This window comes from Heloderma suspectum, chromosome W, assembly GCF_057233095.1.
Source record: "Heloderma suspectum isolate Gila_16-S chromosome W, 16-S_ref, whole genome shotgun sequence".
NCBI lineage: Eukaryota > Metazoa > Chordata > Lepidosauria > Squamata > Helodermatidae > Heloderma > Heloderma suspectum.
In genome coordinates, this window is record NC_139475.1 from 58,657,570 (window position 1) to 58,801,065 (window position 143,496).

The 143,496-nt window shown below is 47.5% G+C and overlaps 1 protein-coding gene across 10 annotated transcripts; it reads left to right on the plus strand.

Moving 5' to 3' along the window:
* Window positions 1–2,650: 2,650 nt before the first annotated feature.
* On the plus strand, window positions 2,651–112,124 carry LOC146334059 (transcription factor E2-alpha-like). Of its 10 annotated transcripts, none has more exons than XM_084825098.1 (20): window positions 2,651–3,228; window positions 10,255–10,351; window positions 19,476–19,548; window positions 42,979–43,052; window positions 48,745–48,841; window positions 57,681–57,745; window positions 61,157–61,286; window positions 68,337–68,386; window positions 75,143–75,245; window positions 76,580–76,719; window positions 79,810–79,936; window positions 83,716–83,774; window positions 84,858–84,936; window positions 86,698–86,771; window positions 87,163–87,354; window positions 90,277–90,406; window positions 91,854–92,001; window positions 104,783–105,009; window positions 106,160–106,305; window positions 108,799–112,124. In XM_084825098.1, the coding sequence occupies exons 2-19, from the start codon at window positions 10,280–10,282 to the stop codon at window positions 106,300–106,302; spliced, it is 1,983 nt and encodes a 660-aa protein (XP_084681224.1). In that variant the 5' UTR covers window positions 2,651–3,228; window positions 10,255–10,279; the 3' UTR covers window positions 106,303–106,305; window positions 108,799–112,124. The 10 variants fall into 10 exon arrangements, 9 of the variants coding, with proteins under 9 accessions (XP_084681224.1, XP_084681226.1, XP_084681222.1 ...); XM_084825100.1 differs by having other exon boundaries at window positions 104,786–105,009; XM_084825096.1 differs by having other exon boundaries at window positions 2,652–3,228; window positions 42,976–43,052.
* The last annotated feature ends 31,372 nt before the right edge of the window (window positions 112,125–143,496 follow it).

Sequence of the window (143,496 nt, forward strand, 5' to 3'; positions counted from 1 at the left end):
CTTCTGTTTCAATGCCATGATAACTAAACAGAACCTCCATGGTCAGGTACAGTGTACCTCTACATAACCAAATGCTGGGACACGTTCCTGGAAGCCTCTGGCTGGCCAGTGAAAGAAAGAGGATGAAGCCTAGATGTATCCTTGGTCAGATTCCTCTGACTTGGCACCACAGCACTTTTTGTTGTGGTTTTTTAGTCCACCTCTAATCAATCAAGGGAATTCTTAAGAAGGAAAGTCTATTGTTGTCTATATTGTTGCCGGTTCTCTGAAACTGGGGTGGGGGGGCAGATGAAGGCATCTGGGGAAAGCATCCTGTAAGAAGATAGTGGCTTTGTCCAACCCTGGAACAGTTCGAAGGAGGGGTTTCAAAGCTGGGGGCCACACCTTCTCAGGAACATTGGGGTATGTTTTGCATGGGATTTTAATTGAGCAGGGACAGCTTTATCAAGAGGGCGCTTTCTTATGGGGTGGATGAGGTAGTTTTTTCTGCCCAGGTAGGCCTGCTATTGGCATGTGGGATTGCTGTGGGGCATCTAATATAGGAGGGGATCCGTGTGTGGAACCCAATCAGGGCTATGTGTATACATAGTTGTGTTGAGAATGTGGCTTATCTCTTCTATGGGGTGTAGGATTTTTTCATAGAATCATAGAGCAGTAGGGCTGGAAGGGGCCTACAAGGCCATTGAGTCCAACCCCCTGCTCAATGCAGGAGTCCAAGTCAGAGCATCCCTGACAGGTGGCTGCCCAGCCTCGTCTTGATCCCTCCAGTGTGGGAGAGCCCACCGCCTCCCCAGGTCATGGGTTCCATTGTCGTATTGCTCTGACAGTCAGGACGTTTTTCCTGAGGTTCAGCCGGAATCTGGCTTCCTGTCACTGGAGCCCAGTATTCCGTGTCCGGCGCTCTGGGATGATCAAGAAGAGATCCTGGCCTTCCTCTCTGGGACAGCCTTTCAAGGACTTGAAGAGCGCTATCGTATCTCCCCTCAGTCTTCTCTTCTCAAGGCTAAACATGCCCAGTTCTTTCAGCCTCTCTTCACAGGGCTTTGTTTCCAGTCCCCTGATCATCTTTGCTGCCCTCCTCTGAACTTGTCTGCATCCTTCTTCAAGTGTGGTGCCCAGAACTGGACACAGTACTCCAGATGAGGCCTGACCAGTGCTGAGTAGAGGGGAACTAGTACTTCCTGGGATTTGGAAGCTATGCTTCTATGAATGCAGCCCAAAAGAGCATTCGCCTTTTTTGCAGCCACATCACATTGTTGGCTCATGTTCAGCTTGTGATTGACAACAATTCCAAGATCCTTCTTGCTTGTAGTGTGGTTGAGCCATGTATTGCCCATCTTGTAACTGTGGATTTGGTTTCTTTTTCCTAGGTGCAGAACTTGGCATTGATCCCTATTCAATGTCATGCTGTTGTTTTCTGCCCAGCGCTCCAGTCTATCCAGATCACTTAGAATTTTGTTTCCGTCTTCCAGGGTATTAGCTATCCTGCCCAGTTTTGTGTCATCTGCAAATCTGATAAGCATTTTCTGAGAGGGTATGTGGGGTTTGTGAGGTGTTAATGTGGAGTGTGTGTGATTGCGGTTTTTCAAGATGTGGGTCTCAGGAATGGCAGAAGAGGCATGTGATGTGGGGAGCTGCTCTGTGGGGCCCCAAACACCCACTAAATGCATGAGTCTATTCTGTGGTGCCCTGCTGACTATATGAGGCTTCAGAAAGTAGTGGCATCTGAACTTATGGGGCATCCATTACCTGGAATAGAGGGGATGTTTTGTCCAGGAGACTATTATGGGGTTCCATTTTATGAAAGGGGGGTTTCTATAGGTCTATAAGTGGGGGGCTGCCCTTGCAGAGATACAGTGGGGTACCTGCGTATGGTTTAGGGCTCAATCCTATGCATGTTTAGACAGAAGAAAGCCCTACAACTCCCGGCATTCCCCAGCCAGCTCTGCTTTCTTCTGTCTAAATAGCTGGCTGGGGAATGCCGAGAGCTGTAGGCCTTTCTTCTGTCTAAACATGCATAGGATTGCGCCCTAGGGTCTGTATGTGTAGTTGGGGCTCTTTGCAGAGAGAGGGGTGGGGGCTGTGGTGCGCGTGCATCGCTTGATCTGCTTCTGAGAGTTGCGGCGGGGGGGGAGGTCATCATGAGAGGCTTGATCCCCGAATGCTAGAGTTAAAATCCAGAAAAACACAACTCCCCATCTTTGCTAAAACCATTCTCTCCTTTTAGAGGGTGGGGGGAAAGACATGTTTATTGGAGAGAGGGCTTAATATTGCCGGCTCCCCTTTAAAACGGTGAGCCCAGTCATCCAGAAGCTTCCGCATTTGGGAAGGCGGGTTGTAAGGTAGGCGAACGGTCCTTGTTTCTTGATCCCTTGTAAAACTGTAAGGGCAGCCATTTAGCCATCGCTACCTTTTCTCTTCCAACATCCCCAAATATTGGGGGGGGGGAGAGACAGCGCTGCCTGTTTCAGATCACCAGCTTTTGGAAATTCCTTTTTGGAGGAGGAAAATCCAGACTTCTCTTTCCCACCTCTCCCATCCCAAATATTGGGGGGGGGGGGGGGGAGAGAGAGCGAAGGAACCTCGTGGGCAGAACCACCCGTCCTCTCCTCCTTCTTTCCTCCCCCCATCCTTTTGGGCTTGTGCAGCTGGTAGCGATGGTGGCTGCTGCGGCGGAAGGATACGCGGAGGAGGAGGGCAGGCCTTGATGCGTATGTGTGTATGTGTGAAATCGAGAAGAAGAAGAAGGGGGCGCCCGTCCGCCTGCCCCAGCGAGCCGGGGTGGGGGGAGGAAAGAAAACCCAGAGAGAGAGGGAGACGCTCAGCTACCATGAGCCAGCGAAGCAAGCGCTAAGCGGGGCCCGGAGCCGCGGGAACAGGAGCACTTTTACTTCCCAAGAGCGGATGGAACGTTGAGGACGCCACATCAAAGGGCAAAACATCCGATCGAACGCCGGGAGAGGCGCGCGCGGGTCGAACGTTCGGGGGAGTGCCCCCTTCCCCGCGTTCGCTACACTGTAAACCATTTCCGTTCGCCTTAACATTGTCAAAAGCCTCCGTTGCCGCCTTCGCTATAGCAGCCGCCGCCGCCGCCGCCGCCAAGAGAACAATAGGAAGGCAGGAGGGGGGACCGGGGCGCCCACCCCGGCTACGCCCCGGGAATCTCCAACCCTACTTGTGGATGTGACACACACACACACACACACACACACACACACAGCTGGGCAGGTAAGCTTGGGGCGGGGCTCCTGCTTTTAATGGGAGGGGGGTCATTTTTTGACTCCTCCTCCACGGAATTATTTTCTTCTTGGAGGGGGCAGATCCGACTTAGGTCTGACTCCTCCCCTGTGGAACTAACTTGGACTTCTCTTTGGTACTTTTCTTAGCTCCCTACCTAACTCAGGATTTACGGTTCATATTTTATATTATTTTAGCTAGATGTGTTTCTTATTCCTCCCCCCTCCTTTGTCGTCCTTTCTTTCTCTCCCTGCCCGGATGTGGTATTAAACTTCATGGGGCGGGAAGTTAGTGGAAACCAGAACGGGGGAGGTTCGACAGCGGGTCTCCTGGTCACCTTTCCACCTCCTCCTTATTTTGGGGTGGGAGGAGAGACAAGGAGCTTTCTCTACAATTGTTGGGAAGCTCAGCTTAGGGGGCGGGGTCTAGGCAGAGAAGACAGTCTCAGCTCTCACCCCCATTTTCCTGCCATGTGCAGTTTATTGTAGTAAGAGGAGACTCCGTCTACAGGGTGGGGGTGGGGTGATGTGTTAATTTCCCTGCAGGCAGTGCAGGATGAGGCTTTGAATTCCAGTAGGTATTTTTAAAGGGGGGGGGGGAATCCACATTACACACACACTTTACTTTGGAACTTTTTTTTGTGGGTTCTCTGGCTACAAACTATTTTGTTTTAGTTTCCATGTCTGAAGGGACAGATGACTGATTGGGGCAGGGGACGACCCAGGAGTTGCTTTTGTGAGTGATTTTGATCTGGACTGATCTGTTTCAAAAGAGTTTGAACACTATTTCTTCAGACACACACCACACACACAGATGGGGTGAGAGGAAAGCTCCTATGAGTTTGATGTTACATGGTTACATCATAATCTCCCTTTTAAATCCCAGATTTGTATCGTCCCCACTATGCCCCATGATTTCTGGCTACTCCTATTTCCCCACACCTCTGAAAAATCCAGCAAATAAAGTTAGAAATATCTAAAATGGGAACAGACCATTTTGGATAGGCCTCTACCACATGGACAGATATTCTTTTCCATTTAAGACCCCCCATCCAGCCTTTCCTAGACAGATTGGGGGTACACAAGCCTCAAACCAGCCTCTCCCCTCCACATTTTATATTCCTATTTCCACCACATATTTGACCCCCCCCCCAAAAAAACCTATCTCTTCAGAACCTAATTGTTACACTTCATGCATGGGGGGGGGGGAGATTTACAGTTGGGATGATGGGCAAAATTATGGGATGCATATATTTAAATGTCACCTCTTCTAGTCCTATAGTTTCCTTTGCACCATAACCATATTCAGGAGGTACCACTGGTCATCACTTTTGAACAAATTGTTTGGGAAGTTGATGTGATAGTTTCCTGGGCCTATGTTTAAAATACATTTGGGCTTAAGTGTAATAATGTAGATCTTCAGGACTCCCTTGTGTGAACTCTTCAGTCGTTGGTTACTCCACTGCATGGGTTCTCCGTGATGGTTTAGTGTATACACATGAGTGCAAAATTGACTGCTAAGAGGGGTAGGGGTAAACCTGGCTCAGATTGGTTTGGTGTGCTTATGCTGTTGTGTTCAAACTGAATTGCACCAACACTCTTACTCTGTTTTGGAAGGAGATGATGGATAGCCATAGGTTCTATGTGCAAATTTGTAATCACTCTTTTTTTTCTGTGTATAACAGTGTCCTGGGTCTTGAAAGCCACAACAACAAAACTTATTGTGTTACGTGTTATGTGTATATATCTCATACATACACATCCAGATGGGGTATTGTACAGTTAACTGTTTCTTTAGGTATATATTAAGTGTGGGGAAATGTATTTCTGTGTAGGTGTGTGCACACCAGTCATGTGTACATAGTATTAATTTTTCAGATTTGGTGGTGCTGTGTATGTGGATTCTGTTGTGTCAGTTGCAATTTGTGTAGACACTCCAGCTTCCATCACTGCAGATATGAACCCCAAGGTTCCCTCTTTGCAAATTTAAGTCTCTATCTTCTTGCAATGGGGTGGGGGTGCATGGAGGGAATGAGGCCCCAGGCAGCAGCTGCTCACATATAAAAGATGCCTTGTCTGTTTGAATTAAACCAATCTTTTTTGGTGGTGGGGATGTAATGTGGATTTCTCCTAGTAGTAAAAAGCTGTGTGGGGTGGTGGGGAGGAGGAAATAATAATTAATAATAGGGGAAGACTTGTTTAAAAGGGTTAGCCCCAGACTTCCAGTATCTGGAGGCAGAGTTTCTTTCTCCTTCATTAAACCAGAAAAACACTAGACTTAACGTGATATAGATGAGACAGAGAGAGAGAGAGAGAGAGAGAGAGCGTGAGCTGCTGCTGCTGGAAATCTTGTATGTATTACAAACTTTTATTCTTGGTACACCAGGCAGAACCTCCCCCCATACACACTTCTTTGTGTTGGATTTCTTCCTCTCTCTCTCTTCCTACCACCCCACCTTTTGGGGGGTGTGTGTGTGTGTGTGTGTGTGTGTGAGAAAATTGCATTGGTTGAATACTTAGAAAGCAGAAGACCTCTAAGATGTATTGGTGGCCCTGTCTGGATTTTTTTTACGGGGGGGGGGGGAGAGGAGGAGAGCCATGGTGGGGAAGTGGGGAGGGTTCACACAAGCTGGCTGGAAGTCTTTGTCCTGCAGTAATAAACTCTTTCAGCTTTGCCATAAGGAGCCCCAAATGAGTCAGGGTGAAGTGCATAGGGGGTGTGGTGGGAATGGTTGGAGTTGGGGTGTGGGCAGGTGAAAGAAGGCAGAATGTCCATTAACAACCGCTTTGCATTGTGTTTGAGAAAAATATTTTAATCTTATTTTTGGCTGGATGGCAGGGGGCAGAATAAGGCCTTACATGCATTTCACCCATCTTAAATTTGTGTGTGAGTGAGAGTGTGAGAGAGAGGCAGACAGGAGCACGCCCATCCAACAGAGGATTTAATGCCTGCCTGCCTCCTAGCTTTGTGGAGGTGGGGGGTAGGGGAGTCCCTCACGTTACTGGCTCTGGGAAATGGATCTTTTGCCACTTGACAGAAAAGTGTTTATGTGTATGTGTGGGGGAGTTAATTCCACTTCAATAGATGCTTCTTCCCCCTTCTCCCCCCCCCCTGCAGCATCCTGGAAGGCCTTATATTAATTTTTTAAAAATTCTTAAATCACCTGGTAATCCCAAAATATCTTTGATCTCTCTCCCACCCCCATCCTTTTTCTCCTTTTGAGCCCTCTGTAATTCATGCAAGTGGTGATAGCAATGTGTGTGCTCATGGCGAACTTCCCCCCCAGCAAAAATATTGATACCTTATCAAGTTTTGTCTGTGCATTGGGAAGATACTGTTTTAGTACAACCCTCATGCCTGTGTCCTGACCCATTGAGTTGGGGACAGGATATATATATTTCTCTCCCCCCACCCCCGCTAACAAATCATATGCAAATAAGATGGGAGGTAAATTGGGTACATGACAGGAAGCCTAGGGGTGCAGGCTCCCCATCTCCCAAATATTCCATCCCCAAATTTGGTTCTCTCTCTTTTTAAAAAAAATGCTTGCACCTTTTCAGAGGGACTTCTGGGACAAGGCCACTGTAAAATTGTAAAAAAAAAAGAAAGAAAAAAAAGGGGGGGAAGCCAGATGTTCCACTGACATTAACTAGCACACATGCACCACCACAGCCTCCACCCTCTCTAACTTTTTATGTAGAAGACAATGAGTATGTTAAAAAAAAATGTAATTGCAGACTGGGCTGAGCTGCCATTACTGCAAAGTCCTGTGTATGTTTACTCAGAAGTAAGCCCAGCAGTGTTCAATGGTGCTTATGCCTATACAAGTCTGCATCTTAATTAGAGGTTTCGGACCGCTATCCTAAATGTGCTTACTAGGGAGGTAAGTCCCATTTGACGCAATTGAACTTCTTGCCACGGAAACATGCATAGGATTCCATTGTTACAGTCTCCTTCCATGCCACCCTAATAGCTAGTTAATGTGGACTAGCAACTTGTAAACCGGTAACAGAGGAAGACTATGAGAAAATGTCTTCAGAGCCATTTAGTTACTCATTTAGGGAGGAGTGCAATAAAAATTGCCAGCTATCAAATGCCTGGCGTTCTTTGGTGTATCGTAGGATGGGTGTGGTGGGGGTGGGTGCCATTTCTTTAAGATTTCTGGGGATCAGCCCCACTGCCCTAATCCTCTGGGTTTTGAGCCAGGTTTCCTGTGATCATCAAACAAGGTATGGTACGTAGCATGTACAGAGTGCCTTTCACTAGCAGCAATTAACTAGCCCCCGGGAATGAGGGATAATAGCTCATTGGCCATCCTCTAGTCTGTCTCATTCTGGAACAATGAGACCCAAAGGCATCTGCAAAGGTTTGGATGGATTAAATGAGTACCTGCCACCTCTGGTACTTCGAGAGTCCGTGCAGCTACTGAGAAACATCTCCTTGACCTTTTCTAATCCTCTCTTTTCTCTCTCTCTCTCTCTCTCTCTTTTTTTTAAATGGTTGTCTAAGTCAGCCTCCCCATGGCCCTGCTGGCTGGGTGGTGGTGGTGAGTTGTAGCCAGCACATCTGGAAGTACACCAGGCTGCAATACACCAATGTTTGGGGAGCGTGCTTGTGTTTTTGGCAAAGCGACCTGGAGTATAAACCGAAGCACCTTTAATAAGACTGAAGTCTGGTTGAGCTCAATAGGGTTTACTCCCTTGTAAGTAGGATTGCAACCTGTTTACTCAGAATCCTAGTCATGCCTACTCAGAAGTAAGTTCCACTGAGTTCAACAAGACTTACTCCCAGGTAAGGGTGTATAGGATTGAGATGATATGTTTGATATGAAGTAAGTATATGCATTGGAAATACTTACTTCCATAGTCTTATACCGCCCCCCCCACCCTGCCCCCCCAAATTCTGGGCATGATCTGGGCAAAAATTGAGAGTTCAAGCAATAGGACTTTAAAACTGTTTAACTTTTGGCCGCGTTGTCCACATTATTAGTAACATATAATTTGGTTTTAGTTATTATGTTTTTTCTTGCCCTTTCTCCAAAGATCACCGAGGAAGCGCATGTGGTCATCTCTCCCCTGCTGTTCCAATTATTATTTATTTATTAGGCTGCTTTTAGACTAAGGCCTTCAGAACGGCGTACAAGCAATAAAATCCAAACAATAATAAAACATCACCTGTCAAACCACACTAAAAATGTTAATACATTTTTATCCTATCTCTTCTTTAAGGTTGGGTTATCTTCCCAACAACCCTGTGATGTAGGTTAGGCTGAGAGAGAGCAATGAGATTCCGCAGTGAGCGGTGTGTTGTAGTGATTTGTGTATTGGACTATACTGGGGAAACCTGGGTTCATAGCCCTGCTTGGCCATGAAACTCACTGGGTGACCCTGGGCAAGTCATTATCTCTCAGCCTAACCTACCTCGCAGGGTTGTTGTGGTCTGTCTCCCCCATTTGTTCCTCTCTTGTGCTGATCTGAGCTGTTGGGAAGAAGGGTGGGACATGAAATGTAATAATTTGAACTCAGCTCTCCCTGGTCTAAGTCAGCCACTCCACCTGCTTCGTTACATTGGCTGTTAGTGGTGTACCTTGTGGTTTAAATTTTTGTGAACTGCCCAGAGAGCTTCGCCTATTGGGCGGTATAGAAATGAAATAAATAAATAAAATAAATAGTGTACATGTGCCTTCCCCAGCCCTCCAGAAGTGTGTGGGACTCACCACCAGCCAGCATGCTGTGGATGATGGGAGCTGTAGTTCATCCCTTCTGGAGGATAACTGGTGTGCGATATGATGGATGTTGGTGTGGCAAGTTGCAGGTGGAACATAAGGAAGTCAAGATGGGTTCCCTACCCTAGAAAGGTTGCAATCCCTGTTTTTGATGAGGCCTGGCAAAGGCTGGATGTGAGCAAATGAAGCCTTTGGTGTGGTTGGTCACAGTGAACTTCAGGGAAGTTTTTCGTTGTGACCCATCTTAATATTTTCCTTTTTGGCTCTGTTCTAGAGTGAGTTTGTTGCACTAAAGTCCCTTTGTGTGGATACTGGTGGATTGAATTTTTTTAGTTCATTGCAAACTTTCACTTCAGCTGGATTTACATTCCAGTCCTATGCATGTCTACTCAGAAGTAGGTCCCATTGAGCTCAATGTGGCTTACTCTTGGGTAAGCCTTACAGTAAGCATATAAGGTTGCAGCCTTAGGCAAACTGACTGTTTTTGGAGTAGGGATCTTACTGGTTTTGGGGGGCAGAAATAGGATTTTATTTAGATATTTACACCTACTTGTTTTTGTGGGGGGGGGGGGTTGTAGGGGGCAGGGAAGAAATGCTACTCTCCTTTCTGGTTTTGCAGAAGAATTGTCCTGTTGGTGTGTAGTGTCACAGGCTCCCTTGTTTCTCCCACCCTAAGAAGTACTGTGACTCCATATGGACTAGTAGATTGATAGTTAATCTGTACTGGGTGTCAAATTACTTTTGGTGAGCTTAAAGTCCACAGCAAAGGGTAGGAGATTGAATGGTGGTGTGTGCGTTTTTAATGCACTCACTTAGGTTGGGCAGGCTCACCATTTTCAAATTTTATTTAAGAGCAGCATGTGGAGCAACAGGTAGTCCAGGAACAGAAGTGGCCTCTACCTTTTTATTTCAGGTTCTCTCCCCCCCCCCCCCCCGCTTGCCACTGCCACCTCCAGCGAATTTTCTGTTAGTCACAGCAGGCCGACTCTAAAATCAAGAAATTGTCAACAGGAGGGAAAAAAACATGTGTGCGTGCATGCGTGTGCACACACACATACACGTATGTCTGTGTGTTCAATAATTCACTTGTTGCTGGCTGGCAAATTTCTTCTTGAGAGGGGGTTATAATTCTGGGAAGGGTTTGCAAATTGTACATATTTATTTATTGGTGGCTTTGTAACTCCATTTAAATACCTCTCTTTCTCTTCCTGCCCCTCCCCCCTCTGCCTCCTCTCCTGCCATCTGCTTCCCTGCTCCCCCCCCCCCCCCCCCCGCTTCCCCATTCCTAAAAGGACGGACATTTGAATCGGTGGGAATATGAACCAGCAACAGAGAATGGCTGCGGCAGGAACAGACAAAGAGCTGAGTGACCTGCTGGATTTCAGTATGGTAAGTGAGATGCCTTTTTCTTTTTCTGTGGGGGCCTGTGGTAGCGCATGTGCGCGCACACAGATTGGGGGTGCGGGGGAGATCTTTACATGAACTGCAGCTCCATCTTGTTCCCAGCGTTCCCTGGGTTGGAGGGGGTTCAGGAAGCCCATGCGTGAGGTTAAACAGGCAGGAAGCCATGGCATGCTCCAGCTTGTTTGTTCTCTGTTGCTGGGAGTATCAAGGGGAACCAGTAATTGGTAAGGTCTCCTTGTTGTGAAGACTTAAGAGATGGCTGGTGGCGGGGGCGGAGGGAAGAGAGAGAAACGGGTGATGGCTCTGATGCTCTCCACCACTGTTCTTTAAAAAGAGGCCTTTGCCGTAAGACAGATAACAGTGTGGGGTTTACCCTCCAAAATGCAAAACCTAGAACGATAATAGTTCATTCTGTTTTTTCTCCCCCTGCGATGCACTGCCCTTAGCCATTTTCTAGCCACCCCTTAACATGTTAATTTGGGTTTACTTGGGAGTAAGACCCACTTAATTCCTTGAGGCTTACTGCTATTTTAGAGCATGAGGATTGTCCCCCCCCACTCTGGAACCTTCTCTCCTTTGAACCTCCATTGAGCCAGGCAGTTTTATTATGGATGTGCTGGTGCTGATGCACGGGGAATTTGCGCACACACGTGCACAGGCATTATTTCATACTTCTTCCTGCTCATGTGCAGATCCATGGCCTTTGTTGCAGGTGTATGGGGTTTGTGTGCATGTGAACAAGAATTCAAAGTTTCATGTCAGAGTGTGCATGAGGTTCTGAACTGTCTGCATCTTTTGGGCCCTCATTCCCTTCTCCTGAATTGCGGGATAAACTTACAGTTGTCTGGGGTGCATCACCTCTTCCTTTATTACAAGACATTCTGGTAGCATTTTCAGTGCCATATAGATGAAATGCCGCTGCAGAGAAAAATAATTGAACGCCCTGCCCCTCCTCTTTCCTAGATTGTCAAGATCATAGAATATTTTATTGGACATTTTATCACCCCACGTTTGAGGCATGGGGTGAGATTTTTAAAACGTTTGTGCACAGCATCGTCTGCTGGTTTTATTTTACGAAAAAAAGCAAACTTGTACTTTGTGGAGGAAATTGGCCAAAGGAAAGTTGTGTCATCCGGGCTGAACTTTGAGGGGGGCACGGTCTCAGCTTTTTAAGATAAGGAGGCTCGCTGGAAGGAGGCAGAGAATGAGTCACCACATCGTGAATAGAGATAACCGCAGTGTGATCCTCTCTCTTTCTTGTTCACCTCTATCCCGAGCAGGCAGGAGTCACCTAAGCTCAGCAGGATGCCCCCCTCCCCCCCCCCCCGGATGGCATAATATCTCTGAATTCTATACGTCATGCACAATTCCCCACCACCACCAATTTTGGTGGTGCTGGGAGGGGGATCAGCTGTGTGCCTTCTGCTCCTTTCAGGCCTGTTCCTGTCATGCTACTGTGCTATCTGTTTTTCAGTGTCCTGTACAGGCCATGGATATCTTTGCCCAGGATGCACTGCATCATGGGCATTGTAGTCCGCAGGTACTCTGTGCATTGCTAGGGCAGTTCTTCCACATGGCCTGGAAAATGTTTTAACCTAAGCCAGTGGGTCAGCTGTCTTTTATTCTTATGACAGTTTTTTGTTCATGTGTTCACAAATCCATTTGGTTCTTCTGATAATTTTAAGCTAGTGTTGTATGTTTTCAGGGGCTTTCTAATGACTAATTTTTCCATCCCCTGGCATACTGAAAGATTTTTTGTTTGTTTGTTAAAGGGTAACCTGCTTACATTGCCTAGAATTACTGCAGGGGAAATGACCCAGAGGCTGTTATCTTCAGAATGTTTACACAGTGGTCGAAAGTGAAAGGTGGGACCATCACCTGCCTGGCAGGTGTATGAGACAGGTGCCTGCTCCAGTGGTGTGGCACGGGGGTCTGGCACCCTCCGATTTGGATAGCATCAGCTTGACCTAACTTGGTGGCCTCTGGTTGTTTTGGACTACCCATCAGCCCCAGCTGGATCAGACCAAAGGGTTATGTAGCCCAGCATCCTTTTTCCCCACAGTAGCCAACCAGATACCTCTGGGAAACCCGCATGAAGGCAAGCACCCTCTGCTGTCATCGTTACCCAGCAGCTGGTTCTCAGAGGTAGACCTCCTCTGAACATGGAGGTTCCATAGAGCCATCATAACTAATAGCCATTCATGCACTTCTCCTTCTCCATGACTTTATCTAATTTCTCCTTTTAAAAGCCATCAAATCTAGTGGTGACCACCACATCTGGCGGCAGTGAGTTACATAGGGTAATGTGCTTCTTCACACAGCACATGGTTAAAGCACGTCTTTGGGGTTGTCCTTGATCTTTCACCATTCAGCTTCATTGGATGACCCCACTGAGTTCTAGTATTAGGAAAGAGGGAGGGAGAAAAACTTTTCCCTCTCCATTTTCCCCACCCCATGCATAATTTTATGCACCGCTATCGTGTGTATAACTCACCTTTTTTTCCTAAAGTAAAAGCCCCAAACGTTGTAATCTCTCCTTATAGGAGAATTTCACAAGCCCCTGATCATTTTGATTACCCTTTTCTGCACCTTTTCCAGCTCTACAGTATCCTTTTTGAGATGCCGCAACGAGAACTCTACACACGCTATTCCAAGTGTGGCTGCACTATACGCTTGTATAAGGACATTATGAGACAGGCAGTTTTGGGATGATTAGAAGAGGAATCAAAAACAAGAGTAGCTTAGAATGTCTTTTGGGCTGTCATGCAGTTAATTCTGAACTTGCTACCATACTTGGATTACAGCCTATAAGTTGGCAAAAATGCCTAGTCCATACACATTGTTTCCAAGTCTACTACCTATATTGGGTATCTGTGGCACGTTTCAATGGCTGGAAAGGGAACTGTCTCTTTGGTTTGAATGAAAGCATCCCAGGTCTGGTCATCTATGGACCATTTGTATGATCAAGAGGTACAAAGGTGCAGGTTTTGACCTTTAAAGCCTTAAACGGTTTGGGACCAAGTTACTTGAAGGACTGCCTTCTCCCATACCAGTCCACCCGCACTTTAAGATCAGAAAGAGAGGCCCTTTTCATTTGCCCACTTGTGAGAGTGGTCAGGTGGGTGACCACACATGACAGGGCCTTGTCTGCAGTGGCCCCGCGCCTATGGAACAAGCTGCCATCAGAGGTCTGCCATGTTCCGTCACTGCAGGCTTTTAAGAAGGCCTTGAAAACATATTGCTTTATCTTGGCCTTCTCTTGATATGACTGCTGTTGTTGCTGTTTTTGTCAGTTTTATTGTCGGCTTTTATTGTTGCATTTATTGCTATTTTATTGTGTTTGTGTTTTTTACCGCTTTTAATGTTTTAACTGTTTTGATGTATTTTATTGCTGTGAGCTGCCTCGGGAGGGCTTCTGCCCTGAAAGGTGGCCAAGGCAGTGTGCATGATAAAAACCATACGAGACCACACAAAACAAATCCAATAAAAAAGCAATAAAAAATTTTGCAATAAAAAAATCTATAAAAACGGCTATCGCCAATAAACCCTGCAGCCTGCAGGCTACCCAAAGGCCTGTGAAAACAAGTGGATCTTCAGAGTCTTCCTGAAGACCTACTTGATAAACCCCTGATGGAAGCTGATTCTGGAGCCACCACTGCAAAGGTCCTCTGCCTTGTATTCACTAGCTTAGGTGCTGTTTGCGATGGGCGGGCGAGAAGAGCCTCTGCCGATGCCCTCAGTGTCAGGGTTGCCTCTGAGCACATAGAGTGGCAGAGCAGTTCAGATTCTGAGGAAGAGCTGCTAAATGTGGAGGAGGAACTTTCCCGGGCTTCAGAGGCACAGCCGGGCGGAGAGGGGGCCCCTTCTCACATCCCTGTGATAGATAACGAACAGGGGGAAGTGGGGGCAGGAGAACCTGAACTCGTAGACGCCAGGTGCAGACACAGACACAAGCGGGAGATGGCAAGGGCAGAGCTTAGACGGTCTGCCCGACTGGCTCGGTGTCAACAGCTGCGTCTAGAGGTGTCACAGGAGAGGGGGAGATCTTCCCCTCCCACCCCTTAAGTTAGGATAGTTTGCCGCCTTTTCCCAAACGGTGGTCAACTTTTGTAGCTTCCCTTTTAACTTCTTGAGGGCTTTTCCTTCGTAGTCTGGGAGTCACTAGCAATTTGCATCTGTATACCTCATTAGAGTAAATTGATTAAAGCCGTGGAAATAAAAGCCTCTTGTCTGTGTTTTGATTTGGCTTTTGGAGTTCTCAGCAGGGCAAAAAGGGAATCCTGACACTCAGAATCTTAGAGGTCATCTAGAGCAACCCCCGTGTTCCATGCAGTCTCTGCAGGGCAGGATGCGGCTGTGGCTGCAGCATCCCTGCCAGGTGGCCATCCAGCCTCTTGGCAGTCCCAGTTCCACAAAATCTCAGCTCCTCCATATAAAGGGTGAGGGGCATCCCTGTGCACAGAGATGCTTCCCCCCCCACACACACACACACACACAAGCACAAATGGCTTGTTCCTCCCTGCTAGAAGTGGTGGGGGAAGAACAATCTTCATGAGGATCTCTGCGGGAGGGAGCAGAGAGTACAGGCAGCGGGGAAATGGAGGGGAGGGAGGATTGGCGGTGGTGGTGCAGGGGAGGCTGGTGGCTCTGATGTCAATGGGGCAGTGAATCCAGTCCAGGTTTCAGTCAAAACCAGTCAGAATGCTAAAGGAGCTATCCAATGTGTGGAGCATCTTGGATAGCTCCTTTTAGAGCTCTGACGGAAACCTGGAGAGGATTCATCGCCCACCGACATCGGAGCCACCAGTCTCCCCTGTGGTGGGGTGAGGGCCTCTTGGGTACAGTAAAGGCCTTGGAGGGCTGCATGCAGCTCACTCCAGACACTGGGTTGTGCTCCCCTATTGGTGTGGACAGTACTGGGCTGTATGGGCCGATGGCCTGACTTTGCTTTAGGTGGCTTCCTAGAGCTTATTTTGCAACTGGAGGCATATTCAGTTCAGTGAGGTGTCTCTAAACTGGTGAAGCACCCCAGGCAGAAACTGCTAGCCTCTATTCCAGCAGGGTACTAGTATGGTCGTCCTACAGTTTGCCCTCTAAACCGAAGGTGCATTTTACAATTATGACCCATCATTCTTCGCAGCGGGAGGGCGGTTTTCTGAGAGATGCTGTGGGGTTCTTCAGCAGGGAGTTTCAGCACGGAAAGAGTGCCCCAAAGGATAAGTGGCTTGAAAACCAGACCATTCTAACGGTTATGAAGGCCCAGATGATGGCTGTAAGCAGATTGGAGAGAGTGAGAGCTGCACTTGGCAGCTCACAGGATAGCAAAATGGGAGGAGTTGGGAATTTGCATCTTACAGGTCGCTGGCATAAAAAGGCCTTTAAGGGTGCAATCCTATGCATGTTTAGACAGGAAAAAGGTCCTACAACTCCCAGCCTGCCCTAGCCAGCAATGCTGGGAGTTGTAGGACTTTTTTTCTGTCTAAATATGCATAGGATTGCACCCTAAGACTCCTATTACTGCTTAGTTTGAAATGGATATCGATATCTGTATTTTTGTAACCCTACTTTTTAAATACACACACCATGTTTAATTTGTGACACAGTGGTGTATGTGTTTATGTGTGTATTTCTGTCTTGAAATCTTCCTGATGTTGGACAGAAAGGGAGGCGAAAATACAGGCATGTGTGTGCGCACGGGCATATATGTACAGTCAGGGCCAGAAATATTGGAACAAGGATAACTGTTTTGGCGGTTGGCATCTGTACGCCACCACATTGAAGTTGAAAGCAAACACACCCAGATGGGAGCAAGGTCAGGACTTCCAGCTGTAATTCAAGGGGTTTGGCAAAAGTGGGGCACTGACCATTCAGGAAGGACAGCCAGTGGCACGCACACGCCCCCATCGCTGGTGCTCATAAGTAATGGAGCGAATGGCTGGCAAGCAGCTGCATGGCCAGGTGTGGCCTGTTTCCTGGGTGCCCCATGGCCAATCGAGCAGAGGAAAGGCCTGGAGGGGGTTCTGAGCGTTACATTTGCATTCGGTGGCTGTTCACTGGAACCCCCAACATGAGGCCCAAAGAGGTGTCCATGCGAGTGAAGGAGGCCATCATGAGGCCGAGGAAACAACATAAACCCATCAGAGAGAGAGCAGAAACAGTGGGAGCGGCCAACACAACAGTGTGGAACATCCTGAAAAAGAAGGAATTAACTGGCAAGCTCAGCAACAGGCCTGGCAGACCACGGAAGACAACAAAAGCGGATGAGCACAGAACGCTGCTCATGGTGAAGAGGAACCTTTCACAACATTTGGCAGGTCAAGAATGCTGTCGCGGAGGCAGGCATGTCACTGTCAACATCTGCAGTCAAGAGACGGCTTTATGAATGTGGATACAGAGGCTTCACAACAAGGCGCAAACCACGGGTAACACTCAAGAACAGACAGGCCAGATTAGCCTTTGCCAGCAAACACCTAAGAAAGCCTGCCCAGTTCTGGAATAAGATCCTTTGGACTGATGAGACCAAGATTACCTTGTACCAGAATGATGGGAAGAGAAAAGTATGGAGAAGGAAAGGAACAGCTCATGATCCAAAGCATACCACATCATCTGTCAACCATGGTGGAGGCAGTGTTATGGCCTGGGCACGTATGGCTGCCAATGGAACCGGGTCACTGGTGTTTGTTGATGACCTGACTGCTGATCAAAGCCGCAGGACGAATTCTGAAGTGTATAGGGCTATACTTTCTGCTCAGATTCATCCGAATGCTGCCACACTGATAGGACGCCGCTTCATATTGCAGATGGATAATGACCCAAAACATACAGCAGAAGCTACCCCAGAGTTTCTCCAGGCAAAGAAGTGGGATGTTCTTCCATGGCCAAGTCAGTCACCTGATCTCCACCCAATAGAGCATGCTTCTCACTTACTGAAGACAAGACTGAGGGCCGAAAGACCCACAAACATGCAGCAGCTGAAGGCAGCTGCAGTGAAGGCCTGGCAAAGCATCTCGAGGGAGGAAACGCAGCATTTGGTCACGTCCATGGGTTCCAGACTTCAGGCAGCCATTGACTGCAAAGGATTTTCATCCAGGTATTAAAGGCGACCCTTAAGTTTGAAATGATGTTGGTTTGCTCCATTACTTATGAGCCACCAACAATGGGGGTGTGTGCGTGCCACTGGCTGTCCTTCCCGAATGGTTAGTGCCCCACTTTTGCCAAACCCCTTGAATTACAGCTGGAAGTCCTGACTTCGCTCCCATCTGGGCGTGTTTCCTTTCAACTTCAATGTGGTGGTGTGCAGAGGCCAACTGCCAAAACAGTTATCCTTGTTCCAGTATTTCTGGCCTGGACTGTATTTTTCCCCACCATTCTTCCTGCTAAGTACAAACCAAAAAGTTGTAAGTGTATTCTGGAGGACGCTTCCCTGTTGGAGCATTTCAGTTAGCGCGCATTGAGCAGCAGGTGAAACGAGTTTTCAGTGTCATAACTATGGTGGATGTTTCAACCTTTCTGATTTTGTGTCACATAAATATTTTTGAACTGGCTTGAAGTTTTATCTCTCTTCCTTCGTTCTCATCCCCCAAAGTTTCACTTTGATTGAAAGTCACTCTCTTGAGTTTGAGCTGTGGGATTATTTTCATGATATTATGTAGGCTAGGAACAAGGGTTGTGCATTTGACACTGTGTGGGAGTTTGTTTGTTTTTTAAATTGGTTACTTATTAGTTCCTCATATTGATGTGAAAGCCTGGAAAAACACCAGGGAAAAATGCAGGGGGGGGGGGGGTAAAAAAAAAAAAGTTTTTCCCAGGGAGTCTTGGAAAACTAGGTGATTTTTTAATATTTAATTCCTCCAAACCTTCATGTCAGGAGCGCCCTAGCTGCCTCTTACAGTCTACTCCAGTAGCCAACTCAAGACACAGACAAAAGGATTCTTTTCAAGGCTTTAATCCTTTTGCAACTTAATGACTCTTTCAGATGCTAATCACCAGCAACTAAGCAAGGAACAGCACTGGGGAAAGATAGCAGAGTAGCCTATGCTCCAGGTTAGGCAGTTGGTCCCCGTTTGAAGGAGAACCGCGGGAAGATCCTGAACTTATGGGCTAGGGAGAGATCCTCCCTCTTTCCCTTGGGTCCTCGGGACGCGACCTTTGCTTGCGCGCCAAATGGGCGCTACGCCTCCTTTCTGCACCCTCCATCGCTCGTCGCTCCCTGCGTCAAGCGTCCAGCAAGCCCCCCTCCCGCACTCTCTTGCTGCCAGGGTCACTATCTATCCCAGGAATGCTGGCAGAAGGCATCTCTGCCAGCTGCTGTGCCTGTGAGAGATGAGCGCGCTCCTCTCCCACGGATTGCTGTTCCTCCTCAGAATCAGAACTGCTCTGGGGTTCTATCGGCTCAGTTTCCATCCTGACACTTCACATCTCTAGTTCCCATCATCCTGGAGTGTGCCAAGAAATGGAACCTAGATGAGGTTGTGAAGGGGTGTGGCAATGCAGATGCCCCCAGGCTTGGTGCTCTTCAGCTCCGTTAAGTTCCAGGGTGTGTGCGTGTGTGTGCGTGCGCGAGAGAGAGAGGAGGATGACGATGATGACGTGTGTAGCAGGAGGCGGCATCTTAAAAGAAGCATTCCCTCTTCTTTCTCTGGAAGAAGGGGAATGATGCCTCATTTTGGAACAGGCATTCCCTCCTGGGAAGCAGAAAAGAGTGCTTTGGGTCAGAAGAGGCATTCCGTTCTGGGTATGGGAGAGATGTGGAGGGATGCCTCTTCAGCGATGGCACCTGCCAACCTGCCAGTTTCAATACATACTTGGAGTAGCAATAATTATTTGAAAAAGTATGCCACCCAGTTAACCAGGGAGTATAATAAGTGAAACGTTTCTAATTTATTTTTTATCTCTCTCTGTCTCTCTCTCTGTCTCTCTCTCTCTAGATCTCTCGCTATCTCTATCTCTCATGTTAAGTCTAGTGTTTTTCTGGTTTAATCAAGGAGAAAGAAACTCTGCCTCCAGATATTGAAAGTTAGGGCCTAACCCCGCTAAACCAAGTCTTCCCCATCATTTCTTCCTGTTCTTCTCTGTGTAATCTCTTTACTGTTTCTCTTTTTTTCCCTAGATGTTTCCCTTGCCAGTGGCTAATGGAAAAAACAGACCCACAACGCTCGCTAGCACACAGTTTGGAGGATCAGGTACTTCTCTAACACACACACACACACACACACACACACACACCCCTCTGCTTGTTTTTCCCCCTTTGGATGGTGGTTGTTATAAACAGAGGCTCTTCTCTTCTCCTTTCCTGAAACTCTTCAAACTTGTATGTAAAGTGATGGTGATGATTTTAAAAATCTAATTTGAAATGGCAGCTATCTTTTGCAGTCCCCATCCTGAGTTGTGCAGTGGAAGGCTACAGTCTGAAGCCCAGTTCTGCACAAAGCACATTGTTATCTTCCTTGCAAGTAATAGCCTAGTTCTGGCAGAGGTGGTCAGCTGCCCTGAGGAGACCTGGGTTCAAATCCCTCCTCAGGCATGAAGCTCACTGGGTGATCTTGGGGCCAGTCATTTTCTCTCCACCTAGCCTCCCTCACAGGGTTGTTGTAAAGAGCAAGTGGGGGCAAGGACTGTGTATCCTGCCCCTGTGTTCTTCAGGAAAAGAGCTTGATTTGGAAAAAAAATGTCTTAGGGCTGTGCCTGGTCTGTACCATTTCAGACTGCATGTGGGGGGCTGATGTCTTGGGATTTGTTTCCATTTCCCTCCTCCCCATCCTTGCACATAGCAAACTAACATGGCAGGTTAGGAGCCTTGTCTTTGACATGCTAGGTGGGTGAATGCCTGGAAGAAACCCAGAAAAATGGGGGGGGGGGGATTGTTTTTCCATTTTTCTTGCCCCAACCCCATTTTCCCCAGGTTTTTTCCAGTTATTGTCATCTCTGGGTGGGTGGAATAGGAGACCATCATCTGAGCCCCCCCATCTACAGCTTGACGTAGCAGAGTTCCTTTCAGTGGGAGCTAGGCTGACGGTGGATTGTTTTTTGGTGATGAGGTTTACATTAACTCTACTTCCCTTGAATCCAGAGTGTGAAGCTGGTTTTGGGAGTCATGGCTTTAAAGGGAACCATGATTAATAAGACTGGAAAAAAGGTGCATGTGCTCTTTCTTCATGGCAGCCCTGGGTTGCATTAACCTCTGTGCAGGTGTTAGGCTACCCTGTGGTTAATGCTAAAAAGAGAAGGGAATCTGCCTGGCAAAAAGAGGGGTTGGCAAATTTGTGTGTGATTTTTTTAAAATGTTGCCTTTCAAAAAAATTGTATGTTCAATGAATAGAAAAATGGCATTTATAAAATGTAAACAAATCAGTGGACTTCTGTCAAGTGAGCTGCAATTGTTCATGGTGTGTTTTTTTTTGCTTTGCTCCTCAAATGAGCTCTGTGTTTGAGCGACAAAAACATGTCTGCTGAAACCACTTTCCTCTCGTGGCTCATGCAAAATGGGTCCTTTGTGCTAGAGGGTTACATGAAAAATAATGGTAACAAAAGTTCAAACTTCGGGAGAGAAATCCCCATCTTCTTTATTTTTAGGCGGTGGTAACAATATGGGGATTTCCCTCCCCCCACCCTGCCACCTTTTCCAGGTTTGTCCTGAACGTCTTCCCTTAACATGAAAGGGATATGAACTTTATTGTCGGAGGGGATTGCTTTGATTTGGGGTGTGTATTATAGATCCTTTTTTACTTCCAGGCAGCGGTACAGGTTTGTGCACATACCAAATTTTGAAGCTACAGGTGGTTAGAACAAAGTGAAATCACACTCACACACACACACATACACACACACACACACACACACACACACCTCCACTCCCTGTGCCTGGAGATTGTCGTGTTAGCTGAGTTTTCCCCCTTTGATATTCTTTTTTTTTTTAAATTACGAATGAGGATACTTAGAACACAGCACCCCTTGTCCCTTCACTCATTGTCTGTTCTGAAAAACTGGAGGCTTGCTTGGTGTCCTTTCACTTACTTTAGTACCCTTGCATTTAAGTTCCTTCTGGTTCCAGCTGCCTGATTTGAATTGAAAAGGCAGACATTGTAAAACGGCATGTCTGCACGTATATATCAATATCTGGAACATGGGAAACTGCCAATGGTCCATCTAGCCCAGGAGGGTTGAACCTCTTTCAGGCTGAGAGCCGAATTCCATTTTGGAGAAGCTCTCAGGGGCCGTATTCCACTCTGGGTTTCAGTCAGAACTCTAAAGGAGCTATCCAAGGTGCGAAGCAAAGCCAGCTAAAAAATAAGCCCAAACACGATAGAATTTATGATCAACAAGTACTTTTTTAAAAGCGAGAAAACATAACGAATTGCTTGATGCACAGGGGAGCACAAGAGATTTTTCCTATGTTCCTTAGCAAGTTCTTGGGAAGGTTCGGATCAAATGACAACATTTGTGGGGTACTGACATGGGTGCTAGGACATTGGGGTGTTCCTGAGCAACAGCAGGAGGCTGTGTGGTCTGTTCTGTGGACTGAAGTAGGATGCTGGAGAAATTCGAGACGGACTAACATGAGATCAGATTTCTAAGAATCCGACCTGTGGAATCTGCTGCAGAGTGACCCCCTCAGGCCCTGCCGAGTCCAGGGACTTTCGGATGTTTTTTTTACTTCCCAAAATGTACGCATGTTTATTTGTAGGGAAATAGACAAGTTTCTGCTGAGACTGGTAAATGTAAGCGGGGAACAGTTGGATGGAATGGGGGACAATACTCTAAATGTTATGTACTATGGTAAATTGTGTAAATTGTTGCGAACATTCTTACGGAATTATTTGTGTATTTTTCCACATAATGGAAAAAACAAATTCAAATCCATCTGTGGGTGGACGATGGAACAAAAGGTGCCTGACAATCCACAAAAAACAGACGGAGTGGGTTTTACACGTTCCGTACATCCCTTTGTTGTTGTTGTTGTTCAGTCATGTCCGACTCTTCGTGACCCCATGGACCATAGCACGCCAGGCCTTCCTGTCCTCCGCTCTCTCCCGGAGCGTGCTCAAGTCCATATTCATTGCATCGGGGATGCTATCCAGCCATCTCATCCTCTGCCGCCCCCTTCTCCTTTTGCCTTCAGTTCCATGGGGTTTTCTTGGCAGGAGTACTGGAGTGAGTTGCCATTTCCTTCTCTAGTGGACCACATTTTGTCAGAACTCTCCACCATGACCTGTCCGTCTTGGGTAGCCCTGCACGGCATAGCTTATGGCTTCACTGAGTTATGCAAGCCCCTTCGCCACAACAAGGCAGTGATCCGTGAAGGGGTCCGTACATCCCTAGAGTGGAGCTAAAACAGCCTTCACTGTAAGAACTTCAAAAGAGCGCTGCTGGATCAGACCAAGGGTCCATCTAGTCCAGCATTCTGTTCACACAGTGGCCAACCAGCTGCCCACGGGAAACCCACAAGCAGGGCATGAGCGCAACAGCACCCTGCCACCCATGTTCTTCAGCAACTGGTGCACATAGGCTCACTGCCTCTGGTACTGGCGGTAGCACAGAGCCATCAGGACTATTATTTGTTTATTTATTAAATTTCTTAATTGCCTGTCTGGCCAGGCACCCAGCCACTCTGGGCGATGTACAGCAGTACAAACAGTCTAAAACAGTAAAATTAAACATTAAAACATCATATTTCTAAAAATACCCTAACCCACCACAAATGCCTACCTGAACAACCAAGTTTTCAATGTGTGGCAGAAGCTCATTAAAGAGGGGGCATGGCGGAGTTCCCTAGGGAGGGAGTTCCACAGAGTGGGGCCACCACAGAGAAGGCCCTCTCCCTCGTCCTCACCAGCCTAGCTGTCCTGGCTGTTGGGACAGGGAGAAGGCCATCCGAGGCTGACCTTGTTGAGCAGCCTGTCTGGTGTTGCTGGAGGAGCTCTTTGAGATAGGCTGGACCAGAACCGTATAGGGTTTTAAAGGTCAAAACCAGCACCTTGAATTTGTCCCGGAAAACAACTGGTAGCCAGTGCAACTCCTTCAGCGCTGGAGTGATGTGATCATGCCGGCAGCTGCCTTTAATCAGGCGAGCCGCCGCATTCTGCACCAACTGCAGCTTCCGTCTTCAAGGGTAACCCCACGTAGAGTGCATTACAGCAGTCTAGGCAAGAGGAGACCAGGGCATGTACTGCCGATGGGAGCAGATGGTCGGAAAGTTAGGGGCGCAGCCGCTGTATCAGGTGGAGTTGGTACAGCGCTGTCCGGCTCACAGCTGACACCTGAGCCTCCATGGACAGCTGGGAGTCCAAAATGACCCCCAGGCTGCAGACCAGGTCTTCCAAGGGTAGCCGTACCCCATTCAACACCAGGTCGACATCCCCCAGCCTCCTCTTGTCTCCCACCAAAAGTACCTTGGTCTTGTCAGGGTTCAGCTTCAGCTTATTCCTCCCCATCCAGCCACTCACCATCTCCAGACATTTGGACAGGGATTCTACGGCCAACCCTGGTAAGGATTTGAATGAGAGGTAGAGCTGCATGTCATCCGCATATTGATGACACTGCACCCCAGACCTCCTGATGATCGCCCCCAGCAGCTTCACATAGATGTTAAATAGCATCGGGGAGAGGATGGAACCCTGTGGCACCCCACACGTGAGCGGCCACAGGTCCGAGACCTCCTCTCCCAGTGCTACCCTCTGGTACCTGCCGGAGAGGAAGGACCGGAACCACCAGTAATATGGTGTCTCCAATGCCCAAACCCTCCAGGCGGTCCAGGAGTGATACCGTGGTCAACGGTATCAAAAGCCGCTGAGAGGTTGAGGAGAACAAGGAAGGAGCATTCACCCCTATCCAGAGCCCTCCTCATATCATCCACCAAGGCGACCAAGGCCATTTGTCCCATGCCCAGGCTTGAAGCTCGATTGAAATGGATCTAGATAATTGGCTTCTTCCAAATGTAGTAGTATTGCTGACTAGTAGCCATCACTAGCTTTCTCCTCCATGAATTTGTCCAACTCCCTTTTAAAGCCATCCAAATTAGTGGCTATCATGAAATCCTGTGGTAGAGAGTTCCATGGTTTAACTGTGCACCATGTGAAGAAGTCCTTTTTCTCTGTCCTGAATCTCCCACCAATCAGCTTCATGGGACAACCTCAGGTTCTAGTATTTTGAGAGAGGGAGAAAAACGTCTCCCTATCCACTTTCTCCACACCCTGCATAATTTTGCACACCTCTGTCACGTCTCCCTGACCCTCCTTTTTTCCAAGCTAAATAAGCCCAGCTGTTGTAACCTTCCTTCATAGAGGAAATGCTCCAGCCCCTTGATCATACTAGGTGCCCTTCTCCGCACCTTTTCCAGCTCAGTATCTTTTTTTAGGTGTGGTGACCAGAACTGGACACAGTATTCCAAGTGTGGCCGCACCATAGATTTGTAAAGGGGTAGTATGATGTTGGCAGTTTTAGTCTCAATTCCTTTTCTAATTATGCCTAACATGGCGTTTGCCTTTTTTAAGCAGCCACACACTGGGCAAGGGGCCAGCACTAAACAGCCAGGCTGTTTTTCTGCTTGAGCTGGTGGAGAGCTTTTCCTATTGGCTCTGCCCCTGTGTCCATCAGGCAGCTCCCATTATCTTTCACCCTCTTTCCTCTGAGTCTCCATCTCTGCGGCTCCAGAGACTTTGCAACTCTAACTGGATGTACACGACACAGGCTGAAGTCATGGCTGTTCCCCCTGTTGTGTGAAATCGAGGCCTTGTACAACTCACAGAAGCTTTGGCTGGACCCTGTGTGTCTGAGCCCTGCAACTCCATGGGGTCACCAAAGCAATTTCCCTCCTCTTGACCCCAGTCAATCCCCAAACTTGCAGCTACCTTTGGCAAGGACGTATCAGGGAGAAGGCTTCTGTGTACTTTCCCTGTTGATAATTTTCTCCTTAATTGTTAACGTGGCATGCTTTGATCTCTTTTCCAAAGAAATTGTTGGTGTTGCTTCTGAAGGGTGTAGTGTCCCCTTCAACAGGCCTCTTTCTCCCTCCCCCCCTTCATGTCCCAAACCAAGAATGTAAATGCTAACCTGGATATTTAAAAGGATCTTCCCCGCCCTTTAATGTAGAGCTGAGGAACACACAAAAGTTTCTGCTCACCTGCTTAAAGTTATATATAAATTTGCCTGGTGGTGTGTATAGAGCAGTTGTCTTTGGGGACTGGGGAGGCCTGAGTTCAAATCTTCACTTAATATCCTAGGAAGGCCATGCCTGCCTCTGTTCTCTGGTTGTGCCATCAACTGATGGAATGAAATTGCCAAAAGGTGTGGAGATGGCCACTTGAGCTCCGTAGCTTCTTCAAACAGTTGGGAGCATGTCTTGAGGATAAACCTTTTAGTTTTGATAGCTCCATGTGCAGAAGCACTCTACCTTGGAATAGCCAACTGCCAGGGACATCACCAGGGGTGGATTTGCCCCCCACACCCCCAAACTGACTGTGATTACCCTGGGGTGATCCCTGAATTAAGCAGACAAATCAGTCTATTTCTGGTCTCTGTCAGTTGCACATGTATTCAATTATAAGTATGTTTCTGTCCAATTTTTGCATCAGTCTGCAATTTTAAAAACAAACGCACAGCAAGAAAATTGAATTTATTTTTGTAAATTACAAAATTTATGTGTAAATACATTTTTGTAAATATTTTTGTAAACTTTCCCTAATGTGCATATTTTTGAATGCAACATTTGAGCCACAAACTGCACTGCAAAATTCAGAGAAGTGCACAGCCCAAGGGGTTGGACCAGCAAGTGTGAATTTGGTTGGTTCACCTAACAATGTGCACCAGGCGAAATTCTCCCCCATCCTTGGTTAGGTAGAGCTGAATTCTCATGGGCAGCTATTCTGAATGTGAAGCAGGGAGTTGTGGGGGTGGGGGAAGCGCATGTTCTCTGATCTCTCTGGGGGGAAAGCTTGCTGTTCTTTTGGCACCTCCTCCTGTTTACCCCCCCCCCAGCTCTTCCTTTGGCGCCATTTTTTTTTAGTAGTGACCATTGCTATCAATGTATTTGTCAAAAGCCCATCCAGACCGCAGGAAAATAACAGAATGAACACCCCACTACATTAGTAAAACAGAAATGAAAGCAGGACCAATTTTCCTATAAAACAATGCTAAATCAAGTGGTTTTGGCAACCACGTTGGCCTTAAGAGGCTCTGTCCTGGCACACAGCCTCCCAAATTTCTCAGGTCTTCACAATAAAAATGTGCCGCTCTCGCATTAACAGGTTTAGGCTGATTTCCCAACAGGTAACTCATGGTCTGCTCCATCAGGTACCTTGGGACCTTACCCAGGGAGGCTTGTAGCAAGGAAATCCGAGGGACTTTATACAAGGGGCAAAGAGAAGAAAATGAGGGATCGGCCTCTGTAGCCCCAAGCCCACATCAATACAGCCGTTTCTCATAGGGAGTCGTATTATCGCTCCCTGACAGTCTCCAATGAAAGAGTTTGAAATCTAGCAGCAGAAAGCTCTCCTGAGCTGTGGAATTTGTTAAAGCGAAAGGAAAGGTCTGACGTCAAGCCCAGAAGAGCACACCAAGGAGAGAGCTCCTGCTGCCCTGAACACTATTCCAGTCTTTCTGGAGGCATATATCCTGAGCCTTTTGTTTGAAAGCAGACATAGCCTGCAAAAACCCAAGACTCGGTGAAATGTATTTCTGAAACCCAGACTGATGAACCCACACCCTGTCTAACCAAAAGTTTAAGTACAGAACATCCTCCTCTGACATCTCCTGCAAAGAGTTTGGGGAGCCTGTTTGGTTGTATTAACTGCTGTTTGAGCCACATAAGAAACTTACTGGATCTTAATGAAGAAAAGAAACAGAAGGTGTTTTTTTCTCATGAACTCGTAGCTGACACAATGAGACCACAGTGCCCAATACACTAGAGCCAGGTGGCTCCGATGTCAGCCAGGTAATGAATCCACTCCAGGTTTTAGTCAGAAGCAGTCAGATTTCTAAAGGAGCTGTCCAAGGTGCTCCACAGATTCACCGCCCCACTGACTTCAGAACCACCAGCCTCCACTGGCCTGAAAGTTAATCTGACCAGGTGATGTGATGCCATCACTAAGTCAAAGCAGAGCAGAGGCAAGGCTTCCTGTCATGGCTGTGCATGGGAAACATTTTCACCCTGCTTTGCAGTAGGCCCAAGGTACTGCTGAATGCATGGGGAGAGGCTCACTTTGTAAGGGGGATTTTTTTTTTTGGAAAATCCATACTGCACTTTGTAAGGGGGATATTTTTTTTTTTTTTTTTGGAAAATCCATACTGAGAGAATTGGCTCTGTTTTCAATAAGCAAATTTCTGTGGGTGGTTTGGGAGGGGGGGGTGTTTAAGTGGCCTGTATAAATAGAAGCTTTGTGATCTGTGGGACCTCTTCATCTCTTCCCTTCTCCCCCCGCCCCCAATTGGGAAGGTGCCAAATCCTCATGTTGGTATCAGGAAAGATGGTGTTGCATATGGGGAGGGTGCTATTGGGGGATCCTTTTCCCTCCGACTGTGCCAATTGCTGCTGCTCCTTCTTTTGGTAATCGCAGTGGTCTCTCTTCCAAAAGCTTGCAAATGCCCTATTAACATTGTTATACAAAACAGCAGTGCACCATTTAATTAGGAAAAATAAGAACTAACCTCTACCATATGTTATGCTTCTGTCAGTATTTGCATTTGAAAGTCTTCACATTCGGAGCTGGGATTTTCGCCATATGAACAGCCTCCAATTTGGATTGCTATGAGGGAGAGAAACCCCCCCAGCATACTTTCCTATCAAATTTGGAATCTCACTTTTATTTTCTGGATTGGTTTTTATTTTATTTTTTGAGGGGGTGGATTTTTTTTCTTCTTGTAGATGAGATTGTATTGTGCCTTTGCAAATTATTACAGAGGATGCTTTGGCATATGTTCCAAATATGTGTCCATAAATGACTGTACAGTGCATAGAAATTGTAGGCACTTTATTAATAGATGGGCAATTGTTTCTGCTGTGTTTAAAAAAAAAAAAAAAAGTGACCCGCTGTGAGTGCCACGTTTTGTGGTGGTGATTTTTGCGTGTTAACTACGCCTTGTGTGAAGAACCTCCTGCCAGTCAGCCATGCATTTTATAGCAAGGGTGCAGAACATCAGGTCTGGCCCTCCTGAGGTCCTAGTAGGGTCCTCTGGGGTTCCCTAGATGACTACATTCCCTTCACCTGGCGCTTGCATTCTCTCTCTCTCCCCCCCCCCACCTTCTAAAAGATTGAAATGCTTTTCCTAAGGCTTCGTTACTGGCAGTAAGAGCTTTAGGGAGCCATCCTATGCATGTTTAAACAGAAAAAAATCCTACTACTCCCAGCATTCCCCAGCCAGCATGGCTGGTTGGGGCATGCAGGGAGTTGTAGGACATTTTTTTCTGTCTAAACATGCATAGAATTGCGGCTTTAAGCTGGAGTGTTTTGGGGGGGGTTGTATAATGGCCCTGCCCTCTTTGCCTTTGGCACCACCTACCACTGGAATGCATCTCCTAAGTGCATCTCTGAAATGGAATTTGCTCCTCAGCTGCCCTGTTTAATAGCATAATGGATAAGGGGGTTTCAGACTTGGAGATGTAGGTTCAAGTCCCCACTTATCCCCAAAGCTTATCAGGTGACACTGGGCTAGTCAGATCTCTAAGCTTAACCTACCTTGCGGGGCTGTGGTGAAGATAATTACTTACGTTTTTATGCATGCAGCCTTTCAGAGTTCCAGAATTCCCGGAGAGGGCGTGTGTCTTGCAACAAAACAAAGGCAGTGTGACTCAGTTGTATAATAAATCAACATGAAAGAAAATGGCAGGTGATCTGTGTGCCACCCTGAACTCTGTAGAGGAAAGATGGGGTAGAAATGTAATTATTTTAAAGAATTAAACAGACCTGTTCTATCCCAACACCTCAGGATGGTGGTCATTTTATTTTATTTTTAAATGAAACTGCTGTGCAGTGTTTATATATCTTTTAAAGAAGTACCTACCTAAAGTGGTGTGGAAAGTGGTGTGTAACTCCAGATTCCCATTCATTTTTAAGCAGCCATATTTTCAAGTGAGCCCAGGGCCGTTGGCTCGGCCTAGAGGCAAAGGGCTCTCTAGCACCCCTCAGCCAATGAGCCACAAGGGAGGCTCTGGGCAACTCAGTGGCTGCTCACTTCCATTTCCCTCTGTTTTGGCTTCAGACACTTGTGGGAGCAGCAGCTGACCCTTTATGTTTACGTGTGGCCCTCCAGATGTCGTTGGACTCCCAGTTCCCCATGCAGTATGGCCAACAGTAAGGGATGATGGGAGCTGGAGTGCAACAGCATCTGGTTCCCCATCCCTGCTTTAAGGGGTTGCAGTGCCCCTAGGTGGTCTTTCTGTGGGGCTGTGTGTGCAACATCAGCCTCTTTGACTGGCAGGCAGTACGAAGCTTAGGCATTAATATTAGGGCTCTGGCTGGCTGCCATTTTGCCATCCAGCGGAACAAAACCTTTGCCCTGCGCTGCTCTGGGCTCATCCTCTGTTTCAGGGCTTTGCTGCATTGAGCCTGGGGTTGGAGTATCTCCTAAGATCTATTTCCTGATCTCTGGACAACGCTGTCTTTCCAGGGAGAGGGCAAGAGGATTCCAGCCAAAGTCTCCCTTAACCTAGCAACGGAGGAGAGTTTGCATGTTTAACATGCCAAGTCTTTTATATCTCTGATGACAATTCCAGATCCGGTGAACAGAGTTTCAGATCAGGAAGCTGGCCAAAAAACTAATTTTAACTCAGTTCAACGTGCTATTTTAACTTGGCTTGAGAATCTCTTCTTCCTTGGCCTTCTCTTTCTCTCTGTTCTGGCTTGTGGATGTCTGAGGCAGCCCTTGTCAGCCAGCGATGTTCCTCATATGGGAACAGAACTAAGCTCCAAGGCTTCTGTGTGAGAAGACACCCGAGCTCAGTCCCTCATGGATGTACATAGGTGTATTTTTTCGAATAATACTTCATAGTTCAGCCAGCCAGGATGGAAGCCAGGTGAAAGAGCAGCCAGATATTTTGGGGATTATGTTTAGCCTTTAACGTAGAGGCACAGAACCTGGGCCAAATCTTGCCCACCTGGGGTCACAATCTGACCCACCAGTGTTCCTCAGGTAGCCACACCCCATGACCACTAAGCGTTTGGTGGTTTCCTGGCTTTTGCAGATCCCCCTGCCCCCAAAGGTTGAACTGCCTCTCCTAAGGCCTAGTTAGCAGAGGCAGTAAGAGTTTTAAGCTAAACTCCGCCGGCATTTTTGGCCACGTCCCTTTGCCTTTGGCCCTGCCAGCCACTGGGATGCGGCCCCTGAGAGCTTCTTCGAAATGGAATTCAGCCCTCAGGTTGAAAGAGGTTCAACACTCCTGCTTTAACATAAGATTTGCCTATCTAGATTGGACCAGTCTTCTGTTTCCAAGCAGTGATCAGCCAAGACACCTCTAGGGTGCTAAGACAGCAGCTCCTTGCTGTTGTTTGTCACTAGCATAGCTGTCCCCAACCTGGCCATGCTGGCTGGGAATGATGGGTGTTGGAGTCCATCACATCTTCAGGGTGCCTGTTCGGGGAAGGCTGCCCTAGCATATGACATTCAGAGGTATACTACCCCTATGCATGGAGGTTCCGTTTAGCTGGCATGCCTAACGGGCCTCTTGATAGGCCTGTCCACAGTGGATTTGTGTCTACTTCCTGTTTGTAATGCCCTCTAAGCTAGTTGCCTCTTCCGAAACTCATGCTTTGTCTGAAGAAATACCCTTTTCTTTGTCGGTTTTCTTGGCAGCCAGCTTCACTGGATGACCGGAGACTCTCCTGTTAGTATTATGACAAAAGCGAAGAATGTAACATTTATTTAGTTTGGACAAGAAACTGGTCTGCAGAATGGTTCAATCCTGCTCCCAGCATCTTGGGTTAGTTTGAGTACCTCTTTGGCGGGCAACTTTTGTCGGTTTCCCTTTACCTGGAAATGAAAATGCAACTCCAGTTTATTTTTAACTTTACTTTTGGGTGTCCACGTCTCTCCCCCACACTGGAGGCATTCAAGGCGAGGCTGGACAGCCATCTGTCGGGGATGCTCTGACTTGGATTCCTGCATTGAGCAGGAGGTTGGACGCAATGGCCTTGTAGGCCCCTTCCAACCCTACTATTCTGTGATTCTATACCTAGGACCCTGGCCAGGGTGTCTGTTTCAAGACCCCTGCCTCAACTTGCAGCAGCCTACCCCAGCCTGGGTGCCTCCAGATGTGGTGGACTTCAGCTCCCATCAGCCTTAGATCAGGAATCCTGGGCATTGTAGTCCTCAAAGTCTGGAGGGCAGCAGGTTGGAGAAGACTGGCCTGATCCTACAAAGCCATGCTGATGTTTGAGATCACACGGGAGAATATTACTTACAGAAGCAATCCTGTGAGATTGTAGCGTGGCACATGGGAAGGCTTGTGTTGCAGCTTATTACGAACAGCTCCTCTTCACGCTGCCTACATTGGGAGGTTTTGCCTTTGCTTTGTCCATCAGCCACATGGTGCTGTCACCATGAGGAGGTTGCTTTAGTGCCTTCCGTTTTGGGCTGTGTCGCAAAGGCCGGCCCTCACATGTATTCGCCCGAGCTCCAGGATGGAAGGAGTGTATCACTGGCTGACCTTTTTGGGATTTCCCCCAATAACGTACGTGTGTGTGTGTGTGTAGTGTTTGGGGCTGTTCAGAAGCTTTGTGTTGAGTGTGAAATGGCCTTAGAGTTGCATGGAGGGTTCATGGGAGGCAACGTGCATGTGTGGGGAAACAGCCCCGTGGCGTGTGCCTGCACTTGCAGGAGAATGAGTAAGTGGTCTTTAAGACAATAACACCACCCCAAATCACGACCACAACCCTAGAAAAGAACGGAGGCGGAATCGTCCTTCCTTGCACGGAACAATTCTCCTTATCTCTTTCCGCTGCTGTGAGTCACCACCTGGCTTGCTCACCGGAAACGACCCCTTGGATCACGGCTCCTTATGGCTCCCAAATCCTGTGCTTACCCTCCGGTGTTGAACAAACTGGGACGCTTGTGTATGTGTGATGTGGCTTCTCCTATCAAGGAACGCTGCCCACTCCTCTCCATTTCTATTTGTTGTTTACAATGTATTATTATATTTCCTTTAAAAAAATTAAGGTGTTCACTGCTTTAGGCTAAAAAGCAATATACAAATAAATTATTATTGCTAGGGTTGTCTCCTGCCCTTCCCTGAAGGAGCTTGGGGTAGCACACATGCAGAGTGCCCCCTTCCCATTTTATCCTTGCAGCAACAACCCTGAGAGGAAGCACCTTGTCCCTGGTCATTCCAAGGCTGAACAAGGGGTTTGAACCCGGGTTCCAAAGTTCGATACTTCAACCCAGGGGTAGACAGTGTGATGCCCATGGAAGCCTTTCTTGGCGCCCGCCAAGGTGTCCTACACATCTTGCCAGCAGCTGGGTTTGCTCTGAAAAAGGGTTCTGCCAGTCCTGAAAACTGTAGGTTCAAAGGAGTTGTTTAGTGTATTGGGGCTGAGACCTCCCCTCTGCCTTGGACTCAGTTTTTGGGGCAGGTGACTTGTTCTTTGTCACACCTCCCATGGTAGCCATTTTGTGGTGGTGCCCAGGGCAGTATTTCTAATTGCCAGATGTGCCTACGGCCCCAAAAGGTTGCCTGCCCCTGCTCTAACCCCTACAACTCATGCACAGTTGGAAGACTTTTCTGTACATTGCATTCATTCCTGCTGCCATTGCACAACAGTGGAGTGGGGTGGCAAAATGGACCAGAATTTCCATTTTCAAAGAATGTTTAATAATTTTTTTAAAACCCTAGTTTAATAAAATGCTTATCCCTCTCTTAGGATACTTGCAACTCCCAAAAGATGTGGTAATATTTTACTATCACAATTGGTGTTTAAGGGGTGTGTGGGGGGGAGAAGCAGGATGGAATGACAACAGTACACTGGCATTTTGTGTCCACACACATTGTATGCATGCCAGAGTTTAAGGCTCCGAAGAAATACTTTAAATAAATAATGTCTTTGCCCCCATCTCCCCCCCCATCCCAAAAGCCCTCTCTGAGATCCAGCTTTTAAGGACACTCCAGAACAATAAGTCTGGTGGAGCAGGGCCATGTTCTAAGAGCATTTGGTGCTGAGTCTGTTCCGGCTTGCAAAGCAAGCACCATGCAGAGGATTTAAAGCCCTATCTCGTACTCTCTTGTGCGTGTGCAGACATGCAGATATTTCACAGCTAGTCCCATCTTGGTGTTTTTGGAAAAAGTTGCTTTTATTGTGTTGGTTTAAATCTCCTCCCCGCCCCCCCGCCTCGGCCCCCTGTCTTTCTTTCCTTTTGTTTGCTCACGGTTGGGCCTTCTTGTTTTTACAGCTGCCGGGAAGTGTTTGGGGCATTGAGTTTATTTCCCTCCTCCCTGGTTTTCTCCAGGTGCCTCCCCTCCGCTCCTCTCTCTGCAGTCCTCCCCAGCGGAACAGATTGTGTATAGATTTCTCCATTCATTCTTAAATTCTCAAAATCTCCCTCTGCTTCTCTTTCTCCCTCTAAAATGTCTGCGTTTATCAAAAGCCTCTTGCTGGAGATTCTGAAATGGGTTTGTGAATTTCCTGTATGCTGATAATGTTCAGTTTCTCCAGCAATTGCCTCTCCAGAGTGCTTGAACGTTTAGGAGTGACTTGCACCCATTTCCACTGGTGACACTGGGTGATATGGGAGTGGAGACTGCTCACGTTGCTTCCCATAATCCCTTGCACCAAGCAGGAGGTGGCAGAGGATGCTATAGAAGAAGAGGCCCTTCTGGCCCAAACTTTCTGCCCTGGAGGACTGAAGTACCTGTCCTCTAGAATGCACACTTGCGTCCTCCAGGGCAGGAGTTTTTGGCCAGAGAGGCTGCCTCTTCTCTGGCAGCCTCCAGCACCTCTCGCCCAAGGCAAGGGATTGTGAGATAACCTTTTTATTGCAGCATGAAGGCAAACCAAAGGGGAATGGTTGCCGGGCAATATAAAAATGAACGTGGACAGAGGCTTAATGAGGGAACAAGGTGCTGCTCGTTTGAAAGGGCTGGTGAGAGTGGCTGGCTCTGGGAGGGGGGCAAAAGCTTGGTGCTAAATTCACAACGTGGGTATGTTGCATGATGTGCTTTGAGTGAAAACTTGGTGGGGGGAGCGGGGGAGAAGAGGGTCTTTACCTTTGCAGAAGAAGAGGGGGTGTTGAAATGAGTGGCAGGTGCTGCTGGCTACACAGGTGTGCTGTTGTCATGTTGCCAGCACTCCCTTAGGCTGAAGGGAAGCAAACTCGGCTGAGTGCCAAGAAGGGGAGAAATGCCTGTTCTCCCCCACCCCGCAAAATAACCAACCCTTTAACCTGCGAGGAGGGGCGAGTACCCCTTTGCATCGCAAAAGAGCATTTCCTCTGCAGACAATGAATTCCTCACCACCATCACCAGCAGCTTTTGTGTTTGAGAGAAATAATGCGTGTCATGCATATGAGTTGTGTGTGTGTACAAGCGCACACACACAGAGATTGCTTAGGTTGTTAGTATAGATTGCATTATATCGGCCAAATTCCAGAGCTCTGTTCTTGATGCGATGCCAGAAGCTGAGGCAGAGATTATGTGGATGGTGGGGACTGAACCATGGAGACCAGGGCTGTGTTGTTCTCTGTTGACTTCCGTGGGTTGAAGTTGATGCAGTCTAGGGCATAGCTGGGAGATGCGACGACCCCCAAAACTGAGAGTGCTGTGTGTAGCACCCCTGCCTCAGTATCCTGGCGTGTGCCCCTCTGTGTTCCCTGTTAAACTGAATGCTTCCCAGTGGGGACCAAACTGCCTCAGCATCCTTGACAGTTCAGTTTCCAGTCACCCCCCTTCCATAGACCTCACAGAAGAGGGGGAGAATCAATGTGCCTCTTGCGGGTGAAGCATAGAGACATGTTTGTATCCTCTGCGTGCACCCCCTCTGAGTGTCGGTCCTCCCCGCCCCATCCTGCCACTTTTAGCGATTGGCATTTCATTTCTGGTATTTCTATAGAACTTTTTCTACAAGGATGTTAAATGCTTGGCCTGTTGCCTCTCCAATCTCTACAGCAGCCTTCCCCAACCTGGTGCCCTCCAGATGCATTGGGGCTACAGCTCCCATCATCCCCAGGTAGCATGGGTATGCTGGCTGGGGGTGGGTGGGAGTTGTACTCTGGTGCATCTGGAGTTCACGAGGTTGGGGAAGACCTCCACACAGCAATCTAGTGAGGTAGACCTGTACCGTTAGCTGTCTTTGGGTAGACAGAAGATTGGATTCCCCAGGGGGTGGTGGGTTTAGAATGGTCACTGAGTGGAGTAGTGGTGGGCTTGCAGAGTTGGAGGAGGAGTAGGGTGGAACAGCAGGTCAGAGCAATTTAAACATATGTGCATACACACACAGAGCTCAAAATAGCTGGTTTATTCAATTCCAAACTAGAGGCTCAAATACTAGATGGCCAAATAAAACTCTTGATGATTCAGTTTGGTTTTCTTGGCCTTTCAGTGGGTAACGTTGTTGGTTATATATTCTCTCTCACCTACCCCCCCATCTCACTCTTTACATTCAGCACCCCTCCTTTTCCACCCCACCATGTCTTTCCTTTTTAAAAATAAATTAGGTTTTAGCTTGGGTGAGATGGATACAAAACAGCCTTCCTCAACAGGCTGCCCTTCAAATGTATAGGACTACGAGTCTCATCAGCACCAGCAAGTGTGGCCAATGGTCAGGGATGCTGGGAATGGTAGTCCCAAACATCTGGAGGACACTGGGTTGTGGATAGCTGGTATAAAAACAATTCTGAACAAGGATGCTTTGCAGAAGACACTGCAGTGGATGAGACGCGAGATTCAGAAAAGTGCGAATCCGAAAGATAACTGCCTTCCAATCTGCCCATCAGTCTGGATTTGCAGTTCTGGTTGGCCTGCTTTGAAATGCGGACCAAAGAGAACCCTTCAACATCCTGAGTGTGATCCAGGCCTTCATTGACAGCGGCCTTTGACTCTGAGTGCACTTCTCCCACAGGGACATACTGTATCTGAGCCTGGCAAATGAATCCCAAAATGCCAGCTAGTATAGAACGGGGGAGACCTGGCGTGGCAGCCGTACATGTGAAGAGGATCTAAGTGTCTTAAGCTGCAATGCTATACAGCAGGTGCAGAACATAAATTGGGTGGCCAAATTGCCACCCACCACAACCGCTGCGGGCTGGATGATGTCAGTGGGTGTAGCCCTGTTTGCATTTCTCCGTGCTGAGAGAGGGACAGAGAGAGGGATTCCATGCCTCTCAGCACAGGGAAAGGAACCTGGCCAGCACTGGGAGAAGCTGTTCTGCATGGTGCGACTGAGTCCCTGCCACCCGCATTGCCTTTGTTATTTCCAGTCTCAGATCAGACATAAAGGAGATTCCTCTATGGGGGACTCCTCTGGGGCTGCGCAGGCCAGATGCAGTACCACCACAGGCTAGAGGCTCCTCATCCCTGGCACGAAGCACCACTGCACTCTGGGACTTCTGAGCAGACAAGTATAGGATTATGCTGTTAGTTTGTCATGCGCCAGCAGTGCAATGCAGCAGCTAAAAAGGTGAATGCAATCTTGGAGAGCAATAACAAATCTTGATAAAATAGTTAAGAGCAGAGACATCAGGCTGACAACAAAGGTCCGCATAGTTCAAGCAATGGTATTCCCTGCAGTAACCTATGGCTGCGAGAGCTGGACCATAAGGAAGGCTGAGCGAAGGAAGATAGATGCTTCTGAACTGTGGTGTTGGAGGAAAACTCTGAGAGTGCCTTGGACTGCGAGAAGATCAAACCAGTCCATACTCCAGGAAACAAAGCCAGACTGCTCACTGGAGGGAAGGATATTGAAGGCAAAACTGAAGTACTTTGGCCACATCATGAGAAGACAGGATACCCTGGAGAAGATGCTGATGCTAGGGAAAGTGGAAGGCAAAAGGAAGAGGGGCCGACCAAGGGCAAGGTGGATGGATGACGTTCTGGAGGTGACAGACTCGACCTCGGGGGAGCTGGGGGTGGCGATGGCTGACAGGAGGCTCTGGCGTGGGCTGGTCCGAATAAACAAACAAAAAATCTTGGGCTCCATTAATAGAAGCATAGCATCCAGATTGCAAGAAGTAAAAATGGGAGAGGATTGCTCCCCCCACAACCTGCAGTCTCTGCCCTGCAAAACGTCCCCCCGCCATCCCCTGGATCTGAAACCAGAAGCCAGGCTGAGGGGGAAACAGCCAGGCAGTCAGAGTGAGTGAGTGAGTGTGCGTGTGTGTGTGGATGTACACGTTTTACAAGGTAGGATCAGTGGGTATGGGACAGGTTGCCCACTGTTCTCCTTCCTACTGATTCTCTCCTACAAATCCCCACCACCACAAGCCCCCCAAATTCATGACACCATGACAGATACTGGCCTGGGAACACTCGTTTGCCATGGTCTAGTGTAATTTCCATCTCCTGGCTACAACCTTATGTGCACTTACTCACATGTAAGCTCCATTCAAATGCACATGGGAATTACTCCTGAGTAAATGTGCCTGGGATCGATTGTGTGTTTGTTTGTTTTACCGTTTGCAAAATGCCATTGAGAGCAGTGTGTGGGCCTCTCTGTCTGTGGGGAAAACGGTATCCTTGGTAGCAGCAAGAGGAAAACAACTTTGCTACTCCTGATAAAGGCTAAAGATAATTATTGGTTGACTGATTTTATTGATTTTCCAAAACTCGCTCAGCAGAACCTCCTTCTCCCGGGCTGATTCCTTGCCCAATTAGACAGGCAAAGCAGCTTAACATTGTGGTGTTTGTCATGGCATCCGTCTGCCACCCCCATTTCAAATCAAGTTTCCATGCCACCACTGACTGCTTTCCCCTGCTTTAACCTTCTCTCTGGCTTCTGAGATTATGGCAGATTTTGCGGCCTGTGCACTTTCGGGCATACCTTTGTAGTCATGAGGACTATGAATTTGTAGTTTTAAACACAAAAGTGGAGGTTATTGGGAAATCCCCCAATGCCACATGAAGCAGTTTTTCTGTGCTTCTGAAAATTGTGGCGTATGAGTGTCACTGATCTTAACTGCCTCCTTTTGGTAGGAGCAAATGTTTAAAGCCACCTTCCCCAACCCGGTCCCCTGAAGGTGTGTGGGAATACAACCCCCATCATCCCCAGCTGCAGAGGACCAGGTTGGAGAAGGTTGCTTGGAAGATCCCACACAATGGACAATGCAGTGGAGCCATTGGATGAGAATGTTTTTGTGTTGCAGGGATGTTGCTACAGTTTTAAGCTTTTATTTATTATATGCCATTTTATGCAGTATTTTGTGGTTTTAATTTCTGTGAACCGCCCAGAGACCTTCGGCTGTTGGGCAGTATAGAAATGTAATAAATAAATCATCACCCTTTCACAAGTGCACATGCTCTCTCTTCCTCAGTGTGTGTGCAATTTACAAGAGCTAGATAAATCTTTCTTTGTCTCCTGGCTACGTACCTTCTTCTCTCCCGCCCCCAAAATGTTGTTAGCATTGGATTTGGGGCAGATTATTTTTATCGGATGTGCTGCAGGCATCCAACTGAAATGGGTTGTTCTTGTGCATGCGTGCGCTCCAGCGTAGAAAGCCTTAAATGAAGGGGGAGGGGGGAGAATGCTCTCTCTGACAGCTACGTCATATACTATTAGTACATTTTAATTAGAACATGAGCACGGAATGCTTTATGAATATTCATGTTTGGGGTTATTAAAATGCATAATCAATCCGTGGGGTTTCTATCTCCACTCCCCCCCCCCAATTTTAATAATTCTATTAATGGAACAGGGATGGGTGAGGCAGGGGGTGGGGGGAAAAGAGGACTCTGTCTTGTCCCTTCCAGCCTGGGGATGCTGTGTGTTATGCAGAACTTTTGGCAAGCTAGAAATGCCATTGTTTTATCTGCACCTTTTATTCTGTATTTATCACACTTTGTGCCCTGCCTTTCCTCCAAGTTGCTCAAGGCAGCATTTGTAGCTCTACACCGCCACCCCCGCCCCACTGCTGGCAGTCAGTGTCGACAGGACTGACTTGGGTTAAGGCAGGGCTCCTCGGTTCCTATGGCTGAGTGGAGAGCTGTGCCTGGATCTCCTTTAGTCCTGGGGCAACCATCTAATAACCACTGCGCCTCACTGACGCGCTGTGTGCATGCGCATGCCTGCAGCACACCAGTGTGTAAATGTTTCTCATGTATGCTGGTGTTTTGGAGGGGACATTGTATATGCCTCTCCCCATACGGCATCAGAGTACACTGGAAACTGATAGGCGACTCCCAGCCCTGTCAGGGGCTGTTTGGACGGAGGGCTGGGGGCAGAGCTGCAGGAGAGTTGATCTGGAAGCACGGCAAATGAAGGAGCTACTCAAGCCAAGCCAAAGGCTTGCTGGGGGCGGATAAAAACCCAGTCCTGATGGGATGCATTTATAGCAAGCTCAGCAGGAACCAAACCAATCGGTCACCCAGGGAGGTGGAACCATTCTGGGTCCTGCCTTTTTTTTTCTTTCTCCACTCTGCAAGCTTGAATGGGTCGTGTTATATAGTTATACAGACTTCCGTGTTTGGCATGCGCAAGTTCTTAGCTTCCTTCTTGGGAAGGAGCTGAATCTTGGGGTGAGGAGCTGGAAGTCATGGGGAGCAACTAAGCTGTTTATGGTCCAAGGTCCATCTCCACCCCACCACACCCAAGCCCCCTGCAGCCTTTATTCCCCCATTCTGATTTCTTCCCCCTAGCATCTTCTTCTCCCAGCCTCTGCATCTTTTTTTCTTCCCTTCTCTTTTTGTGGGGCAAAGCAATTCAGGTGCTGACTCCATGACGGGCAGAACAAGATCTTTTCCTCTTTTGCAAAAATGCACTGGAAAGAGAGTGGGCCATCCTGCAGGTGGGTTATTAAGACAGGCGTGAGATCTCAAGCTCGGTCCCCTGATCTGAGAAGCCACGCCCCTTACGCCCCACCCCTTGAGACAGACCCTGTTTTTTTTTAATGGCTTTTATATTGTTGGCCACCTGTGCAGAGGGAAAGTGGTCTACTCCTGAAGTGGTCAGAAGGTAGATCTCCAGATGTTTTGGACTTCAGTGCCCAGCTTCCCTGACCACTGGCTATGCTGGCAGAGGCTTGAGGGAGCTGAAGTCCAAAGCATCTGGAGATCTACCTTCTACCCATCCCTGGCTTGACCTCAAGGCCTGGTAGAAACTTTTTGTTTTAAATAAGCCCCATTGTTAAATAAGCTTCCTGGTTTGAGATCATTATTTAGATTAAAAGAATGAGTGAGAAGGGAAGATTTGGGGCTGTGACACATGGGAGGAGGGGATCCAAGCCTTCATCACAGGGATTACCCGGGCAGCTGCCTACGCTTGATCATATGAATCTTGTCTAGGGCAAGATTCACATAAGCAGCATCAAAAGAGTTGGGCAGTTGCCTGGGACCACACCTGTTAAGGGGGCTGCATTAGCTGCCAACAACCAGCTCTGCCCATTGCAGAACTCCACGTTACCCCCTGTATCCAACCAGTCTAACCAGTTTGAGGGAGCGGGGAATGGCTGCTGGATGTTGAAATGGGCTTCTGTATATTATCAGTTCTTATTTAAATAAGTTACTCTCTGTGGGTTCTATTCCTTTAATCCCTTCTTAAGGTTTGCTTGTGTATTGTGAGCACCTTTTTAATATATTAGCTTTTGAGTACAGTATATGCAATAATACGTTTTAAAATAATATTTCAATGCCATTAAAGGTGTCTGGATTGCAACTGCCCCAGAAGCATGAGAGTGTAAAGCTACATCTCCTCCCCTTCACCCTTGGCTGCCTTTCCTTCCTGTGTTGTTGACTTGTAATTTGTAAGCTCCTAGGGACAGGAACCCGTTTGCCGATGGAAGCCCCGTGTAATAATTGATAATCTGTAAGCAGCCCCTGAAACCTTTTTCTGCCTTTTTAATTTTCTGTTGGTTGGTTTGGGTTTGGGTTTTCCCCCCACAAGAAATGCAAATGAAATTGTTCTAGACGGGAAGGGTGGAAGTGGCGGGGGTGGGGGGAAGCGCACATTAGCAAAGCAAAAGTTATTGTCGGCGGTGGAAGGAATGGCTTGCTTTTTCCTCTGTAGTATCCAGAGTCGCATTAGCGTCTTATTCCACTACCACCCTCAATTCTGCAAAGTAATCACATTGGAAAATTTTTGATTAGAAAAAATCTAAAAGAGCTATGAATATTCATTAGGTGTGGAGATTAATATGCATAATTATGCAAATTAGACAGCAATTAAACACCAATTATCTGGGGAAATGATTAACACAAAAGGCTTTGGAATGGAAGCATGCAATTTTGAAAGAGGTTTCTGGTTAAATGAACAGTAAGGGGAGTGGAGGAGAGAGGCAGGAATGGTGTGTTTCCCGTAATAATAAGCTTAAAAAAATAAATAAAATAGGGTGTGTGTGTGCAAGAGTAGAGTTTTGCTTTTGCACTCCCATCTTGCTGGTACCAGTTTCTGTATGGTCCCTTTCACTGCTATCTCAATATGGGTTGAAATCAAGGAGCTGTTTCAGGATGTAAGCAGCCCTGAAATAGGGCCGGTCAGCCATTTCAGCCTTGGCTACCTGCCAAGTTTTCCTCCAGAGCTTGATGGGAGGAATGAAAGGCGCTCTGCACATGCTCAGGGCATTGTACCCTTAATCATCCCCCCATTTTCTTTTAGTAAGTCTCTTTTCCCCCTTCTGGAGAGGAGGAAATTTGCCTTTGGCCATCCAGAGGCATTTTAGTAAGAGCTTTAAGCTAACCCACGCTGGTATTTTGTGTATTTTGATCCATCTCCCCTTTCCTTTAATGCTTCACTGTGTTTCTCTGTTGTAGAAAATTAACACCACAGGGAGCATAATGTGGTAGGTGTTTACATGTGTGTGGGGAAGCATAAAAAAGCGCATGTGGCTTGAGGTGGTTTAATCCACTTGACCACTTCAAGATTTTATTGTGTAGTCCTCCTTTGGAGGCTCAGAATCAAGTGGCAAAAAGGTTTTGGTGGTGGTGGGTGGAGACAGCACCACTTCAGGCATTTTGGAGTGCACCTCCCATGAATGGATGGAGGAGAAATAACCCTGCATGCAGCAGGCTGAGTTCAACCAGTGCTCAAATTAGAGTGGAGGGCAGAGGGACGTTTCGCCCTTATTTTTCTGCAGTGCCATCCCCTTAGCCAGTGTTTTTCGAAGACAAATGTGGAGTCAAGGTTTGGCTGAACCTTTGAATTTGTGTACAGAGCTGAGCCCAATGCCCTGACTTTCTACATGCAAAGACATCCGTGGGGAAGATGATTTGCACATGCAACTACTTCCTCAAGGTGGTGCAATCCTTAAATATATATATTTTTATCATCCCTTGATTCCGCCTAACATATCAGCCAGGGTCCTTTTGAATCTGAACCCAGCTGTGGAAGGTTGCAAAACAGGAAAGGTTGGTGTGGTTTGGGTTTTTTGTCCAAATATTTTTCTGTTTGTAGAAGGAAGAGTTAACTTTGAGAGGCTCTGTCTTTTGAAGGTATTACTGATCAAAGTAACCCTGATGTGTGTTTTTTCCTGGGGTTGTTTTTTCACCCCAGCAGGTTTGGACGAGCGACCAGCCTCGGGTTCCTGGGCAACAGGAGATCAAAATAACTCCACATTTGACCAAGTCAGGGTAAGGATGGGGGGAGCTGAAAATGGCAATGATTGAGTAATGAGGGCCGGGGGGGGGGGGGGCATAGAAAATGTATGAAAACATAGAAAAAGGTAGCTTCTCACCTGGACTGAAATGCTATTTCATTTCTGAGGATTTCTCTATCTTGCCTGCTGTTCTGTTTCTGAGAGCGTCCAGCTTGATGATCTCTAGGGACATGAGCAAGGCATGAAGCCTATGGTCCCTCCCATGTTACTTGTCCTTAGTGTTTTATCTGTTTATTTGAAGCATTTTACCCCACTCTTCAGTCAAAAGTGCTATAAGAGTGGCTTCCCATACAATCAAGTAAAAACAAGACGTTCCCTGCCCCCACAGGCCTGCAATCGAAACAGTGCAACACAAAAGGAAATGGGGATGTGGAGAGAAGTGGAAATACGCAAGCTCGGGCACCACTTCGTAAAGTTGAATTGTTGTGTAGTCACCAACCAGGATGGCAACATTCAGGAGGAAGAGGAGCCCAACACAGCTGGTCTTCCAGCAGTGCTGATGGAATGGCTTTCTGGTTTCCCATCTCCCTCTGCTGCAGCCTGATGGAATGATGGCTGCCTGGTGCAAAATAATTATCGGTGGTAGACTGCCTCTGTGCATGGTGGTTCTGTTTAGCTGCCTGGGGCAGAAAGCTCTGGTAGATTTGCCCTGCATAAGAAAATAAGAGCAGCACTCCAGGGCCAGATCATAGAATCATAGAATAGTAGGGTTGGAAGGGGCCTACAAGGCCATCGAGTTGAGCCCCCTCCTCAGTGCAGGAATCCAAGTCAGAGCATCCCTGGCAGATGGCTGTCCAGCCTCGTCTTGAACGCCTCCAGTGTGGGAGATCCCCCACCTCCCTAGGGAATCAGTTCCATTCTTGTATTGCTCTAAGGGTCAGGAAGTTTTTCCTGATGTTCAGCCGGAATCTGGCTTCCTGTCACCTGAGCCCATTATTCCGTGTCCTGCACTCTGGGATGATCGAGAAGAGATCCCGGCCTTCCTCTCTGGGACAACCTTTCAAGTACTTGAAGAGCGCTATCCTATCTCCCCTCAGTCTTCTCTTCTCAAGGCTGAGCATGCCCAGTTCTTTCAGTCTCTCTTCATAGGGCTTTGTTTCCAGCCCCCCTGATCATCTTTGTTGCCCTCCTCTGAACCCACTCTAGATCAAAGGTCCATCTTGCCCACTATCCTGTTTCCAGCAGTGTGCGGCCAATTTTATGAGTTAAGCTGGGGTTTTTGCTCCCCATAGGTAATAGCATGTGGGGGAGTGGAGAGGCTATGCTTATTCCTTCTCCTGTGACACACTACCTTCCTATGTGTGCTAATGGTTTTGGTGGCGCTTTTTGCTTTAAATGGGGGAGTTTTGAACTGTGCAATTTCTCCACTTCTCCCCAGCAGCCTGGTGCTGATGGCCCAGGAGAAGAGCTTTGCTGCTTGATTCTGCTAAGCACATTGTCCAGACCTCAAAGAGCCATTAACATTTGTGATGGGCCAGCCCAGCCTTCCCTTGACCTGGTGTCCGCCACATGTGGCCTGAGTACTCCCAGCAGCTGAGTGGGCAGGAAGCTTCAGTCTGTTTCCTGCCTGCCAGCTGAACAGGGCAGAGCAGAGCAGAGCAAGCTGCTCCAGCTGGTCCAGGGACTGCAGAAGCAAGCAAGCTCCCAGAGAGCAAGCGAACAGAGCGCGCGAACAGGGGGAGCAAACAGGAGTTGGCCAGGGGAGTGGCAGTGGTAGAAGAGACAAAGGAGACAGAGGCAAAGAGTGGGACTCTGCTTTTAACCTCTACTGAGTAGAGGAGCAGGCACAGGCTAGTCTAGAACAATCGGAAAGCTATGCTCAGAAAGGGAAAAGAGGCTATGGAAGGACAAGACTCTGCCGTGGTGGTGACCTGCAAGGTGTGTGCCATGTTTGTTCTCTTGCCTGAGAACAACATGGCCTACACCTGCAACAAGTGCAAGTTGATCATGCTGCTGGAAGAGAAAGTAAGAGGACTGGAGCGGCAACTGTCGACCCTCCGGGGAATAAGAGAACACGAAGAGTTCTTGGACAGAATGGGGGAGCTGCAGCAGCAAAGTGAAGACCGGAAGCTTGAAGAGCAACAGCAAGCTGAGGCAGAAGGGGGAAATGCCGATGTGAGGAAAAATGGAGTAGAGGATACTCGGTGGAAAAGGGTGACAGTTAGGAGGAGAAGAACTAGATGTCACTCTGCACCAGTGGAAGCAGTGGAGCTGTGGAACCGATTCCAGGTACTTGCGGATGAGACTGGAGGACAGCCTGCAGACAAAGGATCACAAGGGAACCTGCATGAGAGTGAGCAAGAGGCTGAAGGTCAGTCAAACAGAGGCAATAAAACCCAGGCCTACAACAACAAGAAGAGAGGTAGTAGTGGGAGACTCCTTGCTGTGTGGGATCGAGACCCAAGTATGTCGTGAAGACCCGTAGACTCGCCAGGTATGTTGTCTCCTGGGAGGACGGATTAGAGATGTGACTGAAAGGTTGCCTGCACTCATAAAGCCCACTGACAGGTATCCCTTTCTTCTCAGCCATGTGGGAACAAATGATACCGCCAAGCGGAGCTACAAAGAAATCACGTCAGACTTTGAAGCTTTGGGAAGGAAACTCCAGAACTTTGGGGCCCAGATAGTTTTCTCATCCATCCTTCCAGTAGTTAGAAGAGGGATAGAAAGGGAACGAAAAATACCCCAGGTGAATGACTGGCTACGAAGGTGGTGCTGACGAGCTGTTGGCTAGGGACGGGTTGCACCTCACAAGGGCTGGGAAGGATGTGTTTGGCCACAGCATGAAGAACTTCATCAGGAGGGCTTTAAACTGAATCCTACAGGGAAGGGAGATGTAATGTTGGGGGTAACAATGAACATAGGCGCATGCACTGCAATGGAGAGAACAGCTCTGATAGCGCCCAAGAATAGTCTTCAGACACATGTAGGAAGAAAGCCAGACTATGAAGCACATGGTCTTCGATGTCTATATACTAATGCCCAGAGTACGGGAAACAAACAGAACAAACTTGAACTCTTAATACAGGAGGGAAATTATGACCTGATAGATATAACTGAGACTTGGTGGGATGACTCTCATGACTGGAATACAGCAACTGAAGGATATAACTTGTTCAAAAAGAACAGGAGGAACAGGAAGGGAGGTGGGGTTGCCCTGTACGTGAAAAATACATATCTCTGCACAGAAATACAGGAGGAGGAGCTTGGTAGCCCCATTGAGAGCATCTGGATCAAAATAAATGGAGAAAAGAAGAAAAGGAACCTGGTGGTTGGAGTCTACTACTGGCCACCCAATCAAGGAGAAGACAAGGATGAAACTTTTGAAAAGCAAATAGCCAGTGTTTCAAGGAAGCATGATGTAGTAGCAATGGAGGACTTCAATTTCCCCGATATTTGTTGGGAGACCAATTCTGCAAAACATGGCCCCTCCAGGAAATTCCTGACTTGTGTGGCGGATAACTTCCTCCTACAGAAAGTAGAGGAAGGAACTAGAGGATCGGCTATCCTTGACTTGATCCTAACCAACAGAGATGACTTAGCGGATAAAGGCAGAGGAATGAAATAGTGGTTCAGCTATTAAATAAGGATGGCAAAACAATAACAGATGACAAAGAAAAGGCAGAGGTGCTCAATTCCTACTTTGGCTCAGTCTTTTCCCATAAGAGGGTATATGATCCCCCCTGGCAAAGGCGAAGGACAGGCTGAAGGGGCAGGATTGCAGCTTGAGATCGATAGGCATATGGTCAAGGAACACCTAATTACTTTGAATGAGTTCAAATCTCCAGGGCCAGATGAACTGCGCCCTCGAGTAATAAAGGAACTGGCAGAAGAGCTCTCAGAGCCACTGTCTATTCTCTTTGAGAAATCATGGAGGACGGGGGAAGTGCCAGAGGACTGGAGGAGGGCGAATGTTGTCCCTATCTTCCAAAAGGGTAAAAAGGAGGAACCTGGGAACTACAGACCAGTCAGTCTGACATCAGTCCCTGGGAAAATTCTGGAGCAGATGATAAAGCAATCCATCTGGAAGCACCTTGAAAACAATGCAGTGATTACTCGAAGCCAACATGGATTTGTCAAGAACAAGTCCTGCCAGATGTACCTGACCTCATTTTTTGATCAAGTCACCTCCCTTGTCCACAGCATTCCCATGGTCCACATCATATACCTCGACTTCAGCAAAGCTTTCGACAAAGTGCCTCATGATATCTTGATGAGCAAACTAGCTCAAAGTGGGCTAGATGAAACAACAATCTGGTGGATCCACAGTTGGCTACAGAATCCGACTCAAACAATGCTTATCAATGGGACCTTCTCCAACTGGGGAGAGGGAACGAGCAGGGTACCGCAGGGCTCAGTTCTGGGCCCATTGCTCTTCCACATTTTCATTAATGACTTGGAGGAGGAGGTGCAGGGAATGCTGATCAAATTTGCAGATGACACCAAATTGGGCGGGACAGCTAATACTTTGGAAGACAGAAACAAAATTCAAAGTGATCTGGATAGACTGGAGCGCTGGGCAGAAAACAACAGAATGACATTTAATAGGGATCAATGCCAAGTTCTGCACCTAGGAAAAAGAAACCAAATGCACAGTTACAAGATGGGGGATACGTGGCTCAACAACACTACAAGTGAGAAGGATCTTGGAACTGTTGTCGAATACAAGCTGAGTATGAGCCAAGAATGTGATGTGGCTGCAAAAAAGGCCGATGCTGTTTTGGGCTGCATTCATAGAAGCATTGCTTCCAAATCCCGGGAAGTACTAGTTCCCGTCTACTCAGCACTGGTTAGGCCTCATCTGGAGTACTGTGTCCAGTTCTGGGCACCACACTTTAAGAAGTATGCAGACAAATTGGAGAGGGTTCAGAGGAGGGCAACAAAGATGATCAAGGGACTGGAAACAAAGCCCTATGAGGAGAGACTGAAAGAACTGGGCCTGTTTAGCCTGGAGAAGAGAAGACTGAGGGGAGATATGATAGCGCTCTTCAAGTACTTGAAAGGTTGTCCCAGAGAGGAAGGCCAGGATCTCTTCTCGATCCTCCCAGAGTGCAGGACATGGAATAATGGGCTCAAGTTACAGGAAGCCAGATTCCGGCTGAACGTCAGGAAAAACTTCCTGACTACTAGAGCAATACGACAATGGAACCACTTACTTAAGATGGTGGTGGGCTCCCCCACACAAGACAAGGCTGGCCAGCCATCTGTCAGGGATGCTCTGACTTGGATTCCTGCATTGAGCAAGGAGTTGGACTCAATGGCTTTGTTAGGCCCCTTCCAACCCTACTATTCTATTATCTGGAGGGGAACAGGCCGTGGAAGGCAGGGTTAGAGAATCCATCGTGGCAAAGGAGTCTGGCGGAATGTGACTTGTCTGCAAGTACCTGTAGCATCCTGTAAGGAGGGGAAAGAAGAAGGGGAAGACCGAGGAGGGGGTGGGATCCTAGTGTAGTGGTCACCTAGAGACAATGTGAGCTCACCTCGGTGACTCACCATTTGCAAGGCCAAGCTAACCCATCTTAAGGGAGATCTTGGAGATGGGCCTTGATTAGGAAATGGTTGCTGTGGCAGCCTAAAGTCAGCCTTCGCCTGAGATAGGAGCGGGTAGACTCCAGGGGGGTCACAGTGTCTCGCCTGTAAATGTTTGTGTTTGGTTTGGTTTTTAGCAGGGCTATGGCGAAGGCTCCCACTACAGTGAGCACAGGGACCTGCCGTCCCATAACAGCATATCTTCATCATCATTCCTCGGATCCGGGATGGTCGGTAAGTGCCACCGTTGAGTTGAAGCTCTGTGCATGTCAAATGTTCCTAATCTCGGGCCGTGTTTGAAGGCAGGGGGGCTTCAGTGGTTCAGTAGTGGCCAGGAAAGGGAAGCCCAGTTTGGCCTCAGTGGAAAGGAAGGGGTGGTGGTGGTCATCGTCCAGTTCCTTCTTCAGTATTCCCAGCTCCCCTTCCCTTCCAGGCTCACCCTTCTTCCACCTTCCGAATCTCACCACATCCATGTCCTGCCTCGCTCCCAGGAAGGCCCTTAGGAGCAGGCCCTGCTTCGAATCAAGGGAATTGCTCCTTTCCTCCATAGCAGGAGCATGTCACTCCATCCCTCTGGAACCAAACGCCCGTCATTTCTCCCATCAAGAGCAGTCTCCACCTTCAGCCTCCCGGAGGAGGCAGGCCCGCCCCCAAGAGATCCATTGGAACTTCCTGCCTTGTGCTGGGCTGCTACCCAATGATTTGTTTCTCTGCATGTCCTGTGGGCAACTTCTCCTTTCCCCTGCCTGCCCCAGACCCTGTTCCCAAACCTGGGGCTTTGGCCACGTGGAGGTTGTCTTCCCACACCGCAAACGCATGCACTACGCCTGGTCTTGGATGTACTCCAAGCTAACTTTGCAATCCAAGTTCTACAGGCTGTGCCAATTCCATGGCTACCATATAAGCCAAGGGCTATGAACCTCAGGGCAATGGGCCACATCTGGCCCACCTCTGGTCTGAATCCAGACCTCTGGAGTTCTCCAAAGCGTATTTTCCCCAACTTCCAATTTCTTGGTGGTCCATCCATCCCCACTCCCCCGCAAGACACACTTTCTAAAAGGTTGAAATGCTGGCAGTGAACTAAAATATGCTGGTATTTTCGGTACTTGGCTCCACCCCTTTCGCATTTGGCCACACCCACCCCTGGAACACTGCCCCCATGAGGTTCTCCGAAATTTGAATTCGACAATCGGGCTGAAAGAGGTTCGATACGAATAGTGCATCCAGAGAATTCGTACCATTTCCTCTTAATTTGTGCGGCTGACTTCTGCAGTGTTTGCTATTTTGTATGATTCTGCGTGCACCAGGCAGAGGCAGGGCAAGGAGCTGTGCGGGATGCTCTGGCCATACCACTCCCATCCCAACAGCATGAAATCCTCTGGCAGCTGACAGTACATTCCGCACTTGGCAGAGTGAGTGTGCGTAATGGCTCTTTCAGAACCAAGCAGATCTGTGAAGCCCCCCTGCTCGAATCATTCTGAACAGAGCCGAGGTCGGCCCAGCCTGCATTGTGCAGGCTTCCCACCTTGATTTTGGCCCTAGCTGGGGTGCAGCCCAGGGGTAGGAAACATGTAGACCACATGCAACCTCTCCCCCACTGCTGTTTTTACACCCCCTGCTGTGCTCCTTTGCTGCCATCGCCAAATTTGTTGCTGTGGTGACAAAAGTTGCTGGGATTTTGCAATGAAACAAGGCAGGCAGGGAGCCCACACCTTGTCTGCAGGCATAATCACACTGCTAGAAGCTTCTTGGAAGGGTGACTCCACTTAGAAACAAATTGCGGGTTTCACATGCAACTTCATTCCCTGCTAAATTGTCATGGTTTTTGCCACCGCAGCACATTTGGTGGCAGCAAGGGGTGCAGTGCAGCCCCTAGAGGGTTGTGGCCCCCTGAGCCCCAGACAGTGTGGCCCCCCCAGCTACCCCTGCCCTATGCAAACCAGCTGGTAGTGGGCTTTTGTCTCCTCAGCAACATTCCTTAAAAATGGGGGACAGGGGAGACTCTCATTTTTCTTCTTCTTTGAGCATTCATTCGTAGTGCTTGCAAAAGGGAACACCGGGACCCAAGTGGGCGACGTCTGCACACTCCTAAGCAAGAGCAACCCTCCTTCCCTCTCTCCTGCAACCTCATTGACTTCATTGCTTTGCTTCTTGAACCACATTAATATATACAAAGCTTGTGGGAAGTGAGGAGTATTTGAGTGCATCTCTCTCTCTTGTGTGCGTGTGTATGTATAGTCAACATGGTTTTATGTTCTGGTTACTCTCCTTCTCCCCTCCCCCACTTCATCAATATTTGTGAATTAATTCACAAATATTGTGAATATTTGTGAATTATCCATTTCAGTCAGGCTTCAGGCCTGGGCATGGGACAAACGGCCTTGGTCGCCTTGGTGGATGATATGAGGAGGGCTCTGGACAGGGGTGAATGCTCCTTCCTTGTTCTCCTCGACCTCTCAGTGGCTTTTGATACCGTTGACCACGGTAACCTCCTGGACTGCCTGGAAGGGTTGGGCATTGGAGACACCGTATTGCGGTGGTTCTGGTCCTTCCTCTCCGGCAGGTACCAGAGGGTAGCACTGGGAGAGGAGGTTTCAGACCCATGGCCAATCACTTGCGGGGTGCCACAGGGTTCCATCCTCTCCTTGATGCTATTTAACATCTATGTGAAGCCGCTGGGGGCGATCATCAGGAGGTTCAGGGTGCGGTGTCATCAATATGCGGATGACACGCAGCTCTACCTCTCATTCAAGTTGGCCATAGAATCCCTGTCCAAATGTCTGGAGACGGTGAGTGGCTGGATGGGGAGGAATAAGCTGAACCTGAACCCTGTCAACAGCAAGGTACTTTTGGTGGGAGACAAAGGGAGGTTGGGGGATGTCGACGTGGTGTTGAATGGGGTACGGCTACCCTTGAAAGACCTGGCCCGCGGCCTGGGGGTCATTTTGGACTCCCAGCTGTCCGTGGAGGCTCAGGTGTCAGCTGTGAGCCGGACAGCACTGTACCAACTCCACTTGATACGGTGGCTGCGCCCCTACCTTCCCAACCATCTGCTCCCATCAGTAGTACATGCCCTGGTCTCCTCTCGTCTAGACTACTGTAATGCGCTCTACTTGGGGTCACCCTTGAAGACAGTTTGGGAGCTGCGGCTGGTGCAGAACGCAGCGGCTCGCCTGATTAAAGGCAGCTGCCAGGAGATCACATCACTCCAGTGCTGAAGGAGTTGCACTGGTTACCAGTTGTTTTCCAGGCCAAATTCAAGGTTTTGGTTTTGACCTATATGGTTCCGGCCCAGCCTATCTTAAGAAGCTCCTCCAACAACACCAGACAGGCCGCTTAACAAGATCAGCCTTGGATGGCCTCCTCTCTGTCCCATCAGCCAGGACAACTAGACTGGTGAGGACGAGGGAGAGGGCCTTCTCTGTGGTGGCCCCCACTCTGTGGAACTCCCTCCCTAGGGAACTCCGCCATGCCCCCTCTTTAATGAGCTTCCATCGTGCATTAAAAACGTGGTTGTTCAGGCAGGCATTTGGGGTGGGTTAGGGTATTTTTAGAAATATGATGTTTTTAATGTAGAATTGTATTGTTTTAAACTGTTTCTATTATTGTACATTGCCTAGAGTGGCTGGGTGACCAGCCAAATGGGCGATTAATTAATTAATGGGGCGGGGCGGGGGAGGGGGGCCCAACAGGATTAGTGGAAATTGTTTAAGTAGTAAGGAAACCAATAAGCCTGAGCAGACCTCTTTTAAGTAATTATTTCTAGCAGTTGAGTCCTTTTCAGGCTCCAGCTTGCTAATCTAGCCAGCATTGTGATGGGTGAGCATCTTGGACAATAGTTTTAATCAGTTCACAGTGCTCTCCCTCAACATCCCTCCCTGCCATTGCCTTTAATCTCTGTGACTTATCTCTCCTCTTTCCCCGTTGGCCGAACTGCATACCTAATAGAATGACTGGGTCTGGAAATGTCATTCTTATATTTGAGTCCTGGTGCAGACGGAAAACTTTAACCGTGGTTATTGTGTTCCTTTTAACCGTGGTTTTAGGTATTCATATCTGTAAGGGCTGGACCCAAGCCAGGGTATGGAACTGTGGGTTGAAGTGGGCTTGTTGAGCACAGATTGTGTCAACCATGGTTATGCATTCTGTCTTGCCCTGAAGACAATATGGGTCAGACCACTTCCCGGGCTCTCTGTTTGTAAGGTGAGCTGGTATCTTGGTATACGCATTAGAATCATAGAACAGTAGGGTTGGAAGGGGCCCACAAGGCCATCGAGTCCAACCCCCTGCCCAATGCAAGAATCCAAGCCAGAGCATCCCTGACAGATGGCTGTCCAGCCTCGTCTTGAACGCCTGCAGTTGGGAGAGCCCCCCACCTCCCTGGGGAATCGGTTCCATTGTCGTATCGCTCTGACAGTCAGGAAGTTTTTCCTGATGTTCAGCCGGAATCTGGCTTCCTGTCACTTGAGCCCATTATTCCGTGTCCTGCACTCTGGGGTGATTGAGAAGAGATCCTGGCCTTCCTCTCTGTGACAACCTTTCAAGTACTTGAAGAGCACCATCCTATCTCCCCTCAGTCTTCTCTTCCCAAGTTCTTTCGGTCTGTCCTCATAGGGCTTTGTTTCCAGTCCCCTGATCATCTTTGTTGCCCTCCTCTGAACCCTCTCTGGTTCTAGTATGTGCATGCAGAACATAGCTCAAACCAGTGTTTCTATGATACACTTAAAATCTTAGCCACAGTTAAGGCAAGAAAACCATGGTTATTGCTAACCCTAGTTATGTGTGATGTGGATTGTTAATTCCTCTAAACATCCTATCAAATCTTTTTTTTCTCCCCTACCCCACCCTGGTCTGTCCCCTTACTTACTGCTTTTGTCAGGTGGTGTGTGGAACTCTGAAACCAGTGTAGTGGTACCACAGCATCCTGTAGTAATGGATGTGGTTTAACATCTCAGCATCAGCTTCCCCATCCCAGGTCACACACTGAACTGAGGAAGCCACCTGAGCAGCCTTGGGCAAGTTGCCTTGTTCTGAGCCTTGGCTGCCTCACAGGGTTGTTGCTTTTGGTTCCTTGGAGGGAAGGGCAAGGAGATGCATACAGCTAATTAGCCATGCAGTCTCTGCCCTCCAAGAGCTTACAGTCTACATGTTCTTACTTCCCACACATCTACTGCTCTTGTCTGCTCATTTATTTTCCAGTTTGGTCATCTATTTTCAGATACTCCCTCTCTAAAAAGCTCTCCCCGCCCCCCCCGGGCCCATCCTTTTGGTGCTTGCAGTGTACATTATTTAATATCCTTCTGGAGTTGTTAAAAGTATATTTTTGGTATATCCAGTACTTCTTGGACAGGGGAAAGGGATTGGGGGCAGAGCCATGCTCAGGGACCATTGGGAGGGGGTGTCAGGAAGAGTGGCTGCTGTTGCAACTTTCCACTCCAGCCCATGTGCATGTCTGTGTGCTGATTTGAAGGCATCCATGTGTGAACTCACAGCGGGCTCAACAAATTGCTTGCGTAGAGCACACCTGTCCTTCACTGAGGAAATTCACTGGCAAATCTAGCAAGACCCTAAACCTCTGCTGACATTTCATGTCTGTGTGTGGCTTTCCCTCAGCCTATTGTCCTCTGGGCAGCCAAATGATTAGGTTATCGTGTGGCCAGTTGTAGCTGCAAACGTAATGCGGCGTTTGCATCTGCAGCCGGGGCCGTCACCTCAACCATGTTGCATTCCAGCAAAGTCGGTTCACACGTTTCGTTACGTGGTTATTAGATGTATCGCAACGGTTGTTGGACGTATTGCAATGCCTGCCTGTAAAGCCCTGTGCCTGTTTTGGCCACCCGAGCGTACTGCTAAGCCATGTAGATGCTGGGCCTGGGGTCTGAGTGACCCCAGACATGGTGCAAATTTGTTAGACATCTTTACCTAGATGCATTGCTGGCCACTCATGCATTTTTTAATTTGTATTCAAAAGAGTAATAATTTATAAGTCTAGGAGCTTTGAAATGAAGCCCAAAGTGCTTCTCTGAGACCCCAGAGGTATTAATACTGAAGATTTCTTCAGGCCCCAGCTAGCATGGTGGAAAGCTGTTCCCCTTTATTAGAAGCAATTATTTTTCACATTCAGTTGAAGTTGGCAAACCCATCCCTTAATTGGGGTCTCTCTTACCTAATGCCAGATTCTTAAACTGCTTTTTCCCTCAAGAGTAGGAAACCTTTTCTCTCCCTTGCGTCTCGGTTCTCATCTTAATCTTGCAGATTACTCTGTGAACTGGCCTAGCAGCGCAAGTCACTTGGTTCTTGAAAGGAGAAGAATGTTGTCACTGCTTGCTTGTTGGAAGCTTTGGGGCTGATGCCACTCCCCCCCCCCCCCCTGCAATTTAGGCCCAATCAGCCTAGTGATGAAACCAACCGGGGCTATTTTTATGCAGCGAGGAGGGGAGGAAGAGGACGGTTGTGTAGCAAATTTAGTTCCTAAACTGCTTTTTAAAAAATTAGGTCAGTTAAAAGATTTTGCCTTGCAACCCTGTGACCTCCTGTTTACTTAACGCTAAGCCTCTTGAGTGAACCGGAGGATGGGGGTGGCAAAGCGCCCTTCAGCCATGGAAATGGGAGCACCTGGCTTCCAGTGCACCACCTGTGACTCCGAACTAATGTGTTCTGGTAGCGAGAGGAGCAAAGTTCATGGGCTGTGCTGCTTAGGGCAGCCTCCCCCAACTTGGTACCCTCCAGATATTTTGGGCTGCAATTCCCATCAACCCCACCAGCAAGGCCAGCAATATGGGATTTGTAGTCTAAAACAGCTGGAGGGAACCAGGTTGGCTTAGACGGTTGTTTCAAAGTGCCAAGACCGGGACTGGGGCTTTATTTGTGCCACTGCACACCCCTGAGGCCTGTTTATATTGTTATTTTTATTTTGACATTTTTAAAAAGTAGATGTTACAGAGTACAAATAATACATCACATGTAGCACTTCATGGACTTAATGTCCATTATTTATTTAGCATTGGATCCAGGTTCTCCCATCTTTGAGAGGAAGGGCTCTGCTCGCAGTAATTTTAGGGGCTCCCACACACACACACACACACACACACACACACCACAGCTTACCCCATTCAGCAGGATTCCCTGACTCTCTGTGTAGTATTTTCTGGGGGGTAGAGGGGCTGCTGTGGGAAGGAGGGGGCGGGGAAGTCCACTTCAGCCAGTGCAGTTGATCCAGTGTCAATCAGGATTCAACCCTTCATATTTATTTAACAATATTTATGAATCGCCTACATTAGAGAAATGTCTAAGTGATGTGCAAAAAAACAAGTCTTCATGCAGAGGACGAGATCACGTTCCTGGCAGGGCCAGCCCTACCATTAGGCAGGGTGAGGAGATGCCTCAAGCAGCAGATGCTGGGAGGCGGCAGCAAGGTGTACAAGGAGAGAACTGTGTGCCTTGCAGCCTATTCTGCGCCTGCTACGCTAGCCTGCTGCCTTCAAGTTCAGTGGAGAACATTGTCCCCTCATTAGCGTGGAAGACAGATTCCTCTGCCAGTTCAGTCAGCTTTTGTACATGGAATGGGGCGCCATCTTGTTCTTTGCCTCAGGCAGCAAAATGTCTTGGGCCAGCCCTGCTTCCTGGGAATGCCTGTTGGAAAAGGAATGGTTTCAGTAGGCACCGTAAACCAAGAATGATTGGTGTCTGCTGAATTCATACTGATGGAGAGTTCCAGAGAGTGGGCGCTAAGATACTAAAGGCCCTATTTTGAGCTGTGATGGACCCAACCTTCAAACTCCTGGGTACTACCTGATGAGTATCTCCTGATGAGTGCAATAGCCAAGCTTCATAGAGTGCCTTTCCAGAATAGTATCTGAGGTTGCAGTGGCCTAGGAACATAAGATAAGGGTGGCCAATAAGATAATGGAGCCTGTGCAGCATAGTGGTTAGAATGTGAGACTGCAACTGGCAAGACCCAAGTTCAAATCCCCACTCAGCTGCAGAATTCACTGAGTGACTTTGGGCCAGTCATGCTCTTACCCTATCCTACCTCACAAGGTTGCTGTGGAGGGGAAAGAAACCATATATGCTGCTCCTTGAAGGAAGGCTGGGGGTAGGTCTGACTAAATACATTTTAAATGATAAAAATGCATCAATTCTATTTTGTGTAATGTTACAGGGTATGTGATGGGCCTCCTATTTACTCATTTATTCTTGCGGGTGGGGGAGGAGTCTGCTTTGGTGGTACATGAAACATTTTACAGCCATAGGCAGACCTCCTATTGTCAGACATGGCTGGAGTGAGGGGCTTAAATGGACTTCTGTTACTGTGGTGATCTTAGCCATTAAAAACCAAGCCTTCAGCTTATCTGCATAGCCACGCCTCCATTTGTGTAGCACCACCCCAGATTCTGTTCCCTGGTCACTCTACAACATGACAGAATTATCAGAACTCAGGTATTTGTCTGTCCATCCATCTCTCTCTCATCTATCTTTCTGCCCCTAGACATCATCTGGGGGGTCATAGGATGCTATGGATTCCTGGATCCGAGGTTGGTGACAGTGCTCCAACCCCCTCCCCCTCACAGCCGGTGCAGAAAGAACCATGCCAGCTGCCTCTCCAAGTTTGGGAACGCGACCTTGCACGGGGGTAAAGGGGTGTTCCGGTGGGAGGGGAGGGAGTGGAGAGGCTGGTATGCGAGACCACCGCAGCATCCTTCCCTCCCCCTCCAATGCACCCTAGCTTGACAGGTAAAAAAGCCCCTTATAGGGAAAAAGCAGAGCGGGAGGAGCAGGGAGGCAATGATTGCCTCCCCTGCTCCACACTGGATGCTCATAAGCCTCTGAGTTTGGAGGTTTATGAGCATCGAGGGCATAAGTCATAGGATTGCACCCTAAAAGAAAGAGAACTTAAGACTGACTGCATCCATAGTGGTTTCAGATCCTCCTAGCATTAGAATCGTAGGCTTGGAAGGGTTCCTCGAGGTCATCTACTCCCATTGCCTGCTCAGGGACAGGATGCAGCTCCACTGATCACCCCCCAGCATCAGACGATCACAGAGTGTTTTCTCTCTTGTTTGCCTGTGTCTAGGGAAAGGTACAGAAAGAGGCGCCTACCCATTCGGAAGAGATGCAGGCATGCCAGCCCTCAACCAGGTAAACAAACCTACTTCTTTATCTTCATAATTTTTAAAAATCATTATTAACCTGGTGCAACTTCTACAGTTGCGAAGACTTGCAGGTTTGAAGCAGCACATTTTGATCTCTCAGAGCTCACAAGCAGGCCAAGAAGATTGCTTTTGCATGTCCATGTTCATGGGCACTCTACCTCTGAAGACCAGAAGCTAGGGGCAAACCATTAGGAGAAGGTTGTTTGATCCAGCAGAGCTTTTCTTATGCCCTTTATGTTACAGTTTCATGAAGGCCTGTATTGGCCTTTCTCAACCTTGGGTCCCTAGATGAGGTTGGATTCAAATGCCTTTCTTCCCCAGCCAGCATGGCCAGTGGTCAGGGATGATGGCAGCTGCAGTACAATAACTGGGGACCCAAGGTTGGCTGATATATCAACAGCTATTAGCTGTCATAGCTAAACAGAACCTCCGTGTCCAAGAGCAGTTTACCTCTGAATATCATACACCGGGGACAAACCACAGGGGGCTGTGGCTTTGCTTGTTTGTTTGCTTTGGGGCCCTACTTGGGGGTTTCCTGGAAGTATCTGGGCTGCCAGGTGCTGGAAACTGTATGGGCCTTTTGGACTGACTCAGCAGAATCCGTGTGAATGTTCTGCAGACAGAGAGATGCGGCTCACACAGGCGAGCTTGCTAAGGGAGCCCAGCACGAATCGAACTGTGTGCCTCTGGTTCGCAGCTCCTTCTCTTAGCCGCTATGCTGACTTGGTCTCCATGTGCACATCTCTGCACAGAAGATGTTTTCCTGATGTGTTCTGAAACAGCTGTGTGGGGATGGCTCTTGGCGCCAGAGTGGATTTAATTTTTTAAATTGGAACAGGAGACCTGCCAGCCGGCTGGCCCTGCATTTGAATGTTACGGGTTTGGGTTTGTTTTTAAAAGATTTTATTTATTTAATTAATTTCTATACCGCCTAATAGCCAAAGCTCTCTGGGCGGTTTCCTGGTGGGAGGGGAGAGGCGTGGTACACAGGGCCACAGAAGGGAAGGGGGCATCCAGCAGGTCCCTGCAGAACCTGTTCTAGGGTTCAGTAGAGTTTGTGAGGTGCAAGTCCTGGGAAAAGAAAGCAGAGTAAGTTGAGCCAGGTATTGGCAGAAGAATTTGGCTAAGCCCCAACCTGGTGCCCCCCAGATGTGCGGGACTACAACTCCCAGTATCCCCCAGCCCACAAGGAGAGCATAAAGTCAACCAACCTCCCCCACTGTTCTTGCTCCCTATATCTAGTATTTTGAGTGGGGGGGACCACGGGCCGCGTGCGGTTCCCCTAAACTTTTTTGCAGCCCACCACAGCAGCCATTCCGGGGACGGGTGTGACCTCCAGGGAAGGGGGCAAAATTAGCCCACTGGAGTTGCCCACCTCAGTTTAGCAAGAGAGGCTGCCTGTGGAACATGGAGGTTGCATTCCTAATTCTCATGGCAAAGAACAGGAGAAGAGCAGCCATAAGTCCATCTAGCCCAGTATTCTGTTTCCATCGGTAGCCAGCCAAGATGCCTCTGGGAATCCCGCAAGCTTGGCCACAAAGGGAAACCCTGTTGTTTTTTGGCTCCTGGGGTATCCTGCCTGTGGCACCCCAGCTGTGGAATGAGCTCCCTAGAGAGCTTCATCTGGCGCCTACGTTGTACTCTTTCTGGCGCCAGGTGGAGACCTTTTTATTTTCCCAGCGTTTTAGCATTCCAGTCTTTTAGCTTTGCTGTTTTAAATCTGTTACTGTATTTCAGATCTCTGCATTGCTGCTAGGTTTCATTCTGGCTGTATTTCTGTACTGTGGTTTTAAGCTTGTATGTTCTATACTGTTTTTATTCTGTACTTTGTGGTTTTAATACATGTCAACTGCCCAGAGAGCTTCAGCTATTGGGCAGTATAGGGATATAATAATAAACAAACAAATGTAGAGGTTCTGTTTAGCTATCATGGGCAATCAACACTGATGGATCTGTCCACCATGGATTTCTATTCTAAAAAAATAAAAGCAGCTCTGCTGGATTCCGACCAAGAGTCCATCTAACTCAGTATCCTCTTTCCAACTACCCGCTATATCTGGTGGTCAATTTCTGCACTCTGAGAATATTAATGATAGATAGTGTGACCTTTCTGGAACAGAGCAAAGGTCCATTGCTCTCAGCATCCTGTTTCCAGCAGTGGCCAGCCTGATTCCTGTGGGAAGACCCACAAGGCAACTGCCCTCCACTTGTTGTCTCCAGCACCTGGCATTCACACCTAGACTGCCCCATACACAGGAGGCTATGCCTAGCTCTCATGGCCAATAACCACAGCAGCTGAACCTCTGCTGAAAACAGACTTCCAGACTTAGACAGCATCCCCCCCGCAGTGCTCAGCTCTTTGGACATTTTTATGAGAATAGCAGCGTTGTCCTACTTACAGTGCCCTTGAGCGCTTCCATTTAGGTTCCTTTTTAGCATCCATCTAGCAATGCAAGCTAGATAGAACCTCCCTGGACAGTGGTGGTATACCCCCATTTTGCCAGACTCTAGACCTGGAGTGTCCCACAAGGTGCCCACGGGACACTTCCCTTTGCATCCACCTGCCCCTCCCGGCTTTTATTTCTTAAGGTTGTATTATTACTATTTTCAACTATTTATTTATTTATTTATTTATTGCATTTATATCCCGCCTTTTTTCCTCCAAGGAACTCAAGGCAGCGTACATGATCCTCCTCCTTCCTCCATTTTATCCTCACAACAACAACCCTGTGAGGTGGGTTGGGCTGAGAGTCTGTGACTGGCCCAAAGTCACCCAGTGAGCTTCCATGGCCGAGTGGGGATTAGAACCCGGATCTCCCGATTCCCAGTCCAGCACTCTAGCCACTACACCACACTGGCTCTCATTAGTAGTCATTACTCCCCCATCCACTGCCAGGCTGCAAAGGGCCGCCCTCCAGCGCCATCTTTATTTGGGTTCAAAGGAGTTGTTGGTTTTTTGTTTTGGAGCTCAGACCCCCACCTCTGCCTTCTACTTCAGTTCTTGGGCAAGTTACTGTTCTTTTACACTCACCAGTTTACCTCTGGGAAATGAATGTTTTGCGTCTGGCCATGCAGCGCTTTTATGAGGGCGCCCGTGACACTCTCTCAGCATTCCAAATGTGCCCCCCAACCCAAAAAGGTTGGGGTCCGTGCTGCGGATGATCATTATATCTGCTAAGGTCCAAGGGGCCTTGACGCAGCTGAGCAGGTATTCAAATCCAGGCGTCTCCCTCTCTCTCACCTCCACACCCCGGGGCTCAGCTCCTCCTTGTTTTGGAAAACCATGCACCCGTTGAAATTTCTCCACACAAGGGGTGGGTTCAGTTTATGTTGGTGAGTGTCCATTTCATGCGTGACGGTGTGTTTTTGATTTTGTTCTACTACTTTTCTTTTGCAGCCTGGCTTTCTGTCCAGTGAAATAGGGATTCCAACTCCCAGCACGCTGTCCCCGACGGGGGTGAAGGGAGGATCACAGTACTATCCGTACACCAACAACCCTCGCAGGAGAGGAGCAGACAGCAGCATAGGTACATCGCCCCCTCGAGGAGCAGCCACTCTTGGCTGCTGGCCCTTTTGGCCTGGCTACAAAATGACAGAAGGAAAGAGGAGTCTTATTCTGCCATGGGCTCTTATCCTGCCATGGGCTCTTACCCTGCCCCCCTAGGTCAGGCAGGGGGTTTACTTGACCTGTTGTTGCCTCTGCTTTGGTCCCCATAAGAAGAGCCCTGCTGGATCTGTCCAATGGTCCATCTAGCCCATCATCCTGTTTCCAAAAGAGGTCAGCCAGATGCCTCTGGGAAGCCCCCGCAAGCAGGGCACAAAAGCAACAGCCCTCCCTTGTACCCTGGCAGCTGGCGCTCAGAGGTAGACTGCCTCTGAGTAAGGAGCCTTCATTTTAGCAATCCCAGTTTGAACATTGGTGAAGCTTTTACTGCTCCATGGGAACGTAAGAACCCTGTGGAATCAGGCCCAAGCATGGCATGAAGGCAGCAGATAAGTTGCTCTGATGTTCAGAGGTAGACAGCCTCTAAGCATGGAGGTTCTTTATCACCATCCTGGCTATCAGCTGTCAACAGACAATCCCCTCCAGGAATCAGTCTAATCCCCTTTTAAAGCCATCTAAGCTGGTGGCCAGCACCACTTCTTGTGGCAGCCAGTTCCTATAACATTATGCTGCATAGAGGAACTTCCCTATTTGTTGGGGGGGGGGGGGGTCTCTCCTGAGAATCTGCTTCCAATCCATTCCATTGGATGACCCCCCGGTTCTAGCGTTTTGAAAAAATGAGAAACCCCTTTTTCTGTCCACTTCCTAAGTTTTGACCAGGCCCCCTAGTGCAGTCCTTGGTCCCAACCCTTATTGATTCATTTATTACATTTCTATCCCACCTTTTTTCCTCTTGCAAGCAACCCAAGGCGGCTTACATGATCCTCCTCCTCTCCATTTCATTGCAACAACCCTGTGAGGTAGTTAGGGTGAGAGTCAGTGACTGGCCCAGTCACCCCGTGGGCTCCCATTTCTATTCATGTGCTCGACCCAGCCCTGCCACAGGGCTTCCTCTTATCACTGGCACTTGGCAATCGTTCTGGTTATTATGGATATCTTTGTAATAATAATCAAAATAGCAATGTTTATTTCCAGAGGTGTTTGGGGCACTTAAGAAGCTAACGTGGCATGAAATGTTATTGAGTACATGAAAAGCTTCTGCCATAATAAAATCTGTTCGTCATTGGCTTAAATAATATTGCTAATAATAAGAGAAATGTAATAACGTTAATACCAAAAACATTGTTATTTTCTATTATGATGGATATTGTAATTTCCAGAGAGGTAGCTGTGTTAGTCTGTTGCAGCGAAAATGAGAAAGTCTTGTTGCAGCGAAAATGAGAAAGTCTTGTGGCACCTTAAAGACTAACAAATTTATTCTGGCATCATGCATGGAGTCATCAGATGCAGCAACAACAGTGTATTATTATTAATAATATTCTCATCAAGGAGCTCAAGATAGCATACATGGTCCTCCCTCCCAATTTTATCCTCACAACACCCCTGTAGGTTAGGTCAGCTGAGAGAGATGGCCGAAGGTCCGTCCCCCCAGAGAGCTTCATGGCCAAGTATGGATTTGAACCCTGCATCTCTTCTTGCTCTGAGTTGGATACTCTAACCGGTACACTGCACTGGCTGTGAAATAAGTAAGGAGACCCAAGGAACAAGCAGCCATGGACTGGCCAGAAGGGTGTGTTGGGTTGAGCTGGGTGGCACCCCATCCGCATCAAATGTCCTCATGCAGCCCTTGCTATGGCGACTGCAGCCGCCCCCCCAAGTCTGCTGCCCCCTGCCTTGTGGGTAAATCTCAAGAGAGCCCCATTGGCTAAAAGGACTTGTCCCCCAATCAAAAAATGAATTAGGGTCCCATTAGGTCAGGGGTGGACAACTTGCAGCCCTCCAGATGTTTTGGCAGACAACTCCCATCAGCGCCAGCCAGCAGAGCCGACAGTGAGGGATCATGGGAGTTGTAGGCCAAAACAACTGCCTTGGGTAGCAAGTGGATAGTCTGCATGATTTCTAGCAAACCCCTCCTTGCAATCAGCTCAGCTTGTGAGGTCTGACACATGGCACAGTGGGAGTGCCCCCTTTCTTTCCCTGCCCCCCAACCTGGGTGTGTGCATTGGCTGGTTCAGAGGTGCACAGGGCAGGTGGTTGCAGAGGTTGGTGTGCTTCTTGAGGCACCTCCCCTCCACTTCTTTTGAAGCCCCCTCCTCCGCTTATTATAGGCTGGAGTGGAGGTGGTGCTTTGGTTTTGCCTGCGGGAGAAACTGCTCTGCATCCAGACATCTGGCATTCATTGTGGGCAAAGAATCCAAGGAATGGAGACCTGCTAGAGAATCGGCCATGTGGCTTTCTCTTTCTTCCTTTTTATCTCCCTCCCGCGGAACACCATGGGCCAAGGGGTGGGGGGCGGGATTTGGAGTGTGGGGTCTGTTAAGCACAGACCTGAGGAATCGGGGAGCTCCATTTTTATTTATTTACTAGCGAACGAGCCCAGCTTTGCAGGTTGGAATAGCCCTTAATCTGATACAGCGAAGCCTTCAAGCAAATGTATGCAGCTGTCAGAGTTGGACAGGTTGTGCCTGCCCTGTCTGAGTGAAACCATGCCCACTGGCACCCCTAGGGGGTCTGTCCATGCCATCCCCCTGAGGGGGGCTGTCCACAGTACCAGGGAGAGGGCAGACATACAACACTATACCTCAGCCTCCTAATCCCCCCCTGGCTTCAAACTGTATGGACTGCAAATAGGGATGTCAGAGAAATCCGCTGCGGATTCAAATGAGGCCGGATTCTTTGGAATCCGCAGCGGATTGGGACCACTTACTTCCGCTCCAGGAGGACTGGGGGCGGAATGGCACTCGGCTGCTTCTTGCCAGCCAGAGCCGTTTGCCTCCTCCCTGTCCCTGCCGATCGCCATGTCTTTAAAAAAAAAAAAAAAAAAAAGGCAATCGGGAGGATGTGCCCATACACTTATACACAAATAGAGTCATGAATCTTGCGTCTTGAGACTGTGTGTCCATAGGCTTATACGCAAGATTCATGGCTCTATTTTGCGTATAACTCTATGGGCACATACGATCAGCAGGATGTGCCTATAGACTTATATGCAAAATAGAGCTGTGAATCTTGTGTATAAGCCTATGGACACATAGACTTAGATGCAAGATTCATGACTCTATTTGCATCTAAGTCTATGGACACATCCTCCCGATCGCTATTCTTTTTTTTTTTTCTTTTTTTTAAGACATGGCAATTGGCAGGGACAGGGACGAGGCAAACCGCTCTAGCTGGCAGGAGGGAAGGTAAGCAGCCCCAAGCCAGTTCTCCCCCCCCCCCCCCCCCCGGAATCTGAGCAGAGTGGAACCGCTCGGGAGGATTCCGGGGGGGGGAGGAACAGATTGCCTCCCCCCGCCACGGATTCCCCACCAGAACAGATGGTGGGGAATCCGTACACCCCTAACTGCAAAGCCATGTGCTAGTTAGGGACATTTACCCCTAGTGGCTGAAGATGTTACTGCAGGCTTCAAACACACAGCCTCATACACATTAATTAAAATTAATGCATTTTAAAAATGCAATAACCCTGGGGTGCATGCTACTAGGGCCCCTTTAGTATGCATGCTAAATTTCAGGTATTTAGGTGTCATGGTCTTGGCTCTATGGTGCTGAGGGACAGGCGGACAGAGACACACAGCCTCTTCAATTATAGATTAGTAGTAGTATATTTAATACAGCACCATCTGTGTACATGGCACTTTACACAGAACAGGTTGAGAGATCCCCTGCCCCACTGGGCTTACACTCTAAAATTGACACAGGGAAACAATAGGGGAAGGGGAGAGGGGAAGAATATATGACTGTTTCAATTGCCTGTACTTCGGCTTGCTTCCAGTAAAGTACAAGGAATAAGGGGAATCCTGGAAATTATCAGGACTCTTATGTGTTCCGCATTGTTAAAAAAAACGCACACCTTTGCAAATCAATCCAATTTTGCATAGCTTATCGCATTTTATGCAAGTTACTCTGTGTTGCTGTTTTGTGGGTCTTAGGGAGAAGGTCAAGGAAGTGATATGGAGCACTGCAGCCCTGCCTCTCCCACCCACAGAAAACCTATTCAGCCATGGCATTTTGAGTGTAGCTTCTCAACCATGAGGGCTTGTAACTTTTTCTTTTTTAATGAAAACTGAGGTTCTTAGGAAGTTGAACCCTGACTCTCAAAACAGGCATTCTGTGGAATCACAGCATGCAAGACCTGCAGTTCAGTCTACATGCTTTCTCTAGGGCAGACTTCCCCAGCCCGCCAGATGTTTTGGCCTACAACCCCCAGAATTCCTGACCATTGGCCATGCCAGCTGGGGCTAATGGGAGTTGGAGTCCCAAACGTGGAGGGGCTTCAGGGGTGGCCAGGACTTGAGAGAGGGTGAGGAATGGCATGACATTGTCCCTGAAATGTCACAGTTGTCTAGAAATGTTTTCTTTTTTTTTTGAGTTTTCGAGCATCACTAGCAGGACATGTGGATGCCTCTTTGGCAACGTTCAAAGGGGAACTGGGGCAGGATGGGCCCTCATCAGCAACTTGCCCGGGGTCTTCTCTGGACACTACAAAGAGTGCTGCCCTGCCTACTGAGCATACTCTCTCTCCCCTCTGCATGACTTCCTGCCCCCACTGCCTTTTTCCCCCCTTTCATTCCCCTGCATTCTAACTAATGAAATCCACCTGTTTCATCCAGCAGGTTCATTCCATAAAATATAGCACCCCTGCGGGGTCTTAGTGCCCAACATCTAGGCATCACAATTTCCAAATGTTTGTGCTGGAAGAGTGACTGCGAGGGCACTGTGAGGAACTGATTTATTTTATTTATTTACTAACATTTACATACCACCTTTTCTGCTAAAGAGCCAACAATTTAAAACAACAAAACCTTAACACAATGTTAAAAAACCAAGAATATTAAAATCAGTAAAATGTTACAACAGCTACATAATTTTAGAAGGGTAAATTTAAAAAATGCGCCTTCGTACCCTTTCTGAAGTGGCCTTGCTGGCTGCCGCTGATGGGATTTGTGGTCCAAAATGGCAGGGAGGAGTCAGATTGGGGCAGGTTCCTGTGAGAGGGTTCCCATGAGGCTGGAGTGTGCAGCCACCAAAGGAGCTGCCTGCTTTCTCTCTGTGTGACCCCTTGTTTGGGCCTCTCCTCCTCCTGATCAGCCTACACCAGCGTCAAGGAATTCTGCCCCATTTCCAGATAGGGTGCTTCTCTGCTCTGGGTTGTGCCTCTTACAAATCAAGAGGCACACTCAAAACAGCGACTCAAGCCAAGATGTGCAGAGTAGGTTTCCCTAAGGCCCAGTAATCCATGCTTTTCCATACTATAAAAATTATACATTTGCACTCTCCAGTTTGGGATCAGAGCAGGTCTTCACGGCTGGAGGTTTTGCAAATGCTGCCTTGAGGCTTTGAGACTGGCTGGAAGACTCCAAAATGTGAGACATTTACTCCCAAAGGGAGGTGAGGGGGCAGGATCCAAACCCATCAGCACCCCTCTCCCCTTTCCCTGTCTTTCCTCTGTATCCTCTGCAACAAAGTTTTAAAAACTTCCTTGCAGCAGCTCAGCTTGCTTGTTTCCAAGCAACCCTGAAAGCTGAAAAGGGGTTCAATCCTGAAAAAAATGTGAAAGTGCACAAGGAGTTCAAGGTTCTCTGCCCTCTTTTTCTTGCCCATGGGGAACTGGGGGTGTATTTATTTATTGGCACACTAAAAATGTTTTGGAGACGCAAAAAATCCACCCCAAAAAATAATCTAGAACTGCCTCTCCCAACTTTGTTATTGGCCATGCTAGCTGGGGCTGATGGAACTGTGGCCCAGCACATCTGGAGGGCTCCCAATGTGCCCCAACCTGGTGCCCTCCAGATGTTTGGGACTCCTAACACCCATCAGCGCTAGCCAGCATGGCTAATGGTAAGGGATGCTGGGGACTTACAGTCCAAAACATCTGGCGGGGACCAGGTTTTGGCAAGGGGCAGGGGCTCTGTAGTCTAGACAGTAAAAGAAAAAAGATACAGAGAGCTGTGGTAGCAAAGACATTTAATGTTTTATGGACACAGTAACATTGGAAATGCAAGTCACAGTAAAAATGGTATGCAGTTAACAAGAATGAAAGACCGAGGTAGAACACCGTAACTAGGAATGCCAAAAATACATACAGCACATCACTCGAAATATCAAGCTCTAGAATCATAACAAGAGCTCTGCTGGATCAGACCAAAGGTGCAGATAGCCCAGTCTTCTGTCCCCAGCAGAGGACAGCCAGGTGCCTCCTCAAAGCCCACAAGCAACCTGGAGCCAGTCACTATCTCTGGGCCATACCTACTTAACAGGATTGTTGTGAGGAGAAAAGAGGGGGGAGGAAGACCCATGCATGCTGTCCTCAGCACAATGGGGGAAGGGAGATATATGAAAATGTAATAAATGGCAACCTTACATTCATCCCGATGGAAGCCCAGTCTGCTGATCTGTTACAGATTACCCCAATTCATGTGGAAACTGATTGACCGGGGGGGGGGGGGGGGGGATTTTGCTCCATTTGTAAATCAGCAGCAATGTCTGCACCTATTGAATCTTTACCAAAGAATAGCAGGTTTCTTGTTGAAAATGGCTGACCAAAAAAGAAAACGGTGGTTAGCTTTGCATAATCCATACTGGATGGGTTTCTTTCTCTGACTCAGTCACTCATTTATGAGGAAAAGGTGCTCTGCAAGGACTCACATACTTTCCGCTTTTCTGTTTTTTTTTAAATGCTAAGTGTGTATCTTTTGCTCCTGGCTGGTAGATCTTGGGGGGTCTGGGGAAACAAACAGAGCAGATCCTGGAAGCCCAAAGTCTGCCCATGGTTTGCTTTAAGGCATTCTTGTAAGGTAGGACTTGAAGCAGAATCAAGGCTATCTACCACCCAGGACTGGCTCTTTATAATGTGTAATGGCATTATAAGAATTAATTTTTAAACATCTTTTTTCCCTCCCCCCACATTCAGATGGACAACCGAAAAAAGTTAGAAAGGTGCCTCCCGGACTGCCCTCTTCAGTAAGCCACTTCTTTCTTCTCTGCAAATCTATAGTAGTTGGTAGGAAATCCTGTTATGATTGTTTGCAAGGCCCTGCGCTTTCCATTGGCTGGGCTTCCGTGATGTCACAGAATGTTTCTGGAACTGCTGCTAGCTGCCGGGGTGGTAGGGGAGGGGAGGGGAGGGCCAGGGATGGAATGCTGAAAATGTGCATAGCTGCTGAGACCAGAGCTACAAGGCCAATTTGGCTGACGGAAAACCTTTGCGTGGGTCCTGTTCTTCAGAGGGAGCAGTGTGTGATAAGCAGAGAGGAGAGGAAGGTTCTAGAATAGGGTGTGGGAGCCTAGCTGAAAAGTGGGTCATGGGAGGATGTTGATGTTGGGTGGAACGGAAACAAACTCAGAGGGCAATAATGATATCAGAGGCTGTAGGTACAAGGCAGTGGAGAAGTGAGGGTAGAATCCTAGAGTTGGAAGGGACTTCAGAGGTCATCCAGTCCACCCTGTACTGTGAATGCAGGAAATCCTCTGCCACAGCAACTCTCATGAGCGGCCATCCAGTGCTGGCTTGAAAACCTTCAGAGAGGTTTTGAGGGAGCCTGTTTCACTGGATACTAGGAAGTAGGAGGAACAGGGATGTCTGGCTGTGTGGGCTCACACCTTGCATTATTCTTATGAGTCTGTCATGTGTAAGCTCCTCAGGGCAGTGAACTTTGTCTCTCGTCTTCTTTTTACTCAGATTAACTTTTGGAAGCACTGCTTTCTCTACATGGGCGTTTTTAAAAAAAATTGGCGATAGCAAGTCTGAGGGGTGGGTGGAATGAGTCCTTTTCCAGCCTCTCAGAGAGGAGAGTTTAAATGCCTCTTTTGGAACTTGTTCTCAGTCGAACGGGAAAGCATTTTCCAGTGCTGGTGCTGTGGGTGTGTTTTAAGAAGGGTTGGAGTAAGAGCAACTGTAAGAATGTGAACTTCTGCCCACCCCCAGCATGGAAAAGACTCTTAATGGGTCCATGTTTTTAAACTTGTTTTGGTGCCTTCTGTATGCTTTTATTGTAAGCTGCTTTGGTTATATTTTACTAGAAAAGTGGAGTATAGTATTAGACTAAGCTAAAGTCTTCCACCTCCTCTGTTGCAATCCTGTTGGATCCCGAAGCAGTCCAAATCCCGGAACGGCTGAATTCCGCATCAGCATAAATTAAACAAATGTGCATCTCTTATTTTCCATAATATTATTCTGACTCTGTTTTGTCGTGGGGAGGGGAACAGGGTTATAAAGGGCCTCATGCTCCCCCCCCCCTTGCCTAACACCTGGAGATCTTATTCAGCCACCACTCTGGCTTCTGAGATCTTGGCAGGCATTGGCCAAAACCCTTTTGAGCGTATCTTCAGAGTCATAAGGACTAGTGACCTTGCAATGAAATGGAAGCGGAGATTCCCAAGAAGTGTAATTCCACATTCCTGTGCTTCTTTCTGTGCTCCTGTGGGATTATTGGAGCTTGTTCTCATCATATAAAGTGCTCTATGAATGCTAAGCAATACTTTGCTAAATTTTATTACCATTATATTGTATTGATTTTTATATATATACTATTACTATGAATATTCCCTTTTCTAACCCAGAGTTTCTCCATTGAGCCACCTCTTCTCCATCCTCCTGTATTTAGGTTCTTTCTCCCCCAACTTTTTTCCTCTGTCTTGTGGTAGAGGGGGACACCCCTCTGCCCTCCCCCCCCACAGTCTTCAAGCTTTGCCACCTCACCCCCAAATGTCCCCTTGGCTTCTGTCTCAGGGTCCCTTTTGGTAGCCAAAAAGTTGAACACCTGTATTTTAATTTGTTTTTAAGTTTTCATAATGAGGTTTATGCCTTTAAGCTCGAATAGGGGAGGCTGTTATAGGGTAGCAGCCAAGAATCTTTGGATGTAAATTGCTTTTCTCGGGGGGGGGGGGAGCTCCCCCTTCTGCTCTCCAGGTGAGCAGTTTTGAAATGCAGGAAGTGATCTCATCTGTAGGGCTTGGGAGGGGGTCTCAGGGGTCTCTCTTTTTTTCTTTATTTTGCTGAGGGAGGCGTAAAATCTGAGTTGGGGAGGGCAGCAGCCGGAGGGGGGAATAGCAGGCGGCCAAGGGAGCTGCATTTTGATTTAGTGTTTCCTGTTGGGGGCTAGCGGGAGAATATAGGATTGCGTCCTGGTTCCCTTTTGCAAGGCATCTCATGCTACAGCAGCGACGACACTGTGCCTTTGGGTGCTGCTCTGTGACAGCCCTTTCTCTGTTTCAGCACCCATTCCACAAACTTTGCCCTTTTTTCTTTTTAAACCTTTTTATAGCTCTGCCAATTCAGTTTTCTCTTTGCTTACCCCTATCCCCTTCTCACCCTATAGCTCAGGATTATTACCCAACTGAGACATCTTTCAGGGTCAGAGGGGGTGGCGGTGGGGCAGTGTCGGGAGGAGATATATTGAGAGGTTTTTCTCTCCGGTCTTGTTGCCGCTGCGCAGAAGTGTAATTTTGGGTTTTTAAGGGCAGTTGGATGGGTGGAAGTTCGTTTTTCAAATGCCAACTTCAAACAAGTTCTTTTAAAATTAGAAAACAACAAAACATCAGTGCACATGCTGATTAACAGGAAGGGGGGGGACTTCCCTTGGGGGAGGCTTGGTGATTGAGAGCCAAAACGTCCTCATTCTTTTTTCTTTCTTTTTCTTCTTTTTTTTGGTTTCACCTTAAAACAAGCAAGTTGTGAGTTTCTTTTTCACATCCTTAACACCAAGGTTTTCGAATCCCCCCCCCGCCCTTTCTCCCCATAAACTCACATTTATGTGAGGTGTGTTGGCCAATGCTCCTGGTTGATGTGGGTTTATGTGTCTCCTCCTTACTCCCCTTTTATTTCAAGGCTCTCCCCCTTCTGCTTCCCTTCCGTGGCTCCCCCACTCCCAGCAATGGCTTTGTAGAAGTAAGGTGGCATTTGGGTGGGTTGCTGGCCAAATGGAGCAAACTGCAAATGAATGAAATGTGTTGGCGCGCAAGGTTTTTATGTTGGGGGGAGGTAATGGGGGTCTTGATGAAATCCGCAAGCCCCACCTAGCTGGCTCCCCCTCCCTTGAATTTAGCCAAATAATGCCCCTCCTTCCCCTAGCCTTTGAAAGACAGTAGCTAAAGGGGCCAACACCGAAGGACAGGAGTCTCCCCCCCCCCCCCCAATTTGAGAACTGAAATGCATAGACACTTAAGCATGTATTCTGGTGGGGTGGGCGTCACCCTTGGAGCAGTGCGCGGGGCGATGGGACGTGAGACATTACGGAGCTGCTCCACACTCCTCGGTTCTGTAATAGTTGCTGTTTCCTTTCTCAGGGTTTTATCTGATGTGTGTTTCTCCTTTTTTCTTTTTTTTTAAGCTGCTCTTCCCCCCCCCCCGCCCCGTTCCCTGCCCCCACCCTCTTTTTGTCTCCATCCTCCCAGCCCCTCACAGCTGCCTGGAGAACTGGCCGGGTGCCAAGAGCTGGCAGATGGCGCACAGCTATTATTCCTGCTTCGCTCAAGTCTCAGCCCCGGCTCCTGCTATTTAATCAAATTATAGGGAAAGGCAATTTACTGGATTTCTTATTCTTTGTAGCCGGCTTCATTCCCCCGTTCTGCCTCCCCGAGACTCTCCAGTACTCCCCCCCCCCCGCCCGCCATTGCTTCCACCCTGCTCTCTTTCCCACCGCACGTCTTGCTCCAGTACCCATCTCTCTCTCTACATTTACACACACACACTGCGAGCAATTCTGGGGTTTGGGTCCTTTGCTCGATTCTTCCCACCTTGATAACGAATGCTGTGAACGGAAGATAGCTGGGTCAAACAGGAGAAGGTCATTAGGAGGGGCTTTGTCACGCGTGCGGGAGGGCCAGCAAAAATCCTTGCAACTGTATGGCCAAAATGCAAGCGTCTCTCCCCCTCCCGCCGTGCCCCCCCCCCCATGTTACAAAAATTGAGTGGCAATCCAAGTCATTTTTACAGCCCTGAGAATCTTTCGAGAGGCCTCAATTTTGCAAGCTCATTTTGAAACTCTCGGGCCAGTCTCAATATAGGTTTCTCTCAGTCCTTTCATGAGTCATTTCGACACTCGGGGCAGCCGCCCACACTTTCAAGCTGCCTTACGCCAGAACAGACTACTCCAGCCTTTGCCACCCTGGTGCCCTCCAGATGGAAGGGACTGCAACTCCCATGCTGGCTGGGAATGGTGGGAGTTGCAGTCCCATCAAGATAAAAGTTTAAAGGATCATATTAAAATGATTAAAAATGGAATGCCAATAAAAACCATGACTGGTCATTTAAGGAATGCTTCCTGGAACAGAACAGTTTTCAGGAGGTGCTGGAAGCAGCACAGTATTATGGTTAGAGTGTTGGACTGCCCCAGTTCAAATCTCCGCCTCAGCCATGAAGTTCACTGTCTCTCAGCCTAACCTACCTTACAGGGTTGTTGTGCAGATGAAATTGCAAGGGGGATGGGGAAGAAGCTTGTCTGTTGCCTTGAACGTCTTGTAGGAAAGGTGAGATATAAATAACTAAACCCAGATGAAGGTTCTTTGCTTCCCCATGAGTGTGGCGAGTTGCCAGAAGAGGGAACCCCTAGCCCACTCAGCAGCACACTACAGCAGCACCAGTGCAGATGGCTAGAGAGTGATATTGCAGCTGCAAACTCAGCAGGGGACAGGGTGGGCCCACTTGGGCCTTATACTGCTTCGGATTCTCACCTGGCTCCTCAGAAGAAGCCATTGGCTATGCTGGCAGGGAAATGATGGGAGTTGTAGTCCTCAGTCCAGAGGGTGCTAGGTTGGGGAAAGTTCTTCTGTGATATTGATCTGGCCAGTTCTTCATTGTTTAAAACAGACCATTTCGCTCACCATAGGCCTGGTTGTAGCTACTCTGAATTTTTAAAAAACACCCAACAAAAACTTAGAAAAAATCTTTTTTTAAAAAACTGGATTCTGCTGCTTGAATAAATTACGCCAGCACATTTGCATGTCTTTATATGTTTTATTGTTGGTTTTTAATTTGAGGTGTTTTATAAACGCACCTTTCAGCTTTTGCCCCTCTAAAGGATAAAATGAGAGTGTCAGTTAAATAGATAAATCTCCCCCCTGCCCCTCCCCGCCCCCCTCTCTCTGCCTTTTCACATGTGACGACAGCCCACTGTGGCTTAATTTACCTGCAGGGGCTATCATTTTTTGTGTGGCACCCATGGCTTGGCGTGACTTGTCATGAGGCACAAACCAAGGCAGCAGGGGTTGTTTGAGGGTTAAATAACCCTCAAATAACCCTTGAGCAAGCTGTGGGTTATTTGAGGGTTGTCTAGCCCTCAAACAACCCTTGCCACCTGGGTTCACACAACACAACAAACCACAGCAAGCCAGGTGCCCACGGGTGCCTGGTACAATGCAACAGCCCCCGCAGATAAATTATGCCACAGTGGGTTGTCATGTCATGTGAACCAGCGCTCGCTCACTCGCCCTCTGTCTGTCTGTCTCTGTCCCTCTCTCTCTCTCGCGCACACACGCACACTCTTTTTAAAAAATCTTTAAAACAGCCAGGACAGAGAGAAAAATAAAATAAGATTATCCCTCAGCTTTCCAGGAGGATAATGTTTGTTTTGACCTGGCACCTACAATCTAATAAAGCTGGTGCACAGTTTACAGGGGGAAATCAACAATGCAGGGCCCTGAAGCTTGGTCCCCAGTTACTTGGTAGAGTGTTAATCTACCACCCATGCTGACTTCTAAGCCTCTCTCCAGCCATGAGGACTAGGAACTTGGTTTATAAAAGTGGGGGAGCGGGGGGAGCTGAAATTCTCATTGTCGTGAGCTTGATCTCCAAAACTATGTTTTGTATCTGCAAGTTTTGTTGTGGTGCTGGGAGCTGGATGGGGTGAATTTATGGGGCCTCTCCCTCTGAGGGTTGTTTGGTTGTGTTCAATCCGTGCTTTAATTAACTCTGCAAAGTTTATTCAGCTGCATAATCAACCAGAGGCTCAATCCTCTACTCCTACTTGGGGGTAAGCTCCATTCAACTCAGTAGGACTTGCTTCTGAGTCAATATGCATATAGAGTCAACCTGTCCAGGTTGGATTGATTAATCAATAGGGGCAACTTTTTAATCAGAAGGGCTGCAAATTAAGGGTGCACATGTTGGGGGGGGGGGGTGCGTTTAAACTATTTTGCTGCCAGTGTGTTAACTGTAACAGGGAATGGGGGAGGAACAATTAATGTTATCCTTCTGAAATCAAGTGGTCTCTTTTTCTTTATAAAATTGTCTGTCACCTTAGCCCAGACTTCCCCAACTTGGTGTCCTCCAGCTGTGTTGCCTACAAACCCCATAAGCCCCAGCCAGCATTGCCAGTGGTCAAGGATGATGGGAGTTGTTGTCAAAACATCAGGAGGGACCCAGGTTAGAAAGGGCTGGACTGGTGAGAGGGGAGAGATCTAAAGATGGTCTTCCTCTTCCTCTCAAAATTAGAACCCCTCTGTTTTAATATCCTGTTCAAGGGACTTGCAATGTTTGGCTAAGGGGCAGTTTTCTGACTTTTACTTTTAAGTTTTATTGTTTTTGTTGAATAAATGTTTTGGGTTTTGGCCTTGCGATAGGAAAATGGGATATAAATGCTGTGAATGTGTAAATAAAATAGAAGTTTGGGGAAAGGAGAAGGGAGCGTTGGCCTTCTCGAAAATGCCGGGTGAATAATCGAGGCTGGAAAGAGAGTTGGTAACTCTCTTTCTTTCTCCCCTGCTCTCACCCCCTCCCAGGTATATCCACCCAACTCAGGTGATGAATACAGCAGGGAACCGGCTGGTTACACACCTTCCAAACCCCCCAGCACTGTCTACCCCGGAGCCTTCTACATGCCAGGTAGGTAACCTGGTCCAAGGTAAATTAGCTACTGGGAGAATTATTAGTCTTAGTTATTTTGCTATTATGGTTGTTCTTTTGTTAAATTTTTCCCCACCCTTCTTCCAGGGAGCTCAGGGGCCTGTACATCTACCTCCCTCCAATTTTATCCTTACAACAACCCTGTGAGGTGGTTTAGACTGAGAGAGAGGGAGAGTCATGGTGTGGTTTGTTGAAATCCAGCTTGTTGTTGTGTCCAAACCACTCCCCACCAACAAACCATGGTTTGTCAACCAGCTATAAACTACAAATACAACACATGGTTTGTTGTTGATTTACAAAGTCTGGCCTGTTTTAAACTATGTCATGTCATGATGTCTGAACCCAGAACTTGTGGCTGATTTCTGACATGTTTGCACTGGTGTCCACCTTAAAACAGAGGCACCCAGCAATAAAGCCACTCTAAAGGCTAGCAAAATGGACAAGAGAGAAGTGAACTAGAAATTGGGAAAACAAGCTACAGTTTGCTTGCTTGTCTGCGAGGCAATTGATGGCTAAAGCAACTAACCATGGTTAACATAAACCATGGCTTGCCATTATGTGGGAACATAGCCTGTCTGTGTGTGTCAGAGAGAGAGAGAGATGGGCTGGCCCAGGGTCATCCCCTGAGCTTTGTAGCTGAACAGGAGTTTGACCCTGAGTTTCTGTGTTCCTAGACTGGGACTCCAATTGCCAAACCTCACAGCTAGTTGTGAGGGCTACGTGCACATTGGCAGTATGCCACTGAATACAAGCCACGAGGGAGCAGCAACAGCAGAAGGTTGTTGCCATCAGGCTGCCTAGAGCAGGGGTGGGCAACATGTGGAACATGGCTTGCATCCCCCCCCCCCCCCCCGCCGTTCTTGCTGTGTTCCTCTGCTGCTGCTGAAATTGCACTGCCAACAAAAACTGCAGCAATTCTGTGTGGAGACCAGGCACGTGCCCCCCCTCCCCCACACACACACCTTGTTTCCCTGTGGATTTTCGCCCCTGTGGCACTGAATGCAACAGGGGGCAGCCCCCAACCCTAAAGGCACCTGGCTGGCCGCTGTGGGAAACAGGATGCTGGCTGGATGCGCGAGGCACCTTTGGCCCAATCCAGCAGGGCTGCTGCTGCAGGTTCACTGGCTCTCAGAACTGTTTTAAAGGCCTCCCCCTGGCCTTTGGGACCTTCTGAGGCTTTGGGAGGCTGGCTTGCCTGAACTCCGACTGTCCTGTCCCAGCGATGGGGCCTTCTCTGCCCTTGCAGTGCTAAGCAGAAGCAAAAGTGTGAGGGTGGCGTGGAAACCTCAGGCTCTTGCCTTTCTACCTTGCAGACGGGCTTCACAACTCGGCCGATCTGTGGAGCTCCTCCAACGCCATGAGCCAGTCCAACTATGGGGCCATCTTGGGCGCTTCCTCCTCCCCGCTCCCGCAGTCTGGCAACTTCAGCGGTCTTCACCAGCACGAACGGATGGTAACGGAGACTGGTTCACAGGGCAGTTTGGGGTGGGGGTGGGACAAATCCAACTACATGCAGATGTGTACAGATATGAACACACAAACACGCACACACGGGAGGGTGCATTTGTTTCAGACTGAATGTGGCATGTTTTGGTTCTTGTTTTCATCTTTTTTTATTTTTATTCATTTAAGAATTTTATTACCTGCTTTTCATTGTAAAATAATCCCGAAGTGGGGTACCAAAGCTTGCTCATTCATGGGACATTTGTTATTCATTTGGAGCTCATTCATGGGGGTGGGGGGGAGTTAAACTCCCTGCCCTCCAGAAAAGGGCTGCTGGGTGCTTTTTAATATTGCCTGGAGACTCTGATTTATTTGTTCTTTATTTGATTTGTACACCACCTTTCTACCATGAAAATAGCACTCAAAGCGGCTCAGACATCACATAAAGAGTTAGCACACCAGAGTCTCGTTCATTATCGGACTTAACCAAGCAAATTGCTCCACCGACTAAGCATGGCTGTGAAACACCACCCCCACCCCGAATTGAGACAGAGTTCTCAATCTGTTAGTCCTTCCGCTAAGGGAGCAAAGGGCACTTTAAACCCACTGCTGAGGGGCGAAAGCTTCTCTCCAGCCCCCACCTTTGGGAAACCCTCTTGCCTTGGCAATTTTGGGTGATGGGGTGAGGGGGGACCGGGATGTTTAAAAAACAAACAAACATGATGGTTACAGATCAGTACAGAGGCAAATGGGATTTTAACAGAGGAATCATTAAATGAATGAGCTTTTTAAATAATGAAAACAAATGGAGGGACCAAATGGAGAAAAGTTTCTTACACACCCCTAACACACACACACACACAGCTGCCCATAAAGTTGGACTGGAACTCCCATCACGCCCAGCTAGCTGTGCTGACCAGACATGGTGGGAACTCCAGTCCAACACATCTGGGAAAGCTGACGTAGAAGTTGGGTGACTTTGTTCGACTCACTCCAATTCCTGGATGGGATAAAGCAGTTCTCTCACTCCTAGAACTGGGAGCAAATCCTTTTTCCTGGATTGTACCACTTTTCTAGGCGGGGGTGGGGGTAGGGGTGTACTGGGAGGAATTAATTATTTGAATATCCTTCCCCTTTTCCCCCACCCCTCCCTGCCCTACACTCAGAAAAACAGCCTGTCAGAAAGATGAGTTCTCTAGCTTTCTCCCTGTATTTGCAGGTAATGTATTTTTTACACAGGGTGCAGATGGGAGTTCACACACTCCCCCCAAAATGCCTGTACTGAGAAAACAAACATGTCGGGGAGAAACATTCTGTCTGTGTCTTTCCACTGACATGCTAACTTGCTGGGAACATGGATTTGCTTAAACAGGAAGAATTGGCGTCACATGTGGGCAGACATGAGAGCATATCTCGTAGGCCTGTTTTATTGTTTCAATGTGTCAGCCAGGACCTTTTCTTTGCAGTTTTCCTAATGTCATTCCTGAGGGTGTCTCAGCACAAGTAGAGAGCCGAAGACCCAGAAAAAACCTGGGAAAATTCTTTTGTGTTTCCCCTGAAAAATTGAACAATGTTGGATTATGATATATTTCCTTTTAAAACGATGAACGAAATGTTTAAGACGAAGCATTCATATATTACTCCCAGCCTTTACTCCCCCCCAATGATTTCTAAAGATTATGTAATAGAAAGACTGTTATAGGAAGACAAGAAGATGTAACATTTCTGGAAATTTTGAAGCCATGGGGGAAAAAATGTTTTTAATCCTCTCTGTAAAATTTTCAGCACAGTTGATACTTCCATCCCTTATTTAAAAGTATTGATCTGATTTATCTTTTACTGATAGATGTTTAGGGATGCTCCAAGTTATGTTCAGTTTCCTAACAGGTATCTTAGACTAAGTCACCATATCATAATACATGAAGAAAATGTGCATTCTTGACTGTTTGGGTTTTGTGCAGTATAGAGTCCTGCGTTTCTGGGTTTGTTCTGGTTAGATACTGTACCAGTCAATTAGTGTAGTTAACACTGGGTTATCTTGCCACTACCATCACGTATGACGGAACAGCGTGTGGATTATCCCACCTATGTTTCTTTTTTAAAAAGTCAATATTTGAGGCTTGGGTCTATGGAACTCACTGCCACAGTTTTTAATGAAGTTCCCAATTAGACCTCACCATTAGGAAATGCTACTTCAGCTATGAAACCAGTCACTGCTGCCAGCAGATTGGTTCCTCTGGCATAGGTATGAGATTGACACCACTGCTAGAGACAACTTCTCAAAATGAACAAAATGTAAGATATTTATGAAGGGAAATTATTTATGAAAGGGAATAAAATGTCACTCTTCAAACAGGTTAAGATTGCTTGAATTCTTAAAATAATATCTTTAGTGACCATTCCTAACAGATAATGGTGTCTTCCCTGGCTAAATAAGCTCTAAATACCTTTTCTTTCAGACCAGATTTCCCTAAACTCCACCCAGCCAATTTCTCAGAAATGGAAACAGATGCTGTATACTTGTATTCCTCTGCCTTCAGCTCTTATTTTATTTTATTTATTACCTTTTTATATTGCCCAATAGCTGAAGCTCTCTGGGCGGTTCACAACAATCCTGCTTCTCTTGGCTTCTAGGATGGTTCAGACATTTCAAGCACTGCTTGCTTAAATTCCCTCTGGTAAGATATGAAATTGGAATCTAAAATATATTTTGTATAACTTGGGTTTGCTCATAAAAGTATCATGTTTGGCATATTAAATTTAAAAATATAGCATTCTGACAATAATTCCAAATTTACTGAGTTTACTTGTAATTTTTTTTAATTTAATGATAATTTTATGAACGAACCAAGTTATACATAATAAGTATTGCATATTTGTCAGTTTCCCCCAAAATTTCTGCTCCCCCCCCCCCAATGGGGCAGAAAACCCATTTTGTTTTGTTTCTTCCCATGGCTTCAAAATTTCTGGACATTTTGCACAGGCAGGTTTGTGGCTTGTTCCCACAGTCCAGGCCCCGTGAATTCGAGCTCTAGCTCAACAAGAAATTGGAATATGGATAGAAGTTCTTCACACAGTGCTCCCCCCCCCCCATTTCTAGAATTATCAGATGCATTCAGGAGAAGTCAACGGTGGCCTCCCATCCGTCTCTGGGTTTTCCTCAGCCTCCACTCAGTACGGGGTGTCCAGCCACACACCCCCAATCGGTGGGACAGAGAGTGTGATGGGTAAGTATTGGCCCTTTGTTCTTGGAGCTGGTGTTTTATTTGTTTATTTTAATCTCCAGGCTAGAATTGCCACAGGATCTCATGGAATTCTTTGCCAAACTTGAGGTTTCTGCATGGGCAGAATCTCTGCTGAATTATCCAAAGGGGTCAAAAGCATTTTGATAAAGACCTGGTAAAAAGTCCTACACCTCCCTGTGTTAGAGCCAAGCATTGTTGCCTAACTAAAGAAATTCTTTGTCGATTGATCATATCGATTAATTTTCATTGCAAATTTAATCATTTGGAAGAAAAAAAGGTTGTTTTGACAATGCATATTAGCTGTCAGGGCAGGCACCATCTTCAGGGAATGCTTGTTGTAAGATGGCACCTGCCGTCTGCAGGTTTTTTAATTACTTGTATTTTTAAAAAATATATAGGGTGTTTTTTCAACAGGAAAAAAATACTGTAGCTACCAAGGGCTGCGTGTGCATAGCAATTTTGCCAGAGCACAGAAAAAGGCATGGGATGTGGTATTGGGTGCATTGAGAACCTGGATGTTGTGACCCGTATAAATTATGACAGTTGAGCACCTTTGCATGATTTCCCTTAATTTTGCCTAACATGTTAACTATTTTTGTACAATTCTAGTTTTGCCAGTAAGAGGGAAAGGCCAGGAGCAGTGAAGCTGCCCTGCCTACAACCACTGGAAGTCTTGCTCCCCTGTATCTCTGGCTTCTGAGCATGTGTTGCCCATGCGCTTTGCAGCCATCAGGACTAGGAACCTGATTTTTGTTTTAAAGGAACATTAAAACGCACAGGAAGTTGCGGGGGGTTGTACACAATACCACATATTTGCTTTTGTGGTGTACACACACCCTAGAGCAGGGGTGTTGTACTTCTTTCAGCCCAGGGGCTGAATTCCATTTTAAAGAAACTCTCCAGAGCTGGGTTTCACTGGTGAGTGGGGCTGAAGGCAAAGTGGGCCAGATACCAAAATTACTAGCATGTTTTAGCTTACAGTCAGTAACTCAGCCTTTGGAGAGACATTTCAACCTTTTAGAGAGCTTTGGCTACTGGGCGGTATAGAAATGAAATAAATAATAAAATTTTAGGATGGGGGGAGAACTGCAGAAAAGCCAGGAAACCACCAAAGGATCTGGGGGAAGGGGGTGTGGCCATTTGGGGAACCCCAGGAGGTCAGATTTTGCCCTTGGTACTGCACCCCTGTCCTAGACAAGCCCAGTCTGTGGAAGATAAGGCCATCAATGGCTACTAGTCATGATGGCCATATACTACCTACCTCTGGGATCAGAGGCTCTGATAGCAGAGGCTGGTGGCTCTGATGTCAGTGGGGGGATGAGTCCGCTCCAGGTTTCAGTCAGAACGCTAAAGGATCTATCCAAGGTGCTGCTTTAGAGTTCCAACTGGTTCTGACTGAAACCTAGAGTGGATGCATTACCCCACTGACGTTGGAGCCACCAGCCTCCACTGGGCTCTAAGGAAGTAATCTAGGAGAGGACTGTCATCTTCATAGCCACCTTGTGGGCTTCTGGTTGATCACTGTGGGAATCAGGATGATGCTGGGCTACATACTGGGCCTTTGGTCTGATCCAGCAGGGCTGCTCTTACTCTGCCCTTACCTGTCCAACTCCCATGAGTTTTCAAGATGGGGTTGAGGAGGGGAGATTTGAACATCTCCTTAGCTTGTTTTATTTGTTTATACAACCGGCTGTGGTCTTCCCTCAGTTGTGCTGTTCAGAGTTTGTAAAGCTTGGCTGGGTTGCACCTATGGGGGGTGGGGGACCAGCTGTGGGGGTGGGAGTTGCAGCATTGGAGCAACACAGAATTTCTCTGCTACCCATTTGCCCCCTCCCCTACCTGTTTCAGGTGAATCCACAGCTGTTTCCTTCAGCTGCCCCCCCTTCCTGCCACATGTAGGTTAATCCCTGTTGGGGGAGGGGGCTTGAGGCAGTCAGAGCCGCACAGGTGGAAATAGATGTGTTAAGTTTTAAGCTGCTGTCTGAGGAACGAATGCAGTAATTCCTGCCCTCCTCATGACAGTCAGACACAGAGCCCCCATCCCTCACACAGCTATGACGTGTAGGCTTGGAAGTGGGTCTTCTTTTTATCCTCCTCCACCACCACCACCACAGGTCCTGGAGGGTGGAAGGGATTTTCACACATGTTTTCTCCACTGGAGAACCAGATCGCAGGCAAAGAAGTGAGTGTGGTGTTTTTGCCTTGGATGACAGAGGCTGCTTGGCTCTGGAGATTTTGGCATGCACATGTGCCCCTCCAAAACCACAATTTGGGACCAAACGCAGAGGCCTCTGAGAGATGCTGTTGCTCAGTGAGATCCAGAAAGAGGAAATAATGCAGATCAAGCAGGAGGAGGGGAAGGGCATGGTGCTGTCAGATCATGGGTAGGGGGTCAGGGTGGACACTGAACCCATAGAATCCCAGAGTAGTTCTGATTCTGAGGAAGAGCAGTCGCTCCTGGGAGAGGAGCGCGCTCCTCTTTCCCAGGGCCCACAGCTGACGGAGATTCCTCCCACCAGCATTCCTAGCTTAGATAGCAGTCCAGGGAGTGACCCAGCACGGGAAGCAGACTTGGTGGATGCGCGACGCAGACGCAGAGAGCGGTGCCAGATGGAGGGCGCGGAAAGGAGGCGCAGTGCCCGGCTGGCGCGCAAACAACGGCTGCGCCCAGAGGATCCAAGGGAAAAGGGGAGGGACTCTCCCTAGTCCTTAAGTTCAGGGGTCTGCCAGTAATTCCCTTTCAAACGGGGACCAACTGTTCCAGCGTAGGGCATAGGTACTGTGCTGCTCAGATCTAGTTGCTACCTGTAGAGTTGTTAAGTTGTAAAAGAAGAATAAAGCTTTGAAAGGAATCCCTTTGTCTGTGTCTGGACTTGGCTACTGGATTAGACTGAGAGAGCCCTCCAAGGAGCCCTTGACATAGGCCAGGCCCTGTGTTTTGAACTGCTGGGCTCAAGCCCAGAGCATGCTAATCCCCTCACCCCACTGTGAACCTGTTACAAAACACTTTTCCTGCTTTTGACTTCCCAGCAATCAGGACATTTGTTACAAAGAACCACAACCCCACCCCAAAAACCCTCTCTCAGCCACCACCTCCTCGACCTTGATTTTCTGAAAATTTTAGCAGAGCAGGTGGGTGGGGGTTCCCAGTGTAAATGGACTACATGGGGGCAGAAATGTTTAGCTGATTACTAATTTTACTAATGATTTACTCCAGGTATTGAGTAGCTGGAAAATCATTTGTGTGCGCGCGCGCACACACACACACACACACACACACACCACTGCCCCTCTCCGTTCCCAGAATTTGCTTTGGGAGGAAGGCCTGGATAAAGAATAAAAAGGAGCAAATGTTGCATGATTTCTCTCTTAGTTTGCATAAATTCTTCATGTTCTTCCCCTCATGGGAAGGGGAGGGCAGTGGAAAATTTGAGGCATGGGGGCCCTGCCACAAGCCTCTTAAAATTCCTCTAGACTTCTGAAGTCGCAAGCAGGCAGTGCCCATGTGCCCCCTGCAGCCATGCGGACTAGCAGCTTTTTAATGTTTTGATGCAAGCCAAAGTTCTGAGGAAGCTAAAGTTGTATGGCCAATACTGTGTGATGGTGCCTCCTGGTTTCTGCCTCTTGGGGTGGGTGAGAGGGTGGCCATGTCCTTTCAGAAGGGAATTGATCTAAATGGCCTTTTTACCCCACATTTCTATCATTAATACCACCTTTATGTTTTTCTTTCTTCTCTTTCTCTTCTTACTCTCCTGCTTCAGGTAACCGAGGAACTACAGCTGGCAGTTCAGGGGATGCACTGGGAAAAGCATTAGCTTCAGTAAGCCTTGACATACGTGCTTCTAAAAACCAATGATTTACAAACTGTAGGCCTTTTGTACTCTTTTTGCAGCAGGGGTGTTGAACCTCTTTCAGCCTGAGGCTAAATTCCATTTTGGGGAAGCTCTCTGGGGCCACATCCCAGTGGTGGGTGGGGCCAAAGGCAAAGAGGGAAGGGCCAGAATACCAGCATATTTTGACATTAAGTTCATAGTGCCGTAACTAGGCCTTAGGAGAAGCATTTCAGCCTTTTAGAACGGGTTAAAAACCACACAAAAGCCAGGGAACTACCAAATGATTGGTGGTCATATGGGGCATGGTGGTGGGATGGGGTCTGGTTATCTGGGGAGCTGAGGATCTGCACCCCTGCTTTACAGGGAACTTTCACCACAAGGTGAACAGAACAAGCAATGCCGTATTCTTACATGTTCTCTCCCACCCTAAAAACAAAGCAAAAAAACACAGTGACAAAGGTACAAAAGCATGTGAAATGGTTGCATTTTGATTTATTGTTGTTTCTTCCCCTTCCTGTTTCATTGTGCCAGGGGGTCTTGGGCTGGGAGGAACACAAGGAAATACTATGTATTGCTGTGGTGTACTCGGCTTGTTCTGATATTCTGGTTCCTAGGTCTTCGTTTTGTATGTTTTTAGATTTCAATGCCAATAGTGCCATCCCTTTAGAGCAGACTTCTCCAACCTGGCGCCTTCCAGATGTGTTGGACTAGAACTCCTGCCATCCACAGCCAGCATGGCTGTGCTGCCTGGGGATAGTGGGAGTTGTGTGGTGCCCAGGAGACATAGCGATGCATCTGGATGTTGCCCAGACTTCTCCCTGTGTCATGATATACAGTTATATAGCACCTTTGAAAATGTGCTTTAGCCAGCCCAGCCCTCTTTTCTCTCTCCCTCCCCCCATCCCAATACATCTAGAATTAGTAAGAAAGGGTTCCACTACATTTTCTGGGAAGTGTTTATTTGTTGGGTGTTTGCTTGTTTTCCCACTTGAGGCAAAATAAGGCTTTGTTTTAAGGAGGAATGGTTACACACTGCTCCCCCGAAAACCCACTTTTTTTCTCCCTTTCAGATCTACTCCCCGGATCACTCTAGCAATAATTTCTCTTCAAGCCCATCCACACCGGTGGGATCCCCTCAGGGAATAACAGGTAAGCCTGCTAAATTCTGCCAAGGTATGTTGGAGAGAAAATTGGGGCTATGCCCCAATGTGCATCAATAACAGGAACCACCAGAGATAGTCAGATAGTCAACACTCAACGGATCTGAAGTTTGTGATTCACTGGTTCCATCTAGTGCTGTATGGAGGAATTGCATTTGAACAGACCACTTCCATGCAGAGTTCAACCATGGTACTCCTAGCTGTGTGTTATAGCTTTGAAGCTGCATTGGACCTTCTTGTTTACTTGGTGAAAACTGACCCCTCAGAGGTTCCATCTTCTCTCTCCCCCCTCCCACCTCACCTTGAGTTATCAGCATCATGTTATGACAAACTAAATTGATGCATGATGCAAATAAGGTGGATAGAATTTGTTTTCACTCCCTCTCCCATCATACAAGGCCTGGGACCAACCAGTGAAAAAGATTGGCAGTACATTACGGATGGACAACACATCATTAATTTGTGACTGCCAACAAGATGGCTTTAGAAGGGGATTAGAATTCATGGGGGAAGAAGAAGAAGAGGGGTCAATAAACAGCTATTTAGTAATTTCTTCATGCTAGACCATTGGTAGCTCCTGAAGCAAAGCTGCTTCATCTTTTTGAACCTGGTGATCCCGGATTCCTGCATAAAGACCTTCTTCAGCAATTGTATACAGCTGCAAAGTCATGTGTAGCTTGTAACTGAAAGTCTCCAAAGCAACGAGCTAAAGAGCAGTGGGTTGATACAATTTGGGAGACTATGAGTATGTATAAACAAGGGCAGCGAGCAAGGAATCCTAACGTGAAGAATGATATTCTGACACCATGGTTTCCATTCATTTCCTGTGCAGAGGCACTTCAAACTTTTGATAAAGTTCAACAAAATGCAGCTGCCTCTGTTTTTTCTGATTACTGGGCCCAAACACACAAAATGGCATGCACCTGCACACCACCTTTCATACATCGTAGAACTTGCATTTTGACTTTCATTAGACACTGAGCTCCTTAGAATTATCATTAGTGAATTCCTTTGTTTCTTTCATGGTTGTGATTTATTATTATGCACCTTCTTTTTGTTGCCTTTATTTTGTTAACCTTGTTTCAAAGTGAAATAAAATTTCATGTTAAATGAAACAGCTATTAGTCCCCCACAGCTATGTGAAAGCTCCAAATTCAGAGAGATCTACCCCCGAATACCAGCTGCTGTCGGTTGTCTTTCATTCTCTGCTAATTCAGATGGGAGGTGCAAAGCCAGAATTCCACCTGGCTTGGATGGTTGAGGCAGCACCCCTTTGCAGCTTCTTGTTGACCCTGTGGGTAGCCTAACACAGTCGAGCGCATTGAGCCGCTCAATGCTGCTGGTTAGGGGAGGTGGGAATTTGAGGCACCTGGCACGAGGCCCCTTTGGAGCAGTGAGAATTTGGCCCCATGGCAGCAGTGAACTATTCTTTGTTGTCCCCGACATCATCCCTGGACAAAAACAACGTCGAGTGCTGTTTTCCTCTGAGGGTTGTTTTGTGTATTGCTTTTTGTTTTATATACTGTTTGACATTTTATAAGCTGCCTTGAATTTTATTTTATTTTTAAAGGTGGGGTGTACGTTTCTTTTTTTAATAAATAAAATAATTAAACTGGAAGTTCAGCCTGAGCCCAGTTACAGCACTGATATGGGGCAACATACATCACCTTGCCATTTCACTTTGTTGTGAAAGGCATCTAGTCAGGAGCTGACTGTCTTTCCTCTGCTGACTGACTGTCCTCTACCCCAGGTTCTTCACAGTGGCCCCGGGCAGGTGGACAGGGCGCCTTATCCCCGAGCTACGAAGGGACCCTCCATACATTGGTAAGCACCCCTGAACCTCCCCTCCACCATCACTTCCTGCCACAAAGTGGCCACTGACCTAAATATCTGGTAGACAGGGTCAGGTGCTGGCAGCCCTAGGAGCCACCCTGCTTCTGATCTCCTGCTTCATGTTTGCATGGTCACATCTCAGGCAAAAGTGGTGTTATTTCTTAGCCTTGCTTTCCCCATCTGTAAAATAGAGACAGTCATGACCAATCTCGCAGGGCGAATGGGAGCGAGAAAAGGAAGCCTTGTGGTCCCACCCTCAAGCTTCTCTCTGCTTGCCCTTTTTGTCTTGGCTAGCTTGGGGCTTGAGCCCCAACACACACTCACCCCCCAGTGATATTCACAGAGTATGATATGCTGTTTCATCTTCCCCTCTTTCCTCCAGCAAAACAAAATGGAAGACCACTTGGATGAAGCCATCCATGTTCTGAGGAGCCACGCGGTGGGCCAGAACAACCACAGAGAGATCCATGACCTGCTGGCATCAGCATCTGCGCACAGCACCGCTGTCGGCAGCCTCAGCCAATCTTTTCCCCCTGCCTCTGTTTTGCCGATTGCCAGTCGGCACTCAAACCTGGTGAGACAGGGACTGTGAGACTGGGGAGCGAGGGGAGGGTGGTGGAATTCAACACCCCCTTAGTTGTTCTGACACACTGTTCAAAATTTAAAATCTTATTTCAGAGAAGTTCACATGTAAGGGCAGAGCTGCACCTTCTGTGTGATGCCAGGTTCCTCCCCAAAATGACATCTTTGTGTTGAGTTGCCTCCTGCTCACCTGTAGTGTAAAAGGATCACTGGTTGGTGGTGATGATTAAAGAACAAGCATTTACATAGTGCTATGTAGAGCTCAGCCACTAGTCTGTCTGGCCCAATATAGTCTCCTTCGTCTGGTGGTGGCTCTCCACAAGATCCAGCAGAGCAGGAAAGGGGCTTAGAAAAAGTTGAGTGGGGGGAGGGGTTGCAGAGGCACAAGAGATGTGTCTAAAATGATGTGTGGTGGGTCACAAGACTCTCTCATGCTAGAAGCTGATTGGTGGGAGACTCAGGACAGGTAAAGGAAGGACTTCTTTGCACAGTGCAGAGTCAAACTATGGAACTCGCTACCACAGGATGTAGATGGCCATCAGCTTGGACAAATTAACACAGGATGAAGGTGATCAGTGGCTACTAGTCAGGATGGCTATATATTCCCTACACTGCACTATAGTACCAGCACCAGTTGCTGGGGAACATGAGCAGGAGTGTGCTCTTGCAGCTATGTCCTGTTTGTGGGCTTCCCATAGGCAGCTGTTTGGCCACAGTGGGAACAGAGTGCTGGACGAGAGAGCCCTGTGGTCTGATGCAGCACAGCTCTTACATTCTTTGGGCTCTTTCAGTCACCACTTATTTATTTATTTTATCACATTTCTATACTGCCCAACTGGCATATGCCCTTGGGGCACTTTACAGTCACAAAAAAACAACAATAAATACAACAATACAAATATCAAACTATTAAGACATTAAACATGTTAAAGAGCCAGCAGTAAAATTAAGAAACAGAGCAACCAATTAAAAATGAAATGCCTGTTGGAAGAGGAAGGTCTTTGAACTGGGGATGAGTGAACCTGGGGAATCTGGGGATGATTGAACCAGGGATTGAACCTGGGGCCTTCTGCATGCAAAGCAGGGGTTCTACCACTGAGCTGCAGGCTTCCTCTGAAGCAGACAGGCCTACAAAGTTGGTTTCTATTGAGCCCAGAGTGTTGGTCCATCTAACACAGCATTTTCTCCTCCAATCACCTTAGGCAGAGAGGGGTCCCTTCCCCAGTCCTGCCTGCTCCTGGAGTCCTTTTACCTGGAGATTCAAGGACCTTTGGCGTGCATCATGTGTGCTCCACCACTGAGCTCTGGACCCTCCCTGTTCAAAGCACCTCACTTGTCCTTCTCTTTCAGTCCTTACAACAAACCTGTAAGGTAGGCTAGGATTGTTGCCCCATATTCCAGATACAGAAGGCTGAGGGTGAGAGAAAAACAGCTTACCCAATGTGGCCTAGTTAGTTAAGAACACAAGAACAAGAGCCCTGCTGGATCAGACCAAGGGTCCGTCTAGTCCAGCATTCTGTTCACACAGCAGCCAACCAGCTGCCCACAGGAAACGCACAAGCAGGGCATGAGCGCCACAGCACCCTCCCGCCCATGTTCCCCAGCAGCTGGTGCACATAGGCTCACTGCCTCTAATACTGAAGGTAACATAGAGCCCTCAGGACTAGTAACCATGGACAGCCTTCTCCAGGAGTTTGTCTAACCCCCTTTTAAAGCCATCCAAACTGGTGGCCATCACTACATCCTGTGGTAGTGAGTTCCATAGTTTGACTCTGTGCTGTGTGAAGAAGGACTTCCCTCTATCCTCCCTGAATCTCCCACCCATCAGCTTCATGAGATGACCCCTCTTGGTTCTAGTATTTTGAGAGAGGGAGAAAAATGTCTACCTATCCACACTCTCCACACCAGGCCTCATTTTGTATACCTCTCTGAGTTTGTGAAGGAGACAACATTTGAAGCTTGGCCTCTTGGCTATTACATGCTACTGCAGCTCTTCCAACATGTCCACCTTGCAGTCTCACCAACTTGTGCATTTCCCTCACCAACAGAAGCATCAGAAGAGGCTTTCTACAGACCATTGGTCCATATAGACCAGTACTGTCTACATCAGAGATAGGCAACATCGTGCGGATGTTTTGGACAACAAGTCCTGTGAGGGGGTGCATTACATGGGAATGCAGTTTTCAGCTGCAGCCTCGTGTTAAGTGTAGTGTGTAGTTCTGCCCTAATTTTTCAAAGCATTAAACGTTTGTCCACGGCTTCTGAGTTTCACAACTGGGGTTTGTTTTTGTGAAATTCTATCAAAAGCCAAGGTGAGCCAGTCAGGGCTTGACTTCGGGAGAGATGTGGACTTGTCACGGGCTTCTTGCACAGCCTGGGCGAGTCATTCTTCTTCCAACCTCAATGGCCTTATCTGTAAAATGGGAACTGTTGTGACTGCGGAGGCTTCTTGTGAGGACCTATGACCATGTGTACTCCTTTTTACAAGTTACTAAAACAACCGAGTGTTTTTAAATCAGATATGTTTTTTCAGCTTTCCAGAACCTCAGGGCCTTTTAAAATTGTTGGCTGTTCTCACATTTGAAAATTTGCAAAATCTTAATTCGGGTGTGCCGTACCCTTAAAGCGCTGCTTATTTACCTGAGCAACAGGCAAACCGGAAAGTAGTACACAGGGCTCAGAACCCTCCTCCCCTTGATCTCTGGAAATCCTACATATAATCTGCTTGTGAGGTTTCATGTTTTCAAGCCCATCCCTGCAGTCATAAGGGCTAGAAACTTGTTTTCCAGTGATGATGAAATGAAAGCAGAGATTCTTAGAATGCTGCTTTATCCATCTGTTCCAAACTCGGTGTGACTGCAGAACAGTGTCTCCTGCCCTTGGGGGCTCACCTTCTTGTGTCCTCTCATTGCAGGTGGGTGGAGGTCACCCTGAAGACACCCTCTCCAGCAATCCCAGCCTACTCCACAACCATGTTGCTCTCCCTGCCCAGACCAGCTCACTCTCAGACCTCAACAGAGGCCGGTCTTCGGATGCCTTCAGTGGTAAGTTTGAGTTGCGTGTTTTCCTGTGAGGCCCCAAGTCCCAATCTCCTTGTTGATACAACTGAGCAAGAGAAACAGAGGGTGCCAGCTGTAAGTTCGGATCAAGGCCTTGCAGCAGATGAGCGGATGGGTGCCCCTCAAAGCTTCCCAAGCAGCACATAATGCCCCTTTGGTCTGTGCCCAGTTATCTGTTACTCAAAGATAGGCTTCCGTGGAATATGTAGGTTCCCTTTGATCAGAGCATTTGCCCCCTTTGTCCGCTGCTTTCTCTTCTTTTTTAACAGCCAGTTAAGGTAGAATAATCAGTTGTCAGGGTTCCCCTTATGACCTGGACCCCCTGACCAACTCCTTAAAGATCTCTGGCCTCCTTAAGAGTCCCACCTTCCTTCTTTTAAACTTCCCCTTCCCAATAACATGGGATTTAGGCTGTAGGCCTAACAGACACTCTAGACAAAAGGTTCAACCACAACAGTGTACTGGTAAATTAAAGCAAGCAATTCACAACTGAAGGTATTTACACAGTAGAGCTGAGTGATACAAAAGGCATTAAGAGAAAATAAAAGTTGCAAAACACAAGTTCCTTTACCCTAGCTGTCCTTAGACTTCTCCAGGCTGCTTCTTCCTGCTCCCTCTTCAGGCTGTGATCTCCTCACTCTGCTCTTTATATACCCTCCTCCCTCAAAACCAAAAGTACTGCTTCAAACCTGAAGAAATGAAACTTCACTGGGGAAATGAAACTACTCTCAGGGTTATCCCCTCCCAACAAAATCTCCAGGCCTCTAAGCCTGACCTTTTTTCCCTTTGCCTCTGTAGGCCTCAAACCTTCACATCAGTATTTTACAGTCTGAGCCGTCCACTGTTCTCAGTGCAGCATGCATGCTGTGAAGTTGCACGGGGCTCCTTGGAACACAAGAAGAACCCTGCTGGGTCAGATCACAGTTGATCTGTCTAGCCCAGCATCCAGCCAGATTCTTCTGAGAAGCCCATGAGCAGGGCTGGCAGGCAAGAGCCCTTCCTATCTGTTGCCCTCTGGCATCTGGCACTGCCTGTGAGCATGGAGGTGAAGAGACAGAGGTGGCCTCTACCTCCTCGCCCACGAATGAGCCTAACCAAGCTGCTGAGCTCATGGTCCTTGTCACCCTCCTGGGGCAGCAAATTCCACAAGGCCAACAGGTGTTGCATGGAGGTTTTCCTCTGCAAAACTGCACATGCTCAGAGTCTCTTTTTATATCAAGGTTGGCAAACAGTTTTGTTGCTGTTATTGTTCTAACATATCCGGAATGCAGAAGCAGTTGTAGAACATGGAAGGGGTGGGGATGAAGAAGAAGGTTTGTTTTGTGCTTCACACCTGAAGGGATTTTGGCCATGTAAAGTGCGGGGGCTCATGAGACCATTGCATCCAGGGTCTAAAGTGACCTGCTAACATGCTGGTCTGGTTCCTTTACAGGCTTGACAGGGGGGCTGGGAAGGGCCAGTGTCTCATCGGGCACCAGCGAAATCAAGCGAGAAGACAAGGAGGAGGATGAGAACATGTCAGTGGCCGATAACTCGGAGGAGGAGAAAAAGGAGCTGAAGCCATCGCGCAACAGAACAAGGTGCTCACTAAACGGGTCTTAGCCTTTCTCTGTTTCCTTTCCGGGGCTGGCAGGGTGGGGCAGGGTGGCCAGGATCTGGGGGGGAAGGGGGTGTAAGGTAAAGCAGTCCTTTCCCAGGGACCCTCATACTTTCCAGTCAGGTTGATGTTCATGAATAGGGCTGGAAAAAACAACTGCAGCAGCAATTCTGCTTCAAACTCCTAGGAGCCTACAGCAAATGCTGAAGCGTGAGCTTCTTTACAAAAGTGACAGGATGCATTGTGGGGAAGTATGTCAGACTTTCTAAAAGGGAGACAGCATCTAATTTTCCAGCCCTGGCTATGAGCTCCGCTGGTTAATTTTTTTTAACATATTTGTGTTTTCAGATGTATTTTTACTTTTGTTAGGGGTGTGTGTGTGTGTGTGTGTGTGTGTGTGTGTGTGTGTGTGTTTCCAAAACCCCTTGTTGCTGGGGTGGGGAGAAACAGAAAATCCGCTCCGTTTTTCCTAGCAGCGCAGTCAACCGTCTCCAAACTGTGCCTGCCTTCCAAGAGCACTTGGCAGATCCGCTATCCCCCCTGCAAAGGCTTCTGGGTAGAGTATGTTTTTGGGCTGCATGGGCAGCTCACCAGTGCCACTGCCTGGGCAGTGGGGCCCTTTCCATTGCCAGATGTAAATGGAGATTGAGCCCTAGGACATCCCCAACGCTCCCCTGCAGCTGGGTGTCTCAAGGGATAGTTGGCAGAAATTGATCTCACTGAGGACCCCCCCAACCCATGCAATACACTTCCAAGGATCTCCAGGGGTTTTCTGGAACACAGTTTGTAAACCACTGACACTGAGGGGTGTGGAACAGAGAACACTGTATTTCCACCCCTTCTATTTCAGTGATATATTTTTTAAGTGTTGCAGTGGTTGGTTTTCTTTGTTTTGTTTTGTTCTGTTGTGTGCGTGTGGCTGTGTGTTAGTGTTCTCACTTTTTTTATGTGAACATGTTCCGGTGCCGAGGTGTGCACACAAGAAAAATGTCCCCCCCCCCCCTTGTTTCATTCTTATTTCAAATTATCAGTCAAGATGAGGATGAGGAAGACGACCTCCTTCCCCCAGAGCAAAAAGCCGAACGAGAAAAAGAGAGGCGGGTGGCCAATAACGCCCGTGAGCGCCTGCGCGTCCGCGACATCAACGAGGCCTTTAAAGAGCTTGGTCGCATGTGCCAGCTACACCTTAACAGCGAAAAGCCTCAGACCAAACTGCTAATCCTACACCAGGCCGTGTCGGTTATTCTGAATCTGGAACAACAAGTTAGAGGTCAGTGGAGGCTTCCGATGTGGTGACATTTCAGAACGGCATGGGGCTGTCTGTGACTTGTCCTTCCAAGCCTAGCCCGTGCCACAGGGGCACGCCGGCCCGGCACTCTCCACCCTGCTGATGCTCCCTTGGACTCTTGCATTCTTTTCACGGCAGCACCTTTTTGGTTTTGTGTTTTGTGCTTCTCTCTCCTGTTTTTCTTCTACTTCTGTGGTTTGCATCCCTTGCTCTCCCATTTTGCATTTGGAACAGGAAGCAGACATTGCACTCTCTGCATGCTGTCCCTTGAGCCTGTGCGCGGCTCTTTTCCCTGTTCCCTTTCCTTCTGCTGCTGTGCTGCATAGCGCTGAAGCACTGCATGGCCCAGTATCGGGGGAGGGAGCCTGAAAAAGATCCTGCTTCTCTTAGTTTACAGCAAATCCCTATAGATAGTATTCCTTACAAGGACTCCCTTATAATTCTTCCCTTCCCCACCCCCTGCACATCAGCACTTTTTCATACAAATACAACCTACATGGTGAACCGTAGACACAGCTGTGTGGAAATCCTCGACGTTACAAAACAAATAGTGTCGTTTTTCAAAATTCCAGGGTTCCCCAGATGAACACACAACCTTCCCCTTTCTCCCCAACTGCCAGTAGTTTGGTGGTTTCCTGACTTGTGTGCACTTTCTTCCCAATTCTAAAAGGTTGAAAAGCCTCTCCTAAGGCTTAGTGATTGGCAGGAAGAGCTGTAAGCTGAAATATGCTGGTAGTTCTGGCCCTTCTTGCCGTTAGACGCACCACCACCCCCCACTGGAATGCAACCCCAAAGAGCTTCTCTGAAATGCAATTCAGAGTGGTTTAACAGCCCTGGTGGAGCATATTCTCAGACCAGTTGTCCATAGTTGTGTGGCTGGCTCCTGAGGATGGCTTTCTCTTTCTCCCTCTCCCCCATTGCATTTAAACTTGGAGCATTTCTTTATTTTTATTTACTGGCTTTCCACCCAAAATGGTGCCCAAGGGGGCCTGGGCATGGGTGGAGTACTTCTAAGAGGGTGCTCTCAGTTGGTCTTGGGAGTTACAGAGGAGCCATGAGAAGGAGGCAAGCTTCCCAGAATGTTGGGTCCCAGTTTGCAGTGGTTTTATGTCATGGGGGCTAGCACCTTGGACCAGTGAAAGGGGCTCGGTGAATGTGAGTTTTACCTGTGTTGAAACATGCAAGGCTCTGGATTTGAAGATCACCCCTCTATCCGTAACGCGCATCCCATTCCCAACTCCAAACACCAGATTAGCATCAGTGGTAATAACATCTGCAGAGACACCATGCAAGGCCTGTGACCCAGAGAACATCAGGCTGTGAGAGCTCAGGAGTGTGCCTGCAGGAGGGAAAGAAGGGACTTTTGAGCTTGGTCTCTGCAGCTGATCTAGAACTCCCACTGAAGGGAGCTGGGCAAATTTTTCCTCCGCTGTGGATGTTTTAACACTTGGCTGTGCATGCGAGCATTTAACTTTCCTTCCTTGGAATCCACCCAACAGGGGCATCTTGGCAGGTTTAACTCACCCCCCCACCTTCAACAGGGGTTGCTGTTCTTTCAATAACGCACCACAGACTGTTTTCTGCTCTGCTCTTGTGTTGCGATGCTGGAATACCTTTGTGCTCCTCTCTCTCTCACTCCCCCCTGCCCTTTCGCCTGTCATAATATGTATAACTTCATTATTGTCTGTGTCTGTGTGGGTTTTTTCCTCCCCCTCTATCCCCTCCCTGCTTTCGTACAGACAGTCCCCAGCCGTGACCTCTCGGTGGTTCCCACCCTCTACCTTGTACTTGCTGCTTGCTCAGAGAGACAGAAAACTTAAAGGGGGGCAGGGGGTGGGGGTGAGGGAGGGAAGGAAGGAAGGAAGGAAGGAAGGAAGGAAGGAAGGAAGGAAGGAAGAAACAGTCTGTGAGTGAAAGAGTTGGCACATTGTCCTCTAGTCTTGGTTTCCTATGCTTGTCCTTTATTTTAAAAAACTTACAGTCCTATCCGCTGGCAGTAGATCAGCGAAGTTGTGCTTTGGCTGGTTGGCAGCTGGCCTCTCCTGAGCCTAACCCAGCTGGTAAATTTGTCCCACTGTTTACCTGTATCTTCTTAATATATATTTCTGAATCCTGGGTGTTTTCAGCAGCCAGCTCCAGGAGGGAGAGGATCCTGCCTGACGCAGTGTGTGTTTCCAAGGGCTGGCCGTCACCTTGTCCTGGGAAAGGCTGCCCATAACTTTTTTTCCAGCCTTGCACACAAACTCAACAGTGATCGAGGAAGTTGGGGGTAGGGGCAAGGCCCTTGTTCATGCCTTCTGCATGCTAGACCAGAGTCAGTGGTTTTTCTCCAGACCTTTCTCCCCCTGGATGAGTTGAGGTAGCTTTAAAAGTGAGTCTCTGCTGCCCTGCTTCACTGCCCCCAGTTGGTCTTGCATGGTCACCAGCTGATAGCTTTTCTCCATCTTGGACATCCTGGTACAGTTGGGGTTGCTTTGCTACGAGAGCAACCTTGAACGATTTGTTACAGCAGCAGCAAGGATGAATTTCCTTCTGCATGCTCTTTTTAGAAGCAGGAACCAGAGATCCAGAGAGCTAGTTAATGCACACCCAAGAGCTTTTGGATTTTTTCTCCCCCCCCCCCCCCCCGAACCAGAGGAACTCCCTGCTGCAATTCCCACAACATTTGCCCAATTTCTTAATTCACATGATTTATCGCATTACAGATCCAGTTGGATTTGTGTATTGCACATGTGTATTTTGAAGTTCAGTCTGACTGCATTTCATAAGCGACCACTACATTTACAACCCAATCCTATGCATGTTTACTCAGAAGTATGTTCCACTGTGTTCAGCGGGGCTTACTCCCAAGCAAGCATTTACACGATTATAGCCTTTGTGTAGCAAAATCACTACTTTGCTAACTTTTTTAACATACCTCAAAAAAATAGGTTGACTTTTCAAAGTTAAAATTTTGAACCTTTAAACACAGCCTTGTTTTAGGCCAGAATTTCAAAGTTGATAGACCCAGAACAAGGTTTCAATGTTGTACTCCCTGGCGTGTTCTAGCAGGGACATGGGCTCTGCAACCCAGTATGAAATTGACAGCCCGGCCTATGTGGAAGGCAGTCTTTTAAGAGGGAAGTTGTTCAAGCAAGGTTTAGGTAGCTGTTCTGTCTTGGCTGGTTTAGGATATTAAAAGCTGAGATAAAGGAGCTGCGGCAGGGTGGGGAGGTCTTTCTAGGCACCATCTTGAGTGAAGAGGCCATTTTAAGCTCCTGGCTAGAGATCATCCTCTGGGAGAGGCAGGTTCCCTCTGTATTGCCCTGGCTGTAGGCTTTGAACTCATAATTTAGAGGTGCCAAGATAGTGAAAAATCAGATCCAGGCTTACTTACAAGGAGATACTTTATTGAGTACAATCAGCACACAGGGGTACCCAATGGTTGGATCAGACAGCTTCTCTGAACCCCGAGCCAAGGGGTAAGATGGGTCTTATACCATACATGTCAGCAGTGAGGCAGCATGACAGCAGCAAGCGCCCCCTAGCCTTCATTCTCAGCATAGACACCTGCAGCTTTAAGGCAAACAAACTTGGCTTCCCAGGCACATCTTGATAAGACACTCCACTCATAGAATCGTAGAATAGTAGGGTTGGAAGGGGCCTACAAGGCCATCAAGTCCAACCCCCTGCTCAGTGCAGGAATCCAAGTCAGAGCATCCCTGACAGGTGGCTGTCCAGCCTCGTCTTGAAGGCCTCCAGTGTGGGAGAGCCCACCGCCTCCCCAGGTCATTGGTTCCATTGCCATATTGCTCTGACAGTCAGGACGTTTTTCCTGAAGCTCAGCCGGAATCTGGCTTCCTGTAACTTCAGCCCATTATTCCGTGTCCTGCACTCTGGAATGATCGAGAAGAGATCCTGGCCTTCCTCTCTGTGACAGCCTTTCAAGTACTTGAAGAGCACTATTATATCTACCCTCAGGCTTCTCTTCTCAAGGCTAAACATGCCCAGTTCTTTCAGTCTCTCTTCACAGGGCTTTGTTTCCAGTCCCCTGATCATCTTTGTTGCCCTCCTCTGAACCCTCTCCAGCTTGTCTGCATCCTTCTTAAAGTGCGGTGCCCAGAACTGGACACAGTACTCCAGGTGAGGCCTAACCAGTGCTGAGTAGAGGGGAACTAGTACTTCCAGGGATTTGGAAGCTATGCTTCTATTAATGCAGCCCCAAATAGCATTTGCCTTTTTTGCAGCCGCATCACATTGTTTGCTCATATTCAGCTTGTGATGTACCACAGTTCCAAGATCCTTCTCGCTTGTAGTGTTGTTGAGCTAAGTATCCCCCATCTTGTAACTGTGCATTTGGTTTCTTTTTCCTAGCTGCAGAACTTGACATTTATCCCTATTAAATTTCATTCTGCTGTTTTCAGCCCAGCACTCCAGTCTATCAAGATCACTTTGCATTTTGTTTCTGTCTTCCAAGGTATTAGCTATTCCACCCAATTTTGTGTCATCTGCAAATTTGATGAGCATTCCCTGCACCTCCTCCTCCAAGTCATTAATTAAAATGTGGAAGAGCACTGGGCCCAGGACTGAGCCCTGTGGTACCCCGCTCATTACCTCTCCCCAGTTTAAGAAGATCCCATTGATAAGCACTCTTTGAGTCCGATTCTGTAGCCAACTGTAGATCCACCTGACAGTTGTTTCATCTAATCCACTTTTAGCTAGTTTGCTCATCATTGGGCACTTCGTTGAAAGCTTTCCTGAAGTCGTGGTATATGATGTCCACAGCATTCCCACAGTCCACAAGGGAGGTTACCTGATCAAAAAATGAGATCAGAATCATCTGGCAGGATTTGTTCTTGACAAATCCATGTTGGCTTCGAGTAATCGCTGCATTGTTTTCAAGGTGCTTCCAGATGGATTGCTTTATCATCTGCTCCAGAATTTTCTCAGGGATTGATGTCAGACTGACTGGTCTGTAGTTCCCAGTTTCCTTGTTTTTGCCCTTTTTGAAGATAGGGACAACATTAGCCTTCCTCCAATCATCTGGCACTTTACACCTCCTCCAAGATTTCTCAAAGATAATAGATAGTGGTTCTGAGAGTACTTCTGCCAGTTCCTTTATTACTCTAGGATGCAGTTCATCTGGGCCTGGAGATTTGAACTCATTCAAAGCAATTAGGTGTTCCTTGACCATATGCCTATCGATCTCAAGCTGCAATCCTGCCCCTTTAGCCTGTACTTTGCCTTTGCCAGGGGGCTCATAGAACCTCTTTTGGGAGAAGACTGAGCCAAAGTAGGAATTGAGCACTTCTGCCGTTTCCTTGTCATCTCTTATCATTTTGCCATCCTTATTTAATAGCTGAACCACCATTTCTTTCCTCTGTCTTTTACTATGCACGCAGCTGAAGAAAGCCTTTTTGTTGCTTTTAGCCTCCCTCACTAACCTCAGCTGGTTCTCAGCTTTAGCCTTCCCGACGCCATCCCTGCAATTCTGTGCTCCCTGCCTGTACTCTTCCTTTGTTGCTTGGCCTTCCTTCCACTTCCTATATGTGTTGTTTTTTGTTTTCAGGTCATCCCTAAGCTTTTTGCAAAGCCACATTCACTTCTTCTGTTGTCTTCCACCTTTTTTTCTTGTTGCAATTGTTTGTGCCTTTAGAATTTCCTTTTTTAAAAACTCCCTTCCATCTTGGACTCCTTTTCTCGTTAGCGTCGCTTGCCATGGGACCTTACTGATCATTGTTCTGAGTTTATTAAAATCAGCTTTCCTAAAATCCAGGGTACGCGTTTGACTATACTCAGCTTTTGCTTCCCTTAGAACCAAGAACTGAAGTACAACATGGTCGCTTCCCCCTAGAGTTCCTGTAACTGCTACTTTATCCACTAAGTCATCTGTGTTGTTATGATTAACCCATGGTTTGTTGCCCTGGCCAGGGTTTGTCTGGCAGATGATCGAACAAACTATGGTTTGTTTTCCTCAATCCCTGGGTTGTTTGTTTCTCTCCTTCACCTGCTCCCTCGCGGTATCCCAAATGGCTTTGCGGCACTCTAATACTGGCATGTAGGGAGGCTGTTTTTTTTAACCACTCTTGTCCCCTGCCTCTGGTGAAACAACCCATGAACAACCCATGGTTCTGGATTCACACACATGTGTTAAGAACTGAAAGTTCACAACCCAACAACAAATCATGGTATCTGATGAGGTCTACAACTGGGCAAAATATCAAACCAACCCAATAAAAATGCCACAGATAAAGCAAGTTAAAAAGTGCTGAAAACTGACACCTTTATTCATTTTATTCCTGTTTTTAGCACGGCATATCATATATTTCTTCCAAATTTGGGTGAAAAATACTGATGTACTTTATCCAGGCTTGTTGAGAAGGGGCACCTTTCATTGATATGATAATATTCTGAGCTGTGGTGCGATTTAAGTTTTCCTGCCCCATTACCAAGTCTTAAAAAGGCATGGGTCAAATCACAGGAGGGCTTCTTGAGCAATACAGTAAGGCTCAGATACTTCAAAAGGCAAGACAGGATCAGGACAACATGGGGCATCTTTGCTGGTCCCAGGCACTCCATCCGCCTGTCAAGAAATCCAGTTTTCTTGTTGAGACTTAGTTGCTACGAAGGAAGCTCCAGTTCATGAAGAGGCCTGCACACATTAATTAAACCACCTGCCTGTGTTATTTCATGTTGATGTAGCCTCCAGGCCTTCAGGTTTGGAGCTGAATTCTTGTCAGAATTAGATTGAGTGACTTCAGCTGGGCTGCGGTGAGACCTTTTCATTCCCCCTTCCCCTTCTCTTATGGAAGTCGGGGGGGGGGGGGATAAAGCCAGGGGGGCTAATATTGCATTTTGGTCTTCATCTTGCTTTTCATTCTGGTCTTCATTTTGGCCTTTGTTTTCATTCTAATCTTCAGTCTTCGTCTGCTAACTGGCTTTGGTCCTGTGAGCTTTTGAATCCTGAATTGGGCCCTGGCCTGTTAGAAGACCCTTACTTAGGTAAAGGATAGAATAGGTATGGTTTTGTTGTTTCTGCCTGCAGCATTGTTTCAAAGGGCTTCTCTACATGAAGCTAATATCCCGCAACTTTACTGGGGCTTCTGCTTTCAGATTCCTTGCGGGATTACGATCAACTCTTTTCCACATGATTTTCTCCTCCGCCCCCCCCTTTCTTTCTGGGCACGTTCTATATGTTTCACTATAAAGCCACTAGATGGCACTGTGATATTGCTGCGATAAAGCGCCATTTCATCAGTACACCATAGATTTACCATGGCTCATAGTGGGAGGAGGGAAAAGCCGGACTTTTGTCATCATGAAAAAAAGTGATAAAGTTTGCAAAGGGTGGGAGATGCCTTGGAGGATGACGACATCGTGTACAGGACCTGCAAACTTCTGTGAGTGACCAATCACGAGTGCACGATAAATGCCTTGTGTAGAAACGGCCAAAAGGTTTCTCCATTGTTCCAAAGGGTTGATCTGTTCTCTCTGGTTTTTCTATGATTTTCTGTGATATTTGTACACCTTTTTACCCCTTTACTAAATTAAGAGCCTTCTGTAATTAGGGATGTCGGAGAATTTCTCCACGAATCTCCGGGAGGCCAAATGCCAACGCATTCGGCCCCCTGAAATTGGTGGGGAAATTCTCCAACACCCCCCTGCCCCCCCTCCGCCGGGATGGGACTTACCTCGCGCGAATGTCCCTCGCGGCGGCGGGTCCCAGCAGCAGTTCGGTGGCGGCGGCGGCGGCCGGTCTTCCGACCGGCTGACGCCACCACCATTTCCAAGTAAAGTGTAAAAAAAAAAAAAAAACGTGATAGCCTACGTAAAGATTTACATAGCCTATCACGGCTAGATTTTCAAAGTCAGATTTTTTTCAAAAAGACTTTGGAAAAAAAAAACAAACCATGGGCACCGCCATTTGCGTACGCGCTTTTTTTTTTCCAAAGTCAGCCGTGATAGGCTACATAAAGATTTACGTAGCCTACCACGGCTGACTTTGAAAATCTAGCCGTGATAGGCTACGTAAATCTTTACGTAGCCTATCACGTTTTGTTTTGTTTTTACACTTTACTTTTTTCTTTCGCGGCCGGGGAGACGGGGCGCTCCCCCCCAGCCAGAATTTCGGCGGGGAGGGGCGGGGTGCCTCCCCACCCGCCAAGAATTTCGGGGGGAGAAACGGAGCGCCTCCCCCCCACACCGAAAACAGCTGCGGGACCAGGTAAGGGACTTTCGTCCATCCTTAAGTTCTGTTTGGGCTTGCTACTGTTTATTGTTTTAGGCTTGGGTCTTGAAATACAGGGGGTTGGCTTGAACCATTATTTCTGTGCCCCAAGTATGTCCTGAAAGGTCTGAGAGTCCCCTGGTCAGGGGTGGTGGCACTCATTAGTATGGAATGTACTTGACTCAACCTGGTAAATCAAGAGGCCTGTTAGGGAAAACAGCACTATGGGGCATCTAAGCCCCTCTAAAACTACTAATAGCTTGGTTCAGGCCTGGGGCCTTACACCCTCCTAGCCAAGGCTATCTTCTGCAGCTTAGGACGGTTGGAAATCAATAGAGTACAAACACACACGTCTGAATTCTGCTTCCCTGGCCTTGTAAAACCCGGTTCTATAGCCCAGGCCGTTTGGGCACCCATCAGTTAGGAAACCTGTCTGAAAAGAGAGGTGTAGTGCCAGATCGAACACCAGGCCCCTTCCTATCTTCCCTTCATGTACAAAGTGGTCAGGTTGGGTGTGATCGGAGAATGTCACCGAATCCATCAGTTCAAGTCAGTTATGCCTACGTTTGTGCGATGGGGGTTTTTGCTCTGGGGGAGAAGGCGATCCCAGCTTAAAGTCATGTGTCTTGGGTGCAACGGGGCTAGGGAGGGGGAAAAGAGCAGGGGGTGTCTTCAGTTTTGTCAAGAGCTTAGGGGGCTGCCAACACTCACGGTTGCTTTCAAAGGCACCATTGAGGATGTGTCTTCCCTTAGACATGCTCCAAATCACCAGACACCATTTTGCCTGCTTGTGTGGCTTGAAGGAGAGATGCACCACGGGGGAGGTGGGGGATCTGGGCCATCTTGTGTGTGTTTGTTTTACAGAGGCGCTTCAGGCACTAGTAACAGAAACTACAGGAACACATAACAGTCTCTGGACATGTAGACATTAATGCGTGAAGATTTACACATGTACCTATTTTCCAGGGAGAATGTGCATTCTCTAGACCAGCTTTTGAAGTTTTGCCATGTGCATACATGTGTTCTGAGAATTGTGTCGTCATCATCATTATTATGCTGCTTCATATATAGTTTGCCCACATCTTAGATTATGGGAGGCTCACTTGTTGTCATTAAATTCCTTGTGGTGTCTGTACAGTCCTACATAGGGGGCTTTATGCTCTGGAATGTTCTAGAGCTCTAACTTTTTTGGTGGTGTCCTCCATTCCCCCCCCCCCCGGTGAGATGCTCTCCCTAGGGAAGTCTGCTTGGGACCAACATTGTCATCTTTTTGGCGCCAGGTTAAGACTTTCCTCTACTCCCAAAATATGATGGGCTTCTTAATTTAGTTGTTTTATTGGGTTCTGGTATTTTGTTAATTGTTTTTAGCTGTTTTAATTGTTTTAAAATTTTGTATGCTTTATTCTTTTGTTGTAATATGCCTTGAGCCTTTTCTGAGAAATGTTAATAATAAGAAGAATAAGAATAACAACAACAATTTATTACATTTCTATACCGCCCAGTAGCCAAAGCTCTCTGGGTGGTTTACAAAGATTAAAAACATTAAAAATACAGTATACAGAGGTTAAAAGCCATTTACATAAAAAAAAAACATGAACAGACAATATACACAAAAGAACATATCTAAAACAACTTCAAACAAACAATTTCAAAGCAAACAACCATAACCATAAGACATTCCAGGACCCATTAAAACTCATCATGTGCTGCCAAATGCCTGGGAGAAGAGAAAGGTCTTAACTTGGCGCCGAAAAGATAACAATGTGGGCACCAAGCAGGCCTCGTCGGGGACATCATTCCGTAATTGGGGGGCCACCATAGAATCATAGAATAGCAGGGTTGGAAGGGGCCTACAAGGCCATCGAGTCCAATCCCCTGATCAATGCAGGGATCCAAGTCAGAGCATCCCTGACAGATGGCTGTCCAGCCTCGTCTTGAATGCCTCCAGTGTGGGAGAGCCCACCGCCTCCCTAGGGAACTGGTTCCATTGTCGTCTTGCCCTAACAGTCAGGAAGCTTCTCCTGATGTTCAGCCGGAATCCGGCTTCCTGTCACTTGAGCTCATTATTCCGTGTCCTGCAGTCTGGGATGATCGAGAAGGGATCCTGGCCTTCCTCTCTGTGACAACCTCTCAAGTCCTTGAAGAGCGCTATCCTATCTCCCCTCAGTCTTCCCTTCTCAAGGCTAAACATGCCCAGTTCTTTCAGTCTCTCTTCATAGGGCTTTGTTTCCAGTCCCCTGATCATCTTCATTGATCAGGGGACTGATCACCACCGAGAAGGCCCTCTCCCTTGCTGCTGTCTTTTGAGCTTCCCTCGGAGTAGGCAGCCAGAGGAGAACCTTAGACGTTGAGTGTAGTGTACAGGTAGGTTCGTGTCGGGAGAGGCACTCCGTCAGGTATTGTGGTCCCAAGCCATAATAATAATTAATAAACAGTAACAACAGTAACTGTTGTTCACATTCCCTCTCCTTTGTGTTACCTATTGGGGGATGCCTCAAGAGGTGGGATTGCACGCTTCCTGTTTGGTTCTCTGCAGTTATTGTGAACTGCCCAGAGAGCTTTGGCTATTGGACGATATAGAAATTAAATTAAATAAAATAAATAAATAATAAACCTGAAGTGCACTCAGGTTTATTTAAATGCAAATTTAATGGGAAACTGGCACTCAGGGAGTTTGGCAAATCTCTAGCTGCCCCGTTCAAAACAGTGGCATTTGGATTTTAAAATATAGGCCACGTTTGCACAGAGCGGTAACAGAGAATTCCAGAGAACCCTGGCTTTTCAGTTGCAAGGGAGTGCGCTGACACACACTGCCCGCTTGCTCCCGCTGCTAACCAGACCAGGAATTTGCCAACAAGAAAAAGGCTTCTAGAAGCATAGCTGTGGCTCCTCCCAAGAGGCAAAGGAGAGGTACAACTGTGGCTTAAAGAGTTACGGTTCCACCAGATGGACGGTTGATATTATCCACTGAGGAAATGAGTTTCCTTGAATGACTGGTATTAACTGAAAGAGCAGTGCAAATATTGGCCATCTTGAGTGATCACAGGGTTTAAGGGTAACCCTGCCCTAAGCATTTGGCAGCTCCTTATCTCTGAGGTGTAACAAAAGGCTTCTCCCCGCTATCATTTGGCTTCTGCCATCTTGGCTTGTAGTTGCTGTGGACATTTTTCCACCACACCTTGGCACCGTCCCCACCCCACTCCCTCCACCCTACCCCGGAAGTCACTACTTTGCTCCCTGACTAACCCCTGTGGTGCTGTGTGAACCCAGCAGTATGGATGAGACGCTATCCCTGGAGGACAAAGATCTGAGGGACCGGGAGAGGCGGATGGCCAATAATGCCAGGGAGAGGGTGCGCGTACGGGACATTAACGAGGCCTTTAAAGAACTGGGACGCATGTGCCAGATGCACTTAAAAACAGAGAAAGCACAGACCAAACTCATCATCCTTCAGCAAGCAGTGCAAGTCATTCTAGGCTTGGAGCAGCAAGTACGAGGTATGGCACCAGGGGAATCACCCCCCACCCTGAGGTCACTCTCTTGCATGGGTGGGTGGGCAGTCTCCAGGGTGGGCAGTCTCCAGGGTGGGCAGTCTCCATGTGCGTGCGTCCGTGCGTGTGCTTGCTCGCATGAGTGTCTCTGCCTATCCCTTCAACCCTTTACTCTGGGCGCCAGGTTGAGTTTTGTCAGGATTCCCTTTTCGCCCTGCTGAGAACTCCAAAAGCCAAATCAAAACACAGACAAGAGGCTTTTATTTCCACGGCTTTAATCCATTTACTCTAATGAGGTATACAGATGCAAATTGCTAGTGACTCCCAGACTACGAAGGAAAAGCCCTCAAGAAGTTCAAAGGGAAGCTACGAAAGTTGACCACCATTTGGGAAAAGGCGGCAAACTATCCTAACTTAAGGGGTGGGAGGGGAAGATCTCCCCCTCTCCCGTGACACCTCTAGACGCAGCTGTTGACACCGAGCCAGTTGGGCAGACCGTCTAAGCTCTGCCCTTGCCATCTCCCGCTTGTGTCTGTGTCTGCACCTGGCGTCTACGAGTTCAGGTTCTCCTGCCCCCGCTTCCCCCTGTTCGTTATCTATCATAGGGATGTGAGAAGGGGCCCCCTCTCTGTCCGGCTGTGCCTCTGAAGCCTGGGAAAGTTCCTCCTCCATGTTTAGCAGCTCTTCCTCAGAATCTGAACTGCTCTGCCACTCTATGTGCTCAGAGGCAACCCTGACAAGTTTGTTCGTTCGGTCATATGCTGCTCTGTTCGTTGCAATTTTGCTGGAGCGGAGATGATTCCAAAGGGAATGATGATGCACAATTCCTCATCATCCCAATCTGCTAAGTGGCTCATGACTTTTGAGTGGGAGGGGGGGAGTTGGGGTCAGAATATCTGTCTGAGCATGTTAACTCTGGCAGTGTTTTCCTCTGCAAGGAGAAGCTTTGGGTTGACTGCAGCTGCCAAAAGGAATCACACTCTGTTCCCCCTACTGGGACTCTTCTCACACTTCCATAGCCTGCATATCTTCATTTGCTCTGTTTTTCCCTCTCGGGCTTCTTGGGGAGTGGAGGGGAAGGTGGGTTTTGCAAGGTACTGGCCAAACGTGGGTTTCTCCTCCTCCCCATGGCTTCTGTCTCTTCCCTTGTCCTCAGAACGCAATCTGAACCCCAAAGCAGCCTGCTTGAAACGACGCGAAGAGGAGAAAGTGTCTGGTGTGGTAGGTGACCCCCAGATGGCACTTTCAGCATCTCATCCAGGTCTAGGAGATGGGCACAACCCCGTGGGACATATGTAAAAGGTACCCTCTCCTGGCACCTGTCAGAGGTCCTTCCTCAGAATGTTGAGCTCCTGCGTGGGAGCAGCATGAGTTGCTTTGCATTGACATTTTGGCACTCGCGAAACGTCTCGCTGATGTTCCAGCTCCGAATCTATTTCCCAGAGCCCCAAGTGTCCATTAATGACAATGGACTTTTTCTTCTTCTTAATTGCTATGCAGGGGGCCATTTTCAAGGGGAGTTGCAGGTGGGGAGGGAAGGGTTAACCCTACCATACCCACACGCTGAAATACCCCCTCCCCCGAACCCCCCTGCTTAGTAATTCAGCTTAGGAAAAAAAAGTCCATTGGTGCCAATGGAAGCTTTTCTTTTAAGCTTAACTGCATGGGGAGGGGGCAATTTTCCCACAGGAGGAAAAGAAAGAAAGGTGGGATAGGGCAGTGAGAGATTATAAATTGTAATTGAAGAGGACCCGCTGATGAGTTGGAGTGGGGTGCAAATTAATTAAAGAATTTATTTTATTTGAGGTGATTTGGAAGAGAAATGAATTGGCTGGCTTTGCCTTCTGTGAGACGTAAATAAATCCCAGTCGTTATTTCTAAATTTGCATGTGTAGATATAAATTACCATATGCGAATTTTATGCAGATTTGAGCCTCACAGGCCTCAGCCCCAAATCTTTTAAGTGCTTAGCAAAACCCTGATGTGGCTAGTCCTTGATATTTTGGTGCCAGAGGCAGGAAATCCAAATGTCGGTGTGCCACCACAGAGAAGGCCCCGGTTACTCTGATACTAAGGGGGGGCACAAAACAGAACCTTCAAGTCTGATCTTAACACATGGGCAGACTTGTTCGGGAGAAGGTGGTGTTCCATAAGATTCCTGTGGTTGATGCAACAGTCTTGCTGAAGCTATGCAAGTCTGGGTCTCATCAGGGACTAGATGGGAGACTCCCCCAAGTATGCCAAGACAGAGAAGTAATGACTGACCATAGATCAGGGGCAGAGCCCGTGCTTTGTATGCAGAGGGCCACAGGTTTAATCCACTTCATCTTCAGTTAAAAAGGATTCGTTAACAGGTGAAGGGATGGTCCCTTCTCTGCCTAGGACCCTGAAGAGTGGCTGCCACTCAGGAGACAATGTAGCCTGACAAATAGTCTGGCCTGGCATAAAGCAGATAGATAGATCAACAGACACACACACTGTTTAAAGCATCAAACAGCACTTCAGATAAGTTTGTTCTTGATGCCAGAAAATGCCGTTAATCACTTAAACATCTATTAAAATCTTAAAGCAAAACATTTCAGCTTCCATCTTCTTCAGCTACTCTGATATGACTCAAAGGGCCCTGTAGCCAAGGTGGCAGATAGAGCAGAGAAGATGGAATATTCCAAGGCGTGGCATGTGCTGTGGATGAGTGATGCCAGGTGTTATCTTCCAGGTTAAGGCCATGTGGTAGTGTTAAGTCTCTGTATCTAGAAGGGAAATACCCCCCTCCCCCCAATTTTTTGAACTGAAGTGCTTTGCAATAGGTTGTTCCAATTTGTTTTGTTGAGATTGAGGATTTATGGCTCCTGAAAGGTGTGTGTAGGTCAATTGTTTTACCTACATACTGAATTTGACATTCCGGGCGTTTGCATTAGTTCTGTGCCAAAAATTTCCCCCACATGTTTTTTGACCATTTTCATTTGATTTGACAGAAAAGAAATGGCTTTCGAAAAGAAATTCCAAGGAGGAGACATTTTGGAGGAATTCCCCTGGGTTGGGTTTGGGGCTCCTGGGCTTCCCTTACTTAGGAGGCTGAGGAGTGTGCGTGAGAGTCCTGTCTTTCATTGTACAGTCATCTCTGTGGCAGCCTGTAGCCTCCTCGGCTTCCTGCCCTTCATTTAAAGCCATCGTGAGGAAGACGTCAGGAGGCAATTCCTCACATGGGGCTTTTTCAGTTCAGAAAGCGCAGGTGGCCCGGGAGGCTGCAGAGCAATGGAAAGACGTGCAATAGAGAGAGAAAACACACGCAGCCCCCTCGGCCCCCTCGCAGTGATTAGGGAAGCGCAAAAATACCACCAAAAGAAATTCAAAATTCTGCCTCGGAAGAGTGGAAGCCTCAATGTGGTTGATGCTGTTGCCGCCTACGGAAGCAACGCAAGAAACCCAAAACCCTTAGGAGAAAAGAAAGGGCCTGTGCTACAACCCCTGCCGACAGTGAGCCCTATCTGTGAGAAACCGTTGCAGAATTTCTCCTCCCCTAGGAGAAATTCAGTGAAACTGTCCCCCCAGTTTCTCTGCCCACAAGCAGGCTGGAGAATTTTGAGAGGTCCTTTGCGCACAGCTCTAGTTTGCATTCAGTGATATACATTGCATTGCAGCCCTTGCAGGCGATGTTTTGTTTATGTAGTAAGTCCTGCCAATCTTTAAGGTAACTGTGTCCCTAAGTTAAACACAGGTGATGCAGCACTTGGATTCACAAGGATGATAGATATAGGTATATATGTATTTATTTTCCCCCTTGTCTCTTCATAGACAATTTCTTTTCTTCACCTGGAAGCAGACGTCTGTAGAAAGAAGGGAAGGCCATATCTCTCTCTCTCACACACACACACACACACACACACACATACTGTGTGTCTGCACCAGGAACTGTAGTCCTGTTTAAATACTGACGCATGGCAATGGAAGTTCAGTGTGCTCTAAGGAACTTTTTTTTTCTCCAAAAGAAAGGAAAAGCAACAACTTTATCAAACAAAAACCAACAAAAAATCAACAGCAAAGATTGCCTTAAGTGTATATTCTGGAACTGTCAATGCATATTCTTCAGTTACCAAGCGGGAGGTGGGGGGAAGTGTTACGTTACAAGTGGCTTGTGTTCACAAAAGGCCAGCAGAAGAAATTGTGCCTACGCATTTATTTTTCTTTTTTAAAAAAACAACGAAAATAACATTAGTTACGGTATTTTTTTTAACGTAGAACAAACATAGTAATGCCTTTTTGGTGTTTTTTTTAAAGCTTCTTTTGCATATATGTTTTGTAAGCAACAACGAAAAAAATTGTGTAAAGAGAAAGAGAGAGACTTGATTCCCCATGCTTTTTTCTGCTGCTGTTTCTATAGTTAATGTTGCATATTATTTTTTAAATAAGATGAACCAGAAATATTAAAAGTTCATATTAAGAGACTGGATGTTTAAAAAAACAAACAAAAGAGGAGAGGAGTCAGCGAGTGTTTGTTTTTTGGCTCTGAAAAAGCCACTACATGAGTTTAGCCAGGCAGGCTAATAAATGTCCTCACTTGGGTGGAAATTTCCATGATCCATCTGGATGTGCTGATATCTCTTTTCCTTTAGGCTGCTTGGAATATAGGAGGGGTGGGGGGAGATGACAAAGGAGCCCAGCAGCTGATGGCTCTTTTGTCTTTCATCTCAAAGGATGTGCCCAGGAGTGATTCTTTAAAGTCTTATATTTCATCCTGCCCCCTCCCATCTCTCCTGAAAATGTTTGTGGTCCCATTTAAATGGGAGGTGAACAAACTACAAGCAGAAATAAGTTTGGTTCCTTTTTGTGGGGGTGTACCAACCTAAGATGGTAACGTCTCTGAAATAGACATGTCAGGGTGCTGGAAAACATGGACTCGAAGGAGCAAGGTGGCAGGAACTTGGGAGTACACAGAAGTGTGATGGATAACAACTCGTCTTTTTAAAAAGCACCTGAGCAAACAGATGCAGAACAAAAGTGAAAGGTTTGGAACAGCAACAAAACCAACGCTGCCACATTTGAGGCAGAACAAAGACCCCTTGGGAGAAGAAGAACAAAAGCCATGCGGGGTGTGGATGGAAAGACAGAGATGCTTACGTCATGGAGAGCCCCACCCCTGGATGGGGGTCTGTTGTGATACATGTACATCCTGAAAAAGATGGATGTGTGAGCACCTGTGCCAACACTGTGACCCTCCAGGTCTGTTTAGAAAACGCACTTCCACAGCAGTCTGGTCAAACTGTCCCACCCGTGAATGACATTCAGGGAGATCTTCCCCTGCCCTCGTTGTGGACAGAAAGAAGTAGAGCCTTTGTGTCCCTCTACTTCCAGATACGTCACTGTAAGGCTGTATCCACACCAGTGTGTGTGTGGGGGGGGGGCAGTTGAGGGACCGTGGTCCAGTTGCCCCAAAGATTTAACACAAACCACGTGGCTGATTTGGGCTGTGTAACTCTGCAACTTTGCCCTCTCCGTGCCAGAGCTGCGGGCCTCGCTCATGGGGCACTGCAGCCTAGACTATGAGGTTCCAAATCTTGGAGTGTTGGCTTCTGCAAGTGGAGGGGAGGAGGATATGGTAGAGGATGCTCAGTGTTCCACTGTAACTCCATTCCAGCTTATGCTTCCTCAGATGCCAGAAGAGAAGCCTAGCAAAAAGGGTGGGAAATGCGGGGGGGGGGGGGGGACTTTTCCCGTGGAACCTGTGAAACCTCTGCCTTGTCACAGCCCTGGTCCACCTTTGAAAGGGAGAAAAGGGCCGGTGTCTCACTGACAAAGGGGGACTGCCCAATTTGAGCCAGCAGCAGCATCGCTTGTCTTGCCTTGTCCCAATTTGCAGAGTTCTTATTTTCTGACTGTGGGTGCGGGCATTTGTTTCAAAGTTGCCATTGGGGAAAGTTCTCGCAGGAACTTGGAGGGGAAAGTGCTACGCCAACACTGCAAGGGTCATCCAGAGAGCACCACCTGCCCCCCGCCTTGTTCCATCCCCTCCTTTTGCTGCACAGACGAATTTGGAACATGCCACATGGTCGACCTGGGTACAAACAGCTTTGCAAGAACGGAGTATGCTGAGTGGGCACGTCCAATCTCCTGTGGACAAGAGAACTTGCCCACTCTCTGCACCAGCACCACCCCGGCTGAGCATCTCTGCAAAGCAGAACATGTGACAACTTCCTTTTATTGTCAGATCTTCCCAAATCTCTTCCCAGTCCACCAGCTCAAAACAAGGTTTTTTTTGTTGAAGTTGTTGGTTCATTTCTTTGGCTTTGTTTTACTTGTTTGGAAGTATTTCTGTTCTGTTGAAGGGAAGCTCACTTTCTAAGGGGGTGTCTACACTACAGACTAAACCAGTTTCAAACCAGTTTATCTAAAGGGATGCTGCAGTTTCCTGAGGGTACTGAGAATTCTTTGCTAGAGAATCCTCTCCCCTGCCCAAGCAGCCCCTCTTCCTAGAGCTACAATTCCCAAAATTACTGCATTTGGTAGCTGTAATTGCTAAAAAAGAGGGTTTGAAACCAGTTTTAAGTTTGTAATACAGATATGTCCCAAGGAATCTTGGGATATTTATTTTTGTTGGAGAGGGGATTGGGGTTTTAGGAGACAAGAAAGGACAACCAGCAAATAAAAAGTCTTAGGGGAAACAGCATCATGGGAAAATTTAACTTTTTTTGTTTTAAAAAATATAGGGGTTCAAGCAATGCAGAGAACAAAAAGTAACTTGATTCCTGTTAAGATATATTTTTTTAGGGGGGCGGGGGGGGCTGTGTATTTTTCAGCCCTTTTAGATTGTTTTGAGGGTTCTTTTTGTTATTGGGGCTTTTTTATATTAAAAAAATTAAAAAATAGGCCCTTGCTTTTTTTTGGGGGGTGCCCCCAGTCCAGCTACAGTTAGTCATGGCTGTGTCTCATGGAAATGAATGGACTAACATAAGTCCTTTTGCTCCTAGTGGGGTTGAAGTCATGTCTAACTGTGTTTGGATCAGGGCCTTGGTGTTTTGCTGCCTACATGTAAATCCAGCTCTATGTAACGGGCTGAGACCTTTGTTATTAAATCAGATACACATTATAGTTTTGATAGATAGATAGATAGATAGATAGATAGATAGATAGATAGATAGATCGATCTATATCTAGATAGATAGATAGATAGATAGATAGATAGATAGATAGATTGATCTATATCTATCTATCTAGATGAGTATGTGTGTGTATGTATATATATATATATATATATATATATATATATATATAAAAAAATATGTCTAACCCCAATAAAAAAAGGAAAAAGTATTTGGGGGTGGAAGGGGGCAGGATAGAAAAAAAATGGGGGGACTGAATCACAGTTTCTGAGATTGGGGGAGCACAGGGGTTAAAATTGTGTTTCTGAGTGCCTCAAGATATGGATTGTGTTCATTTAAAAAATAATAATTTTATACAAGTGTCAAGAAAAAAAAAACGCTAGCTGGATTATTTAAATTTTTTAAATAATCCTTTTTTAAAAGTAGAATTTTGAGAACTGTCTTGTATATAACAGTAATGTAGCAATAAATGTGACATTTTATAACAATATTACCTCTTTTTTTCTCCCCCTCCCCGTATCTGTCTTTCAGATGTTGTATACCTATCAATGAAAAAGTTATAATAAAGGGTTTACCTTGTACTAAACCTGCTTCTGGCTGTCTCACTTTTTGTTTCATTCCTGCCCCAGTTGAGCTGAACTTTAGAAAACAGATGATGTGAGAACTGCTGCAGTGTAGTAATTTTTTTTAAATCGGGTTTTTAAAATTATTTCTCACGATAAATTTGTCATTTGGATCACAGCATGGTATAGCAACCAACATTGACAACAAAATGAAGGTGCAGTTTTAAAAGAGAAAATATTAAGCACAAGAGGAAATCAAGGGAGATCACATACAAAATAGTAAGGTATTACATAGTTTGCCATAAGAAAATAATTGGAAAGAAACTAAAATGGCCCCTTATGCATCGCCAGTAAAAAGAGGTAAAAAAAGGGGGGACACATTTGCATAAACGTTTCACGTGCTAATTTATATGTGCAGATGCAAATTTGGAAAGTATTACTATAATCTAAATCAGGAGGGCAGCCTCTGGGGGTCAGAGCTCCACATTGCTCCCACAGGGTGCTGCACCCCTACCCCCTGCTGAATTTGCTGCCAAATTTGGTGTCACAGTAGCGGCAGGAAAAAAATGGGCTATTTTTCTTGAAAACAAGGCTCACAAAGGGAGCACTTACCTTGTGTGGAAGCAAAATTGTTTTCCTGGGCATGCGATTCTGCTTCCAAACAAGGTGTGGGTTCCCCATGTACTTTGTTTGCAGGAAAAATCACTTGTTTTGCTGCTGCTGTTAATTCAGCAGCAGTGGTGAGGGGCAGCAAAAAAGGCCAGGGGGCCATGTGTTCCCCACCCCTGTTCTGAATAGAAATACAATGCCTCTTACCATAGTGAGGAAAACTGTCGAGGTGACTGATGCGTGTGCTGCTTAGACAGAGGTGCTGATGGGCAACCTCAGTGCCTTTGCTCTCCCTCCCTTCTTTTGATTCTTCGTCTTTAAATCAGATTTGGACTGGACGGCCCTTCAAATGCAGCAGGGGTGGGGAGCCGGTGACTCCCTAGATAATGGGAGTTGGACTCCAACCACTTCTAGAATGCCTTCAAATGGAGGACTCTCCTCTGTAAAATAGGACACATAACCACCATAGAAGAACCCCACAAATCTGTTCAATAAATATCTGAGGATGGTCAAACTGGATGCTTAAAAGCAGGCTTAGGGTGCAATCAGTTGCAACCTTGAGAGACGGAAGCCTCCGAACTTGGAAGCTTCCGTATATCCAGTGCCCCTGCCGGATTGAAGCAGGAGGGTGGGAGGAGTGATGGAGGCAATCTTCACCTCCCCATCCTCTGATCACTGACTTTTTCACAAGATAGGACGTTTTTGCCCATCATAAGAGCATAAGAAGAGCTGTGCTGGATCAGGCCAAGGGTCCATCTAGTCTAGCATTCTGTTCACACAGTGGCCAACCAGCTGCCCACGGGAAACCCACAGGCAGGACAGGAGTGCAACAGCACCCTCCCGCCCATGTTCCCCAGCAGCTGGTGTACACAGGCTCACTGGTTCTGGTACTCGAGGTAGCGCATAGCCATTGATAGCCTTCTCCAGGAATTTGTCCAACCCCCTTTTCAAGCCATCCAAATGGGTGGCCATCACTACATCCTGTGGTAGCGAGTTTCATTGTTTAACTACGCACCATGTGAATAAATGCTTCCTTTTATCTGTCCTGAATCTCCCACCAATCAGCTTCATAGGATGGCCCCAGGTATTTTGAGAGAGGGAGAAAAATGTCTCCCTTTCCATATTCTCCACACCATGCATAATTTCGTAGACCTCTCTCATGTCTCCCTTTACCCTCTTTTTTTCCAAGCTAAAGAATCCCAGCTGTTGTAACCTTCTCCCATAGGGGAGATGCTCCAGCCCCTTGGTCATTTTAGATGCCCTTTTCTGCACTTTTTCCAGCTCTACAGTATCTTTTTTTAGGTGTGGTGACCAGAACTGGACACAGTATTCCAATTGTGGTCGCACCATAGATTTCTATAGGGGTAGTAAGATGTTGGCAGTTTTATTCTGAATCCCTTTTCTAATTATTCCTAACATGGAGTTTGTCTTTTTTACAGTGGCCACACACTGGGTTGACATCTTCATTGAGCTGTCCACCACAACCCCAAGATGTCTTTCCTGGTCAGTCACCGCTAGCTCAGATCCCATCAGGCTACAGTTGAAGCTGGGATTTTTTGCCCCGACGTACGTAACTTTACACTTGCGTACACTGAACTGCATTTGCCATTTCAATGCCCATTCTCCCAGTTTGGAGAGATCCCTTTGGAGCTCTTCACAATCCCTTTTTGTTTTAACCAACCTAAATAATTTGGTATCATCAGCAAACTTGGCCACTTCACTGCTCACTAATTCCAGATCACTTATGAACAGGTTGAGAAGCATTGGTCCTAATACAGATCCCTGTGGGATCTTACTTACCTCCACTGAGAGTATTTACCATTTATTCCTACTCTCTGCTTTCTCTTCTTGAACCAGTTACTGCTCCATAAGAGGACCTGTCCTCTTATTCCAGGACTGCTAAGTTTGCTCAGGAGTCTTTGGTGAGGGACTTTGTCAAAAGCCTTTTGGAAGTCCAAGCAAACAATGTCTACCAGATCGCCCCTGTCTACATGTTTATTGACACTCTCAAAGAACTCTAGAAGGTTAGTGAGACAGGACTTACCTTTGTGGAAGCCATGTTGATTCTTTCTCAGCAGGGCTTGTCCTATATGCTTACTAATTTTATCTTTAATAATGCCTTCAACCAATTTACCCAGAACAGACGTTAAGCTAATGGGCCTGTGATTTCCTGGATCCCCCTTGGATCCCTTTTTGAACATTGGTGTTACACTGGCCATCTTCCAGTCCTCTGATATAGAGCCTGATCTTAGGGACATGTTGCATATTTTGGTTAGAAGATCAGCAATTTCATATTTGAGTTCTTTGAGAACTCTAGGATGGGTACCATCTGGGCCTGGTGATTTATTTGCTTCCAGTTTATCAATAAGGTTGAGAATTTCATCTTTTGTCACCACTCTTTGCCTCAGCTCCTGAGGCTCCCTTCCTGAAAACATCAGTTCAGGCACAGGTATCTGTCCTGTATCTTCTGCAGTGAAGACAGATGAAAAGGATTCATTTAGCCTCTCTGCAGTCTCCTTGCCCTCCTTCAGTCCTCCTTTAGCTCCATTGTCATCCAATGGTCCAACTGCCTCCCTAGCTCATTTTCTGCTTCTGATACATTTAAAGAATTCTTTACTGTTGGCCTTGGTGTTGTTAGCGATATGCTCTTCGAAATGCTTTTTTGCATCTCTTATTGTCTGCTTGCATTGCCTTTGTGCCAGCTTGTGCTGCCTTTCGTTTTCCTCACTTGGGCAAGACTCCCATTTTCTGAAGGAAGCTCTCTTTTCTCTAGTAGCTCCCTTAACACTGCTCGTCAACCATGCCGGTGACCTCTTGGACCTGGTGCTGCCTCTCCTAACCTGTGGTATGCATTTTAGCTGGGCTTCCGTTATTGTGGTTTTGAGTAATCCCCAAGCATTCTGAAGGGATTTAATCCTCTTGACTGCCCCTTTTGACTTCTTTTTGACCAGTTCCCTCATTTCAGAGAAGTTTCCTCTTCTGAAGTCAAATGTGACTGTGCTGGACTTCCTGGGCAGTTTTCCACTTGAATGCGTATGAAATCTGATCGCACTGGGATCACGGTTTCCAACTGGGTCGACAGCATTTACATCTCGTACTAGATTAAATCCACGGTTGCCTCCCCTCCGGTCAGTTCCATGACCAACTGTTCTAGGGCACAGTCGTTCAGGGCATTGAGAAATTTACCCTCCTCGTCGTGGCTGGAACACGCATTTACCCAGTCTGTGTGGGGGTAATTGAAGCCGCCCATTCTTACAACACTTCCTCGTTTGGCGGCCCCCCTGATTTTGTTTTCCATCTCAAGGTCGCTCTGAGCATTCTGGTCTGGGGGACGATAGCACGTTCCCAGCACTAAAGTAGTTTTGGAGCCTGGTATTGGCGCCCACAGCGCTTCTCTGGAAGAGCCTACCCCTTTTAGGTGCGCTGGTCCACTCGACACTGTGCCCTCTCTGACGTACAGGGCAACACCCACCCACCCCAGTACGCCCTGCCCTGTCCTTCCTGTAGAGTTTATATCCAGAGGTGACCGTATCCCACCGGTTCTCTCCACTCCACAAGGTTTCTGTAATGGCCACTATATCCAGGTTTTCCTTTAAAATCAAGCTGGACTAGATGGACCCTTGGTCTGATCCAGCAGGGCTCTTCTGATATTCTTATGTTCTAATGCATTTTAAAAACAAAATAACTCTGAGGTGCACATCCCCAGTATACTATGCATGCCAAGTTACAGGCATCTAGGTTTCAAGATTTTGGCACTATGGTGCTGATGGATGGACACACACACACATTCTCTTTTATTATTATAGATGATATGTTTAATGCTGTGTTTTAAAATCTAGCTGCTTGGATATTTATCTTTTCAAAATTATTTGACATTAATTGTTGCCTCTTGTAAAACTTTTATACAACTCTTTTATCGTGTTTTATCTTTACTTTTATGAATTTGCTTTTCTTCTGTATGTCATTTATTCTGTGTGTCACCCAGAGAGCTTCAGCTGTAGGGCAACTCATAAATTAAACTGAAAGAGGGAAATCTGCCTGTGAGCTTGTGCAGAGTGCTTTTCACTCACCACAGAGTCATGTTAAAGAGCATCATCGCAGCCACCTCATATTTCACTGGCCCAACCAGTAAAACTGTGTTTGAGCCACCAGCTAGTGATGGGTCCTGGAAAAACGAAAAACTTGTCAAAGCTATGCCCATATCCCATCATGGCCCCACCCATGACCATCAGACCTGGAGTACTGGTCAGAGTGGATGCAAGCAATTTTATCTTCAAACTGTTGTGTAAACAAGCCACAAGCTGGATGCAATTCAGATTATCCCTCCCACCCAGAAAAACTCTTTTGGACAACACTGAGCATACGCAATGGTGGTAGAGAAACAATTTATCTTGTTTATGTTATGTTGTGTGTGGGGGGGGTTGCTACGTTATGTTACGTTATGCTTTATTTCTATGCTGCTTTTCAGCCAAAAGGCCCCCAAAGCAGCTCACAAAAATATACAAATATTCAAACAATACACTAAATGCAAGTTTAAAGCAGAAATATCATAACAGCAGTTTAAAACTAAAACAACTAAAAACCTTGCAGTCCGAACACACCACCTATATATCGAAAAGCAAAACCCCATCAGCAAAAATGCCAGAGTAGAGCTGAAATAGTCCAGGGCTCCTTATAAGGTTTCCCAGGCAGGGGGATGGGCAGAGCAGATGAGGGGAAAAAAGCCTTGGTTGGAACAGCACCTCCCCCTGAAGCAGAGCCTTTGCTGCTATCACCACCACTGACAGTGTCAGAATTCATGCAGGGCACGCTGTGCCCCACATGCAAATAGAGTGGTAGAGTAGATGCTTTGAATGCAAACGGTCCCAGGTTCAGTCCCTGGCATCTCCTGGTGGGGCCGGGCAAAACTCTGCCCAAGACTCTGAAAAACCACTGCCACTCAGTGATAACAGTACTGAACTAGATGGTCTGACACGGTATAAGGCACTTCTCATGTCCCTTTATGTAGAATCATGAGGTCTGCACCCTTACTTCATTTTTAGGGGAAGGGCCATAGGTCACTGAATAGGGCACCTGCTTTTCATGCAGAAGGCCCCAGGTTTGATCCCTGGCATCTAGACCCCATCTGAGACACTTGAGAGCCGCTTCCAGTCAGGGTAGGCTGTTCTGCGCTAGAAGGACCAATGGCCTGACCATTTTAGGGAGCAATCCTATGGCCACTAGACAGTGGCTAGATGGCCATAGGATATGACGTTTTCCAGGAACCAACCTCCCTCCGCTTCCACGCTGCCTCTGAGGCAGTGCAAAAGAGCCCCATCCTCCATGCTCGCAAGAGGAGCACGGAGTGGCTGAAAAGGGGTGTGGCTGGGGGCATTCCGGGATAGGGAGAGCACAATTGCCTGTACGACACATCCTATGCATCGTGCAGCAGCCTCCCTCCCTGCTCCATACTCCCACAGCTAGACAGCCACAATCAACTGTCTAGCTGAAAAAGCAGGGCAGGAGAAGCACAGAGGGAACAATCCCTTCTGTGCTTCTCCTGCCCTGCTTTGGATAGGCGGTCGCCTCCGAGTTGGGAGGCGGCCGCCTATCTGGATAGGATTCATGCGCATCAGAGTGTTCATGACATCCTGCCTCAGCATTCATGGACTTGCTCTCTTTTACACACACACACACACACACACACACGCGCGCATTTAACTTTGAGAGGTGTGCAGGAGGCTGAAACCTGAAAAGAGCGTCAGCTGTGGTACATGCACCTGCATGTTAGCAACATTTTTCAAAAGCATTCCTCAAACAGCTCAACAAAGACAGGACACTGTGTACCATTGAGGCTGTCTCTGATGAATAGGGAAATCCAGTATACACACAGGGCTGCCTACACCACTGGATCTGTTTGGTAACCCAGATGTTCAAGAACATGCTTAACCAGTTTCTGGCCACTGTATTAATTGGCCCACACAACAGGTCCACTCCCTTTGCCGTCTTCCCCCATTTCCTTCTATCTTCTGACTCAGCACCTTGGTTCTCTTTCTTTTTTCCAGAACAACCTTTGGGGGATGTGCAGTGATGACAGTTATTTCACCAGGACATCCCCCCCACCCCCCAGGACAACAATATCATTTGGGAGTTTTGCAGCATGCAGTGGTACCACATGAGTCATTTAGGTTTTCCGAACCGGAAACAGTGGTGCAGCCAGGTAACTTTAGACCCATGACATAATGGTCTTAAGGATAGGTGTGCATGGGGGGGGGGGGGGGTTACTATTTCAGTTGCGAAGCACATGATGAACATTTCTCTTTCCCACCCCCACCTCCACTGCCATTCCATGCTTTAAAAGCTGCTTCTACGTTCCTGATAAGTTAGAACAAAAAACAAAATCTGTTTTCCAACCCTTATAAAAGAAAGAAATATCCTGAGCACATGCAGTTTTGCATTTTAAATTCACTTAAATCTTGACTACAGGAATAAAATGGAATTTGTTTCCACTGCCCTGATTCTAAACACATTTACTTGGAATAAGCAACATTTTGGTGTAGAAAAAGATAATATATTTTAAAAGTAAAAATAATAAGCTTCTGTAAACATGCCCCCCCTTCATGGATCACTGCCTTGTTGTGGCGAAGGGGCTTGCGTAACTCAGTGAAGCCATAAGCTATGCCGTGCAGGGCCACCCAAGACGGACCGGTCATGGCGGAGAGTTCTGACAAAATGTGGTCCACTGGAGAAGGAAATGGCAACCCACTCCAGTACTCCTGCCAAGAAAACCCCATGGAACGTATCACAAGGCTGAAAGGGATGATGCTGGAAGATGAGCCCCTCAGGTCGGAAGGTGTCCAATATACTACTGGGGAAGAGCAGAGGGAATTTCCAAGTAGCTCCAGAAAGTGAAGTGGCTGGGCCAAAGCCGAAAGGACACTCAGCTGTGGATGTGTCTGGTGGTGAAAAGGAAGTCCGATGCTGTAAAGAACAATATTGTTTAGGAACCTGGAATGTATGATCAATGAATCAAGGTAAGCTGGAGGTGGTCAAGCATGAGATGGCAAGATTGAACATCGACATCTTGGGAATCAGCAAACTCAAATGGACAGGCATGGGCGAATTTAATTCAGGTGACCATCATATCTACTACTGTGGGCAAGAATCCCTTAGAAGAAATGGAGTAGCACTCATAGTCAACAAAAGGGTGGGAAAAGCAGTACTGGGGTACAATCTCAAAAACGATAGAATGATCTCAGTACGAATCCAAGGCAAACCATTCAACATCACAGTAATTCAAGTCTATGCCCCAACCACTGATGCCGAAGAAGCTGAGGTTGGTCGGTTCTGTGAAGACCTACAACACCTTCTAGAACTAACACCAAAAAAAGATGTCCTCTTCATCATAGGGAATTGGAATGCTAAAGTAGGAAGTCAAGAAATAACCAGGATTAACAGGCAAGCATGGCCTTGGTGTACAAAATGAAGCTGGACTATTGGCCTGAAAAGTCGCAAACTCAGACACGCTGTTTTGAAAATGCATTTACAATATACCCCTGAAAAAAAGATCCAGTTGAACCAGCCTTGTGATTTGGGGAGTGCATTGAAGCACTCCCCAAATCACGAACTCCCTCCCCACACCCACCCAACTTTAAATTCAGTGCATGCTCAGCACGTTTTAAATGTTTTGCAACGCAGTTTGGCAAAAAATTAAAAATAAAAATTTAAAACTCACATTGTTTACGTTTTCAATTTCCACTGATTAAATTAGTCTTCAAAAGACAGTCTCCAAAAACATGCAGCACAATTCAGCTTGGAATTAGCAGATTTCCCCTATTCCATTCCTTTATTGTTTTGGAATTTCCCTCTGTGCTACATTCCATGCCTCCTTTATTTTGGTTTAACTAGGATTAATTCTAGAATTGGATCATGTGTCGCTTATGTGAAAGAAACGCCATTAGCTAAAAGTGGAATCTACGTAGCCAGGAGTTTTGGACAAGTAAGCGTGATTATGTAGATTGTGTGAGACAAGCTTGAACCTGGTGAGTAGCCAATGAATGACTTTCTCTGCCCTTAGACAGCATTTTGTATCCAATCTACTGTTGCCAAATGTGCCTTTGTCTGTATCCAGGTATAAATATTTTAAGAATTATTTTTATTAAGTGGATCCACAGATCCTCTTCCATACATGTCTGTCTGTCTTTTGTTCAGCTGAATAATAAAAGTGAATGCTTGGAAATAAAGAGAAGATTATTTTTCTTTCATATAAGCCACGAAGAGCAAGGATGCTTGGGCTAACTTAAACAAGTGCCTCGTCCACATCCTCGGGTCATAAAAACTGAAAGTCCTCTGACAATAGACGGTGCCCTGGATACCTTCAGGGACTGAGCGCCCTAAACCGTGGTGTCTACGGGCAGAAGCCAATGCTGCCCATCCGCTAGTGGAGCTGGCTGCCGATTCTGGTTCGCACACGGCCAGTCCCGCCAATTCCGTTGCACAAGCGGCCCCTACCCCTTGTGGACCAGCAAGGTAGTGCTTCCAGGGGTAAGTCCCCAAACAAGCGGGCATGCTCGTTTCTGGAAGGGGGCAGGTCATGGGGTCTGAGCCGCTGATCTGCCCCCTTCCAGAAATGAGCATTTCCGCTCATTTTGGGTGGGCCCCGGAAGCGCTAAATCACCGGTAGCGGCCACTGCTGGAAGAAAATTGGCGGGGCTGGCTGCACACACAAGGGCTGCATTGGATTCTGCCTCTGGTCCTGTAGAAATCAGAAAATGCAGCATACCAACAGTCAATTGATTTTTTCCCCCTTCTTCCTCTCACATTGTGGGCGACCTAGCAGCCGTCCAGTTATATTGGTGGACAGAGACCAGGCTACTGTCAGGAGCCAATTTTCTGGAGCAAACCGCTCCTATATTTGTTAAGCTGCATTGGCTCCTGGTATGTTTCCATGCCAAATTCAAAATACTGGTCCTGATCTTTGAAGCATCACCAGCCTCACCCAAGGTTATGTGAAGGACCACACGTCTCCTTGTGATCAAGCCCACCTGTTTAAAATCGGGAGGGGGGTTCCGCTTCACATTCTGCCACGGTCTGAGGTTAGTTCCGTTGGGGCAACGGACAGGACCTTCTCTGTGTTGGCAACAAAGCTTTGAAACCGTATCCCGTGGGAGATGTGCCTGGCCTCCTCTCATTCCACCTTCTGAGAAATGGTGAAGAGCATCCTTCACCAGGCTTTTAATGATAGTTGAAACTGTGGTTTTATCCCCCTGAATCTTTACAGACATTGGTGCTCTTTTGTATATTGTTATACAATCATACACTGGTGCTGTTTTGTATATTATCATTTTATTTTGTAATTGTTGATGTTGTATTGGTGATTTATGTTGTATTGCTAACGGACTTGCCACTTCTTCGCAGGAAAAGAGCAGGGAACTAAAAGAACATACTTTTAGTTAGGGATGCTGGCAAAACCTGCAATGGATTCAAATGAGTTCAGATTTCTATTTATCTGACCTGCGGATTCTGCTGCGAGCCGGCTTCTTCTGCGCAGTTTCTGTGGACTTCCAGACCATTCTTTTACTTTGGGGGTGATTTGCACCACTGCTCATTAGCGCCAATGCGTTCTTGCAATAATGTGTTAGTGCACGTTAGCGGTCATGAGCATTACGGAGAATGTGCATTTGCACAAGTGGAAGGTAATTCTCGTAGAAAGTAATCCAATTCCGTCAATGAGTGGCCAATGGAATTAAAGGCACCTGACAAACACAGACGGAAAGGATCTAACAAAACCTGTACGCCCCTACTTGGATTGGATTACCTGCAGGTGGATGTGAGCTGTAATTAGATGGCGGGCATGCCTCCCAAACCCATGAAGAGCCATTAGGTCTCGTGCCCCAGAGATGGGTTTTTATATCATTATGATCACATGGTGGGGCTTGTGTGCAAGAATCATGAGGACCCTGCTTCTGATCCAAGCTTGTGCTGGATCCATGCTGATTTTTATGGTGCGCTCCATAGACAAGGGTGTAAAGTGCGACTTAACATTTGATTTCAGGTGCTCCTTGTAAAAACTATTAAGATGATTCGTGAGGATCCATTCCTCGTATACCCGTTGTTGTTGTTCTGTGGGAACACCTTGCTCCGATGGATACATGCTCTTCAGAGGCCAGCGAGTATAGAAGGATGAGAGCTGATGTGATTATGGATTTGGAGAAAGAGGCCTGGTAAACGTATCACAACGCTCCTGGGTCGTGAGTGTGGCAGCGTGCTGGTGGACACTGCCTGACCGCCTCCGCTGTGAGTGGGAGCTCCGAAACAACCCGGGGATGTTCTGGCCCCTTGCTAGTTTGTTGTGACATGAAACCACGAACTCCGGTTTGCCTGTTCATGATCAACCCAAAGAAATAAGCCACGGTTTGGTTTGGGGTTATTTCTCAGACTTGCTCTGGAAGCGACAAGCCAGACTCCCCTGTTTGCCCATCACGACAAACAACCCAAGGACGAAACCTTCCTGGATTATTTAGCTGCTCCCAGTCACAGCAGGAGATCCGGCGGCATGCACTAGCATGCTCACTCATTCCTAAAAACCCAGGGTTTTAAACAAGTGATTACAGGATTCGTAATTTTTAAGGTTCGGTTCTGAGGATACATGCCTTGAATCAGTGCTTTTGTACTGCAGTGGAACAGTCAAGTACAGGATCAGTAATGTGGTTCAGTGCATGGTGTAAATGCGGCCCCGTTAACCTCAGAACCTCCCAAACAGGGAGTTCTCATACTTGCTTGCTCTCATTATTAAATATTAAATAGCCCATGGAAAGATGTCACCCTCATTCATTTCCTCATCTTCAGGAGCCATCAAGTCCCAAAGCAGGCGATCCATGTCCGGTGTATTCAACATATGTAAGGGAAGGGTTTGTCTTGGTGTTTCACCACGTTGTTGCATAATCTCCCCATATTTGCAATAGGTATCCCTCAAACTATTACAGCGGGAACATTCATCCCATCCCCACTTATCCCAATAAAGCCCTTTAGGTCCGTTCCATACGGTTTCTATCACCTTACCCAAATGTGGTCCAGCCTCTTCTTTGAGGGGTTCTAAACCACTGGTACCATTTAATTTTAACACCTTAACAACAGCTGCTGAAGCAGCCATTTCTTGAAGAGTAGGTATAGTACATTATGGACCATCTGTCAGACATCATTGACCATCTATCTGTGCACTTCTTCCCATTTGTATCTGGAACATTTGACATCTCAATAACCCTGTCTTCAGTACTCGGAAAACCTGATGTGACCATGGTGTTCTTCGCCACTTCCTACAGCCTCTACGTGGGGGCCGAAAAATTAATTTCTGTCTTCCCGGTTCATACCAAAAGATGACATTATCGCTGTGTAAGCCATGGTGACATCTCAGTACTAGGCCCCACCAAGTCCTCAAACTAGTGATGCGGGTCACGATCTTTACCATAGTCACTCCGTGAACAGAATGTATGGAAATGCGGAAACTTGATACTCCCATAGGGTTGTTTTGATATTGTACCCAGGAATATTCAACCATATATGAATAACCCTTAAGCCCTACTTCCTCCCATGTCCTGGGACGGGATTGCTCAGGCTGCTGCCTGCAAATAATATCGGAATAAGGAAAAAGTCCTTCTGCTGTTTGGTGGGATTCCTAAATACTCCTCCACCCGTTGATGGCTTGATATGTGTTCCCTTGAATCATGTATCACCTGCACATCATGTGCTGTTTGGGTCTCCATGTTCTTGGGCCTCCCTAGGAATAAATAATTTTATCTGATCAGAATGATCTTGATCAGCACAGACATAGGGTTGGCCGCATACTTAATTTGGAATGGCCCTATCCATTTTGGCCTCAATTTTCTCCTGTGGACTAATCTCTTGTTGTTGTTGTTCAGTCGTGTCCGACTCTTCGTGACCCCATGGACCATAGCACGCCAGGCCTTCCTGTCCTGCGCTCTCTCCCGGAGCGTGCTCAAGTTCATATTCATTGCATCCGTGATGCTATCCAGCCATCTCATCCTCTGCCGTCCCCTTCTCCTTTTGCCTTCAGTCTTTCCCAGCATCAGGGTCTTTTCCAGGGAGTTTTCTCTTCGCATTAGGTGGCCAAAATATTGGAGCTTCAGCTTCATTATCTGTCCTTCCAATGAGCACTCAGGCTTGATTTCCTTTAGGATGGACTGATTTGACCTCCTTGCAGTCCTGCCCCTTCGCCACAACAAGGCAGTGATCCATGAAGGGGGACTAATCTCTTAAGCATCACTAAATCCCCCTCTCGCCATTTATACCTCACATCTCCAATCTGATCATCCCTTTTCCTGTGTTTATTTTCTTCCTGCCAGATAATCTGCAATGTTTGTACTACCTCCGCCATCCATCTTTCCCTTCTTACCCACTCCAGATAATACAATTCCGGGGTGTATAAGAATTCAAGTTCGCATAGCCCATCCTGTCATCAATTCAAAGGGGGTATACAGAGTACCTGTCAATCTCAAAGCCCTTAGGGTCCTTAAAATCATAGGGAGATGCTCATCCCACTGTCCACCTTTCACAATAAGTTGCTTCGCCAATGCTAGTAGTAAAGGAGGGGGGTTCGCATCAAACTCTAAACCATGCCCCATTCTCGAAGGTGACAGTTGCACTGCCCCCTGTTGAGACGGGAAGTCCCGCCCTAGCGGGAAGTCCTACGTGTGCGATCAGCTGACCCGGTCATATGACCTTCAGGGTCACCTGACGGGGTCATGTGACTCCTCTACGAACTCGTCATGCCGCCGTGGACCAATAGGAATTGGTTTTAGAGCCCTAGTGGGTACAGGCGCGCACCCGGATTGGTCATGTGACCCCTCTACGAACTTGTCATGCTACTGTGGACCAATAGGAAGAGGTCTTAGAGCCTGGCCCTGTAAGGTCACGCCCCCCAGCCCCACTAACCAATAGGGACAGCCTTACCCCCAGAAAAACAGCCTTTCCTACCAACCAATCCAAAGTAGGGTCAGTCAGATTCCACCCAGGCAGCCTTTTTTCTTGCCCAGACACATTTTCTGCACAGAGAACATGGTGCAGCCAAGCACCCCACGTCAGCCATCAGCTACTCCTCCACTGGCTGCAGAACCTAACCCTCGAAAATGGTATATCAGTACCAGTTCTTATGACAATGCTTTTCCTCCACCTAAACTTCTATGCGAGGAGGAGGCCGAGGTTTCCGAAATGTGGCAGAACATGTTGGAGGCTATTTCAGTAGAGAACTTTGTAGCATAGGTAAGATTTCAATGTTTCTATCTATCCGGGTGGATGGGTGGATGGGGGGGGGGTGTTCTGAAGATTGCAAAAGGGCTACAGGCAGGATACAGCTTCATAATAGATTGTTCCATTTTCCAGGACCCCTGTGTGAATAATGTTGGTGCAGAAGGCCCTGGAAAAACTGTTGAAATTAAAGCAGAGGTGCCATTGCCGGTGGCATTATGGAAGATGGCTTCAATAGGAAACCTTCAAATACAGGTACGTGTGATTATTTGCAACACCGATATTAAAGACATGCTGTGTGTGTTTAGGAGACACCAAAGTATTTTCTTAATTTCTTTTTAGGGTTGTGCTGATCTGTCAACGGAGCAGCCAGGCCATGTCATCCTGAAAAGTATTCTAGGCCTAGAAGCGGATGAAACAAGCTTCAGCTCACCCAGAAAGCGCTGCAGAGCAATGCAGTGCATTGTCAGAACCACTGTTTTTGGCATTCTGAAGCACTGCTTAATTGACTATCTACGTGATACCTGTATTGGATGTATAATCCAGGCACCAGGACAAGCCTCACATGAGTGCTTATCTTGGCCGAAGAGTGTCATCTCTGGAAAGCTGAGAATTGTATGTGGGAAAATATGTTTTAAAAGTATACCGTATATTATTACTCTGACAGGGTACAGTTTAAACTGTCTGGGTTTAACACAACAGTCTGTTAATGAAGTATTACTCTTGGTGACTAAAACTGGTCGTTCGCACAAGGCTCTGAAACTACTGGATAAAACCCTGAGAAATACCGATCATGTATTTTTAAATCATGTAATGAAAGTGATTAGAAACAGTTCCTATAAATATTTTCTTACCTCTGCAAAGCAAAACTCTGAATAAAATGGCTCATTTGAAAACTGCTGCATTTTTGTTTTGTTTTGTCAGAAACATTTTTGAAAGAATCATTAAACATAGAAGTCACAAGGGCTGCAAGTAAAACCTTCAAGGGTCTTTAAAAAGTAAATTCTTTAAGCGCCACTTAGATTTTGTAAAAAAGAAAAAAAACCTAGCTAGGGGTCCCCAAAAACTATGCTCACCCCTGTAAAGTGACTTTTGAGATGAAGAAGGCACAGATCAAGCAAAGGAGTCCACAGAATATCAGGATCCAACCACAACGTTCCCCTCTGTTGTTACAAAGTTTTATGTTCTTTCTGCAGAGCACTTGTTTTTTATGTTTAAAACCTACTATAAGCTTACCTGCAATCTACCCCGTCACCGTAGACACATTTAAAATGCTGCTAGGGTTTCCCAGAAACTATGCTTACCCCTGTAAATGACTTTGTATCATTAATTCCCATTTTTGAGATGGGTCCTGAAACCCCATTACGTGTTTTGAGTAGGGTGGTGCTAAATTTTAGGAATCAACTTTTTATCACTAGTTTCCATTACAAGGCAGAGGGCTGGGCCCAAAATGCCTAATGCCACATGTTTCCAGATGGGGGTAGATTACATGGACCCTGAAACCGCATTATGTGTTTTTTGAGTAGGGCGTTTCTAAATTTCAGTGATGGGAAAACACCCTGTGTTTTAATCTAATCTTTACACACACCCCACCCCTCCCTTCGCTCATTTATATGTAGGGGAAAACTATTCCCTTTTTTATTATTATTTTATTTTTGTCAGAATAGTTTTTGACAGAATCATTAAACATAGAGATCACAAGGGCTGCAAGTAAAACCTTCAAGAGTCTTTAAAAAGTAAAACATTCCTTAAGTGCCACTTAGATTTTGTAAAAATCCTACATGGCCTGCCCTTTAGAAGAGAGCGGGGGGGGGGATTGGGGGGGCAATGGTCTAGGCTTCTCACATTTGCTGTGAGCAGCTTGGTAAAATGCATTAATGTAAACATCTGATATTGGAGAAAAATATTGGAGAGCATTGCCCTTTTTTGCAGCCACATCATATGGTTGGCTCATATTCAGCTTGTGATCAACAACAATTCCAAGATCTTTCTCGCTTGTAGTGTTGTTGAGCCACATATCCCCCATCGTGTAAGTGTGCATTTGGTTTCTTTTTCCAAGGTGCAGAACTTGGCATTGATCCCTATTCAATGTCATTCTGTTGTTTTCTGCCCAGCGCTCCAGTCTATCAAGATCACTTTGAAATTTGTTTCTGTCTTCCAAAGTATTCGCTATCCTGCCCAATTTTGTGTCATCTGCAAATTTGATCAGCATTCCCTGCACCTCCTCCTCCAAGTCATTAATAAAAATGTGGAAGAGCACTGGGCCCAGGACTGAGCCCTGCGGTACCCTGCTTGTTACCTTGCCCCAGTTTGAGAAGGTCCCATTGATAAGCACTCTTTGAGTCCGATTCTGTAGCCAGCTGTGGATCCACCGGATCGTTGTTTCATCTAGCCCACTTTGAGCTAGTTTGCTCATCAGGATATCATGGGGCACTTTGTCGAAAGCTTTGCTGAAGTCGAGGTATATCATGTCCACAGCATTCCCACGGTCTACAAGGGAGGTGACTTGATCAACAAATGAGATCAGATTTGTCTGGCAGGACTTGTTTTTGACAAATCCATGTTGGCTTTGAGTAATCACTGCATTGTTTTCAAGGTTTTGCTTGATAATCTGCTCCAGAATTTCCCCAGGGATTGATGTCAGACTGACTGGTCTGTAGTTCCCAGGTCCCTCCTTTTTGCCCTTTTCAAAGATAGGGACAACATTAGCCCTCCTCCAGTCATCTGGCACTTCACCCGTCCTCCATGATTTCTCAAAGAGAATAGACAGCGGTTCTGAGAGTTCTTCTGCCAGTTCCTTTATTACTCTAGGATGCAGTTCCATCTGGCCCTGGAGATTTGAACTCATTCAAAGTAATTAGGTGTTCCTTGACCATATGCCCGTCGATCTCAAGCTGCAATTCTGCCCCTTCAGCCTGTACTTCGCCTTTGCCAGGGGGCTCATAGACCCTCTTTTGGGAGAAGACTGAGCCAAAGTAGGAATTGAGCACCTCTGCCTTTTCTTTGTCATCTGTTATCATTTTGCCATCCTTATTTAAAGGTGAACCACCATTCCTTTCCGCTGCCTTTTATTATGCACGTAGCTGAAGAAAGCCTTTTTGTTGTTTTTAGCATAAAACTCATAAAGTGGGCTTTATGAGTGCAGGCAACCTTTCAGTCACGTCTCTAATTCGTCTTCCCGGGAGACAACATACCTGGCGAGTCCACGGGTCTTCATGACATACTTGGGTCTCAATCCCATGCAGCAAGGAGTCTCCCACTACCACCACTCTTCTTTTCTTGTTGTTGTAGGCCTGGGTTTCATCGCCTCTGTTTGACTGACCTTCAGCCTCTTGCTCACTCTCGTGTAGGTTCCCCTGTGATTCTTCCTCTGCAGGCTGTCCTCCAGTCTCATCCACAAGTACCTGGAATCGGTTCCACAGCTCCACTGCTTCCATTGGAGCAGAGTGGCATCTAGTTGTTCTTCTCCTAACTGTCACCCTTTTCCAAGGGGTATCCTCTACTCCATTTTTCTTCACCTCAGCATTTCCCACTGCCTCATCTTGCTGTTGCTCTTCAAGCTTCTGGTCTTCCCTTTGCTGCTGCAGTTCCACTAGGGATGGCGGAGAATTCCACCACGGATCACGGTGAGGCCAAATGCCAGTGCATTCGGCCCCCCGAAATCTGTGGCAGAACGGCCTGCCACCCCCTCGCTACCTGGGCCACCTGCGGATCCCCCCCAGGACAAGACCTACCTGGGGCGGATGTTCCGGGTTTTGGCGGTGGTGGCTGGTCTTCTGACCGGCTGCCGCTGCCGCCGCCATTTGCAGTCTAGTCGTTGGGGTTTTTTTTTTTTTTTTTACAAAGACGTGATAGGCTACGTAAAGACTTACGTAGCCTATCACGTCCCAGTTAAAAAAAAACCAAAACACATGCGCAAATGGCGGGGGCTACGGCCGCCGCCATTTGCATTCCTTATTTTTGGCCGTCTTAGTCTACATAAATATTTACGTAGACTATTACAGCGAAAATAAAGGGGAACGCAAATAGCGTAGTGGGCGCTATTTGCGTCCCTTTTTGATTCCCCGTTTTAGTCTCCGTAAATATTTACGTAGGCTAAAACGGCGAATCAAAAATGGACGCAAATAGCGCCCACTACGCTATTTGCGTTCCCCTTTATTTTCGCTGTAATAGTCTACGTAAATATTTACGTAGACTAAGATGGCCACAAATAAGGAACGCAAATGGCGGTGGCCGTAGCCACTGCCATTTGCGTACGCCGCTTTTTTTTTTACCCAGCAGCCACTGCGGCCGGAAATCTGGCTGCAGACGGCCCTGGCCTGGCCGGCTGGCTGCTCCACGGAGCCGCCGCAGAGCAAAGCCAGTCATCGAGGATTCCGGGGGGAGGGACAGAGTGCCTCCCCCTCTCCAGCGGACGCCGCCACCCGAACAAGGTAAGGGATTCGTACATCCTTAAGTTCCACCGTTCTGTCCAAGAACTCTTCGTCCTCTCTTGTCCCCTGGCAAGTCAACACTCGCCGCTCCAGTCCTCTTACTTTCTCTTCCAGCAGCGTGATCAACTTGCACCTGTTGCAGGTGTGGGCCATGTTGTTGTCAGGCAAGAAAACAAACACTGCACACACCTTGCAGGTCACCACCACTGGAGAGTCCTGTCCTTCCGTTGCCTCTTTTCCCTTTTTGTGTCTAGCTTTGTGATTGTTCTAGACTAGCTTGTGCCTGCTCCTCTACTCACTAGAGGTTAAAAGCAGAGTCCCACTGGTGTAGAAGTGTGTGTTACAAGACAAATAAATGGAAAAAAGTTTGTTAAAAAAGAAAAAAAAATGTTAGGGGCCTCCCCCTTGACCTCCCCTGCCGAACTCCCCTGGCCAACTCCTGTTTGCTCCCCCTGTCCACTCGCTCTGGTCGCTCGCTCTCTGGGAGCTTGCTTGCTTCTGTAGTCCCTGGACCAGCTGGAGCAGCTTGCTCTGCTCTGCTCTGCTCAGCTGGGAGGCGGGATCAATTTCAATGAATCAGTTTCGATTAATCAATGAATCAATTTCATTGATTGAAAACCATTTAAGGGTCAACATTCAAGTCATACGTTTCACAAAAAAAGGTTGGGGGCTATTTAAAGTACCAGGGCCTAGGTACCCCAAAGCCTATATGATGCTGCTACATGACGAGCATTATTATGGGGTGCGTAGTGTAAAAGCGGTTTTTGGAGCTCAAAACTATTGTGAAATATGCAGTACAACCTTTGCCCACAGTCACAGTTGTCTATGTATGTGCAGGCTCTGCTTGAGTGCAGATTGTGCTGTAAATGTCGGTAAAATGAAGAGGTGCGGACGTTGTCGGATGAACTGCAGATCCAGCGCCTGCTTAAGTAGGCATAGAGAATTGGCCTTAGAGGGTAAAGTAAAATGTGTCTTTAGAGAGTATTGTGAACACTGTCAGACTTTCCAGAAAGGTGATCATGACTTTGAGCGTTGTCCAGGAAGGCGGTGCACTGTCTGTTGGGGGTTTATCATCGGTGGTGATAAGCAGAACTGCCATATGGGGCGTCTTAAGAAGCCTGAAGCGTCTGTGAAAGATGTGTTTTATGGCTTCGAAGCGCACCAGTCTTCAGGATTTCACGTTCCTAATTTCTGCTTTGCAAAAGCGCTTGCGGGTGAAACTGTAGAACGCTTTAAGGATGAACCATGTGAGGGCAAGAAGAAGAGAAAGCAGCGTGTGAAAGCGCATGGCGATGTAAGCCTGTGGGCCATGGCTGGCAAAACGTGGGGGTTTAAGGGTGATCCCTGTCTCTCTGAGTTTATCAAGACCTTCACAGACGGTGCGCAGTTCAAAGGGTGCACTTTTATAGCCCATAACTCAAAGGGGTACGATGGTTACTGTATTCTCAGCCAGCTGATAAAAGAGAAACTGGCTGTAGATCTTATTACTCAAGGGGGGAAATTGCTGTGTATCACCGTGAAGGGGCTAGATATAAAATGTATCGATTCACTCTGTCATCTATCCGTGGCCCTCTCAAAGCTACCAAAAGCCTTGGGTTTTACCGGCAGCAAGGGCTACTTCCCACATTGTTTTAACAAACCTGAGAATTGGGACTATGTGGGCCCGCTGCCTAAAGCAGAGGACTATGGTGCCCAATACATGATGCCTGGAGAGAGAGAGGCTTTTTTAGCGTGGTATGAGGAGAACAAGTCAAAAACTTTTGAAATGCAGAAGGAGTTGATGTTTTACTGCAGGCAGGACGTTAATATTTTGGAGCAGGCATGCACCAATACCGACACGAAATCATGGAACTGACACAGACAGTGAGAGCGTTTTGGGAAGGTAAGAAGTATGTGAAGAAAAGGTTAGCAATAGATCCATTCCAATACCCCACTCTGGCTAGTACATCTTTTGCGATGTATAGGTTTAAGGTTCTGACGGAATACACCATTGCCATACCCCCACCAGATAATTATCACCGGCAGTGTAAACGGTTTTCCACCCCTGCAATTCGGTGGTTGAGCTACATAGAGCATAAAGAAAAGATTCAGATTCAGCACGCCTTAAAGGGTGGGGAATTCAAAGCTGGCCCTTATTTTCTAGATGGCTATGCGGTCATAGGTAATAAGAAGACAGCCTTTGAATTTCACGGCTGCTTTTGGCATGGGTGTGTAGTGTGTTATTCTCCGGAGGATAAGAACCCCCTGCAGGGTAAAGCATATGAATTCCTGTACGACTCCACACAGAAAAGGGCTGCTGAACTGAAACTGATGGGGTTTGAAGTCAGGACTATATGGGAACATGAGTGGAAGCAGATGTTAAAAACAGATGAGGACTTCAAGAGTTTTCTTGCTGGTGCTCATTTTCCAGACCCTCTAGAACCTAGAGATGCTCTCTTTGGGGGGCGTACTAATGCGGTCTGTCTGTACTATAAACCTGAAGATGGGGAACGGATTAATTACTATGATTTCACAAGCCTGTATCCCTGTGTGAACAAGAATAAAGCATGACCTTGTGGTCACCCCAAAATAATTTGTGAGAACTTTAAACCACTCTCAGATTACTTTGGGATTGCAAAGGTTAAAGTTTACCCACCCCGAGGTCTTTTCTTCCCGGTCCTTCCTACCAAGGTGGGCAGTAAGCTCATGTTTGTCCTGTGTGCAGCTTGTGCAGCAGCGCATCAGCAGGGAACGTGTAAACATTCTGATGAGGAATGGGCTCTGCTAGGAACATGGTGCACTGTTGAGCTGAATGCAGCTGTAGAAAAGGGCTACAAGGTTGTGAAAATTTATGAAGTCTGGCATTTTGAAAGGTGGACCACCCGTTTGTTTTCAGATTACATTGACACGCACCTTCGCCAAAAACAGGAGGCTTCAGGGTACCCGCACTGGTGTGTCAGCACAGAAGATAAACAGCAATATATCGCTGATTATCTCCAAAATGAAGGGGTGGCATTGTGCCCCGATGAGATCGCCGTGAACCCCGCAAAATGGCAAATTGCAAAATTATTTTTACATTCTCTGTGAGGGAAATTTGGCCAGAGGACAAACCTGCCTAACACACAAGTGGTGAGAGACCCTGGTGAGTTATTTCAGATTCTGTTTTCTGACGCTTATGAGGTTTCAGTGTGCGAATTTATCGATGCTGATGCAGCCAGTGTGTCCTGGAAACATTCTGAAGACCGCATGATGACTCTAGGTAGGAAGAATGTGTTCATAGCTGCCTTTACAACAGCATATGCTCGGCTGAAGCTCTACACTTTGCTAGATGGCTTGCAAGAGCGCTGTTTATACCATGACACAGATTCTGTGATATTTGTGAGTAGGGAGGAGCAGTGGATGCCCACTCTCGGAGATTACTTAGGAGACCTCACAAGCGAAATCCCTGCAGATGCATTTATAACAGTTTGTGTCGGCTGGTCCTAAGTCTTATGGTTTTAAACTTTCAGGAGAAGGGAAAGTTTCTTTGAAGGTCAAAGGCATTACATTGAACACCGCTAACTGTGAAAAACTTAATTTCAACAATCTCAAAGACTTAGTTTTTGCCTATGTCTCAGACAGGGAGCGCAGACCGCCTTGTGAGATTGTCGTAAAGCAGCCAGGTATTGTAAAGAACAAAAGCCATTGGACTCTGGAAACTAAGACTCAGGAAAACTCAAAAGGTGGTATATGAGAAAAGAGTTATTACTGAAGGGTTTAACACACTGCCTTACGGATTTTGACTATGGATACACACTGGCAACACCCCTTTTCAGCCATTCTAGCGGGGCCTAGCAACTGCGGGAAAAGCTTTTTCATCAAAAATATGCTGGACAATGCTCACAGTGTGTTCTCAGATGTACCTGAAAATATTGTGTGGTGTTGTTGCACAAAATGCTAGTTTCGCCCCCTGGAGGCTAGTCCAATTTGCCCTAAAGAGGAGAGTCAACTTCAGGCTGGGTCCAACTTGATTTTATTGTTTGCAAACAGTTCGACCAAGGAGCTCACGCTCAAAGCAGAGTCGACCCTGGGCAACCCCCGCGCTACAGTTTTATCACCTCAGCTTGCATTCCTTAGCCAGCGTGTCACTTTGATTGGTTGCCAGCAGTTTGCCTGGCTACCTTATCTTAGAGTTACTGCTCACTCATTCCAGGCATGCGCAGCTCTCACAATACTACGTGCTGGTTAAGGCACATAGAATGGCTTTTAGGTTACATTTTTACTACAATTCCCCCCTCAAAAGGCTTTTCTCAAATTTATACTCTCTTTGGTCCAGCGGTGGACTACGCACTTAAAGGCACAACCTACTATCGCTGTGGCATTGACGGTTTTCTCTAAGCAGCAAGTGAGGCCTGGGACGCCTTTGTTTTAGCTACTAGAATGTTGACAACAAAAACACATTTTGGGATGTAAGTCTGGAATCTGAAGTTTTGGAACTCAGTTTTGTTCAGTTCATCAGGAACCCTTGAAACGAGAGCGCCCTCTTTCTGTAGAGCTACCTGTGGTTCTCTAATTAAGGCAGGCAACAAAGTTCTGACACTTGATGGGTGTTCGTAATAGAGAGCACAATTATCTCTATTCTGCTTAAACATAAGCTCAACATGCCTCTTAAACTAATGTGCTTTTGTTGTTTTTTACTTGAGTGGGGAGTGTTGAGGCAACTAAACTTAAGAGGGAGAGAATAATGCGCATGAGTAAGCGTTAGGAGAAAGCTCTCTCATGAACAAATACTTGAGTCCCTCCAAGGGTTCATTATAATTAGGGATGTACGAAACCCCGCTTACCTGGCTCTGCCAGGTTCTGCTGGGGGGGGGGAGGTGCTCCGTCCCTCCCCCCGGAATCCTGGCCGGCCAGCTCCACTCCGTGGGGATTCTGCGGAGCCGCCAGCCGGCTCCGCCAGCAGCCGGACATCCGGCCGCTGGCTAGCAGGGACGCAAAGGGCGGCGGCCATAGCCGCCGCCCTTTGTGTCCCTGAATTCAGCCGTGATAGGCTACGTAAAGACTTGTGTAGCCTATCACGTCTGGGTTAAAAAAAAAAAAAAACCGCGTACGCAAATGGCGGCAGCTACAGACACCGCCATTTGGGTTCCTTATTTTTGTCCGTCTTAGTCTACGGAAATATTTATGTAGACTAAGACAAAGACAAGAAAGGGGAACGCAAATAGCGTAGCGGATCCTATTTGCGTTCCCCTTTATTTTCACCGTCTTACTCTACGTAAATATTTACGTAGACTTAAGACGGCGAAAATAAGGGGGAACGCAAATAGCATCCGCTACACTATTTACGTTCCCCCTTATTTTCGCCATCTTAGTCTACGTAAATATTTACATAGACTAAGACAGCCAAAAATAAGTAATGCAAATGGCGGCGGCCATAGCCGCCGCCATTTGCGTACGCGGTTTTTTCTTTTTTTTAACCCAGACGTGATAGGCTACGTAAGTCTTTACGTAGCCTATCACAAATGGGGGGGAAAAAAACAGACTGCAAATGGCGGCGGCGGCGGCAGCCAGTCGGAAGACCAGCCACTGCCGAAGCCACCGCTGGAGCCGCCGCCATCTGGAACATCTGCCCCAGGTAAGTCTCGCCCCGGGGGGGATCTGCGGGGTGGCGGGGGAGGTGGCAGGCCGTTCCGCCACAGAGTTCGGGGGGCCGAATGCACTGGCATTTGGCCTCACCGAGATCCGTGGAGGAATTCTCTGACATCCCTATTTGTCAGGATCTGACAAATCCAACATGGATTTGTCAGATCCTACTTACCACTCCCATTGCTATAAAAGTCACCAAAGGGAAGAAGTGGATTCATCACACTAAATAAAGGCATCACCTGCACCAGAGAGGGTCACACCGGAAGCTGACCCACCTGAAGGTCACCGTTGGAATAATGAACCCCTGAAAGGACTCAAGTAGCTCTACAGAAAGAGGGCGCTCTCGTTTCAAGGGTTCCTGATGAACGGAACAAAACTGAGTTCCAAAAATTCAAAAAAACTGTGTTTTTGTTGTCAACATTCTAGTAGCTAGAACAAAGGCGTCCTAGGCCTCACTTGCTGTTTAGAGAAAACCGTCAATGCCACAGCGATAATAGTTTGCGCCTTTAAGTGCGTAGTCCACCGCTGGACCAAAGAGAGTATAAATTTGAGAAAAGCCTTTTGAGGGGGAAATTGTAGTAAAAATGTAACCTAAAAGCCATTGTATGTGTCTTAAGCAGCACGTAGTATTGTAAGAGCTGCGCATGCCTGGAATGAGCAGACAGTAACCCTAAGATAAGGTTGCCAAGCAAACTGCTAGCAACCAATCAAAAGTAACACGCTGACTGAGGAATGCAGGCTCAGTGATAGAACTGTAGCGCCGGGGTTGCCCAGGGTCGACTCTGCTTTTGAGCGTGAGCTCCTCTGTCGAACTGTTTGCAAACAATAAAATCGAGTTGGACCCAGCCTGAAGTTGACTCTCCTCTTTGGGGCAAATTGGACTAGCCTCCAGGGGGCGAAACTAGCATTTTGTGCAACACTAGTAGCCACCCGCCTCACTTCCTTTGGCAGGGGCTCACGGAGAAGGGCCGCTGATGATGATCTTAAGGTCCGGGCAGGCACATATGGGAGGAGGCCATCCTTCAGGTAACCTGGCCCCAAGCCGTTAAGGGCTTTGAATGTTAACACCAGCACTTTGAATCGGGCCCGGAAATGGACTGGCAGCCATTGGACTTCTCGGCCCCACAACCCCTCTGCAGGGGTGGAGGACCCATTAAAATGGTCCACCCCAGGCATCTTATGGATCCAAATGGATTCCTGAACGCGCTTGGGGATTCTCTGGGGCACGCCAACGGCCACTCGGTCGAGACCCTGGTGGGTGGCTGGAATGCCGCAATCACTGGGGCATTAGATTGGGTGGCTCCAAAACGCCCTCTCCCCCTGAACAGGGCTCGGACTGCACCATGGTTCAATCCGCAGTTACGAGCTCTGAAACAGGAGGTGAGACGGCTAGAGCGCCGGTGGCGGAAGTCTCGCTCCAAAGACGATCAGACACGGGCTAGAGCTGTATCTTCAGCCTATCACGTGGCAGTGAAGGCAGCAAAAAAGGAATATTATGCTGCCTGCATCGCATCTGCAGAGTGCTGCCCCAGGAGGCTGTTCCAAGTGGTCCGGAGCCTGGTCGGTCCTGTGGCTCCTGAACCACTGGAGCATTCTAAGGCCTCCTGTGAGGCCTTGGCAAGGCACTTTGCAGATAAAATTGATCAGATTAGGTGTGTTACTCTGCACGCTGTGGATACAGTTAGTGAGCAGGAGGCGGCCTGTGGCAAACCGGTTTTGTGGGATCGGTTCCAGCTTCTTCCTCCTGATGAAGTGGACAAGGTGCTTTCATCTGTAAGGCCGACCACCTGCTTACTTGATCCTTGCCCCTCTTGGCTCATTATGAGCTGCAGAGAGAGACTGGGTGAGGGGATCAGGGTGGTGGTGAACGCCTCCCTTGAGGAGGGAGTGATGCCATCAGCCCTCAAGGAGGCAGTGATAAGACCGCTCTTAAAGAAGCCCTCCTTGGATCCCCAAGTTCTGAACAACTTTCGCCCAAAATCTGCCATTTTTGGGCAAGGTGATTGAGCGGGTGGTGGCGGTGCAGTTGAAGGCACACTTGGAAGAAACTGATTATCTAGACCCATTTCAGTCGGGCTTCAGGCTTGGGCATGGGTAGGGATGTACGAAAGTGACTTACCTTTCCGCGGATTATGTTGATGGTGGGGGGGAGGCGTTCCGTCCCTCCCCCCGGAATCCTAGCCGGCCGGCTGTGCTCAGCAGCGATTCTGCAGAGCTGCTGGCTGGCTCCGCCAGCAGCCGGACATCCAGCCTCTGGCTAGCAGGGACGCAAATGGTGGCGGCCATAGCCGCCGCCATTTGCGTCCCTGCAGTCAGCCGTGATAGGCTATGTAAATGTTTATGTAGCCTATCACGGCTGATTTAAAAAACAAAACCGCGCGTACGCAAATGGCAGCGGCCATGGCCGCCGCCATTTGCGTACACACGTTTTTTTGTTTTTTTCTTTAAAGTCAGCCGTGATAGGCCATAAACATTTACGTAGCCTATCACGGTGTTTTTTTTTAAATCTAGCTGTGATAGGCTACGTAAATCTTTACGTAGCCTATCACGTTTTTTTTGGTGTGTGTTTTTTTTTAACCTGGAAATGGCAGTGGCGGCAGCCAGTCAGAAGACCGGCCGCTGCAGCCGCTGCCGCCGCACCGCCACTGGAGCCGCCGCCGCCGCCAGCAATATCTGCCCAAGGTAAGTCTCGTCCCAGGGGGGCGGGGGGGTGGGCCGTTCCGCCACCGATTACGGGGGGCCGAATGCGCTGGCATTTGGCCTCCCCGAGATCCGTGGTGGAACTTTCGTACATCCCTAGGCATGCGGGATATAAATGCAACAAATAAATAAATAAATTGGTCGCCTTGGTGGATGATATGAGGAGGGCTCTGGATAGGGGTGAATGCTCCTTCCTTGTTCTCCTCGACCTCTCAGCGGCTTTTGATACCGTTAACCACGGTATCCTCCTGGACGGCCTGGAGGGGTTGGGCATTGGAGACACCGTATTGCGGTGGTTCCGGTCCTTCCTCTCCGGCAGGTACCAGAGGGTAGCACTGGGGGAGGATGTTTCGGACCCGTGGCCACTCACTTGTGGGGTGCCACAGGGTTCCAACCTCTCCCCGATGCTATTTAACATCTATGTGAAGCCGCTGGGGGCGAACATCAGGAGGTTCGGGGTGCAGTGTCATCAATATGCGGACACGCAGCCCTACCTCTCATTCAAATCTTCACCAAGGTTGGGCGTAGAATCCCTGTCCAAATGTCTGGAGACGGTGAGTGGCTGGATGGGGAGGAATAAGCTGAAGCTGAACCCTGACAAGACCAAGGTACTTTTGGTGGGAGACAAGAGGAGGCTGGGGGATGTTGACCTGGTGTTGAATGGGGTACGGCTACCCTTGAAAGACCAGGTCCGCAGCCTGGGGGTCATTTCGGACTCCCAGCTGTCCATGGAGGCTTAGGTGTCAGCTGTGAGCCGGACAGCGCTGTATCAACTCCATCTGATACGGCGGCTGTGCCCCTTCCTTCCCGACCATCTGCTCCCATCGGTAGTACATGCCCTGGTCTCCTCTCGCTCAGACTACTGTAACGCGCTCTACATAGGGTTACCCTTGAAGATGGTTCGGAAGCTGCAGCTGGTACAGAACGTGGCGGCTCGCCTGATTAAAGGCGTGCCATTCCTGAAAAAAGGAAAAGGCAATGCTGGCAGCCACCATGGGTGGAAATATAAACCGTGGCTTGAGAGCACAGAAGTGACCAGAGGGAGCGGGGGAGGAAAGGGCTGACCGGGGCTCGATAAATGTGCGTATTGCCAAGAGAAGAGACATTAGAAGAAGGGTTGTCCAGAATTGAAGAAGAGAAAGGAGACTCACCCCGAAAGCTGCCAAATGCAGGCAAAGTCCTCTGGGGCGGATTCTCACTAAAGGGGACCAGAATCTAAGTCCACCACCCTACGAGCAAACGCTCGGGAGGATCCCATGGTAAAAGTAAGGGTTGGTGGCAAGGACTGTGAGGCCCTAGTAGATACTGGAGCCACATTTTCTATGATCCCTGTGAAGCCCTCCCGGCGAGAGAAAGTGGAAAGCATGTAACTGTAAAAGGAATTAAAGGGGAAAAAACTAAATTGCCCGTGTATAAGCCCTTATTTTCGCCGTAGTCTACGTAAACATTTACGTAGACTACAGCGACCAAATAAGGAACGGGAATGGCGGCTCCCTATGGGGGCCGCCATTATCCGTACACACTTTTTTTTTTTTAAAGTCACCCATGATAGGCTACGTGACGATTGACGTAGCCTATCACGGCTGACTTGGCAAATCTAGCCGTGATAGGCTACGTGAATCGTCACGTAGCCTATCAGGGGGCTTTTTTTTCTTTCATTGCAATGGCGGCGGCGGCAGCCAGTCGAAAGACCGGCTGCCGCTCCCGCCCCGCTCGAACACCCGCTGAACCGCCGGCCAGACCCGCCGCCGGGAGGGACATTCGGCGAAGGTAAGTCCCATCCCGGGGGGGGGGGCGGGGGGGTCGGAGGATTTCTCCCCGAAACTTGTTCGGGGGGCCGAACACGTTGGCGCTCGGCCCCCCGAAGTTTCGGGGAGAAATTCTCCGCCAACCCAAGATTCTCCCGAGCGTTTGTTCGTAGGGTGGTGGCCCTTCAGCTAGGCCCCCCCCCCCCAACTCCGGAGGACCCTGCCCGCGTTTGGCAGCCTTCAGGGTGAGTTTCTTTTCTCTTTCAACTCTGGAAAATCTTTTTTAGTGTCTCTTCTCTTGACAATACGCACATTTATTGAGCCCCGGTCGGCCCTCTCCTTTTCTGCCCCCCCCCCCGGTCGCTTCTGTGCTCTCAAGCCGCGGTTTATATCTCCGCCCATGGTGGCTGCCAGCATTGCCTTTTCCTTTTTCCAGGAATGGCACTCTTTTCATGTGCTCTCATGTGCACCATAGCTCTAAAAACTTCATGATCTGGGGTCTGATAAGGCTAAAGCAGGCGGTGATATTAAGGCTTGCTTCAATTTAAGAAAAGTCTTTTTTATTTTAATTGTCCACTTCTAGTGGGTAATATTTTTGTTAAAGCTTCATACGGGGGCTTCGCCCCTTTTTATGGCTACTATAGCCTCCCTCTTGTAACAGGCACACTTATCTTTTGGCTTGCCTGTTCTGCAAATCATGTTTCAAATTCTCTGTGCCATGCACCAGTTTTAACTCTTTGTCTTCTCTGCAAGTTAGGCTGTTTGCCATTGCTTCGACAGAGACTCGCTTGCTTAGATCTTCTTACTAATCTCAACGACACACATTTGGGATAAGCTTTCTTTTTTAAGCCTTTTTGTCTGCTACTTTCTTCTGCCTTCTTTTATACCTTTTTTATATCATTAAAATCTAACACCATGACTGGAAAACATTTGTTTTGTATCGTAGGGCATGGTGGAGCAGATCTAACCATTATACTGCTCCTCTGACTGCATGGTCAGGGCCCATCAAAATCAAGGGAAGGGCGTTCTCATACATGCAAAGAGTTCCAAGCCACCATTTTTGCATCGGCAACTCCACACTGCATGAGTTTTGGCAGAGTGTCAGGTTTGCCTCTGAGCAAATGGAACATCAGAACAGTTCAGATTTTGAGAAAGAGCTGGAACACATGGGGCAGGAACTTTCTTAGGCTTCAGAAACACAGCTGGGCTTAGAAGTATCACAGGAGAGTGGGGGACTCTTTCCCTCTCACCTCTTAAGAGAATTTGCTGCCCCCCTTTTTAAAGGGAAACTAACTTCCGTAGTTTCTTTTTGAACTTTTTGAAGGGTGTTTCCTTTGTAGTCTGTGAATCTCTAGCAATTTGTATCTGTATGCTTCATTAGGGTAAATGAAATCAAAGCCATGGAAATCATAGAATCATAGAATAGTAGGGTTGGAAGGGGCTTACAAGGCCATCGAGTCCAACCCCCTGCTCAATGCAGGAATCCAAATCAGAGCATCCCTGGCAGATGGCTGTCCAGTCTTGTCTTGAATGCCTCCAGTGTGGGAGAGCCCACCGCCTCCCTAGGTAATGGGTTCCATTGTCATATTGCTCTAACAGTTAGGACGTTTCTCCTGATGTTCAGCCAGAATCCGGCTTCCTGTCACTTGAGCCCATTATTCTGTGTCCTGCACTCTGGGATGATCAAGAAGAGATCCTGGCCTTCCTCTCTGTGATAACCTTTCAAGTCCTTGAAGAGCGCTATCAGATCTCCCCTCAGTCTTCTCAAGGCTAAATATGCCCAGTTCTTTCAGTCAAATGCAGCTTTTTATCTGAGTGTTGAAATCACAAATCAAACTGTACACTGAGCTGATCACAAACAAACACACAATCTACAACAACGGGAGTTTAAGGCTATGACAAGCCTCACAGTACTTTTTACGGCAAGTCTTTAACTGGCCAAAGTTCCAGTCCATGTGCAGAGTGCCTCTAACAAAGAAGGCTTTGGGCCATAAAGAAGGGATGCGTTTTAACAAAAGCTCTGTGTCTCTTCATCAGTTCGAATGGGGAAGGTGTAACCTTACACCTCTTCTAGATTCCTCCACAGATAAGAACAGAGCAGTGCTGCTCAGCTTTCCAGCTGTGATGCTTTTCTTGTTTTTTTTGCAAATCTCACTCTTTTGTCAGGTCCTCACAGACACCTCCAGCCTCTCTGCTTGCTAAGGCTAAACCAGCCATGGTGAAGGGGGGTTAGGCAAGTCCCCCTTGGCTCTGCTCTGAGTACGCTGACAGAGATAAGCTTACACAGACCCTGATATTTTAAGAACTTGCTCTGTCTTTGTTTCTTGATTTTGCCACAGTCTTTAAGTCGTCAAACAAATCTCTTTCTTCAGAATCTCTTTAAGTCGTCAAACAAATCTCTTTCTTCAGAATCTCTTTCTTTTTGCAACTTTTTCAACTGCTTTTGCTTCTTCTAACAAACTTGGATACGGTGGCAGACAAACTGTCTCTGGAAGGC

Bases quoted from the DNA above. Each gene is read 5' to 3' on its own strand.
- LOC146334059 (XM_084825092.1), top strand. From the start codon at position 10,280: ATGAACCAGCAACAGAGAATGGCTGCGGCAGGAACAGACAAAGAGCTG. The intron at 19,549-42,975 runs GTACTTCTCTAA...TTTTCACCCCAG, and splicing joins CACACAGTTTGGAGGATCAG to CAGGTTTGGACGAGCGACCA. The intron at 68,387-75,142 runs GTAAGCCACTTC...ACCCCCTCCCAG, and splicing joins CTCCCGGACTGCCCTCTTCA to GTATATCCACCCAACTCAGG.